The 141,680-nt window shown below is 52.4% G+C and overlaps 1 protein-coding gene across 6 annotated transcripts; it reads left to right on the forward strand.

The window, feature by feature from the left end:
• Positions 1-40,498: 40,498 nt before the first annotated feature.
• On the forward strand, positions 40,499-117,782 carry PAX2 (paired box 2). 6 transcript variants are annotated; one of them, XM_047072683.1, is made up of 11 exons: positions 40,499-40,601; positions 44,130-44,298; positions 45,098-45,295; positions 71,287-71,372; positions 72,883-73,002; positions 78,549-78,617; positions 97,914-98,089; positions 100,282-100,408; positions 114,794-114,895; positions 117,079-117,165; positions 117,661-117,782. In XM_047072683.1, exons 1-11 carry the CDS (start codon positions 40,559-40,561, stop codon positions 117,780-117,782), a joined length of 1,299 nt encoding a protein of 432 aa, XP_046928639.1. In that variant the 5' UTR covers positions 40,499-40,558. The 6 variants fall into 6 exon arrangements, with proteins under 6 accessions (XP_046928639.1, XP_046928640.1, XP_046928634.1 ...); XM_047072678.1 differs by having other exon boundaries at positions 40,559-40,601; positions 117,642-117,729; XM_047072684.1 differs by lacking the exon at positions 78,549-78,617 and having other exon boundaries at positions 40,544-40,601; positions 117,642-117,729.
• Positions 117,783-141,680: the final 23,898 nt, after the last annotated feature.

Raw genomic sequence — 141,680 nt, forward strand, 5'->3', positions numbered from 1 at the left:
GCTGATCAAACTCTTCAGCCTGGTCTTACGTTCACAGGCCGCAGGCTGCACACGCACGCGGGCACAGGCATGCACGCACACACACCTACACCTCTCCGGCCTTTGCTCCCACTCCTCTTCTGTTAGTCCCAACCTTCCCTCCATCTTCCTCACCATTATCCGTCCTATTCCCAGTGGTCTCCTCACTGATCCACACACCTCCTTTCTCTGCACCCAGCGGGGACTGCTGAGAACACAAGTGATAATGAAAGTCACTTGTGGGTTGAATTCCTTCCATAGCTCCCCACGGCTCTCAACATGAAGTTCAAAACCCTTCCCACAACCGGCGAGGCCCTGGACAGCCTGGCTTGCCAACACCTCCGGCCCCCTTCCCTTGCTTTCTGCACTTGTCCCTCATACTCATCAGCCTCCCCACCACCCGCCACTAGGCCACCCCTCTTGCTGTTCCCTCTTCCCCACTCTTCTCTTCCCTCTTTGCCTACTTAACACCTGTTTTGTCTTTCTGATCCTTAATTTAGTGGGGACTTCCTCTGGGAGGTCTTCCCTGGCCTCTCTGATGAGGCCAAATTTCCCTACTTAGAAGCTATTAGACTGCTCCTTTGTCGACTGTCTCACAGGAGTAGCTTATACCTCTTCATGTGCTTATTCAATTGCCATTAGGTCCGCAAGGTCTGGGGCTGTCTCTGTTTCAGATCACCATCATGTCTGCAGGGCAGAGCACAGTGCCTGGCCCAGAATCTGTGCTCAGCAAATTATGTTAAAGGAATGAATGAGGAAATAAAAAATAAAATACAGGAACGAATGAATGAAACCAGTACAAGGACTCTGCCTCAGCTAAACTGGATTGCTTTTCCCATGGGCGCTTTCTTGTCTCCACGCCTTCCTCACCCACGTCCCTCTACCTGATACGCTTTCTTGCCAAGTCTGTTCTTCTGTAAATCCAACCCACCCCTGGCAGCCTCCGCCAAGTAATCGTGCTCAATATTTGAGCCTCCAGTGGCTTTTACCTCCATTCCCTCCCTCCCTGCCCCACCAAAAGCGTCTACAGTTTGTATTATTTCTTTCCGATTGTGAAAGCAATACACGTACATCGCAGGAATTTTAGATAACACGGATAGTGCAAAAAAATATAAAGGAAAACAGAACATTTCTAATACGACTACCCACTGATAACTGCTGTTTCTGTTGTAGAGGAGCACCCATTTTCCCATTCATAGTCACGGAAAAATCTGTAACCTCACGACTAATCAATGAGGTTCATATCGGTCTCATTAAAAAAAAAGAGAGAGAGAGAGGTGCCTGGGTGGCTGAGTCAGTTGGGCGTCCGACTTCGGCTCGGGTCATGTTCTCACGGTTCGTGGGTTCGTGCCCCGCGTCGGGCTCTGTGCTGACAGCTCAGAGCCTGGAGCCCGCTTCGGATTCTGTGTCTCCCTCTCTCTCTGCCCCTCCCCCGCTCATGCTCTGTCTCAGTCTCTCTCAAAAATAAACATTAAAATAAATAAATAAAAATTTTGTAAAAAGAGGGTAGAAGGCTCAGATATGTTTACTAACTTATTCAAGATCACACAGAACTATTGCACAACAAGGCTGGGATTGGGAGATGGGCCTCCAGCCTCGCTGACTCCGAGCCCCCTGCTCTTACCATCTCTCTGGCCCTTCTCCCTGTCCCTCTCCTCCACCTTGTCTCACATCGCCTGCTTTCTCCCTTCAGACTCAAAGCCAAACTCTGACACATCCCCTTTAACCCAGTAATTCTACTTCCAGGAGATCCGCTTTGGCATTTTCTGCAGCAGTAGAAGACCCATAACAACCAAAATGTACGTCCACACTGGTTTAACTAGTAACGATACATCCTCACAATGGAATACTAGGCGGTTGTTCTCAGGCACAAGGAAGATCTTTAGGTATTACTCCGGAATGACCCCTCAAATAATTTGTAAATCAAAAAAACCCCAAGATGTGGAATGATGCGGATGGTTTGCCATCATTTATGAACGTAGGGAGTATTTCTACAATGTATGTGTACAATATTTCTACACACAAAAATGACACCAGTTGTGGCTTCTGGGAAGGAGAATGGCGACTGAAAGTTGAGGGTGAAAATGCACCTATATATAATGTTCGAATTTTCACCATGCCCATGCCCTTAATACATAAAAGAGCAAAAGCAAAAACAAAGACAAAAATTGCCAAGCTTTATCTGATCACCCCACTGAGCCCGTCTTGGCTCCATGTATGTGAAAATGCGTGTCCTGGTCCCCCCTTTTGGTGGGGACCTCCCAAATTAGTGTCGAATATGGACTATTTTCAGAGACTGAAGAAGTAGTCTCTTCCATCAGACTATAGGATACTGCAGTCACCAAGGCCAAGGACTTCTGTTCCAGCCCTAGCTCTGTCATTTGCTAGCTGTGTAACACTGGACAAATCATTTGACCTCTCTGAGGGTAAATTCATTCTGTCTTCTCCATCAGTCAGGTGAGGAGTAATCCACTGGCCCCCTAACTTCCAGATCTTCAAACAATGTGTCCCCTCTAGCTAAAAGTAGCCCTCTTCTCCCTTCCCTGTCTCAGTAGCTCCTACCCATCCTTAAAGACTCAGCTTTCAAGTCACCCCTGCAGGAAGACATCTCTGATCTCTTGGTCAAGGTCCTGTTCTCTTGCTGTGGGCTTCCCTGTCACAAGCCCCATCACACTTGGTCAGCACGACTTGTCCAGTGTTGCCGTCCCAATTAGATTACAAGCTCCATGAGGACAGGAGCCATGCTGCGTTGATCACACCTAGCACGGTGCCTGGCACATGCTTGGGCCCAGCAAGTATTTGTTCTGAGAGTAAAGGGCCACATTGCCTTTGCCCAGCCCCTTCCTCAGATACCATGTCCTTATAGACTTTAGCAGCCTCCTCTTGGCTACTCATGAAAAAAGGGATGAGGCCTCTCCATTCCTGTTCTTTCTCCAAAGTCTCTCAGCCCCCTGGGGCATCAGAGCCTGAGATCTTCGCCACCATCACACCCACAGTCTCCAAAGCAGGCTTCTGGAGGCTTCTGTCCAGTCTAAGTCTCTCCTTTCAGGGAAAGGCCCACCCAGGCCAAAGTCAGGCCTCAAACCCATTCCCCACCTCCAACCCAGCCTGAGAACACGGTGACCCAGCCCAGCCTGGCGGGCCTGGCCCATCAATCGTGCTCCCAGGGGTACAAACCAATTTCTCTTGCTTTCCCGAGCCCGTCTCCCTGGCGGAGCCTGGAGGAGCCTTCAATCGCATTAATCCCAGCCTGGCGGCGGTGACGAAGACGGATTTCTCCACCAAACGATCCATTTGTATCTCTCGTGCACTCACTTGGTTTTTTTCTGCGCGGATGTTCAAAATATCATGAAAAAGGCGTTAGCCGGGTAGCTGTGGCGCAGCGAAATAATAGAGTGATCCGGCAATGCGCTCCTGACCTTGCAGGACAGCTAATCCATCCGCACATCTATCTTAATTATTCCCGGTTACAAAAGAGAAACTCCACCATCCATTCATTCCAGGCTGGCAATTCCATTTTCCACCCCCACTCACGCCCCATCCTTTCTCCACCATTCCCCTAGCCAGAGAGGCCCATTCACCAGGGCGAGAACAGACTTTCCCCATGGCAGCTCAGTCTAGCCAGGCCTGGGCCCATCCCATGACAACCCAACCCCCAGCTCTCTGTTCCTCGAGATCAGAAGAGGCACTTCCCTTCCCCAGTTGACCGACCAATGTCCACTGGAGGAAGACTGGCTACCAACAGGACTAAGGTACAGCAGGGACACACACAGACACACACATGGAGACACACACACGCGCGCGCGCGCACACACACACACACACACACACGAGACCCTCACAAAGGCAGCCGTGGACTCAGTCTCATCCAGACTTTGACATTCAGGCCACCTCTCACACAGACACCAACAGACAGGCCCACCCCCCTGCCCACCCCAAAGCAGATCATTGGAACTCTCCTGCTGCCCTAGCACAGATACTGGGACAGATACCGAGGAGGGGCATTTTGACTAAGGGGAGGCTCTCTGGGGGATGTCTTGGTCTGTCTCCCTCCCCCAAAGCCAACCCCTCACCCCCAAAACACACACACTGTGTCCTCTCAGGCCCACCCATTAGTACAACCTGGGCAGCTGGAGAGGCAAGGTGGGGCAGGGCAGACGAAGAAAGCCAAAGAGGTGGAGAGAGGAGAAAGAGTTTGAGCAGAGGTCAGGCAAATGGGAGAAAAAGGAAGAAGGAAAGGGAGGTGGGTGTGGTATGGCGAGTAGGTCATTGGGATGGTTTGTGGAAGTGTCTGTTTGTGTAACACAATTTGAGCTAATTGTACCAGATTCACTTCGGGGATGCCTGGGCCAGTCTCTAAAGCCCTTTCTAATTCTACTCCTTCACGTACAATTTTCAGATCCCTCATTCTAATGATTTTAATGCAATCAGCAAAACTAAGCATGTAATTGTCTTGGCTCTGTGCTTGGCCATGGGGGCTCCTGGGACCCCCGGCTCCCAGCTCCCGCGCCCTCCTCCCTCAGTCCTCCCCTCCCTCCTCTTTCACCCCTCTCTGCAGCCTCAGTCAACAAGTACCCACTGAGGCTTCTTTGGCTCTGGGGGCCGTGAGAGAAGTAGAAGGAGGAGTTTCAGTCCCTTGCCGTATGAAGCCCAGGTCTGACTAAGGAAAGGACAGTGATGTCTAGGCTAGAACTGGGCAGCAGGGACTGTTTGCTGACCCAGCCTGCCTACATTATTGGGGATGGAGAGGGAGGAGGGCTTCCCGGAAGAGTGCGGTGGGCTCTCCCTCCCCTTCCCAGAAGCAGCAGGCAGCCGGGGCTGGGCCTGTGGGGCGGCGTGCAGGGGAAGGGCCATTTGTCCCGAGACAATGGCAGAGAAGGGGTCTCGGAGCGGCTGTTGAGAGCCAATTTGTAGTGGTGACGGCCGAGGTTGCTCCAAAGGCTGGGAACAGCTGGAGCTCCGGGTGACTGATGGGTGGGCCCAGGAGAGGGGCCATTGGTCTGGCAGACACAAAGGCCCCGATGGTGCGCGGATGGAGCCCGTCAAAATCATTAAGTGCCGAAGATGGGAGCCGCGGATCTCAGATGGGACCAGTGGTTGGGGGGGAAGAGGTCAGGAGCCTGTCCCTCCCTCCCTGAAGCCCCTCCCCGCCCCCCATTCCGGCTTCGGAAAGTCGGCCACCCACACCTTCATTATCATCTTCCTGGCATAGACACCCCACCCCCAGCCTTCCAGGTCCCTGGCCTCACTCCATTGAGAGTCCGGCCTCCGGCCCTATTTCAGCAGCTCTGGCTCTGGGGCCAGCCCCGCGCCTCTCAGGGGGCCCTGTCCACCTTCAGACATCGCAGTCTCTAGCCAGTGGCCTCATCCACTTCTCAGGGAACAGAACATGTCAACTCGGGACCTGGAAAGAGCTCCCCTCCGTTGCAAAGGAAAGAAACTGAGGCCCAGGGTGGTGATTTCTCTCGCTCTCCCCCTCCGAGGGAGATGCTGGTCCCACCCGACCTTCTCCGAGGCAGGGGGCGGCGGGGTGGCGGCGAGCCCGGGAGCCCCCCGCCCCTCCCCCTCTCGGCGACGCTCCCGGCAGGAGGGAAGCAGTGACCCGGCCAGGTGGTGATGATGCGGCCGGCCGCGCTGGTCACTCTTGGCCGCTCCCCGCGCGCAGCCCGACCCCCCTCGCATGGGTCACGGCGCCGGCAAAACTCCCTGACACAGAAACGCCGCGGGGCCTGCGCGTGTCGGGAACAATCCTCCGCCTGATGGGAAGCGACAGCTCCGCTCCGCCTCCCTCCGCTCCCATCCGTCCCGCGGCTCCTCCCCCGAGCCTCGCTCGCCGCCCCGCCACGGGCCCAGCCCGGCTGGGGGACCCCAGCAGGTGCCCCGGGCCCCCCAGTCAGGCCCGACAAGTCGCCACCAAGCCCTCCTGGGGGTCCTAGGGTGGGGACGGGGAGGAGAAGGAGCCTCTCTCTCTGTCGCGAGCCCTCGGGGCTGGGGTGAGGGGGAGTGGGGACAACAGGGACACCCGGACAGGTACGCGGCAGCCCTCCACGGTGGCGGGGGAAAGCAGGCCGCGGAACCGCTTGTGTTGTGCGCCCCTGCTTCTGGTTTCACCGTGTTCGCGGAGGAAAAAAGACTGGAAAGAAACACATTAACTTTAGAGGGGGCTTTCCCGGGGTGTGAAATGACAGGTGGGGTTTCCTTTCTTCTTTTTTGCTTATCTGTAACTCCTGGGTTCTCCACCCCGCCTCCCCCCTCCCCGTGTGTGTGTGTGTGTGCGTGCGTGTGTGTGCAATAAACGTAAATAAACATATATAAAAGCCATGCCAGGGCAGAGGTGCTGTTGGAGAGACGCTCCCACCCAGACCCCAGGCCCTGGCACTAATTTAGTCACAGGGAGGGAGGCTAGTGCACTCTGGAAGGGCCCTGGGTGTCAGACCAGGCTGGGGAATGACCTCTCACTGGGGGATCCTGCCCCTGCTCCCACTGCACCTGCAGAGGCTAAAGGTATGCGAGGAAGGACACTGGCTATAGAAGGGCCCAGATGTACAAAAGTAGCCTCTCGGCATTTCCTCACACATGGACACGCAGGAGCACACTGCTGTACCGGCACACAGCCACGCACACTCACGTGTGTACTCACACACCTGTCACACACCCTTGCACTCATGGCCACACGCCCAAGAACACATTCGTAGGCATGTGCTCCTGTACTCACACACTCAGGCTGTCCCTCACAGCCCCAGACAAACACTACCCATCCTTGTCCAGCTGTTTTCCTGCTTACCTCAACCCAACCTCCCTCCGTCCTCTCCCTCTCCCCTAAGCTCCTACTCCACTTGGCCTTGAGATATGAGGGAAGATTTGCCTGCCCTAGCACCTGGCCTCACCCCAGATTTGGTATGGAAGGATTGCCTGAGGGAGAAAGTGAAGGAATTCTGCCCCACCCCACCCCCCGCCCCCCCCCCAAACAGGCCTCCTGAACCCAGGGCCCTCCTGCCTTCTACCTGTGAACCCCTGACCTGCCCAGCTCCACCACAGAGCCTCCCTCTTCCTCCCCCTCCTACCTTACTCCTACCCATCCTATATGGCCTCACCTGGGGCCTAGGATCCCTGGAAAGCCACCCCTCCTGGAGCCAGCAGCCAAAGGCCTGGCTGCTACCTCGAACTCCTATCCCCTGACATTACCCCTCACTCGGGTGACATTCCTTCTGTGCCTTCACCTGGGATTCTCTCTTCATGGTTATGAGTCCTGTGAGCTCCTACAAAACAGGGGCTTCATCACGCATTCCCCCCAGCCCCCACAATCAGTCCCTAGCTGTCCCTCGGCTGACTTCCAGATGAATGAATGAATGAGCTGAAGGCTGTTTGTGAATATGGCTTGTCTGTGCCATTGAGTGTGACCGCGTGTGAATGAAGAAGAAGTGGGGATAGAGGCAGGCACATGGGGGAAGCGCCGCCACCTGTTTCCTCTGCGAAAGTACTACCAACAGTGTGCTCAGTCTAAGTGGGAGGTGTTGATTTTATAAGGAAACAGAGGCTCAGAGAGGTTATGTTATTTCTGCAAGGCCACAGGGCTGGGCATGGCAGAGCTAGTCAGATTGCCAGAGTCACAGGCCCAGGATACTAGCTGTGTCTGCCTCCCTCCTCAAGGCTCAGGATGGTGCAGGGGTGGGGAGGAACCGCTCTCCCATAACCCTCCTGGCCCACCCAACCTCTCCAGGTGCGAGGGGCCTCTTATCCCCTCTCCATCTTGGGTCCCAAGTCTCTCTCCCTCCTCCCAAACCTTTTCTTCAGTCTAATCTCCCCTTCCACCCTCTCTATAACATCATCTCTGCTCAAGACCACCATCTCCACGGTGTAACCTTGGCCTTGAACACATTTCCAGGAGCAAGAAGATAGAGACTACGGTCTTTGCTCCATCATTGGTTAGCTGGCGGCCTTGAGCAAATCATTCATCACAAATCTTCTCTGGCTTGGGTTCCCCCAAGTGTGTGGAGTGGGATGGGGCTGGAGTAGGTGCTGTCCGAGGTTCCCTCCAGTGTCAACAATCTGCGTTCCAATCTCTGCTGAGAGCAGGGCAAAAAACGATCCAGCACCTCACCCAACCCCATCCACCCCCAGGCCTCCCAGAGGGGTTTGGGCTCAAAGAGGGCTGGGAAATGCTGTGAATTAATTACCATCAGACCTCCGGCCGCTGTTCATCTCTGTAAACAAACATTTTAATATGCAGTAATTAATTACATCTGCCACACCGACCCTCCTCTCGTTCATCCTTCTTCAGCTTTTCTTCTGCTCACCCTGAACCAACCTCCTCCTCCCATTTGGGGCCTGAGAACCCCGTCAGGGCCTCCCCTCCTCCATCCCCAGCTTTCTCCCCCCCCCCCCCACCAGATGCAGGTGCTCACATCTGCCATGCTACTCTGCAGCTTTTTGTTCCTTTTTCTGTTTCTCTAATACCTGTCTGTCTTTTTGACAGTCCTTTGTCTCTAGTTCTCTCCGCCCGGATTTCCTTCTCCAGCAAAGTTTGATGCCGGGGACACATTCTGGTAGAGACTGGAAAATGAGGACGCCGGTGGATCTGCCTCAGGCGCCTGAGCTCATGAGCACACGTTTGGACTCCTCCGCGGTACAGGACCAGGCTGATTTACAGGGATTCTCCAAAAGCCAGAACAGACCCTGTTCCAGGAGTAACCCTCCCGGCCCTGAGAGCTCCTAAGAGTCCTCTTGGCCTCCATCCTTTCTCCAATCCCACTCCCTGCCTCCGCAGCAGGTCAGTGGGAATCACGGAGCGACACATCCGCCCGGCCACGTCACAGTTACTTTTCACCCTCTCCAAGGGCCAGGAGTACCACTATTGGATTCACCTTCTACGCCCCAGGCCGCCCCAGCCCTCGCGGCCCACCGTACTAGCCAGGGTTAGGCAAGCTTAGCATGGTGGACTTGTGGGCTGCGCCCCCAGCCGGTGGAATGGAGTGAACCCCTTTTCTGGGGAGGTTTATCGTGTCCTGTCTGGAGTCTGGATGGGAGCAGGGGTGACCAACACTGGATCAGAGGCGAGAACCCCAGATGAGAACGAGACGAGGGGGGCCGGGTGCCTAAGGCTCCGAGCGACAGGACGGGTGGGAAGAGGACGGGTGGCCCGAGAGGTCCAGCCCAGCCTGACCGCGCAGGGGGAGCCGGGAGCGGGGTGGGCGGGGTAGGGCGGACGCCACCAGGCGTGGCGCAGGGAACCGAGCAGAATGAAATGCAGATGCAAAACGTGCTCGTAAGAGTTTCCTCTCTCTCCCCATCTGCCAAAGCCGAGATTTTAATCTTTAATCCATGAGCAATCAGCGAGCAGCGGCGAATGGCACATTACAGATGTTTTACTGTCGCGGGCGCTCGCAGCTTCCGCGCTCCGCACAGGCGCGCCCGGCGCCCCCGCCCCGCCTCGCCCCGCCCGCCCCCACCCTCCCCCTGTGGTCCGTCTTCTTCTCCCCATCCCTGGTGGTCGTTTAACAACTTCCCCCCTCACCTGCACGCTCCTGGCCTGCCGCGGAGATGGGAGTGGGGCGCAGGGCCATTAACCTTTGCTAACGGACCTGGGGCTCCGCTGGTGCGGGCACACGCAGGGACACTGGCGGGGCAGGGGCGGCACTCTATTGTGTCGAGGCGGATTCCCGGCCCGTCCAGATTGGGGAACGCTGGAACAGGGCCACCGAGTGCCACACTAGCTGAGCTGCCCCACCCCCACCCCTTTCCCCGACCCTACCGACGGGGCCGCTCGCGGCTCTTGTGATTAGCGTTCCAGATGTTCAGTTGCTCTGGGGTTCCAACTTCCAGATGTTGGGCACCTCTGTTCTCACGCGTGGGACCACGATTCCCCTCTGCATGATAGGGGAGATTACTTTCGTGGTCAGATCTGGAAGGCCCTAGGGAATTCTGGCAGGATGGGGGTCTCACTTCAGTTGTGGAGTTGTGCCCTCTGTAAAGTTGGGGCAGAAGTTCCTCCTGCTACTTGGAGCTTGAGCACGAGGAGGAAAATGGAGCCCTTACTAGGCTCTGAGTCCAACTTGCTCTCCGTAATCCTCATAGGATCCCTGAAAGCCACAGGGATGTACTCTTTTCCCAGCTCAGAAATCCTTAACAGTGATCCCAGTTTTCTAAGAGATTATTCTTGTGATGGTTTGATTACTATGTGTCACTTCCACTAGTCCATAAGTTCCATGAGGTCAAAGACTGTTTTCACTCATTGTTGTGTTCCCTGGGTCTTAATACCGGGCCTGGCACAAAGTAGACACTCAATAAATATGTGTTGACAGAATAGAGAACTTGTACAGTCTGCTATAGTCTTGGATCATATTTTCTTGTGCCATTATCAGTGAAGATAGACCCTGCACCCCCATACACCTAAAGCATGCACACACATCCCCCTCCAAAGACTTCCCAAACTGTAGCTCTCATCACTCCGGTTAATAGCCCATTTTCCCCCCTACCTCCACGATGGGTCTCTTTCATTCAATACAAGGGGACGCCAGGGCAAGAGTGTGTCCGGCACTAAGCCAGGGCTCCTTTGGCAAGCTACCTTCTCTCCCCAGACCCCAGGAGCTAGGTCCCTCTGACTCAGGGTTCACCCACAACTCTTGGACATCCTCTCCATTTCCCCCAGCTAACTCCTTCTGTTTGCATGGCCAGGCACCATAACTTCTCTGACACTTCCCTTCCTAGTGGGGGATGTGCCCCCAGTCCAAGCCCAGTCCCGACCTAATCCAAAGCCCTATTTCACTAAGCAGGGTCCATTCCATCAGGGTCCATTCCATCACTGGGACCCCTAGTATCTCCTCAGCTTCTGGTCTTCGTCTTCTTCAAAGTTTTTTAAATGCTTATTTTTTTGAGGGAGAGAGAGACAGACAGTGTGAGCAGGGAAGGGGCAGAGAGAGAGGGAGACACAGAATCCAAAGCAGGCTCCAGGCTCTGAGCTGTCAGCGCAGAGCCCGATGCGGGGCTTGAACCCACAAACGGAGAGATCATGACCTGAGCCCAAGTCTGACGCTTAACCGACTGAGCCACCCAGGCACCCCCAGCTCTGGGCTTCTGAGAAGAAAAAGTAAGGGAAGGAGGTGGAGACTCTGAAATGTAGTGTTTAAAGAGGTGGACAAGAAAAGCCGAAGAAGAAACCTAGACAGGTGGAAGAGACCCACAGCACAGGCAGGGGCAGAAGCGCACACGGAGGGGAAAGAAGGGCGCCTGAGAGACGGAGGACAGAGGCGGATGCAAAGACAAGAGGGAGGAACAGAGATTGGCAGCGGCCACGGGAGAGGCCCAGGCGGACGCTGGTGGAAAGAGGGATAGAAAGCAGGGAGGGTGCTGGCGGGGGAGGGGGGAGGCCCGGGAAGGCTGAAGAGTCGGGGCAAGAGCAAAGACTCGGGTTCTGGAAGCCGAGCGTCGGGGCGGGAGATGCTAAAGGACGAGGGTCCGAGAAGCGTGGAAGCCGCGCGGAGCCTGGGCCTGGCCGAGCCGCGGTGCCGGCTGTCGGAAGCCGCCCGGAGCCTAGGCCGCAGGGCCCACAGGCGGCCCTGAGAGGCGGCGGCGAGGGAAGCCGGAGTGAGAGGCGGCGGAGCCGCGTGTGTGTTTTTATTATTATTATTTCTGATTAAAGAGGAATTCATCTCGTATCTGCCTCCTGCCAGGGGCCGAGGCGCCGCCATTGGGGTTAACGGTGCGGAAGAATACAAAAAAATTTCATTGAGGAGGATTATAAAAGTTACTAGCTGGAACATTAACAGAAGAGTAACTTGTAAAAAATGCAATATTACAATATTCACAAGGACGGCAGAGCGTGGTAAAGCTATAAAATTCAACATTAAAATCTTCCACAGCCTAGATAACCTAGTTAACAAACATGGTATTGGAACTACTTTTCTGTTGGGGCTGAGGGATACGAGCCGGGGGCTGATCACACCTCGGCGGCGGCGGGAGGGGCGGGGCGGCCCTGGGCTAGCCCCGCCCCTCCCCAGCCTCAGCATCCTCCCCAAGGAAATGGGGATGACCCCGTCCAGCGCTGGGATTGAAGCACTTCACAACCTCGGGCAGGGCTGGGCGCTTGCGAGGCTATTTTTTGTGTGAAGTGCTAATTAAGGCAGACAATTCACCCATGGATTTGGTCCTGCTGAATAGGATATCCATTTCTGTAACTGCGGAATGTGCATATAAAATGTATGAAGAAAGGATTGTGTGTGTGTATGAGTATATGTATTCAGGGTGAGATATGTGTGCATGTGCAGGGTGGGTGTCCCCAGGGTCTCTGTATGTATGTGCACAGTTCTTGAGAACATAACGCGGGGCACGTAAACGTGTATGCAGGACACAGAGATTTGGGGTGCAGAGTGTGCACGTTCATAAAATGTATGTATGTCAAATGAATATGTAGGGTTTATGTGTAGGTAAGATATGTGTCTGCATAGCACAGGTATTTGCTATGGTACATGGATGTGCATGGTGTATTCATCTATAGGTCATGGTGTCATTGCAGGCATAGTATGTATCTTTGCAAGGTGTATTTATTAAAAGAACATAGGTTTGCTTGGTTCTGTGTGCATGCATGTGCAAGTTATATCACGACAGGGTATTATGTGCTTGTGAACACAGAATGTCTGTGTGTGCATAACAGCATAGAAAGTGTAATGTGTTTGCTACATGTGCAGAATATGAACTTTTGCATAAGCTCTGAATGGGATAGCATGAACAAATGTGTATATGTGTGTTCAGGGCAGCATGAGTGTATGTGAACAGAGGGGCTGTTTGTGAACGTGTGTGTCCAGGTATTTTGTGTATATTCAAGTATTTGTAGTGCATATGTATGTGAGCAGAATACATATATGTGAAAGGCATGTGTATGTATATGTTACATGTTTATGAAAAGTATATAAACACCATGTGAGATGTCTGAGTGCGTGGAGTGTCTATGGATGTCACAGAGCGTCTGTTTCTGTCAGGCTCCCAAGGACTTGTAGTGTGGTCATTAAAAGCATAGATTTGGAGACAGGCAGATTGGGACTGAATTATAGCTTTGTCATGCACTAAGTATATGACCTTAGTCAAACTTAAGCTTTGGTTGTTTTAGCTCCCCCAGCTGCAAAAATGGATATAGTAATAGCACCACTTCACAGAGTTATTGTTGGAATTGAATTGAGTTAATACTTGCTGTGGTAGGAAGAATAATGGCTGGCCGCCCAAAGATGTTCAATTCCTAATCTCCCAAATCCATGATTATGTTACCTTACATGACAAAAGGGATTTTGAAGATGTGATTATGTTAAGGATTTTGAGATGAGAAGATGGTCCTGCATTATCTGAGAAGGCTCAGTGTCATCACAAGGGCCTTTGTAAGAGAGAAGCAGGAATATGAGAGTCAAAGAAGATGTGAGGACAGAGGCAGAGATCACAGTGATGTAGCCGTGAGCCAAGGAATGTGGTCGCTTCTAGAAACCGAAAAAGACCAGGGAACTTTCTCCTCTAGAGCCTTCAGAGGGAACATAGCCCTGCTAACCTATTTTAGACTTCTCACGCAAGAACCGTAAAACAATAACTATGTTTTGTTTTAAGCCACTAAGTTTATGGTACTTTGTTACAGGAGCAATAGGAAACTAGCACCCTTGTAAGGTGCTTGCAATCGTGTCAAGTACACAGCAAGTACTTTATAAGTATTTGTTAAATAAATGTCTTGGCCGTGACACTTGAGGCTCCAGGGGAAGCCTAGTTTGTTAGTCAGTTGCCAGATTTGCTTTCCCCATCTAAGACTGTCTTTGGCTACCCTGAACCCTTCAAGATTCTGGATCCTGCCAGAGGCTGTGTTTTGCCAACACAAGCATGGACACATGGTGGCGGCGGGGGGGTGGGGGTGGTGCGGGGGGGGGGAGTTCCCTCAATATCTGCCTGTTTATTCTTCTTTAATCATGCGCTGGAGTTCAGGCTAGTACTGGGAATCTAGGCCTGTGGCTGAGGGAGTTGGGGGGCAGGTTGAGAATCTTTGGACTTTTCAGCGTTCTTGCTCTTTGGCTCAGGCTTGGCAGGAGAACGAAGTTGTCGTGGGGGAAGAGAAACTTGTGTGGGAAGTTGGGCCTCGAGTTCCAGTGGAGCATACACTTGTCCTTGCACACAGAGAGCTACACCAGGTCACACTCAGCCACAATTTTAGCCACAGAACTTGAGCCATCAATAGGCCATCAATAGGCCTTGGCTCTCCCCCTTACCTCTCTGCTTCTTCTGCTGTCTCCCTCCATCTCCAGCTTGGCGCCCCTGGGTAATGCCTCCCCCCCCCATAGTTTCCAGATGGGGACAGGGATTTTGGACACATTGCCATGAGATAATGAAACAAGTGGGTTAATTTGCACCGCAATATATTTTTAATTCATACAAGTAGGTGTCATGTATGAGCATCCGTTTCCTCATCCACAAAAAGGGAATAGTAATAGTAATCCTTTCCTGCCTTCCTCACTGGGCATTGAGAGATTCAAAAGAGGGGCACCTGGGTGGCACAGTTGGTTCAGCGTCTGACTCTGACCTTGGCTCAGGTCATGATCTCACAGTTCGTGAGTTCGAGCCCCGCATCGGGCTCTGTGCTGACAGTGTGGAGCTTGCTTTGGATTCTGTCTCTCCTTCTCTCTGCCCCGTCCCCTCTTGTGCATTCTCTCTCTCTCTCTCTCTCTCTCAAATAAATAAATAAATTAAAAAAAAGAGAGACTCAAAAGAGAACATGCTCTACAATCTCTTGGTACCGTCGACGCCCAGGGCCCTGGAGCCAGACTCACATCTACTTGAAGAAAAGAAACAACTCTAGTTGGTTGCTCTTGGGCAAGGACATAAGTAGGGAAGGTGAATCACAAGGATCTGAAGGACCATTGCTGGCAGTTAGATGTCCATTCCTTTTCACCACGGAAGAGGACACAGGAGGTCTTTGCAGATGTGTCTGGACTATAGGGGCCACTTGAGCAGGCCCCAGGGAGGTGTGATAGAGCATTCTTGGCATGAGTCCACCACGGGTGCAAACATAGGATTCAGAGTTCTCTGTGTGCATTGAGGTGTTTAAGTCCTGCACTCTGGAGTTAGAATACCCAGGTAAAGATCCCAGCTCTATCACGTCCTGGCCAATGTAACTCTGGGCAGCTTAATTAACCTCTCTGTCTCAGCTTCCTCATCTATATAATGGGGTAGTAACGACCTCCAAGGGACACACCATGAGGATCAGAATTAATAAACATGTGGCCCAAAAGCCATAGTTGGCCTTCAGCTCAGTTTGCTCTGCCTATCCTGTAAATAGGTAATTGATGCAGTTACTGCAAAAGCCAAAATATACTGAACAGCATCTAGGGAAAAAGTCTTCGTATCATCCCTGCCCGGTTCCTTGAGGCAACTACTATTTCCAATTTTTGGTATATCTTTTTAGGACTTGTCCGTACAGGTACAAACGTGTGCGTACGTGTATGTGTGTGTCTCTTCTTCTCTCAATAAATGGTCCCTTATGCATCGTTCCATGCCTAACTTTTTCACTCACTTCCCCTTGGAGATCTTTCCATATCTTTATACATAAAGATTCACTTCATTCTTGGTCAAGGCTGTCTAATATTCCGTTGAATAGATGCGTCGTAAGTCATTTAACTAGGCTTCTAATAGTGAACGTTTAGGTAACTTCTAATCTGCAAACAAACCTGCAATGACTGACTATCTTTACACATTGGTCATTTGCCTTATATACCATCTGCCTGCTTAGGTTTTGTGAGTTTGCTTTGTTTTTTCAATTTTTGATAGTTTTCATAGGCGCCTGGGTGGCTCAATCAGTTAAGCATCCAACTTCAGCTCAGGTCCTGATCTTGCGGTCCGTGAGTTCGACCCCTGCGTCGGGCTCTGTGCGGACAGCTCGGAGCCTGGAGCCTGCTTCGGATTCTGTGTCTCCCTCTCCCTGCTCCTCCCCTGCTCGCGCTCTGTCTCTCTCTCTCTCTCTCTCTCTCTCTCAAAAATAAATAAACATTAAATTTTAAATTTTTGATAGTTTTCAATGAATTTCAAATAAAAACTAAGATTCATGGGTATTCTTAAAAAATCAGACTAGGGGCGCCTGGGTGGCGCAGTCGGTTAAGCGTCCGACTTCAGCCAGGTCACGATCTCGCGGTCCGTGGGTTCGAGCCCCGCGTCAGGCTCTGGGCTGATGGCTCGGAGCCTGGAGCCTGTTTCCGATTCTGTGTCTCCCTCTCTCTCTGCCCCTCCCCTGTTCATGCTCTGTCTCTCTCTGTCCCAAAAATAAATAAAAACGTTGAAAAAAAAATTAAAAAAAAAAATCAGACTATTGGCATCACCGGCCCCCACTTCTGCATGACAGTCACATCCATTAGAGAGGCCTTGCCCTCTCCAGCTGCCCCAGAACCCCCCACCCCTATTGGTCTTTTCAACCATTTCTGCCCTCACCGGCATTTGTGTTTAAGAACCCCAAGTAAGACTTAGGAGACATTGGATGTAAATAGTGTTTTGTCTAGTAGCCAAGGAGTGCTAGTGTTACCCTTTCATAAAGAGGGGGATCACTCATCTACAGTCTTTGGAATGGGCCTGTTTTAGGGGCACAGGTTCTTATAAAATGTAGTGGTCCTGGGGGTCCACACAGGAAGAGGAGCTATGCTCAGAGATCCCCCGCTGACACTTACAGGCTTCCCACAGCTCTGGAAGGAGGAAGGGATTCCTTCCCACACATCCTGCCCCATTTAATGAGATGAAGACTAACCCACCAAGAGACTCATGCTGGTCAACACAGTAGCCATCCGCTGCAAGTAAGCGGAATAACTAAATCAAATTTGATTAAATTTAACTTTAAATAAATAAAAGAAAAAATCAGTTCCTCTGTCACATCTGCCACTCTCTGAGTGCTCAATTGCCACATGTGGCTAGTGGTCACCAGATTGAACAGCGCAGATATAAAACCTTTGCACGATCACAGATAGTTCTATGGGATAGCACTCCTCTAGACTGAACCTACATGGAGGCAGGACTGGGTATCTCTCGTCCGCCACTGGAATCCCCATGCCAAGCGCGGAGCTGACACAGAGGAGGCACGCAGCTGTGGTTGTTGAATTAGTGACTGAGGAATGAATGAATCAACCAACCAACCGCCCACGGGACACACAACAACAGGCTCCTCCACAGTGACCAACTGAGGCAAGCTTTTGATGGGAGACTGAGGATGGGCTAGGTCAGAGGGAACTCAATATAACGCTGAAGGCTGGCTGCCTCCAGGAAGCCCAGCAGGGTCCCCCCAGGGCAGAGGCCTAGAAAGAAAACAGTCACCCACAGATGGTTGCTGGAGTCAGAAACCTGTGTTCTGAACATTGCTGCTGTCACTTGTTGTGAGGTCTCCCTCCTGAGAATCTGAATAAAGTCCTCTTTTAAAATATCCTAGTGTCTGTGAATCAGAACTAGGGAAACCTCACTGACCCCTGGGGGTCAGGGCAGAGCAAGTGGGGCTCTTCCAGTAGCTCTGGATGGAGCACCTGAGATCTTGCTGGTGACAGGGGAACTCCTCTACCAAGGCAGAAGTTGTCCCAGGGGCTGTGACGACCTGTTCCTGCCTCAAGCGTGTGTACATGCTGAGAGAGAGAGGAGAGAGATGAGGGGGCTGAGAATCTGGGTAAGAGGGCATGAGAGGGCGCTGCATATCTGCACACCTGTGTGTTTGAAAGATGTGTGCCCCTGAAACTTCTGTGCATCTGTACGCATTGGGGTGTATGTGTATGTATTGGGGATACGTATTGGGGGGTATGTGTATGCATTGGGGGACTGTGTGCAGTATGAGGGGAAATATGTGTATGGAGAGATTGGCTACATGAGTGTGGTTGGGGTCAGTGTTGGGGAGTGTATTGAGGGTTGTGTGTGTTGGGGGCTGTGTGGGGTACATGTGGTGTAGGGCTGTGAGTGTGTGTGTGTGTGTGTGTGTGTGTAGCAGACTAGTGTGTGGCCCTGCTTCATTTCCTTAGACTTCCTGGATATGGGCCAGAGTTGGCCCCTGAACTGATCTGGGGAAGCCCTCCTCGGCCAGGGAGGGGAGGCTCAAGCTGTTCTGTTAGGAACTGCCCGTCTTGCTTCTGGGATGGGGATGCTGGCTGGGGAGAAAGCAAAGGCCCAAAGAGACAGACAGAGAGAAAGAGACGAAAAAGAGGAGAGACCTGATGGGGCACTGGAGACCAGGTGAGGGGTTGGGGGTGAAGAGGGAAAGTGAGAGCCAGTGGGAACAAGCTAGTAGGGAGGGAAAGAGACCCAGTGGATCAGAGGCCAGAGGGAGAGCTGAGAAGAGGGAAGAGAGTGGGAGAGACAGGAGAGAAAGAGAGATTAATGGGGAGGGGGGAGAAAAGAGAGAGCGGTGGGAGCAAGTGGAGGCAGCGGATCAAAGGCCAGAGTCGGGGACCACGTCCGGGGCCGGGGGTGGGGGGGTGGGGGGGGGAGGGCGGTTGGGGAAGGAGAGGCGAGGGGAGGGGGCCGGCGGGGGGAATTGCCAGGCGGGCGCTCGGGCGCTCCGAGCCGCGCGGCTCCCCGGGGAGACGGCAGACACTTTGCGGAGATGTTACTCCGGAGTTGGAGACGATGATAAATATGATAATTTGTATAAAATCTGAATGGGTCTTGTTTTCAGGGAGAATGCCTCGGATGATGAATGGGCCCGGCTCTCAGATAGATGGCTGATAAAAAGTGTATTGGATTGTTGAGAGCGATTTTAATTCTCATTCTGTACCTGCAGATGCCGCGGCCGCCGCGCCCGGCCTCCTCCTCCCTCCTGCCCACGGCGCAGGGCGGCCGGCGGCCCGGCCGGCCTCGGCGGCTCAGGAGGCTTCTGAAATGACTCTAATTACAGAGTTATTAATTTTAAGAGGAGGGTGAGCGGGGGGTTTATGATTATTAATCGAGCGCCGGCGCGCGGCGGGCGGGGCCGGGCGGGCGAGCGCTCGGAGCGCGGAGGACGCACCAGGCCCCGGGGCAGCTCTAAGCCCCGCAGGATCTTCGGCCACCGCCGCCTGGCGGGCTTCGGACACGGGCCGGGAGAGGCCGAGTCCTCCCGTGCGCGCTCCGCACCCCTCACCCCTAGCCTTGATCCGACCGGGCGGTCCAACCTCTCGGCCTGGCCGACTCCCCTCTGCGCACCCGAGGGTCTGGCTCTGCGCCACGGAGACCGGAGACCGGTGGGTCCGCAGCCCCGGGCCGAGAGGCGCGGCTCTGCCCGAGGAGGCTCACCTCCCAGCTCTCAGCGTCCACAGGTGCTGAGCAGTCGCCATGAACCCCGAACCTGTGACCCAGACAGTTCGGGTTCCTTCAAAGACATATGACAATGACATTGAAGGGTGGTCCCTGTGTGTGCCAGAAGCCGCACCAGCGCTCCAATGTGTGCAGAAGGGATGAGCCTTCCCACTTCTCAGATGAGGAAACTAAAACTTGGAGAGTAACTTGTCCTTGGGAAAGGATGTATTTACTTCAGGGATGCTGAGGGCAGAGCCTCCCCCCCCTCCTTTCAGCCCCCACCCCCAGCCCCCATGCCACCAAGTACACAACAACTTTACCTGAAGAAGACCTGGGGTAGGGGACAGGAAGGGAGCAGCGGGAGAGAATCCTCTCTCATTTACATCCATCCAGTCACCCTCGCTAAGTGCTGGTTCTGAGCGATTGGACTCTTGCCTAAGACCCTGTCGGTCTTGGAAGAAGGTTCTCAAGAGACAAGGCTGCAAACTGGGAAGCAGACACTTACAAGTCCATAAAGGGTTTTGTTCTGTGGGCCTGGCACTTTGGGACTAATATCTTCCTGGCTACAGTGACCATTTTTAAAGAACTCACAGGTAAAGAACTGGTTAAATTCCCGTAAAAAAAAAAAAAACAAAAAAAAAAAAAAAAACCTCTCCAATGTAGGCCCAGACCTCTCCTCTCATACTCGCACACACACTCATTTCTGCCTCACTCTTCCTGGATGGGTTAAGAGTGTAAATAGTTTCCACAGGCCTGGAAAATTCCAGAACTTCAACTTCTATCTTTTGGCGGACATAACTCCTGCTCAGAGCAGGGAAAAGAACGACCTCTGTGGGCCTAGAGGCGGGAGGAACTGTAGGTAGTTGCAGCACATAGCGGGAAAGGCAGCTCTCTGGCCACAGGGAAGTCAGTTCTGAGGACAGCCACAGTGCCTGGTATGTGAACCGAGAGGAGCCAGTGGACAGGATGGGCCCCTGAGTGGGGTCCTCTGTGCTTCCCTGCAGTTCCCAGGGGCACCGTGGTCCAACTCCTGGGGATCTGTGTGGGACAACCCAGGTTAGGCCTGGGAGGGGCAGGCATTGAGATCAATCCAGGCAACTCTTGGCTGCGGCTGCTGTTGAGGCTCACGATCCACCCAGGTCTGATCAAAGCCTGAGTCCAGCCAGAGAGGAGCTGCAGGTCTGGAAGCTGGAAAAGCCTGAGGGCTCGTAGAGAGGGACAAGGCCAGGCTAGAGAAGTCAGAGTCCCCCAATACACAGGACAGCTCTTAGGGTAGGGCTCCCAGCTCCCTGAAGGGCTGAGCTGAGCGAGGGCTTGGTGGCCCTGCAGTTTCACAGACTTGTCTGGCCTGGTCCCAGGACCCAGCTCCGAGTTTTGGATTCGGAGGCGCTAGGCAGAGATGAGAAAAGAGCATGGAGGTGGTGAAAGGGGACTGGCGTGAGAATCTGCAAGAAAGAGGGAAGAAGGACTCTTGAGTCCCACCAAATGGATGCCCTGAAGAAATCCTCTCAGACCCATTCAACCCCTGAGCCACAGCCAGTGTCCCTCCTCCCCCTGACTTCTCTCTGGGCATTAAGAATATCTACTACAGCACATGCTTAAGAACGCAGGTCATGGAAGCAACATCTGGGTACAGATCCTACTTTTGCTACCTCCTCGCTCTGTGATTGTGGAGACGTTACTAAAATGCCCTGTGCCTCCGTTTCCACATCGTTAAAGTGGGGTTCATAATAATGGATGTGGATGAATGGAATTAATATGTGTAAAGCATTTAAAATGATGCCTGACATACCGTAAGCCTTCAGGCATGTTAGTTGTTTTTACTGTCATTATTAACTTTGCTCTAGTGGGGCACCTGGCCTTCCCTCTGGATTGACATCTTCTCCGGAGTGTCTCTATCTCACTGCTCTTTGTACCCCCTGACACTTCGTGCCTGCGCAGGAGAAAATGCGCAGTCAGTGCCTGCAGAGGTCTAGGTCTGGGATGGGCATGGGGAATGACCTAATGTGGTCAGACATTATTGTTAGGGCTTAATATACACCCCTTATTTAATACCACCCAACAATTCCACAAGGCAAATACCCTCACTCCCCTTTTACAGATGTGGACACATAGGCACAATGAGTTCAAGGTCACATAACTGGCCTGTTTTAGAACTGAGAAAGAGGAGATCAACCTCAGGACTGCCTGGCCCCATTTTTCACTCTTGGATGCCACCCTCTCTGTCTTGGGGTTAGTGAGAAGTTACCTTCTTCTTTAGGGCACCTTGTTCTATGAGGCTGCCTGGTAAGGTCATGAGATGAGGAGACAAGTGTTGCCTCCAGACAAGATGCCTGGATTTTGGCTTCTGTAACAATTACAGGGGGGGAGGCTTTATGAGAGGAAGGGGATGGTGAGTGAGGGGAGGGGTCAGAGTTGAGACTGAAGTTATCCAGAGACTTAGACAGATCTTAATTTATCATCTCACCCCACAACACACACACACACACACACACAATCTGTGCCCAAGTACTCACCACTCTGCTTCCATTTCTCACCTCTCTTCTCTGTCTCCCTCAGACTATTTTGTTTTGAGGCCTTCCATCTTCTTTTGCTGAGAAGACTATTTGTCCAGTCTCTGCCGCTCCTTATCTACCTCCCACCCACACCTGCACAGTGGTCTTTCCTCCCAAATCAGATCTTTTTCCTTCCCTGCTTAAAATCCTTCAATGGCATCCCATGGCCTAAAGGAGAGAAAGAAAAAAAAAAACTCCTTAGCAAAAGTGTTCCTTGATCTAGACCCCCTCTACCTCCCAGTCTTATTTCCCTAGCCTTACTTTTGACCCCAGTATTGGCCTCCCAGAACCCTTCGCCAGGCCCCAGCTAGGTGGGTTTTTGCCCTCTCTCCGTGCCTTTGCCCCATCCCTTTCTGCTTGGGAATATTCCAACCAGCTATGACCTACATCTAGTAGACACCTAATCATCTTGCAAGACCCCATCCCCTTTATGAGGCATTCTCTGACATCCTCTGTGTCTTAGTCACCCTTCTGCCCCTCATCTCGACACTTTCTGGAGTTTCTTGGCAAAGCTCTCTCTTTGCCACCAGATAATGTCCTCCTTGAAAATGGGGGCTGTGTCCAATTTACCTCTGTAGTCCTGGCGTCCATCACTGAGCAGACCAAAGTGGACTGACCAACTGACTGATGCCCTCTGAGCTGGTTTTGCTTGGTCACTGCCTCCCGACTTCCCTAGCCCAAAGGATTCTGATCTAGGTTTTGTCCTGTCTCTATACAAAAGTAGGAATGGACTGAACTGTCAATCTTCTTCCTGAAGGTCTTTTCATCCAACTCCTCTCTAGTCCAGCTCTATAGCTGCACCGGACCTGCCAGAGAAGGCAGGAGAAAGGGGCAGGAGCGGGGAGGAGGAGTGGACTGGACTGGACCACATCTACCCGGAAATCCCAGGGGTTGGAAAATTTCCGGGCGCTAGTCACTCCAGGGGCGAAGCCTTCCTCGCCTCACCCTGGGCCCCACAGGCACAGAGGCCACCAGCGGCCCTGTCGGGGTCTCAGTCTCTAGCCCGACGTCCCGGGGGAGCCATAGCACAGGTCTCACTCGCAATGAGTGAGACCGGGGAGGGAGCGCCTTTTGTCCGTGCAGTGACCTCGTCAGACCGGAGGGGAGACGCCCCTTAACCTCCTTGCTCCTTCCTTTCCCTCCGGTCCACATTTCCACTTTTCATCCCTCGCTGCTTCTCTTCTGCACCTCTCCCCACCCTTCCCCACTTCTTCCTCCTCTTCTTTCCTCTCCCCCTCCCCACTCTCTGCCCCGGGAGGATCAGTGCGGGGCCTGGCCCCTAGAGCGAGAGGAATCTGCGCGGCGCCTCTCGGTCGCCGCGGGGAGGCGGTTCGGGAAATGCGCCCTCCACTGGCGCCGGGGCGCGGTTCTCGCCACGTTACTTTTTTTCTCCAAGCAGAGCAGGGTGCGCGGGCCTGGGAGCGAGGGCTCTGCGAGAGGGGGCGGGGGTGGCGAGTTCTCCGAGGCTCTGCCCAAGAACGGGCCCCGGGGGTCCTAGCTGCGGGGACGCCCAGGGGTCTGAGCTAAGCGACCGAAGCCAGCCCGCCCCGCGTCCCCGTCTCCTTTCGCACCAGGGCAGGAAGTCCTAGGCGCCCCACGCGCGCCCAAGAGAGCCTTGTGCCTTTTCATCTCCCCATCCCCTCCTCCGCCACGGATCTGGGGTGACGTCCCCACACACAAACACCATGCCTTCCGGGAGCAGATGCTCCTGCGTGCCCAGAGCTCTGGAACTTCAACTTGGAGTCCGATTCTGCACGCGACCCAGTCTAGAGCCCCGAGTGCGAAGGCTGCGCTGCCCACCGGGGCCTCTGGGGTCTGCGGCCCTGGCGCGAAATTCCTGGCCGCCGCGGGGCGCGTTCTCACTGCCGAGCCTCTCGCAGGGGAGTTTTTGTAGATAAAAGCGTTTGCTCTTTTGAGTTTCTTTTATTTTATTCTTTTGTCCCCATCTTCTTAATCTCCCCCCCCCGCCCTCCTTTCTTCTTTAACTTCTCTTTCCCCTCGTTTCCCCATTCTTTTCGTTCGCCTTTATTTCTGCCTCTCTCTGTCCGTCTTTCTCTGTATCTCCCTTGTTTATTTTGGCCCCTTCTCTGCCTCTGGGTCCCTGACTTTCTTTGGGTCTCCCTTCCCGGACCCTTCTGTGTCCCTACGCTAGGGTCGCGCCATCTCTCTGCCTCTTTTTTTCTTTTTCTTTTCTTTTTTTTCCCCCTGACTCCGCTCCTCTTTCTCACTTTTTCGTTCTCCCGGCGGCCCCAGTCTGGTGAGCTCGGGTCCGGCTCCCCCGCCGCCGCCGCCGCCGCCACCGCCGCCTCCGCAGTGATTTATTCGCCTCACCCGGCGGAATCAGGTGCTGAACCGAGCCCCGGAAAGAGGGAACAGATTTCTCCCAGGAAGGGTTTTGTGAACTAAACGATGCTAATTACGGGGTGGGGGACGCGCTGCCGGAGGTGGGGAGGCGCGCCAGGCCGAGCGCGCAGGGCGGAGGGGAGAGGCCAGGGCCGGGACCAGGCCCTCCCAGGCCGCCTCCCCGGCCTCCTCCCCTGCGGCTCTCGCCCTGGCTTTCGCCTTTCCCTGGGAACTTTCCTGTCTGAGTTAACTATTAACTGTTGGCGAGAGGCAATTTTCTTCGGAATTCAGCGATTTCCTTTCCGCGGTGGAGGCAGATTAACATGCAAATGGGAGATGCTCGGCTTGAGTCTGCGCGCGGGCGAGGATGCCTCTGTCCCTCCAAACGGTGTCCTTCGCGACCGCGGAAAACTACAGCCCGCCCCCCGCCCCGTGCCGACGCACGAAGCCGTGACCAAGCCGGCGCCCGGCCGGTGCCAGGAGCCAAGGTGGAAAAAGCCGAACGCTCGTGCTTGGGGGCGGGGTTGAGAGGGCAGCTTTACCTGGGCAAGCCCGGGGCACCTCCGAGGAGCCCGCGACCGACACAGCCTGCTCCCTACTCGGAGCCCCGGAATGCGGGGACGTTCCTGGAGGCGTTGGCAAACTTTCCCTCCTCCAGAACCCTAGCACTGTGCCTCACTTCCTCCCCCTTCGCCACTGCCGAGCACCCCAACACACACGCACACACACCCTGCTCGGGCTCCTGACCGCCGCAAACTTTGCCAAACTTGAGCCACCGGGCACAAACTCCTCGCCTTTTCCTCCTTTCCTCTTTTGCCCCCGGGCCGCTCTTCCTGGTGCAGGCCGGGAGGGGTTCCCGGCTTCCAGACAGGGGGGGATGGCCGTGCTGTGAGGGTGGTGGCCTGGCCTCGCCGGCTTGTTAGCCCCTGCCACCCTCCAGGCCGCCGGACCCCCAACGCGTTCCACCGCGGAAGGCGCTGTTGGGTGCCGCGGGGAGGCTCGGCAGGGCCCTGGCCGCCAGCCCCGCCGCCTTCGGGCCGGGCCTTCCCGGGGCGCCCGGGCGGCCCCCCACTACCGCATCGGGCGGCGCTGGGGCGCGGAGCCCCGGTTCAGGGCGGCCAGGCCCTCGCCGGCCGTCCCCCCTGCGTTCCCAGTCTCCGCAGGTCGTTTCCCCACAGCCCACGCCCGGGGTTAGCTCTCTCCCGCCCGACTCGCCAGCTCCGTCTCAGGCGGGGCTGCCTCTGTCTCTCTGTCTCTCCCTGTCTCTCTGTCTCTGTCTCTCTTGTTTGTTTCAACGCGCGGACACTGATTGCGCCTTATGAAGTTCTAACTGGTTTTGTGTCAGGAAGATCTTTCTCGCTGCTACCCAGCCTGGCGTGACGGATTAAACATCAACTAGTTAAATAAAAATTAATATCAACTGCCTCCTAACTTCTAATGTCATGTTGTTTATAACTAATGAACTGATTAGGGGATAAACACATCACGAAGACATTCGGCTCTCCTGCCTGGGCTCCGCCGCCGCCCGGTGCCCACTCCCCGGTGCAGCCTGCAGGTTACCAGGCCAGAAGGAGGGCGGGGGCCAGAGGGGCTGCGAGTTCCCCGGGGGCTCGCTCCTCTGACTGCCTTGGTCTTCTTTCCCGCTCTTTCTCTGTGTCTTTCTCTTTCCCTTCCTCTGTACGTTTCCTTTTCTCAGTCTCTCCTCTTTTCCTTTTCTTGCCTTCTTTCTTCTGTCTTCCTCCCTTTCATTCTTCTCTGTCTTCTGCTTCTGAACTGCAAAGACCAGTGCATCAGACTGCCCCGGTTGTGTCTGTCTGTCTGTCTGTCTGTCTCTGGCTGTCTGGGCCCCCAACCCCCCTTTCTCTGTGGGAATCTCTAACTCTCTCTTCCTCCCGGCTCCCCCTTCATTTGGATTCATTTCTCCCCCAGCACAGAGTGTAATGATTAAAAGCGTCCTTGTGACCGCCCTGCTACAAAGCTAGAGGCTTCAAGCTCTCCTTTAGCGCCTGGTGAGACACTGACACCCCCTCCTCAGCTATTTAGGGGAAAGAGGAGGGAGCCAGAATAGGTGGGGTCTGGTTTTTTTTTTTTTTTTATTTCTCCTCTATTTAATCTGGAATGGGAGGGAGAAAAAGAAATGTGATTTTTAAAACTTTTACCTTTCTTCTTGTCCCAGAAGCAATTACTACAGGTTCGAGTGCTAAATTTAATTTTCGAGGAAAGAAAAACTGCTCTGGTCTTCTTCCAAGGCCTTCAGAGCCCTCTCCACACACACCCATCTCACCAGCCAGACCCAGCCTGATCTGAACAGCCTCCTGCAGGGCCCTTTCCCTAAAGCTACTTAAACCAGATCACAATTGTCATCATGACAACAATAAGTCAGGAGAGCAAGTAATCACAGACCTGGCCTCAGTGGTTTTTTTTTTTTTTTCCCCCTAAGAAGCCACAACGTTTAAACTTGGTTTGCCCTGGACCGCGGGGTCTGACAAGACAATAACAACAGAAAAAGCTTTTAAAACCAATTTAGCACACGTGAAAATGTAATTCTAATGAAGAATCAATAGACTGGTGGTTCATTTTTCCTGGGACTCCTTGGAGGACCTGAGAGAGACTTTCAATCAATGGGGCGGGCAATGAGCAAAAGGGCCCAAGAGACGGTGTGGGACAGGGGTGAGGGCTCGAAGACAAAGGGAAGCAGAGCCTGAGGGAGGAGGCTGGAAGGAGGCTGAGGTACAAAAGCTGGGCCCTTTGACTGGCATCACTTTGCAGGCTTCCGGAGTCCCCAAGGCTCACAGAGTATCAGAGCCAAGAACTAAGAAAGCTCTTTCCTCCTCTTGGCCCTCTGGTCTGCGACAGGCTACTTAGCACAATGGCCTCTGCTGCCTTCCCCTGGGCTTAGGCCCCAGCCCTGGCACTGTCCCAACCCTGGGCCCTGTGTTCAGGTAACTGTGACGAGCTGGCTCCGGAGCAGGCAGGGATACCGATCCAAGTGTGTGTTCTCCCCAGTTCAAAACACCTGGTTCCCCAGTGGGTGCCTCCCTGTTATGTGTGTATCTGGAACGCTGGGCTCTGTATTCCTGTCTCTGATAATGCAAAAGCAAGAGAAACAAATGTGTGTGTGGTCGCGCCTACATTTTATAAATCACTTCCACCCAAGTTATCTCTTGAGAGCCCTGGGAGAAGTGCAAGGGTTATTAGCACTGTTTTAAAGAGGCAACAAAGGCACAAAGAACTATGCAGGGAAGGTGTGACTCAGCAGGCCGTGGCCCTTGTGTATGACTGGGTGTGGCTCTGAGTAGGTGACTGGGTAAGAGGCTGTGTGTGTGAATATCTCATGTGTGTGTAAAAGAGTGACCACATGAGTGTGATTTGTGTATGTGTGACACTAGGGTTTCATTTATGCATATTGCTCTCCCATCCTTGCTCTTGGTAATGTTGTTCTGTGTATAACAACAAAAACAAAAAGCAAAACAAAAAAAAAGTGGTTTTTTTTGCATCCAGTTTTTGTGCTCTCAGCTAATCACTGTTTTAATCTTTTAAAAAGAAGACAGAGAAGACACACCGGCAAAGTCTGATGTTTAAAATCACAAACGTTGGCCAGGATAATTTGGCCATGACTTTCCTAAAAAGCGTAGACATTCTTGTTCCTGTAGGAAGATTTTTTAAAAGTGGAGGAGCCATGATACAGGTTTGCCTCTGCCCCACCCCCCAGCTTCCTGTCCCTGGTTGCACAATCTGTCTGGAGAAACTTTTGTTGAAGTGGAAGGGACTCGCAGAGAAGAATTCCAGTTCCTAACCTAAGCGGGCTAGTGGGCCCTATGGACCTGAGCCCTGCCCTTTGCCTTGGTGCCCTGCTGCCCCGGGGCCTGGAGGTGTGTGTACAGGAGATGAGGCCAGCCGGAGACCCCTGCCTGCACACAGGGGCTTACCCAGCACTTTCCCTGTCAGCCTCTCGGCGTTACTCAGCACATAGGAGCAAGGCTGAGTGAGAGTGGGAGGCCCAAGGTGGGCAAGTTTCTGGGCACATAAAACAGGGTAAATAAGAAAGGGGTACATGGGGGTAGAAAGAGGAACAGACTGCTTGAGAGGTGTGCAATCGTGTAAGAAGTATAAGAGAGTGCATATGTGAAAAGTGGTGGAGGAGGGGTCTGAATGAGAATTTGTGACAAGGTGTGAGGTGTAAACTCCAGATGTGGGAGGGTATGATGTGGACAAAGCTAAAGTGAGCCTTTGATCATGGCTGAAAGCATGCGTGCTTGGCGATGGTGTCAACCTGAGGGTCCAAGAGACTTGGGGTAAGAGGACCAGAATATTTTGGAATGGTGTGGCTCAAGTCGGTGGCTATTTGAGTGTGGCAGGAGCTTGGGAGGGCTCTGGTCATTCTCCCTTCCTCCCTTTCCTGAGACCCTGATCACCTCCTCAAGGGCACGGAAGCCAAGACGTTTTCATTTTATTCTAAGTTAAAGGGAGGAGGAGGAAGAGGAAGAAGGGGAAAAGAGGAAGGAAGAGGAGGGGGAGGAGAGGGAAGAAGAGGAGGAGGGGGGAGGAAGGGAAAGGGATGGAGAGAGAGAGGAAGGGGAGGACTAAGAGGAGGAGAGGGAGGAAGAAGAGGAGAGAGAAGAAGAGGAGAACTAGGAGGAGGAAGAAGAGGAGGAAGAGGAGGGGTAGGAAAAGGACAAGGAGGAGGAGGAGGAGGGGGGGAGGAGGAGGAGGGGGATTAGGAGGAGAAGGAAAATGAAGAGGAAGAGGAAGGAGAAGGAGGAGGAGGAGGAGGGAGGAGGAAGAGGAGGAAAATGAAGAGGAAGAGGAAGGAGGAGGAGGAGGAGGAGGAGGGAGGAGGAAGAGGAGGAAAATGAAGAGGAAGAGGAAGGAGGAGGAGGAGGAGGAGGAGGAGGAGGAGGAGGAGGAACAGGAGAGCTTGTGAGGAATTTAGTGAGCAGTTCCATAATATACGGATGACAGGGACCTTCAGGGAGCAACTATGTGTTCCGACAAAGTTGGGATGCCTTCGTAGGGATCTTGGAAACCGAGGCTGAGACAGGGGTTGGGGGTGGGCGGCAGGCTGTGGAGCCCAGTGGTCGGGGAAGCAGAATGGGGCGAGGCTGAGAGTTGAGGGGAGGGAGCCGCACGAAGTTGGGGAGTGCACGAGTGAGGACGCCCCCGCGTGCGAGGCCGCGCGGCTGCCGGGGAGAGTGTGACAGTGAAGAAGAGGGGGTGGGGTGAGAGGGTGTGCCGGCGGCTAGGCTGGTGGGGATTCGGTTACCGGGCGCCCGCGGCGGCGCGGGCGGCGGCTTGCGGACGGCTGGCTCCGGGCCTGGGCGCGTGTGCGCGCGTGTGCGCGGGGCGGAGAGCCGGGGGCTCCTCCGCGCGGGGCTGTGCCTCGGCGCGGCCGGCTGTGTGAACGCGGGCGCCGGCGGACTCACCGCCCAGGCGGCGGGCAGCCTGGGTTATCTGAGCCGCTCGGTCTTGGGTGGCTGCGCCCAGATCTCGGGGAGGCGGCGGCACGGGCGAGACGCGCTGTCGGGGCCGCGGCGCCGCGGAGGAGCGAGACCCGGGCCCGGACGGCAGCGGCGGCGCGCAGAGCATGGACCAGCGCACGGGCAGGGCAGGTAAGAGCGAGGAGGAGCGGCCCGTCTGCGCCACAGGCGAGGGGCGGGGGTGGGGGCGGCGGCGTGAGAAAGATGGGGCGGCCCAGCCCAGCCGAGGACGAACCCCACTCTTATTTTCTGTGCTTGCGGGGGGGGGGGCACCGTAATCGCTGGGGACTGAGGCTCTGCGACCTCTCCCCACCCGTGGGACCTCCTGGGTACCTCCCTCCGGGTGTCCTCTAAATCTGCTAAAAACTTTCCATCCAGAAAACGTGAGTTTTACAACTTCTCTTGGTCTCTTTACAGAACCGGGCTTTTCCATTCTGTTGTGCCCTTATGACTTTATCTTTCCACTTTCCAGTGTATAAATATTTTGCATAACTTCCTCCAAGTTGGGTGCACAAGGAAGGTCTTAGTTTCTAGTGGGAATGGAGCCTGGGTGTGTGTACATATGTGTTAGTGGATGGGCACATGCTGTGTGCACATGTCTCTGTGCACGTGTGTGAGGGTCCTGTGTCTGTGTCTTTGAATATAAACCAAAGTGTAAGCTCTGGTGTAGACGTGCCTAACATTTGGAAAGAAGACTCTGCACCCCCCCCCCACAAATAAACAACTCAAGGGAGGCCTGGGGCAAGGGGAGGAATGGCAGCCCCCCCCCCCACACACACAGGTGGGGATTAAAATCTGACCCAAAGGGCTAAGGGAGTGGAGAGCTGTTCCTTTTTTTTTATTTCCTTCACCACACCCCCCCCCAGGTCTGCCAGCTCAGTCCTGTCTGCCCACCAGGGGCCCTAGAATAGTGTGGGTGTGGAAGCCAGGGACCCAGATTTAGTCTTGGATTGGTGGAGAGGGAGAAGGTTGGATTAGTTTCCAAGAGTTTTCCAAATAATTCCACAGAGGTCAAGGACCAACGAACTCCAGCCCCTCTTCCCTCCCCTCACTCCTTATCTTTCCCAAATCTCTCCCCCTTGAACCAGCCCCCACCAGCTCAGGTTCTAGCTTTTTCAGCTGATAATCCAGTTTCCTCCCTCAGCACTGGTCCTCATCTAAGCTTCTTGGCCCAGTCCCTGGACTGCCTCCATTCCCCCTTAGGAGCCTGGTACCCACTCGGGGACCTGGGTCCCCAGGAGGGTCAACTGTGGTCTCCTGGGCTTTGAGGGCCCTGGGCCACCCCTCCGCACCAGAGGTTTAAGTAGGGAGATCAATAGCAAACAGTTGTAATGATCTAATTAATTATGGCAAAATTAAAAGCGAGTACAAAATCAATCTCTGATGGTGTTGAAGATGGAATTCAATTGAGAGCCCATCTGTGCACCCCCTCGACCGTATAAATATGCAGCCCAAGGACAGACCTAATGGCTGGGCCTTCCTGGAAACCTCTCTCCCCCTTTCTTGCTCCCCAGTACGGGGCTTCTCCCTCACCCACGGCCTCTATTTTGCCTCCTACCACCTCCTGCCCCGACCCCTCCTTCTTTCCCGGTCTTTGCTCAGGCTACCGACACTCCCACTTTTCCATTTTCCTGCTCCAAAGGAGGCTCTCCCTGCCTTGCAGGCTGGAGGTGCGTGGATCTGGTTCCTGGCCCCAGCAAGTCTTCCCGCGGGTGCAGACAGGCCCTCTCCACGGCGCCTCGGAAAAGAAAAGGCAGAGCGGTGGTGTGTGGGGGGGCATCCTTGAGCGCCTGGCCAGGCCATCACCCCAAGTTTCTGGGCGCGTGGGACACTCCAGGACGGACCAGGGCGCTTACCCCGGGGCGCCTGCGCCTACCTGCGCCAGGCCTGGTAGCCGCTCTCCTGGCACGGGTGGCAGAGGGGCCGGGCAGACCAGCTGTGCACCGCACTCCCTTTCCCTTCCCTCCTTTGCCCCGCTTTGGCCGGTGCGGGGGGTCGCACTGCCGCCGGCCAAGGCTTGGGGAAGGGTGGGGAGGAGCTGCGGAGCTGGGCAGGAGGTAGGGCTGTATTTGAGAGAAGGAAACCCCCTTTCCCCTTGAGGTGGCCCCACGGAGCCTCGGAGTCTTCCGCCCACGGAGCCGCTTTCTCTCTCTCTTTCTTTCTCTTTTCACCGCCCCCTCCCGTTCCTCTGCCTTAATTTCTTCCTTAGGCACGCCTGGCCGACACGGCTCCCCGGGGGCTCCGCGTCCCCCAGACGGCCCTGGCGCCCTCTTTGGCCTCATCCGGCTAGTTCAAAATGACAATGACACAGGCGCGCACGAGCGAGCGTGCCTGGTTGCCGCCCTGGCGCAACCGCCGCAGCCGGGTGTGCGAAGGATGCGGGTTTTATTTAGTCTCGCTGAGCCAGATCCCCAACAGCGAAAACCACCAGGAAAAGGCGAGGTATGGGGGAAGGAGAGATAATCAGTAACAAGGTTAATTGTGGTCTTTGGCCATCGTCGCCTATACCCCTAGAATCATAAAAATAAGACGTTTATTTGATGTCCGCTGGCCTGTCCTAACTGGTCCTCTGCCTCTCCCTCCTGGGGCTCTGAGCCCGCTCCCTGGCCCACACTGAGTTCCCAGGTTTCTTTCTGCCCTCCGGGACCCCTCCCGCTCCCTGGCCCTGCCGCAGGGGCCTCAGAGCCTGGGGGAGACACAGCCCGATGCCTCCCCGCCCTCTTTTGCCAGGCCTCCTCACCCCGTTATTAATTGCTGTGTTGACCTGCAGGATTGATTGGCGGCCCCGCAGGAAGAGGCTGAGAAGGCCTTGGCCTCCGAGCAGCCTCGGCTGAGGGCAGAGAGAGGAGGGGGAGGTGTTGGATATGGGTCCTGAGCTCCTATCTCGGCCCCGCCTGGGACACAGCTGTTTGCCCAGACACCCTTCTCCACCCCCTCACACACACACACCTTCCACGCACCCTCACAACACACACGCTCATACGATCCCCTCGCCAAGAGATGCTCAGCCCCCAAGGAGACCCATCAGAAATTCTCCTTAATTGATTTAGAAATGGAAAGAGGCTCCCTCCCTCCATTAGTCAGTTTCTTCAATATGTTCGTTAGCCGCGGGTCTAGACCTCACGGCCGGTCCAGACATGGCGGAGCGAACTACTGGGACCCGGGCTTTTTTCTGTCCAAGATTTACTTTGCATCTTTTTTTTTTTCTTCCCTAGGAACAGTTACAGAAAGTTAAATAATCCTGGATGCCGTGACCCTTAGTGTCTCAAACCAAAGCACTTTTTCCAGAAAGAGCCCTTGTCCTGGCTCCTGAGGGATTCTGTGCAGCCCTTTTGTTTCAAGTTCGGGGAGTGGACGGCTCTGGACCTCGGAGGGTGGAGGGCGCAGGCTTGCAGCCGCCTGGGGTGGGGGGGTCTAACCCTGCAGCAGCGGAGACCCTCCCTCCCCACCCCCACCCCACCCCACCCCACCCCACCCCTGCCTGCCTAAACCTCTGTGCGCGCGCGCGCGCGCGCACACACACGCGCGCACGCGCGCGCACACACATACACACACACACACACACACACTCTTCCACGCCCCCCCCCCAGCCACAGCAACACCCCTCGCCCCGAACCCAGGCCACAGGCCCGCGGGCCAGGCACCCAAGCGGGAGTGAGCCCCCGGACGTCCCGGCTCTGGGCTGGGGTGGGCGGAGGCGGCAGGAGTAGACAAACCTCAGCCCGTCCCCAGAGATAGCCCTGTGTCTGGGTTCTCTCCCTGTCTCAGCCAGCCCCTCTCTCCCCGGTTTTCCCCTCTCCCCGCCGCTCCGATCCTTTGTCTCCAGCCACTCCGCGGCGCCAAGCAGCTTGTCCCCCGCCTTGGCGGCCCTGCCCTTCGCTTCCCTGTTTCGTTGGCGGGTCTCCCCCTGCCTTACCCGCTCCCGGCTCTGGCGCGTTCTCCGCCTGCTCCTCACATCCACACCGCTTGCTGGGAGAGGAGGAAGGGAGGGCGGGCGCGCCGCGGATGGATCCGGCAGAGTAGATTTGGTGCTTGCTCGCAACTCCGGGAAAACTCAGCCCGCCGGGGTGCTCCCGCCCCTCTCCAACTATTCCTCAACGCTGCGGAGCCGTGCGCCCTCGCCTGCGTTTGGCCCCTTCCTTTCCTCGTGCATTGGCTGTGGCTCTTTCGCTCCCCCTGGCCTGCCCAGCATCTGCAGTTGCGCTCCCCCACCCTGCCCTGCACTGCGCTCCCTTTCGGCTGCCCCCGGCTACCGCCTGCCCCCTCTCTCCGCAGCCCTCTACGTCGCGGTGGCGGTGGCGGTGGCGGGTAGCTCCGGAGCGGTTCGCGGGCCCGCAGGCACTGTCTCCCTCCACCCCAGCCAGGTCAAGCTGCAGGCTCAGGGCCTGGCTCAGAAGAGGGTTAATCATTACTTCGCTACCGACACAGCCTTCACTCGCACTCTCTCACCCGGGCTTGGGGAGGAAGGGAAGAGATAGTTGGCCGGATGGGGACCTCGGCTTCGCCCAAACCAGCCTCTTCGGGCCTTCCAGAGACAGGTGTCTTCTCTGTGCCCTCAGCACCCCTTTCATGTCCTTTTCCTTCCCCTCCTCTCTCCCCGCCTTCCACGCCTCCCCTTCATCAGGCCTCTCCCCCACCGTCTCATCTCCGCTCTGGCTTTGGCAGGTTGACTGAAGGTCCAGAGAGGACCAACTTTCTTTGTTTGGAACCGGACTGGACGGGATTTCCTTTCCCAGGTCTCTGAGAACGGGCCAGCCTCCTCCCAACCATTTTGGCAGACTGGCCCGAAGGGGACTGCGCCTGAGGCCACAATTAACCTGGCTGTTGGGGGAGGGGGTAAGAATTTAATGGACCCTCTAGCATCTGCGCTGACGCAGGGGGGTGGCGAGGGTGCAGGAAGAAGTAGGAATGGAGTAGCAGGAAAGAGAGCAGAGTGATAAACATGGACAGGGTGTGGTATAGTCAATGGAAGGGGAAAAATCCTGAATGGAAGGAACACAGGAAGCGAGGCAGCAAGGAATCCTCTTGTTACCTTTATAGGATAGAAGTTGGTTGGAAAGCACCACCCCTTGCCCTGCCTAAGCAGCCCAGCTCCCCCCCCCCTTCCCTCTTTGTGGAGGGGTAAGTGTTCCGGGAAGCTGGGCACTTATTCCTTAATCTACCACAGAAATGTTGGGTTTTCAAAGTGCTTTTCTATTGGCTAGCTCCAGGTAGTAGGCAAGACAGGTAATCGTCCCTATTTTACAGGTGAGAAAACTGAGGAGGCTCAAGAGGCAAAGGGACTGTGAATGTGGTGGCTGCTGCTCCTTCTCATGGGCTATGGGGTCAGCAGCCCCTTTAGCTGTGCAGAGGTCTGTGAGTGTCTGGGGACAGGCTCTGTGCAGGTCTGAGCCGCGAGTACCCCGGCCTCTGTGGGGCCTCTTGCCCCCCACCCTCCAGCTTGTTTTCTGTTGCACGGGGCCCTCTGCTCCTACCCTGCAGACCTACTGGCCCAGTTTCTCCTGTTTGACTATTTTTTTCAGCTCCCCGGTCGGGTGGGCCACCGGCGGCAGCCACCTGGCAGGCCCGTGCCGCTAAGAGGCCGCTTTGGTGGCCAAGTGGCTTGCATTGTCGTTTTCCCTCAAAGGGCCGGGCAGGTCGCTGGGACCTCTGGCGAGGAGCAGCCGGGTTAAAGGGGGAGGGGCCGGCGAGGATAAAGGCGCAGCACGTGCGCCCGGCCTCCACAGGACCAACAGACCGAGCGGGCGGGGCCGGCCGGGAGGCTGCCCCCCCCGGGCTTCACGCGGGGAGCCCAAATATTGGGAACAAAAGCGGGAAAAGAAGAGTGAGAGCAGGAGGGAGGGAGGGAGCCAGGGAGGGAGCGAGGAAGCAGAAATTAGGGGGTCTTAGATGAAAAAAAAAAAAAAGAAAGTAGCTTTAGGGGGAATGTGCTGTGGAGTGTGAAATTGCAGCCCATGGTGCTCCATATTGTACCAGAAGCTCTTCCAAAAAAAAAAAAAAAAAAAAAAAACCATCCTCCAACGTGACCAGAGGGTTAGGAAGGGGGAGGGGCGGGGAGAGAATGGGGAGGAGGAAGGGAGAGGGCCGAGCCGGAGCCGGGCCGGCCGAGCTGGAGAGGGGGCCGGATGCGTGCGCCGGCGGCCCGGGATCTGGTCGTGGAGAGCTGGCGCCCCAGGGTGCGCCGGGACCCAGAGGGCGAGTGGGCCGCGGCCGTCCCGCACTTGGATTGTCAGTGAACTTTTTTCCTCTTTGCTTTTTTCTTTTTTGGTGGTGGTAGTGGTGGGACTTCCCAAACTGGGACTAATTCAGGAAAGGAGCTCGGCTGCGAAGCTACCTTCCTTTCTTCCCTCCTACGTTTCTGCTCTTCCCTTCGGACTAGTTTCCCCCCTTGGTTCTAAACAGCTTTTTCCCCCCTGAACTTTAATGCGTTTAATTTGGTCCGCGCTGTGGGGAGCATTTCCTAGGGAGATACATTTAATTTCGGAATTTCTAATCCCCTCCCTCAGAGGCCCGGCCCTGGCTCCCTTTGCCGCTCCCCAGGAGGTGAAAGGAGTCGTTGGAGGAAGAGGAGCCCAGGCCAAGGGGGAGGGGCGCGGCTGGGAAGCTCCTTCGAAGCCCCCAGGCCCCCACGGCCCAGCCGCCTTTCCAAACTGCCTGAGGTCGGGGGCCTGGGCTCTGGGTCAGGGCCCTGCCTGCAGAGGAGAGGCAGCCACGCCTCTGCCTACCCACACCCGGACAGAAAGCGCAGAGCCAGGGACCGGGAAACCGGAAAAGGAGGCGAAGGGTGGAGAAGAGAGGGGGTGCAAGTGGGAGCAGCAGACAGGGTGTATATGAGCACTTCACTCCGTGCACAATCTACCCAGAAACGCATTTCGTAGCTCGGAGTGCTAGTCGTGCTTAGCTTGGCTTGGGATGCCTGTGCGTGTGTACACTTGGGGTGCGGGGTGGGGGTGGGGGAGGAACTCAACGTATCCCACACGTATCCGAGTATCCCACACCTACCCTGTCCCCCCCCCCCCCCCCCGGCGGCCTGCTCTGCCCCGGACAGTGGGAGAGTCAGGCCAGCTGCAGCTCAGCAGTCGGGAAGGAGGCAAGGGCTGGGGCACCCCAAGAGCCAGGCCGGGAAGGGAGCGGAGAAGAAGGAACGGAGATCCACAAGGAAGATTTATTGGGCAGATCAGATGCACAGAGGCGGCTAATGAAGCAAATCCCGAGATGGGTATCAGAGCAACTCCCCAAAAGTTTATTTGCCTTTAAATTTCCGCAGGGAGGCGGGCGCCTTGTTTGAAGTGTAAATGCCCCTAGGTTGGGGGGTGGAAAGGCCGCTTTGAAAACACCAGAGAGAAAAGGTTCATTTAGAGGCAGACGGGAAAAGCAACCAACCCTGACAGGTCGGAGCCCGGGTTGTGTTTGGGGTTGGGTTGTTTTCTTTTTTTCTCTTTCTTTTCCTCTTTCCTCTACTTTCTTCTTCCCTTTTTCCCTTTCTTGCTTTTTTCTCCTCTACTAGACTCTATAGAAGAAAGGGAAGAACAGGAAAGGGAGCATCAGAGGGAGAGGCGAGTGCCTGGAGAGAAATCTGTAGTCCAGCCCCGGAGCAATAGAAGAAGGCAGAGTCTTGGCTAAAAGGGTTTCTAACCATCAGAGATCATTGCTCTTTAACTTTCTAGACCCAGGAATGGGCTGGAGCTGAGGAAGAAGCTGCCAGGGGCTGGCTTGGTGGGAGGGTGAGTGTCGAGCTGGTGTAGTGCTGTGGAAAGGGTCCCAGGAATTGGGGGTGGGGTGGGGTGGGAGTGATTCTGGAGTCTCAGAGGCTACCTGGGAATTGGACTATCATGGAAGGGTCTTTACTCCTCAGGGGGCATTTGGGAAAGATAGATGTGTGACTATAGCTTCCTGAATGCTTTGTGCATTAAGTCCTTGTAAGTCTCCCTTCACAAAACGTAAAATCCCTCTTGCCCAATACGTGAAAATGCCTGTTGTCTGCATCCACGCTTCTTCATAGTGTGTGTAACATAGGGATATGTCTAGCTGGTTCTAGAAAAATCTGTGTGTCTTTGTGCCTAGTGTGTGTGTGGGGGGGGGAGGCGGGGTTCTGCCCACAGTTTTATTCCTGCAATAGTTCAGACTCCCCGGGACTTAACTTCCTGAACTAACGTAAGGAGACCTGGCGCAAAAGGTTCCCTTAGTTGTCAACTCCCCTCAGCAAGGATCCTTCCTCTGTGCCTCTCCCTACACCCCAATTCTTGGTTAATTACCTTCCTGCAGGAAGCCCAAGGCTGTACCAGGTAATACCACCTGAGAGCCCCTTTCTTCCAGGCCTGGGAGCCCTTTCCTTTAGGCTGCCCGAACTCTGTTTTCCTTTTTTCGCTCCCCACACGAAGTTAGCGCGTGTACGTGGGGTTGTGAGGCCAAAGCAAACCCGGGAGCGCCATCTGCAGGTCTCGAGAGGAAGAGACTGACCTTCGGGGCTGGACTCTGCGCCTTCAACCTCCAGCGGAAGGGAACCAGCCCCGCCGACCAAGGGGAGAGGGAGTGAGGGCTGGGAGGGAGAGGGATGGTGGGGAGGATTCTTTTTTTCCTCCCAGGAGTTACTCCGCAGGTGGATTAAGCGGATCAGGCTCAGGAGGATCCAGGAAGGGGGGCAAATGTCAGAATTCCAAAGACTCAGCCTCTTAAGGAGTGGGAGGTTCCGAATGCTGTGGGACTGAGCCTGGCTGGATCCCGGCCCGAGGATTAGGGGCCCTGGAAAACCCGGGTGTAAGAGGCCCAGGAGGAGTCTCCTCCTGGCCGAGTGGGGCAGGTGCGGCACCCAGCCTAGCTGCCGCCTGGGCTCCAGCCAGCGGGACAGCGGCGCGAGTCTGCGGCTCTTTCGCCGGCGCCAGGGTCTGCAGTCAGGGGCCAGAGGCACCTCAAGACCGGGCAGCGGGAGCGGAGCGCGGGCTTCCCCGAGCCGCCCTTTCGCAGACCCAGGGAAGCGGGGGGAGGGAGCGAAGGAGGGAGAGAGAGTTAAAACATCAGCTGAAGTGCCAAGATGATTTATGAGACGAGGGAAAATATTTCATAAAGATCTCCCGGATATTCTGTACTTAACCAGTTAGGAGACAAAGGGCTTCTCCTGCCTGGTGCGTACGAGCGGACCGAGCGGGTGCGGACGAAGGCTGCGGAGGCCGGGCCAGAGGCTCTAGCACGAGCGGGCCCGGGCCGGGCGCTAGCTCGGGAGCCGCCAAGCTGGCGGCGGGCGGCGCTCAGCCTCGTTCGCAGCCTCTTCTCCCCAGCCGGGGACAGCAAGCCTCGTCTCCCGCGTCCTCTGCCGCCAGCGACCAGTCGCTCTGCACTGTCTCCCTCCCCAAGCCCTTCTCCCAGGCCACCCGAGGGTCCAGAAGCCAAGTCCCGGGGCTGTCCCACCGTCCGCTGGGTCCCACTGAGGCAGGTGGGTCCTCGCCGGAGGTCTCCAGCTCCATCGGAAACCGAGCGTTCTGGGCTGCCCAGACCCCGATGGGCAGGGGGACGAGGGAGCCCTCCGCGCAGCCGCGCGTGGGATGCAAGAGGACAAACTGCCGGGCACTTTGCCCCGGAATGAGATTGGGGGGTGCGTGGGTGGGGAGGTACCTCAGGAGGGAAAGGCGAGAGGGAAGGACCAGAGAGAGGAAGGAAGAATCAGGAAGGAACGGAAGGGAACTCAGAGCTGAGAGGAGGGGGGTTAAGACTAGGGATGCGGACCGGGCTCGGGGCCGCGTGGCCCACGCGGGCACTGGCCGGTGGATGGCAGGGCTGGGTGAGTTGGGACTGTGAGCCCGGCTGCCGAGAGCGGCGCGCTCCGCGGCACTCTGTCGTTGCCTGAATATTCATTAGACCGGCCGCTCTTTCTCCTTATCTAACGTTTATCTTATCGGCGAGTTTCGTTGCTCAGTGTAGTTTTAATCCCGGGCTCCCCTTTCCCCTCCCCCTGGCCCGCTCCCCTCCCTCTCCCTTCCTTCGCCTGCTGCTCCCTCCCTCCCTCCCTGCCGTTTCCCCCTCCCCTCCCCTCCCCTCGCCGGCACCGGAGTGACAGGCGCGGGGCCCTCCTCGCCGAAGCTCGGGGCTCCGGCGCTGGCGAATCACAGAGTGGTGGAATCTATTGCCTTTGTCTGACAAGTCATCCATCTCCCAGCGCGGGGAGGGGGAGGGGGTCTGGAGGGGGCTTTGCAGCTTTTAGAGAGACACACACCGGGAGCCGAGGCTCCAGTCTCCGGCCGAGCCTTCTCGCAGCCGCAGCCCACCTGGGGCCAGCCCGGTGCGGCCGGCGCTGCTCAGCTCCCTCCCTCCTTCCCGGCCCTTCGGCCGCGGCGGCGCGCGCCTGCCTTTTCTGGGGGCGGGGGCCCGGCTCGCGCTCTCCCCTCTCCGAGGCGCCCGCTCGGACATCCCGAGGATTGCTACTTCTCTGCCAACTTCGCCAACTCACCCGCACTTGGAGCGGCCCGGCTCCCCGCCCGGCGCCCTCGGGCCGCCCCCCCCCCCCCTCGGCTCCTCGCCCTCTCCGACCGCCGCCTCTCGGATGACCGGGTTCCAGGGGAGCTGAGCGAGCCGCCTCCCCCGCCCAGCCTCAGCCCTGGCCTCAGCGGCCGCGCGCGCCATGCGCCCCCAGATCCCCCCGGCCCGGCCCGCCGCCCCGGGGCCGCTCTGCTGACCGCCCGGCCCCGCGCCCCGACGGTGGGAAGTTGCGGTCGCTGCGGTTGCCAGCTCCGACCCGCCCGGGAAGCGTCCCCGCGGGGAGCGCAGCGCGGCGCCCCCCGCCCGCCCCGCCGCTGCCGGGCGCCCGCTCACCTCCCCCACCCCCGCCTCCCCAACGTCCCTCCCTTTTCTCCTCAAGTCCTGAAGTTGAGTTTGAGAGGCGACACGGCGGCGGCGGCCGCGCTGCTCCCGCTCCTCTGCCTCCCCATGGATATGCACTGCAAAGCAGACCCCTTCTCCGCGATGCACCGTGAGTACCCGCGCCCGGCTCCTGTCCCGGCTCGGGGCTTCCCGTCCTAACCCTATCCTGTCCCGCCCCGCGTGGCCCTGGCCCCCTGCGCTCAGGTCCCACCTTGGGGACCACGCTGGCTTCTCTAGCCCTCCCCCCTTCGTTCTTCCTCTTCCCCCCATTTTCCAGTGTTTTCAAAGCCTCCAGTTTCTCTCTTCTGCCTTATGTTCCTGGTACTTCTCCCTCTACCAGCCTTCCTACCTTCCCTGGTGCCCATCACCTGTCTTCCTTCCTTCCACCTGCTTCTTCTTAGGTCATCGATCCACAGCCCCTGGTCCTGGCTCCAGCCATCCTACTCCCTGGTCACCCTCTTGCCCTGGGCTGGGAGACTAATTGGCAGGCAGTTTTGAGGGGTTTGTGTTGTGGTGTTCTCTCTCTCTCTGTCTCTCTCTCTCTCTACCTCCCCCTCCCTCCATTCATCTCTACCTTTCTCAAACTTAGAGTGTGATTGTCCAGGAGGAGACTCCTAACATGGGCAGCTTCAGTGTCAGGACAATCAAGCAGAAGAGTGTGGGGGTGGGGTGCCCCCATCTGACCCTCAGCTCCCAGCACCTCCAGGCCGTGCCAGCCCCGACAGGGCTTCTTGTGAGCTGGTCTGTAATACTTCCTTCCTCTGCTTTTCTTTCCCACCTCCTTCCCTTCTCCTTCCCCTTCTCTTCTCCTTGAGTTGGGAGTCTGAGATTGGCAGGATGTGATGGTCATCTTTCTCCGCCTCTCCCTGGGAGATGCTCTAAAAACAAAGAGGGGTTCCAAGGAGAAATCCAAGTCAGCAAGAGATGGGAGTAGAGGAGCCTGCCAGGCGGCCCCTGGGCACAGCCAAGCTCCGCTTGCAGTTCTGGAGGCTCCTTGCCGGCCTCCCACTCCCTGGTGAAAATGGTCCAGCCAGTGACCTGGCCAGTGGGTAGTCAAAGAGAGAGAAAACGAGGGGGAAAAAACAAAAGGAAGGCAAGCAAATGCCAAAGCTGGGGAGAAAGGAAAGAGAAAAAAAAAAACAGGGGGAAGGAAATAAAAGAAAGAAAACAGAAAGGATGTTCCAGAAGAAAGAGAAGGGGAGAAAAATGAAAAAAAAAATAGAAAAAGAGGGAATTATTTTAATGAAATCTGAATTTATCTAATTCATGTCCTATATCTTTAGCTTGGAGAAGAATTCGGAGATTGTTTTTTGCAGGCTTTTTTTTTTCTCTCCCAGATAAATGAATTCTAAATAGAAAACTTCTCCTCCTCTGTAGATTAATAATTAAGGATGGTTTGTAACTTTTCACAGGGAAACTTTTTTAGACCTGGCTTGGATCGGTGCTCTGGACAAGAGAGCCGAGGAGGAAGAGTTGTGTTTTTCTATAAGCATATAATTAACGTTACGGGGGGAGCTTCAAAAAATACTCCTGGGATAAAATATATTTTCCTAAAGAATTTCTAAGCACAGCTAATCCAAGTCAGGGCCCTCTGGCCGCGGCGGATCTCCGTGAGCTGAGCCAGAAATCCTGTCTCCTTTTCGGAGTGAGTGGAACCAGGTCGACCCGCCGTCTTCGCCCAGCCCGCCGGCCTCCCTGCTCCGCCGCCTCTGCTCTCGCCCTTCTCTCTGGCTGATTCCGCGGGGGAATCTGCCGAGTCCCGGCCGCCCACTGGGTGTCACTTGGAAACCCAAAGGGGAGCAAGGCGAGCTGAAGGCGGTCGGAGGAAGGAAGAGACCGCGGAGCGAGCGAGCAAGCGGGCGGGCGGGCGGGCCAGCAAGCAGCCGGAGCCCGTGTCCGCGCCGGCGGCAGTGGCGCATTCCAGGCCCGACTCATCGGCGGCTCCCGGCCCCCTGGCCTGGACTCCTGCCGTGCCCCCTTCCCATCCCCTTCCCTTAGATTGGGGACGAGGGGCCGGGCCCGGAGCCCGGGGAGGCTGAATTATTCATCTTTAATCTGCCCGCAGCTGCCGCCTTTTCATACCGGTAACGCGAGTTCTCCCGGGGCCTAAATTATTGATGGTCGAGGTTTGGAGGGAGGGGAGGGGTGAGGAGTGGGGCTAGAGGTAGGGAGAGTAGCAGGGATGAGGGGCAAAAATAAGAGGTTGTGGCCTCCCCCAGCCTCCAGATCAGAAGCCTCTCCCCAGGGGTTTCGCCGGCCCTTGCTCTCAGCACCCCCAGAAGGGGACGCGAAAGAAATGAGCGGAACACAGATGTCCCCGCTTTCTCCGAAAGTCGCCTGAGGCTAGCAGGGCAGGGGCTGTAGGTTGCCGGTCAGGTCAGGCTGGCCGCTAGAACTCTGCGCTTGGATTGCTCAGGAACTGCGGCTGCGGGTTGATGGCTCTGGGTGCAGGATTTCTAGACTGCTGTAGGCCAGGGAGAACGGGGCGCCGCGCAGCGTCCTCAGGTCTGGCATCCGGTGACCACTTGGGCTCTGAGGTTGAGGGCCCGCGCTGGAGTCGGGTTGGAGACCCAGCGCCCTTGTCCTGGGCGGGAGAGCAAACGCCCTTGCTTCGCGGTGTCCTGGGAGGCTGCCGAGGTCTAAGAGGTCAGAGGGACAGGAGCTGGCTCCGGCTGCAGCACGGGGTGCCCCGGTGAGCCCTCAGCCTGTCTGGGCCACCTGAGCCATGTTACCTAGGCAAGGCAATGGGTCCCAAGCCTGGCGCAAGGCGGCAGGCAGACAAGCCCCTGCAGCCTGCGTTCTCTGGCTGTTACCGAGCAGAGCGCCCGGCCGCTCTCCGCTGCCTCCCAGTCTCTGAGCGCAGCAGGCTCCGGGCCCCTGCCTCTTCAGCCTTCCCTCCTCCACCTGGCCTTCTTTGAACTTTAGACACTAGGGAGACCAGTGGGAAATATGGCCCCCAAATATATAAATATAGAAAACATAAAGGAAAGGGAAAATCCCGGTCAAAAACCAAAATAAAATAAAAACAAAAACACAGGGAAAGAGGTAGGAAAACTCCAACTCTGATTAAAAATAGATACAAGAGGTAGGGAGCCAAAGGAGAGGGGCAGGGACCTAGCCCCTTTCTGTGCTTAGAACCCTTTTGTACTGAGTCCACCGGTCCCAGACACCCCCCCCCCTCCCAATCATCTGCCTCCAAGCCCTAGCACGCACCAACGACTCCCCCTTGCTTGCGGCTCAGGCGGGATCCCGCTTCGCGCTGCTTCTGTTCTCTGCTCGGCCCTTCCTTTCCTCTCCTACATTCTTTCCTGCCTGCATTAATTCCCCCTCTTCCCTCTTTCCTCTCACCCTGCTTCTCCATTCCTTCCCTCACTTTCTCCCTTGCGAGGTACTGGCCTTCGAGACGCGTTCTTCCCAGCCCTCTGCCCAGCGTCGCGCTCCCGCATCTCTAACGCCCCGTGGGTTTCAATCCCCAATCCGCCGCGTGGTGTTGACCGGACCACTGTTCTTCCGGGAGTCCGGGATCATGCCCCTGCGCCCCACCTGCTCCCTTTGCACGTCCTGGGCCGCGGACCCTGACTAATGGCCGGTCCCTGCTGTCTGTGGGGTGTTGTGTTTTTTTCTTGTCTCTCCCCAGCAGGGCACGGGGGTGTGAACCAGCTCGGGGGGGTGTTTGTGAACGGCCGGCCCCTGCCCGACGTGGTGAGGCAGCGCATCGTGGAGCTGGCCCACCAGGGTGTGCGGCCCTGCGACATATCCCGGCAGCTGCGGGTCAGCCACGGCTGTGTCAGCAAAATCCTGGGCAGGTGAGGGCCTCAGAGTTGCCCCTGGGAGACACCTTGCCTCCTTATCCCTCCGCCCTGGGTCTCCAGACCAAGGACTTGGCTAAAAGTCAAGGACGCCAGTGGGAGAGGGGCTATCCAGATACTCAGAGGTATCTAGAGAGCTGCTCCTTTCGGTGAGGGCGCTCAGGTGGTGGCCGCAGCCCCAGGAGCCAGGGCGGAGCAGGGTCACTCAAATTCCGCCCAGCTTCGGGGTTCTCGAGGCTGCCAATTTCCAGCCTTCAGTAAGGGAAGGACTCCTCTTCTAGGAGAGTTAACGCAGACTGGGGAGGGGGGTTGGAGGAACAGGGTGGGGAACGGAAATGGGTCCCCAAGAGAAGAAAAAAATCAGCACTGGGTAGGGGAAAGGAGGGTCCTGGTTCTCAGGGGGCTCTGTGCTCAGTAGGAAAGGGCTGGAGGTGGTGCCTCCGCCAGGGTGGGCCTGGAGGCCTGGAATCGTGCTGTTCCTCCAGTTCCTTCCAAATGAAAGTCTGGGCTTTCAGACTCCCAGGGGCGCCTATTCCCGCTGGTGTGCTCCCAGCCCCCCTCCCCCGTGACTGCCTTCCCGGAGGGAGTGTCCCTCTCGTCCTCCCCTTCATCCTCCAGGCTATCCCTCGCCCTAGCCACGCGCCCTCTGGAAGCTGGCTCAGCCATGCTGAGTCTTTTCCCTCCACGCTGTTGCCTCGGGTGGGAGAGTGGCTCGGCCGCTCTGGAGCCTGCAGCCTCCCTGCCCCCGCCGTACGTAGCCTGCTTCTCGCTGACCCCGCCGGCCTTCCGGGCGCAGGTACTATGAAACCGGCAGCATCAAGCCCGGAGTGATCGGAGGCTCCAAGCCCAAAGTGGCGACCCCCAAAGTGGTGGACAAGATTGCTGAATACAAGCGACAGAACCCAACTATGTTCGCCTGGGAGATCCGAGACCGGCTCCTGGCCGAGGGCATCTGCGACAATGACACGGTGCCCAGCGTCTCGTCCATCAACAGGTGAGCAAGCCGCCCGGGGCTACGGGCTACGGGGCGGGACTCCAGCTCCCAGCTCTCGCCTACCAGCGCGCGTCTCCCAGCTTGCGGTCTCTGTTCTTTCTCCAGCCTCTGCCCTTGCTCCAGGATCTCAACCCCAACGTCCTTTGGGCAGGGAGAGGGGACCTGGGAGGCAGAGAGCTAGACTGACAGACAGAGCTGTCTCCAGCTCAGGGCTGGGTATTCCCTGCCAGGCTTCTCCCGCCGGCGTCCTGGAAATGAATCCAAGTGTTTGTGGTAATTAAGACTCCAAGATTACGTGCCTCGGTATCTAGAGACAATCACAGCCCACAGCCGAAGCCTTTAAAATGACCAGTGTCTATTCATCGCTTCCAAACAGACTTCCCTTTCTAAAGGCATGCTCCCTTTCTCCTGGGGCAGCCTCCTGTTCTGGCTTCCCCACCCTCCCTGCCAACTCCCACAAAGCTTGCCTCCCAGGAGCCCAGGCCATGCTAGCCAGCTCCGCACAAATTTCCGGCCTACGAGCACCGAGTATCCAGGCCTGCAGAGCAAACGCTAACCACCAGCCAGCAGTTGGCAGGGAGTAGAGAAGCCGGACAAGGAGTGGGGCACCAGGCGAGAAGGGAGAGCTCTGGACCCCGAGGCTCAACTTTAGGGTGCTTAGGGCCAGGACTCAGTCTGCACCAGATGACAGGCTCAGGCACATGGGGACGACATAGGCTGGAGTCAGCCGCACATATAGCTGCACAAGGTAGTCTCCCAATCCCCAAGCTACTCTAGCACGCTCTCTGGCAGAACGCACGTGCACACCCCATGTACGCACACCCCCGCCAGTGTGCAAACGGGCCTGTGCTGGGTACAGCACATGCAAACAGCAGTTGGATGCAAGAGCCCAGGATGGCTCCGACATCACGGAGCTGTGCAATCTGACATCAACAGAGACCCTGTACAAGTTCCAGACTGCTTGGCCGGCCTTTCAACCCCTGCCCCCCCCCCCATTTTAAGGCAGATTCCCAAATTAGAAGAGGATTTCCTACCCTTGTTATTCTTTGCACTTTTCACGGGCTCATTATCAGGACAACTAATAATTCAGATGGTGCCTTTTCCTGAAACTGGCATCACGTATTAAGGTTTTTTTTTTTTAATATTTTGCAAATGATATGGAATTATCCCAAATCATCCTGAAAACAGCAGGTAAAATTAGCTGGTAGAATGTACCTTGGCTAAAGAAGATTCCCTCTGCCACACTCGTGCTGTAACGTACTGCGAGGCGACCCCAGAAATTATCCCAGTGTGTGCCATCTGTATTAAAATGGTTATTCAGTTATGAACAGGGTAACATAATACTGATCAGCTAATTATACACCCTCCGAAAACCCTCCAGCTCCCTGGGCCTGGCTCACTAGGTGTTGAAAGCATAGCGGTTTGACATTCAGACACCTTCGGAAGAAGCCCGAGAAAGACTGTGGGTGGTTTGGGAGGGGAATGTGTCTTTTGCATTTAAAAGCCAGAGGAGGCTGGGGAAGCTTTGGGGCCGGGGCAGGATTGGCGGTTAGGGAAGGGCAGGGGACAAAGCATTGTTTTCTGAGCCATCTGGAGACAGCCTCTTGGCTGTCTGCTGGTCCTGGGAGTGAGTTGGAACTGAGATCTTGCGAGGAGAGCAGCCTGCTGAAGAGCAGTGTTGTTGGGACTGGGCGCTGGCGTTCTGGGGGACGTTCCAGAGAAATGCTTGTTGTCAGTGATAGGATTTGCAAGCCTTTGGAGGAACCCAAGACACGCACAGTTAAGGCAATTTGCTTTTCTTGATGGGCAGAGGGTCAGAGCGATCAAGGCAGTTATGGTGACAGCCTCCCTTGTCTACCACCCCATCCAGCACCCACCCCCGCCTCTCCCCCAACATATGCCCTTTCAGGCTGAGATGTTTTGGGAAGCTGGCTCATGCACGAGTTTGGGGATGCCCTCATCTTGAAAAGCCACAGAAGACGGGGAACGGGTGACCCCAGGATCAAGCTCAGGAGCCTTGGGGTACTCCACCGGAATTGGGGGGAGGTAAAGGAGTGAGGAGTAGAGAGCGGGTTGAGAGTGGGAAGAGAACAGCCTCAGCTTGACAGCTCTGACCGTGGCCCCGTCTGCTCAGCGTGGCGCCCCACCACCTAAGGGGCACAGAGGCTTCCTCGGGTGTGTAGAAATAGCCATCTGTGGGCAGGTGTTGCTGGAGATGGAGAGAGAGTGGGAGGAGAGGAACGGGGAAGCCACAGGCAGCATGGGCAACCAGCCCTGGGCCTGTGGTTAGGCCTCCTGGCTTGCTTTGTCAACCAGGAGCAGTCAGGGTATTCTGGGTTTCACTGTGGGACAGAGTCCTACCGTGGTTCAAATTTCGGAGGAAGATTCTGAGGGCTTCCCAGTGTGCTGCTGAGTTGGGGCTGGAGGGATGCGTCTGGACCCCCGTGCCCTTAGCTTCATCCTTGTAGGCACTTTGCTTGAAAGAAGGAAAGGTTTATTCTGAGATTCGTTGGTCCACCCTGAAACCGGATAAAGCGGGATGTTTCTGCCAGCGTTGGTGATGTCGGGAACTTTGTGAATTCTCATCCTCTATAGGAAGAGCCTGGAGACTTTCCTCCGTGCAGAAAGTGCACCGGGGAAAGGGTGGCTCTTGAGTTTAGAGTCTTACTGTGGGTGAGGTGCCCACTCGTCTTAGGTACGTGTAACCATTGTCAGAGTGTGCATGTGCCGGTGGTTGGCAAGAAAGGAAGTCCACACATGCTCACCCACCTGAGCCAAATTGTGAGATTTTTTTCATTTTCTCCTCCCCAAAACAGATGCTGTCGCCGCACTTGAAATATGCTGTTATGGTTACAAACTCAATTGCTTTCCGTGCCTCTAAAATTGGTTCTGGCTTTCTCTGATCCTGTCGCGATAAAGGCTTGGACATTCAATCCGTACACTCCACTGGCAAATCCTCAGAGAAATACCTCTCTGAGTCAATGGAGTAGGTCAGGGAGGCCTCCCAAAGCCACTCCTGCCCCCAGAGACCACTGTCAAACACCCAGAGCGTTGACTGGATTGCTTAGCATGTGGAACTTTTGTGACTCATTCTTGATGTTGGGTTACTGATTGCTGACCACGGAGTTGCCAGTTCTTCAGCTTGCACGCTGCCACTGTAGAGGGTGGGTGTTTACGAACAGGTGACTTGAGGTTGAAGCCTGGTATGGGAAATGGCCAATAGATGGGGGAAGTGATGCTACCGAAGGAGGAAGTCACCCAGTTATATCGCTGAGCAATTGACGAGGCAGGAAGGATTCTCCTGATTATGTGCCAGTGTCTCCTGGTTTGGCTGTTGCTCTGGGCAGAGAGTACTGCTCCTTTGAAAGAATAGGCGCAAACTCCAGGTAGAGTCTAGGCTTACGGAGGATCCCCTGAGGGTGCCCCCTTGGAACAAGTCGATAAAAAGGCCGTTGCCCTCTTAACTTTTTCAGCCTGCCCTACACTCTTGGGATCAGGGCCTTCCCTGCTCCTAGATCTTTGGACTGGACTCTTCCAGAGTCAGTTTCTCGCTGATCACCTGCTACCCACACTCTCTCTCAGCCTGTTTGGCTCTAAGTGAGCACGTTCATTTTCCCAGCAGTGGCAACAGTGGCTTCAAGGCTGCAGTCCCAGTGCTGTTCAAGAATTCCATCCTGTGTCGTTCACAGGCCTCATCAGAGGTCTGGCAGTGGGGTGACAGTCGTGGGCCAGCTGTTCATCCAAAAGACTATCCAAACAGGCCAGGAGCCACTCACCCTAGCTGAGGGAATGCTGAAGACACGTAGACATGTTCAGGGCCGGAGCCTGTGTCTGTCTCTCTGAAACTTGGGTTCTACAACATTGCACTTTTGACTCTTAGACCTGACTTGGCCAGAAGGGCAGCTTCACCTGCCCCATCTCCATAGTCGTGGAGCTGTTTTGTGGTCAGGGTTGGTGGTCTCACGCCAAAGAGCTAAGGCAAGTTGGTGAGCTAAGAGGAAGACTTCTCTCCTCAGAAGAATGGGAGAAATAAGGACAGAGAACTTGCCTTCTGTGGCCTGGGACCTACCAGCCACAAAGAGCCCCAAATAGCGAACAGATATGACAGTTTCTGTCTGAGAAGCCTTGCTCACCTGTCGTTCCCCGGGGAGGGTTCTCCCGCTGCTGAGGTCCCCCCCGTCATTAGACAAACGTGTAATAGGCGGGACTGCTGATCTTATTTCTTAAAACGACCTGGAGTTGTCCCTCCGAAGGGTCATTTTTGTTCCCTTAGTTATGTTAGACTTCTCGGCCAGTGGTTGTATTGGTCTGACTGTTTCTCTCGTTGGCTGGCTCAGAGTGGGTCCTCAGGCCACCAGATGGCTTCAGGTGAGAGCAGTGGCTGGTGGCCCTGAGCTCTTACCTTAGCTGGCAGCTCTGGAGAAGAGGAAGACAGGAGGGCTTGTTCCTAGTGAGAACTCCAGGTAGGTTTTGGAAGGTGATGCAAGGAAGAAAAGAGAGGGAAACTCCTAACTAACTAGCTAAATAGTGTCCCAACTATTTTGAGAACTCAATAAAACAATCACATCAAATATGAAGAGGCATAAATCTTGTGTCTGCACAGGTAACCTACTCAATTGCTTTTATTATCGCTCAGGCTGCCTCCATTTATTACCGTCCACAGCCTGGGCAAAGGAGGTTGCATAGAGGGTGGTCTCCAGTGCAATCCTACACCCTGAGAGGCAACAATCAGCCCATAGAGCCAGGGATTTCGATGGGAGCTCGGGAAGGGCCCATCTGTCTGCATGAAAACCAATCAATAACTCTGTAACCAGAGCCCTTGTCACAGGGAAATGGACAACACAACAGTTCAATACAGGGGCCACAGGGGGAATTAGCCAGTGGAGATGGGGGCCAGGCAGGAGCAGACCCTGGAGAAGGGAAACAGGGTGCCTGGAGAAGGGAAGGTTGGGGAGGGAGTGGGCTGTGGCAGGGGAGAGCAGCGGCTTTGTGTGCATATTGGCAGAATGGGTGAATTATTGTGTAGAGTAGATCCAGGGACGGAGAGGCACTGTTGGAAGTCGGTTTGGGAGGGAACAGTTGGGCTTATTCTGGCGCACGGGAGATAGTGTGGTTGTATGTGTGATGGTATGTGCTTATAGACTAGAACATTACAGATTCCAGAGAAGGACTGGCAATGGTAGTAACTGGTGCAGAAGAGGAATCGCCACCCCCGACCCCTGCCACCAAGAGCCTGCACCACGAAGAGGGGCTTGGTATGAGCCGAAATGGGATGGGGTCCTGCTTCCCCATCTTGTGAGCAGGACTGATAAAGGAATACTGTGTGCCAAGGGCTCCACCATATGCTCCTAGCTTTGGAGATCTCTGGCTGTAGCTACTTTGCAACTTCCCCTCTTAGTTTCAGGTTTGTCCTTAGTCCCCCTTTGTTGCTACCTGGAGCTGGAGGTCCTCACAGCAAGAGGAAACGACGTATATGTATTTCCTTTTCACTTCTGGTCCTTTAAAAGAGTGCACTACAGTGTTCTAACCTGGGCCACCACTTCTCTGAATTCCCTGCTGTTTCCCCCCACTCCTCAAGCCAGTTGTCCAGAGTTCAGACCCTTGCAAAGGAAGCAGTTACAGGTACAGCTTTGGTCAGTGCAGCTCACCAGCCATGTGGGTGAGTCTAGAAAAGAGAGAAGGGCCTGTGACAGATCTGAGGCGTGGGAAACAGTATCTCACGACAATGCCCAAGTAACAAGTGAAACAGATGGGAAATTAAATCACATTGGGTTTATCTATCTACCAGGAAGCCACGGGGTTGAATGGTTTCCTCCTGTTGAGCCTGTTGTTTTGGTGCTATCAAGGTGCAGCTTGCACATATTCACGATGGTTTCTAGGCATAGAGGTTGACATCTTCAGTGCATGTGGATTTGTATATGTATGTGTGTGCCATCCCGTGTCTGCTCTTTGGTAAAAGGGCGAGGAGGCCAAGAACAAAGGGAGGAAGGCCCACAGGACGTGACCTACAATCACTGACAGAGGCTGGACACCTTGTCTCTGGCCCAACAGTTTAACCAGTGATGCAGTCACGGGGCCATTGGCTGATAATAGGACTCAGCTGAAGATTCTTTGTTTTGTAATTTGGGCAAACCCAGGTCAAATTTTCCTTCAATCTTTATTTGCACTGTAACACTCCATGGTCCAGTTAGCCCCCCAAAAGAGGGCCCTGGCTACAGTGATGTCACCTTTGTAGTGGAGAGCTGAATGGTCAGCGGTCCATCTTCTCTTACATACCTGACTCCCAGCCCAGTTGGCAGGACTAGTTAGGGGCCAACTGCACAAGCAGCCGAAAAGATGCTCTTCCCAGTGGGTCTCCTTCCTATAGACTTGTGTCACAGAGACCCACCAAGGAGTGCGGGTCCCTCCAGCAGGAGGCATGGCAGCAGCACTGGGGCATGGTCATTGGCAGAGCTCTCCCAAGGACCAGGCCCTGGGCCCAGCTTCCAAGTCCTTCCCCAGTAACCCAGATGCCAGGAAAGAAGGGAGAGGCTATGTGTGAGAACCACGTAAATGGGAACTGGAGTGGGCTTGGAGACCAGGAAGGGCATGAAGGCACAGGCAGATGCCTGGGGGTTCCAGAGAGGGCTGAGCCTCGGGGAGCTGTTGGGAGTGGGAAATAAGAGGAGAGTGACCGAGCACTGGAGGAGAAGGGGCAAGGCCTTGTGCAGGTCCCTGTGGGAACTCCTGGGTGGGAGAAGAAGGTATGTCGAGGGGAGGTACGGAGAGGGGAGAGGCTGTAGAGCCACGTTCCTCTTGTAGCCCATCCTCAACAACCACACACACACACACACACACACACACACACACACTGGACTCTGTCTTTTGGTTTCTGAGGGATAATATATATGATAAGGAAGTATTTTGTGTTTTTTACATAACAGTGAGAGAAAATGAGACTTGCTGACCTTCAAGAGAGGTCAGGTTTACTGTAGGGATGTGGATGGAGGAGGGTAGGGCTGCAGGAGATGGAATGGAGCTGGTGAGAGCTGGACGAAAAAGGGCCTGGAATATGCAGGAAAAGATTTGGGGTTTAAAAACTCTGTGCTGGGCAAAGAAAACACCATTTCTGGCCTGATTCAGTCCATGGGCCCTGGTCTGCAGCCCCAGGGCTGTGTAACAAGACATAGCTTCTCTTCTCTGCTTCAGACCAGAGGGGTAGCAGGGCAGGTGCAGGGGTGCAGGTGGTACTTCCTGAGCCCCTTGGTCCAGGAGCCCCTGAGGGAGGGAGGTGGAGGGGACATCCACTCTCTACAATGAGGGCAGGAGAGGGTGAGGCGGGAGTGGGAGAGGAGGACAGAAGTCAGAAGGAAGGCTGAAGAGTGAGGAAGGAGGTGGGGAGGCTGAGGGGCAAAAGGGAGAGGCCTCTGAGCTGGCTTGGCCTGAGGAGAATGGGGTGAATGGCGGGAGTACAAAGCAAGGAGCTCCAGAAGCTTGAAAATTGGGCTGGATCCCGTGCATCTCAGCCAAGGGCCTCTAGTAGAGCTTGGAGGCAGTTGGAGGGACCCTCAGCTCTGGACAGCTGGTAGACCAGGCTAAGGGCGGGGGGGTGGTGCTCAGGAAGCTTAGAAGGTGGGAAAGGAGAGAAGGGAGGCCAGCCAGGAGAGGGAGAGGTGTCAGAGTGAAGGAGGTGGCACGGGAGGTCAAGTGGCGGGAGCCGGGGCTCACGGCCGCCCGCACCAGGCAGCACACAGCACCAGGCGGGCTGGCGGCCGCTGCGAAGCTGTGCAGGTGTAGCAGCTGCAGCCTGGTCCCCGCAGAAGGGAGAGTGGGAGGGAAGCCAAGAGGAAGGGAGGGAGGTCCTCACTTCCTAGGTGTTCCAGAGTGGAGCCCCTTCCACCTAGGAGCCTCTGGCCGCTTTGCTCAGGGCTTCCTCTTCTGCCTGCCTTCAGCCCTGCCCGAACTTCTCTGCAGTGAGCTCCCTCTGCAGCCATTCAGGAACAGAGGAAGCCAGAGGACTCCGGGAGCAGCTCCTGGCAGGAGTGGCGGAGAGGCTGTAGGACAGGGCAGCAGGCTGGAAGGGGGACTGTCCCCACCTTGTAGGCACAGTAAGGTCACAAAGTCAGAGAGGAAGGGCTCAGAGGACTGCGGGAGGAGAAAGGAGGGCAGGAAGGGAGAGCAGTGGTGGCCCCAGAGCTTGAGCAAATGGGAACAAGCATTCCCTGCCCTGATGCTCCCTCTTGGCGCCAGAGTCTTTGCTGGGCTGGTGGAGGAAGCTTCAGGAAACCTGGAGCCTCGTGGGCAGTGTCTGGCTCGACAGGCCCCAGGGATGGTCAGGGAGGAGACCTTCATCCTGCCCCTTATCTTGTGACTTTCCATCCTGATTGTCGAGGGCGAGGTGGCGCCTGCCGTGTGCATCATACCAAGAGAAGTTGGTGACGGTGTGTTGAGGGCCTCTGTGTGGCTCTGTCGTGGGGAGAGTCTGGGAACTTTGGGAAGAGTGTGTGGGTCCAGCTGAGCGTAGCATTCGCGCCCTGGGAAGCTGTCTACCTGGTGCTGGTATTCCAAGGAGCTCTTAGAAGGAGTCGGGCTTATCAAACGGGGAGCTGGTGGCTTGCTACTCAGAGGGTTTGCGGCTGAAGGGATCGTTGGTCTCAGAATGAAAGTCTCTGCCGTTGCTTGGACGACCTGCCCATTTGGGACGTTAGCAAGCGTTACCTGGCAAGTGTGAGTTGAATGGACGGTAGAGCTCCCGCTAGGCTGAGGAGTGGGGTTTCCGGTCAGGTCCGCAGGGTCCGGACACACTTAGTCTGAACCCGGGCACATGTGCGTGTTCTCTGCTAGACGTGAGGGTGTAGAGTGGTGTGCGAGGGCCAGGTCGCTACCGGGAACACAGTCGCGGTGCATGGTTTGCGTCTGTTGAGCTCCTCGAGGCGGGTGTGCATCTAGGTAAGGACACAGGTCAAGCGATTTATCTCCTTTTTTCATCTGCAGAGAGGAGACCTCCCCTCCCTCCCCCTATCCCTTACCTTTTTCCTTCCTCTCTCTCCTTGTCCTCGGGTTAGCTGGTTTGGGTTAGGAAGCCAATCTCAGTAGACTCTAATTGAAGAGGGAAGAGAATGTGATAAGATAAGGAAGGCCATCCATGCTCTGGGGACCAATAGAGGTTTCATGTTCCCCCACTCCGCTCGGCTTCTCTAGGGAGCTGACACCAGGGCAGGCGGCCTTCCCACAGACTGTGACTGTCTGGCCTCTGGCAGAGCCAGAGCAAATGAAGTATCCCTTGGGGTCAAGACTCAGGTTCCTTTCCCCGTCACCATGGGTCTGGGCGGGGGAGGCCCTGACCAAAGAGGAAAAAGGGGTAGAAGAGAGACGGCCTAAGACAGGAGCAGTGAGAAGCGGAGGTGACCGACACCGGTCAGCTCCAACTAAAGCCTGGTTTGGGGGCCACAGAAATGGACTGAGTATGTGTGTTGGGAAGGGAGGTCATTTTTTTTTTTTTATTGGAGAAGAGGCTCTGAAGCCTTTCGGCTGGTCTGCTGGGCTGAGCACTCAGCTCTTTTCAGAGGTACAGGCCTGGTTTGGTCCAGGTCCTCCTAGAAATAGTGTCCAGCCCTCACTCTTATGCCCCCTGCCCTCCAGCCCCAGCACATATGCATTCGCCTCTTCCCCCTCCCAACCCTTCCCTTAACTTAGCTCTGAGGATTAGGTAGTTCCTGGACCCAGGGAGGCAGCCTGGAGATTCCTTAGGAGATGACCTCCCAGGGTGGGTACAAAAAAAGTTGAGAGAAATTCATTTCATGGCCAGTGGCTGCTTAGAAAAGGCGATTCCAGCATACGAATGTGATAAATGTTAACTGAGCATTAATCGCATTAAAGAGGGCCCTATAAACTTTTCATTTCTAATTAAATTCGTCCAGTGATGCTGCCCAAGCGAGTACTCTGGGCCTTTGTTTATGTGGAAAATTAAAATGCAAATACAATGGGATTTATTTCCAGGAGTGGAGTGATGGGCTGGCCCCTCTGGCTACTGGTCTCCAGGCCTGTCCGGCCAGGTAACTGCTTCTTTGGAAGTGCTGTCCCCCTTGGGACGCATTCTGGTGTGAAGGGAGAGGACAGAGTTCAAGGTCAAATAGAATTAGCAATGAGGAAGTGTGGAAAGATTTGAAGAGAGGGAGAAAAAGGCAACAGATGACCCAGAAATATAGGAAGGCATTGCCCTGGCCCCACCCCCACCCCCACCCCACCACTTCGAACTCACACCTCTACGAGAAGAGATCCCGAAAATCTTGCTTGGGAATAATGTCATCGCAAGCCTCTTCTGCAGCTCTGGGATGAAGGGTGTACGCGGGAGGGAGAATTTGGAGGAATCAGCCCTGCCAGGCATATGTGGGCCTCCTCCTAAAAGAACTCAGTGGTCATCAGCAGGGAAGGCCCTGGGCCTGGATTTATCTGCAGCACCTTGAGGGTGGGCTGCTGTCCACATCGCGATTTCACTGATCTCTTCCTGCCGGTGCCAAACGGCATTGACACAGGGCAGTGGAGCATAGAACCGAGGACGCTGTGCAGGCACGCCCGCCCGCACGCAGCCTTGTCGTGTGTAGGGAGAGCCAGTCGCTCATAAGCATAAACAAATGTCCCTTGCAGGGAGTCCTTTAGTGCCACGATGCCTTTGATAAAAAGCAGTAACCCTAAATACTGTTGAATGGAGCGATCTAAAGTTCCTATTTACTAAAACATAAATTAAGTCAAGTGGAGAGAAAACACGGGTAAGGAAAATCGTGTGGGTAGATCAGTAGCGACACTGAAAGATCGCTGTGCTGCTCCATGGATAAGGAAGTTGTAAACGGCATTAAAAAGTAGAGAGGGAAAGAAAATGGAAGTAGAGAGATGATAAAAGGCAGAGCACTAAATCACAAGTAGGGGTACGTGCACAAAGTCACAAACCAGATTTACACCAAGCGTTGCAAAATCTACAGCTTGGACTGACAACACACAGAGATACTCTGCACCCGGGCATGCAGGCATCCAGAGAGTGGATGGGGCCATGTCAGCACCAAGAGGCTGGATGTGGCCGCAACGTGGTCTCTCCCTGCCGGACAAGGGGACTGATTCATTAGCTCCGCCGTGCAGGGATCTGACTGGTCCGGTTCTGCAGACGGTCCAGGACACAGCCTTAGGACGTTTTTAAAGGTCTCTGAGTACATGAGGCTCTTGTGAACTGGATCCACGTTCTAACGGATCTCCAAGATGGAGTCTGATTGACCAGTTTTGTTAAATAGCTTGCTACCCCTGTTCCCTTTAGTCTGTTTTATTCTGGGTTGTTCTTGTCCTTTTTGGTGTTCACTTATGTCTCTTAGAAACGTATGAGCACTTGCTGACAAACAGGTAAATGTGACAACTCCCAAACATCTGAATGAAAATCAAAGCTTTAGTCAATCGTCTATAAGGGTTGTCAATAGGATGCCAAATATCTGGTGATTTAGAGACATCACTGATCAAATTTCTTAGTTTTTATCCAGGCGCAGCATCAACACTCGTTTTCATTCCACTGGTGTTGCATTTCACTGGAGAACACCTGTTTCCAGAGGGAAGTATTGTAGGCGACAAAGCGTTGTGGTTAGAAAGCATCTTTGATGCACTTGGGTCTGGCTTCTGGTTTAAAAAGAGGCTGGTCTTGACCCGAAAGTCAGGTGGAGAGCTGGTACTTAGAGCGCTTAGTGTCTGGACAAGTACAGCTGATGGACCCGGAAGGTTGGTTGGGAGGGCAAATCGCTTTGTCCAAATAAGGGTAAACTGTCTGGTAGGTCTGGCTTCCATAAGGGGATCCTTTTTGCCACCTTAAAGGGGAGTATCGGGTGCTTAGTAGACATGGCCTTTCACTCATTTATACTTTCATTTGTCCATCCGGAAAACCTTTGCTAAGCACCTGCCATATACCAAGCAATGCACACAAACCTTTGTAACCCAGAAAAAGTAAGAGAATGGGCTCTAGGAGAGATTTCTGGAGTTTGAAGCAAGCTTCCCTGCTCACTGGCTGCGTGGTTACAGGTCAATCTCATCTCCTCCCTGGACCTCAGCCTCTCCACCCCTCTAGCACGGAGATAACCACACAGTTCTGTCATAGGTGCTTGTGAGTGTTATGTGAGTTCATCCACATAAACCTGCTTAGCATTGCACCTGGCACGAAGCAAGTGCTCAATAAATGTTAGTTATTATTGTGGCAGCCGTAGCCATCGAGTGTACATTTCTTGCGATGTGTCTGTGTCAATGTGTGTGAGTTCTGGCCTGTGTGTGCACAGTGAACTCTTTTAAATAAAAAGCTCGAGTTGAAAGGATATTCTGTGAACAGAAATGTGTATCATGAATGCTGGTGAGAATTATGGTGCTCTCTGGGCCCAGCTGGATTGAGGAAAGGGCCTGTTCTATGTGTGTGCAGGGAAAAAGCGCTCTGAGTCACTTATCTGAGCACTGAACAGAATTAGTCAGATAATTGCCCCCTTTGTCCACGTTGTTGGAGAGCCCAGCCTGTGTGTGTGTGTGTGTGTGTGTGTGTGTGTGTGTGTGTGTGTGTAAACTTCGTATGCCTGCACACTCTTTCTCTGGAATGAGCTTACTATTGCTTGAGGAGTTGAAGGTTGGCATTTTCTGGGCTTCATGGCATTTTCATGGGTTGTGGTGCTTTGCATTTTATAGGGTTTTTTTAAGATAAAATGAAACGGTAGTGGAAAAAAAATCCTTATTTGATGGGTTTGAAGGGTTCCTCTGATTCTTAAATGTCATAGAGGGAAGAGGAGGGAGGTAAACAGGAAGAGTAAGGAAAGAGAGGAGAGAAAGTAGAGACAAGATAAAGGATAAAGAGAGAGGTGAGGGGGAAGTAAGCAAATATTTGACAAGTTCAAACTGATCTGTCTACTATTGTCCCACATATCTGGATGTTCCAGGGAACCATAGGAGGTTGATAATCACGGCAGTTATTTTCACTGCTAAGGGCTAAAAGATATTAAGAAGTAAATTTAGGAGAAAATTTTACTTTGGGCTTGATGTATGAACACATTGAGCAATGGCTCCAAGTAACGACAACTACAGATTCTTTTTACCCTACACTCAATAAGAACAAAGGTGAAAACCAAAGTTCTCCAAACCCCCGATGATGTGTTCTGTCTCCCCACCTCTATGGAAAGGCCCGTGGAATGAGGCCAAGGCCCAATCCCATTCTTGCCTGTAGTTTTCCCGGCCCCTTTGGTCTGGGTGGGTAACCAAGTTCAGCTCAATGGACTTTCATAAGATCCACACGCAACTGCCTTAATATTCACTGATCTGATTTCCTTCTTACCCCTTCCTTATTTCCCAATTTGACACCTGGATTTCACTATCCCTTATTTATACCTATTGGCTGGCAAAGGTTCTGACTTTTAAAATTAGAAAGCAAATATTTTAAATGAGCTAAATTTGAACCCTGAGGACTCAATTATCCTTGAATTTTTTTCATAAGTGTAAAATGCCTAAGGGCCACCACCTTCCTTTCTGCCTATTCATCCTTGCGGGGCTGGATGCAGCCCTCTGTATGGAGACAGGCAGTGGCGAAATCTGTCATCGCCCAGCCCCTGCCGCTGTCCAAAGGGACCGGAAGGCAGAGGAGGGAGCTACCCCCTGCCTCCACACTACCTGACTGAAGTTTTTACACTTCTCCACTTAGATCACACACAGCTTTACTCATCTTGGGGTTTTAGGTATGTTAGCACACGTGTGTACACGCTTGTACACATGCAGAGGCCAATCTATGGCCGCTTTACTTGGTAAGCCCTTGTGTTCATAATAATAGTAGCTAACAAGTGCTTACTGTAGTAGAAATCATTATAAGCATGTTGCATGTATTAATTGATTTAAGCCTCGTAAACAACCCCATAGGGCTTTATAGGATTGTTTATAGATGAGGTAACTGGAGTTTAGTGACGTTAAGTAAGTTACTCAGGTCACAAGGCTAAGCAGCAGAACTAGGATTTGAACCCAGGCGGTACTGGCTCTAAAACCTATGTGTTCATCCAGCACTCCACCCTTCAGATGGCCTTCGCCGTCAGAGGAAGGGCAGGTGTCTGCAGTCTCTTGCAGGGCTCTGTATATCTCGCAGCCTCACACCCAGCGATGTAGTTCCACATTTCCTGACAAGCTCAGAACAAAGACCCTGAACCCTAGTAGAAAGTTATGCCTAGTAGGTGTTGCTGTACTCTTCCATGGTGTGTGTGTGTGTGTGTGTGTGTGTGTGTGTGCATGCGTCTGCGGCCTGGTGAGTGCAGGCCGCTGCTGAGCCGCATCATCTGGGGATGCTGGGAAGGAAGAAGGTGCTGATGGCCAGAATCCCAGAGAGGAGGGGACTGGGGAACTAGAATTCCTGTTGGACTTGGGTTCATGTTCCTTGGAATCGGGGAGTTTACTCCCATCTATCCTCCTCTACACAGGCTTGGAGGCTTAACTTTCCACATGAGGCAGATGTAGGGAGGGTGGCCCCAGGACCTGTGTCAGTGTGGTCAGGTCAGAAGTGTCCCACGGATCAGGGGCAGTGTGCTTCCAACAGAACAGAGCCGTGCTTCTGGTCATCAAGAAGAGATCTGTCCCTCATCTCTAGAATCTTCCTTCTGGAAAGCAGCAGTGCAAATGACCAGGTCGAAGTAAGCTAAAAAAGCTAAAGGATGGGCCCTCTCGCCCACCTCCCGCCACCACACCGAGAAAGCAATTACCGAATCGTACAGCACCACCCAGATCCAACATCATTACTCAACCCACATCACCAAGGAGACACCCATTAACCTAATCTCTGAGACGTACATTACAAAAAAAAAAAAAGATGCTGATATGATCAACGAACACAATAATTCAAAGCTGAGACGCAGACATTGCTGCTAAACAATACTCAAATTCCTCCAGCTCAGTGTTACACAAAGTGCAGTCACCTCAATGTCATATCACAAAACACCAAGTAACAAACCTCACGCCGGCTGCAGGAATGCGTCCGGCCACAATGCGTTACAACGTACACCCAACACAATTCAAACCCTGCATCCCACAGGCGCACCCACACGCAAAGGCTGAAACCATGCGGCCACCAGAGCAATAGTAAACGCGAGTCAGACAGACACAGCAGTGGACCGGGAAGCACAGCACCCGGCCCTTCTGCACACCCAGCAGAAACCGGTGTAGCCTCCCCAAGCTCAGCGTGCTCTTGACCCCCAAGCTCAACGCAGCCTGCCAGAAAGCAGCAGCACCATCCGGTTTCTCCAGCAGGTGGATGTGTCCAGACCATCACCTTCAATAAGGCCTCCGGGCCCTGGTTGCTAGTAAGAGAATAAACTGTCCCCTGAGCCTGCTTCCTGAGACAGGACGAACCCCGCTCTGTCCTGGTTGGGGTTTAATAAGACTTTGCTGTTACTGAGAACGACAGAGCTCCGGGGAGGGAGGGAAAGGTGGGGGAGGCCTGGGAGGGGGCTCACCAGGCTGGGTGCGGGATTCCCCTTCCTCCACCAAGCCCTGCCTTCCGTGGCCATTCCAGAGCCGAAGCCCTCTTGCTGGGTGTTCACTGAGTATCGATTCAGTCTGCAAGCAATTTTAATATTTCTTCAGGGACTTTCCAGCAACAGCACAAGTCATTAATTCACCCTCCCAAATTGCTTATTCAATAGCAGGAACATGGCTCCTGAATAAAGTCCCAGAATTTATGTGACTCGCACGAGTCAGGAGGTCAAACAACTGTTATGGAGCGAAGTTAAAAATCCAAATAAAATATTGACACTTTTTTGGGGAGGGGGAGGGGGGGACGTAAAGGTATTTAAAATAGGTTTTTGTTGCAATGCCCCCAGGATAAAGAATGGAAGGAGACTGAAGACAAGTTGGAGTTTATAAAATCAATGGAATTTATTGCACATCTACTTGGCATTTAATAATTCTCTCATTTCCACATCCCCTGCACCCCATCCTAGCCATAGACAGAAAGATACACAGGTGTACAAGTGCACATTTATGCACATCAATACTGGTTCACGGACCAATATAAAAACACAGTTGTGATGTGAGAATCTAGACACCCTGGGAAGGGATCAGTGATAAGTGTGACTGTGGCTTACATGTTTGACAGAAATAGGCGTAACTGGGGCAGAAATTCATGAAGTAGGTTTTGATAAATATATCCAGTATTATAAATCTTGGATCAATGCATCAGAGCAGACATGAATATAAAGATACACTAATCATGGAAGTAGTTTCTAGAAACATAGAAACCGAGAAACACTTCTGTGTGCGGTTTCGCCACGCGATCATGTACATGATTTGAAAACTCGAGAGATAGATAAAGAGATGGATGCAGAGAATTTGGAAACTCTACACCCAAACCTACCAGTGCATATAAAATACTGAAACCATAGCCACTTAACCTAAAATTGTGGTTCGTTTGTTACACGGACGTGCTGCTCATCAAATACAGGGGAGAGGTTAAGCATGTTTGGAATCACTGCTGTATGCAATTTCTGTTTATTGTCTCCACATACATTTGCTCAGTTGTCCAGATCGCAGAGGCGAGAAGACTGTAGGGGAAATTTGTTCATGCCCAAATAGTTAATAAACACAGATAGCTATTAATGTAGAAACTTCCAGGAGAGGTAAGATGGTTCAGCCTATACACACTGGAGTCGCAGGCCTGTACCCAAAGTCTGGCTCCAGTGCTGTTCAGCACGTGACCTTAGGCGAATTGCTCAGCCTCCTTGTTGTCGCGTTGGTGTAAGAGACAACAGGCGTATTTGACAGAGTTGTAGTTCAGATTTGAATGAGAAAATGCGCTTGTCACAATGCCTGTCAGTTAGTGAATATGAAATAAATTTTAGTTACTTCTTTTGCCGTTATTATATGCAGCTCTTCTATTCAGGGCCAGCCTCTCATAGATTCTACCATCTGTTCTTGATATGAGTTATTCTACCCAGTGGTTGGCAGCGTGGGTTCTGGAGTCAAGCTCCCAGGTCTAAATCCTGGCTCTGCTACTTACCAGCTGTGTGCGCTTGGGCAAGTGACTTAACTTCTCTGAGCCTCAGCTTCCATGTCTGTAGAATAGGGATAATAATCTTTGTAAGAAGTTGGAATAAATTAAACAATCCACCTAAAGTGCTTAGCACAGTGCCTGGTACATAGTGAGCATATATTAGCTCACTATATCCCTTAAGGTGTCATCCTTATTATTAATACTAACGTTCAGTTGTTTTCCAGCAAATAGTTTTTTTCTTCAAAAAATTTTTAAAATTCTGCAAATAGTTTTGAAATACTGACATCATGGGGGCGCCCTGGGTGGCTCAGTCAGTTAAGCTTCGGACTTCGGCTCAGGTCATGATTTCATGGTTCATGAGTTCGAGCCCCAAGTCGGGCTCTGTGCTAACCGCTCCGAGCCTGGAGCCTGCTTCAGATTCTGTGTGTCCCCCTCTCTCTGCCCCGCCCCAACTTGCTCTCTCTCTCTCTCTCTCTCAAAAATAAATAAACATTGAAAAAAGCTTTAAAAAATATATGTAAATACTGACATCATGCCAGGCCCTGTTACTAGGTGCTGAAAATACAATAGTGAGAAAAATGGGCATGACATCTGTCCTTGTAGAGTTCAGAGTCCAGGGGAGGACTCAGGGTGAACTGAATAAGCAAGAAAACAAGCTTTCAGCTCTGTGCTAGACCCTGAGGGGAAGAGGGGTACAGGGCAGAATAGATTGGAAAGCCAGGGTGGAGCCAAACTGGGGAAGATTTTGAAGGCCAGGCTAAGGAATTTTGAGTGAATTCCGTTGGTAACAGAACGTAGTTGCGGGGCTTAGCCACATCCTATTCTTTCAGCAGGCAGACTAATGGGTTGTTTTTGAATACTGAAGTAACTAGGTAAGAGGTAGAGGGGCTAGGGGCACAGAGGTCAGGTCCCACCTCTGCTGCCACTCAGGGCACTTCCTCCATGCTTCCTTCCGCTCACCCAGGGAGGTGGGCATGCCAGGGAGGGACACGAAGTTTGGACGGGCAGGACTTGGTCCCAGCAGTGAGTCTACACAGCACCCCTTCCACCATCCTATCAGGATACGAGGCAGTCTTCTAGCCTCTGGACCTTCCCGAGCAGGACCGCGGGCTGGACAGCTGGTGGTCCCCAGTTCTAGCCCAGAAGCCCTGACAGATGAGGGCAGGCCGGTGGCGAGAGGAGCTAGTCTGGTCACGCTCTGGGCTTGGCATGCACTGCAGACTGGTTTCCAAATGGTTAGTTAAACACATTGCCCCTTAATTTTTAAACCTATGCATATCTTGAAGTTAAATCAATCCATATGCTTACCATCCATCATATAAACCATCACTATTGCCCCCTTGGGCCAGCCCCATGGCCCATCTAGCCTGGTAAATGGTATCTGGCCTGGGCTCCCAGGGACACGTGGTGGAAGGATTATCGCCCTTAGTGCCAGTCTTAGAAGGCTAAGGTGATGCAGAATACCTAAAGAAATAATAGCTAAGGTGATATCTAAGGAACCCAGTGGGAATCTATCGCCCTGGAATGCACAAAAAACTATCTGCAAATTATTTTTATTTTTAACCTGTAGTTCAGTTTCCACAGAGGAACCGGTAGCTTCTTGAATTTTGGTTACTGGGCCAGTTAGAAGTCAGGATCAGCAGATGGAGAGAGATGTCAATTGATAGAAATGAGTAAGGAACCTTCTGAGCCACTAAGACTTTCTCTCAACCCTCTCAAGGCTCCCCTCTATAACCACAAGGATGGTTTCTTCCCCCTCTGGCTTAAGCTAGTCCTCTCAAATACTATAGAGTCTAAGAGTAGTCTAGAGAATTTGCTTACATCCAGATTTCTGGGCCCTACCACCATCAGAAACTCTAATCAGGAGGTGTGGGGTGGTCCTCAGGGATCGCATTTTAGCACGAGTCCAGGGGATTCTAAACGCAGGTCGTTCAAGGACACTGGTTTGAGGAAACTCTTCTGCAAACTTTTCATTCATTGGAGCTCAGTCGTGACTTCTGAGAAGCAACCAAAGAGGCAGAAGCTCTTGACGCATGTAGGGGAACCCCTGTTAACCTCGGAAGCTGTGCATGCCAGCTCCGCCATGCTATGGCCAGAATGGAAGGTCCTGCCCATACCTTCTCCTCACCAGCGGCCGTTCTCCTGCACAGACCCTGCCCGACCTATGGTTAGTTGTCCAAACCCAAACCTGTAGGGCATGTGAGTGGGCGCGGGCAGGCAACTCTAAGCTGCACAAATTGCAAAGCTGGAACCTGGGACGACAGAGTTCACACAAAGAAAGCGCTTCCGGGCTGCCACTGGGGAGGGCAGATTGGATGGATGCTGTGTCCTCTGCGAGGAGGAAGTGGTAAATTTAGGGTTTTAGTTCCTGGGATGTACAGAGGGGAAATTCTAGTCCTTTACTCCCCCGGAGTAGGGGGAGGTAGGAACCATTTTTAGGAGAGGTGAAATCTTCCTGGAGAATCTGTGATCCCTAACTCGAGGTTCTGCTGTGAAAAGTCTCCAGCTGTTTGCACTGGTCCAGTTTGACTCAGGGCTGAGCCAGGGACACGTACCTGATAGAGGCTTTCTCAAGGGCCTGTGTTGAAGCGATTACGTGCAATCACTGGGCAAAATATCCTTTGCTGAAGCAAAAATCATTGTGTCCTTTGGAGTGACCCGGCCTGCCATAGCCAGGCAGCCCAAAGCTCTGGCAGGGGCCCCTCCCACCGCTCGCCTGGCTCAGTGGGCCGTGGGGTCAGCTAGTCTGAGACATTCCCTGGAGTTCCCTTGGTTTACCAAATCAGGAAAGACTTTCCCTCTGTGAAGAGTGAAGTGTTTTCTGCAAAAACTGTGAAGTGAGCAGTCTACCACCCTAGGGCAATTTCAACTGATTTTTACATGTATATGGCACGTGTGTGTGGGTACCTAGGACTTCTTGCGCTAAAAAACCATTTCAGCAAACCAGTAATATGACCAGGCCTGGGGCCAGGCTGAAGGCCAGGAGGCCATTCTACTAGGAAGTAATTCCAGTGTAGGGAAAGCAGTCTGTTCTAGGCAGCTGAACGGGACGTGATGGGGACAGGCTTGTAGATCATGTGTATATATCACATTGTCAGCAGCTGCTTCTAGTAGGTGTTACTACTCCCGTTTTAGAGCAGGGAATACTGAAGCTCAGGGAGCCCCTTACCCTTGGTTTCTCAGAACACAACAGCAGAGACTGGAAATAGAATCCAGGAGTTTGGATTCTGGGCTTTAGGGTCTCTCTTTTCTGGAGGCAGGAGAGTTTGGTGGTTATGGGTATGGGCCCTGCATTTAGTCTACTTGAGTTCAGTCCCCAGACTTGCCACTAAGTAAACGGGTGACCTTGGGTAAATGACAATATGCCACATCTACAAAATGGGCTATTGTGAGGATTAGGTAAACTATTTGTTTGGGGCACACAGAACACTGCCTAACACATGGTAAACCCTCAATAGACAATGGCTTTCATTACTGGAGCTCCTGCTAAGGGAGCACTGCTCCTAGAAATCCTGACCGGCCCAGTCCCGGAAATGCCGCCACCTGTCTCTCCAAGGTGAGCTGTCTAGGGTCACCCCAATGCTAATAGGACCTCTTCTTGTCTCCACCTCAGGGGGAGTTTTTGCACACCATTTATTATCATATAATACAATGCAATATAATATCATACATAACATAACATAATATGATGGGTAGGTTAACTTGGAAACCCTGAGGCGGACCGTGGATGGATGGATAGATGAATAGATACATTTGTACTAAGTATACATACATTATATCATTCTATTGATTTGTAAAAAGTTCCCGGTCTGCCTGGCTGTAATGAGATTTTTGAACTTTGCGTGGCGATCAATGAGTGGAATATTATTGGCCTGGAGAATTGATATACCTGCTCTCAGTGGCTTGTTCTGCTCCCAGGCTGCCCCGGCCCCCCAGGTGTACGATTTCAGCAGACACTTAACCTTTTTTACAGTGTCATCAGGCTAAAAGGAATCTAATAGTGACACAGGACTTGTGCTCAGCACTCTGCCACTATTGCTTTCCTGTCACAAATAATTTATAGCCTTCTATTTCCATCCCTGAGCCTGCACCCCAGCCCTGCCTCCCACTTTCCCCCAGCTCCCGGGAATCAATAAACTCACACAGCCACAGTGGGACTACAGGGTGCCCAGAGACAGACAGACGGACAAAGAGAAGGGAGAGCGACAGAGGGGCAGAGAAAGACAGAGAACGAAACACAGAGGCAGGAATGCGAGGTGGAGGAAGAAGTGAGAGAGGGAAGAGAGCCAGCGGAGGGGTAAGAGTGTCCCCGGCGCTTTCTTGGAATGTTGAGAGCTCCTCGGTTTCTTCATGAGTTTAACAAACTGTTAATGGGAGTCTCATTACATGCTCTCCTTCTAACTCACAGAGCTGATGAAACTGTTTTGATCTCCAGCTTGGTGGGAGGTGGAGGCTTCCTGGGAATTTAACCAAAGAAAGAGTGGCTTCGCCCCCCTCCCCCCTTGTCGTCTATACCCCGAAGCGCCACCACAGCTCCCTGGCATCTACAGGGTCCCGAAGAAGCTACTGCTCATACTGTCTGTGGACCCTTCCTGGGGCCCCCGGGCAGAGGACCCTAATGTATCTTCCTGAGAGTGTCTCTGATTCACCTCTTTTTGGGTCAGGCTGTGACACCTGCCACTGGTGTTTCCTGTCTTCTCAGTGCCCTTTCCAGGGCCGCCATAGCAGCTACACTGGCCAGGCTGGACCGTGCTGGGCTGAGAGGCCTCCTGCCCGTACCTGGCTCAGTCCCTAAAGAGAAAGCAGCCAGTCCTGGCGGTCACTCATAGGAGTAATGCTACAACTAGTCGTGATTATTGTTATTAGCAACATTAGCATGTATTGAGCCCAGCATCATACAAATCATCTTACATGCGTTATCCTGTTTAATCCTCACCACAATCCTAGGAGGTGGGTAGTATTATTATCTTATTTTACAGATGAGGGAGTAAGAGACTGCCAAGGGTTTCACAGGCAGTTAAGTAACAGAGCCGAGCCTGACCCAGAGCCCAGAGCCCATCCCCTTCTTCCCTTTGCCCTAGTCGCACCCTTGCTAAGTGCCTAAAGTCCCCGTGCTGGGCTCAGACAAAGCCAGAAAGGTGGAGGAGGAAGGGCATCCCTGTGAAGGAGAACATGCTAGAAAGGGAAGTGATGAGCAGGCGTCCTGACGTGTTCCCATGGCAACAGGAAACAGCGCTTCTCGGCTCCCCTGAGTAGAGCTATGGCCTCCAGCACCCCCACTGCACCCTCCGAAGACCCGTACCTGCAGACTTGACTTGAAGGCCAAGCCTGCCCGGGGCCACGGAGGCCAGGATGTGTCTGGCTGTCTCGCCGTGCCAAGAATGAAAAAGATCTGAAGAGAAGGAAGATCAACAGGGGGAAATAGTGCCAGACGATCACCCAAAGCAGTGCTTTACTTTATCCTTTTAAGCTGTGGTGATATTCCCACGAGTTGTTGGGTTGTGTACAGGATGCAGGGGGGCAATGGATGACTACCAGGGACCCGCGATCTCAGTTCTTAAATTTCCCGAGAGCAGCTCTGGGGACTAGCAAGTCTGCCTGGGGGGCACGGATGGACGCCAGGAGCATTAGTAACTCACGGCAGGCATCCCGCCCAGCTCCTGTCCCATGCACCACCAAGCCCCCGTCAGGGAGTAGTGATTTCCTATCACTTGCTGCCTCAGCTGAATCTGCACTGGTGCCTCAGGGGTCAGAGGCTCTGGGTAACAAAGATAGAGACCCCACAAGGCCATCTCGTTACCTGTCTCAACCAGCCCCAGCCCTGGGGCCCCCTTAGTCCAGGGCTCATCAGCCCGCAAGCCAGAGCCACCCATGGCAGGACCAGTGAGATCCCAGAAGCTTTTGCTGCAGTGAATTAGGAGCGGCTGCTCTGAGCTGTATACACAGCCTCCTTCTAGACTTTTCCGGTACACCCGCCTACATCGCCCTTAGCCACTGTCCCATCTTTTCCCATTGTGATCATGCTCCAAACATTCCCCCAACTCTTGGGAGATGACCTTCCCTTCTGCTTCGCTGAGAGATAAAAACTGTAAAAGCTCCTTCTCGAAGCTTTTGGCCACCTCAAAATGCACCATCTCTCACCAACTCCCCCTGGCGCCTCTCCTTGTTCTGTCTCGCTTTCTCCATCATCCACATTCTGTCAGGCAACTTCAGCTCTTCTCTGGTTCTCCCTCCTCGGCCTGCAAGTGTACCCAAGTCTTTCCTCCCCCAACCAGCCTTCCCTCCACTCAGCTGTCAGTCCCATCCACCGGCTTCCACATTTTTCTCTCTTCCTTTCTACGAACTCCCGAAGGCAGGAATCTACTTTCACTGCCTCCCTCTCCTCCTATTCAATCCCTAACCTTTCTGTCTGGCCCCTGCTGCAGTTGTTTGTTGAGACCTCTGTCCCCCAAATCCCCAAACCTGTGCCTCTTCTTATTCCCAGTTCCCTCCAACCTTTGCATTGTCACCGATGCCGCGAATTATCTTCTCTTTCCGGAAACGTTTTTCTCCGTCGACTTAGGTGAAACTGCCCAATCCTTGCTCTGCCATTTCCAGTGTAACCGATTCTGACCCCTCTGCAAGGTCGGGTTCTTTCCCCCAGCCTGTGAAAGCCAGTGCCCTCCAATATCCACTCCTTCGGCCTCTTGTCCCTATCAACGCTCTTTTTCCTTGATGGTTTCTTAAATCCACATGTGCTGTGCTAGCTGGACACCCCCCTCCCACCTCAAACACTGCGTGTCTGAGACAAAACCCGCCACCTCCCTGCGTCTCTCCTCCTGACAGTGGTGCAAACCACCAGCCTTCCAGGTACACAGAATTAGGTTCTTAGAGCCATGCTGGACTCCTGTTAGGTGCCCAGTCGGCCATTCTGCCTTCATGACGTCTTACAGACTCTTTCTTTTCTTTCCTGTGACCTTGCGCCTGTATATTGCTTTACCAGGATCTGTCTGCAAGTGTCCCCTCTGGTTTAGAAATCACTCATGGCTTGAGATTCTCTAAACCTGGTTGCTGTATGTTGGGAGAAGTATGACAAAGTACCAGAAAAAGCCCACGTCCTAGAGACTGAGTTCTGACTCTGCCCTGACAGTGTGATTTTGACTAAGCTACTTAACCTCTGTGAGCTTTGGTTTTCCATCTGAAAAACGAGGATAATAGTATCTACTTTGGAGGTTGTTGGGAGAATGAACAGTAGCGTATGTAAGTAATATAAATCGCATATAGTGTTGGCGCATGATAGATGACCAGCAAATGGAAAAATCACGATCATCTTCGTCGCTTCCAAGTTTTCAGCCTTATTTCCTCTTGCTTCTTCCTGTACCTCCACTGCTCCTGGCTGGCTGGTCTGGGCTTTACCCCTAAAGCTCATTTGGCTCCCATGCTTTGCTTCTGTCTTCCTCCAGCACCTACTTTTAATGTCCCCTACCCATCCCCTCTGCCACGGCTTCTCTGTTCACCTTAGAACCATGTTATTTTTTTCACTGCAGAGGAGACCTTAGAGATCCTGTAGTCCAACCTTTTTTTACTTTACAACTGAAAAGTAAAGGTCCAGAAACGTAGAGTGATGTACCTCTGAGGCCCAGAGAAGTAGAATGATGAGCCCAAAGCTATGGTGGCCGATTAATGGCAGGGTCAGAAGCAGGACTCAGGGTCCCGGCCATGCATTCCGGTGCCCTTACCACTCTCCTCCGTGCCTTGGGCCCCTTCATCTGTTCAGCCCTGTCTTGCTTTGAAGGTCTACATGAAGCTCTGCCTCCTCAGTGACTTCTTTCCCAGTCCCCACCTGCAAGGTGGCTGGATTCCTCCCTTGCCTCCCTCTAGCGCTTATGGCCTGGCCCCTCGGGGCTCCTTTGCGTTCTTTGGGTGTGTGTGCTCCCTCCCCAACTTCATCTCCAGCACTGTGAGGCAGGTGCCTTACCTCTATTGCCTGTGGGTGCTCGGTTAAACCTGGTTACAGTGGAGTCTGCTCATGGTTTGTGACTCACCTGGTCAGTGTGGGTGAACTTGACTCACACGCCACTCTGCAGGGAGGAGCAATGCCATTGGAGAAATTGCCTCAAGGGTACCTATTTTGACTAGCGGATGGAGGGGAGCATTCCTTGGTCTTGGCCCCAGCATTGGTCTTTTGCACGTCTGAGCCCCGGGCTTCTCAGACCACTGACAAGCAGGCCTATCCCCAGTCCTGGGACGTTTGATCCAGCCCTCTACCCCTAAAGTGCACAGGGTGGGTGCGAGGCTTTTCAACTAGGCTGGAAAAGAAGCTGTGGTCCAAGTAAGACCCCAGAAAAGCAGGCCATTGGGCCAGCAAGCTGGGCAGAGATAGGACAGTAAGTGGGCTCAGGAAGAAGTTGTTCAGGGCCTGACATCTGGCAAAGGGACCATGTGCTATGCTGGATTCCCTGGGACAAAAAGGGTCATCTGTGACCCAGCCCTTTCCGGGCTATTTCTTTTTAGCCCAAGAAATAGGAAAATCTCACTTCCCCCCCCCCCTCCAACTCTAGAAGACTGACACAGTCCCAATAGGAAAAGCAGCTCCAAAACGATCTCTAGACAAGGCAGTCTTGTTCCCAGGAGGAGGTTTGCGTGTGGTTGAGGAGGGAAGGCGGGACAGCAAGCCATCAGGGCAGCCCCCACCCCCAGAAAGGGGGAGGATGCTGTGCTCCACTCACTCTGCTGCCCCAATCCTTGCTACCAAAAATGAAGCTGCAATTCAGATGATGCACACCGCAGGAGAGAATACAGACTCCCTCTGTCCAGCTGCACTAGGTCGGGTCTGCAGAGCCAGTGGGAGGGAAAGTGCGTGCCTCGCGGCAGTCAGTGAGGGCAGGGGTGCAGGGAACAGATACATGAGGAAGGAGCTGGGGAGCTTGGGCGAGCCCCTCTGGGCTGGGCTGGAGAAGGTGCAGGCAGAAGGCACGTGATGTGTGATGCTGTCGTGATGCTGTTGCAGGATCATCAGGACCAAAGTTCAGCAGCCTTTCCACCCAACGCCGGATGGGGCTGGGACGGGAGTGACTGCCCCTGGCCACACCATTGGTAAGAGGGCTCAGGGAAGGGAGGAAGCGGGGGCCCACCCAGGAGAGCCAGGACGCCACCCCCATTCCCTTCAAAATGGCATGCCTGCTGAGGCCCCAGGACCCCTTCCCCAGCCCACGCTCTCCCTGAGCTCCTAGAGGTGGGGATCTCCCCAGGAGACTAGCTCACCAGGACTGTTTTTGCTTCTTGCGCACATCACCTTGTAGCTGCCTTGTCTGTCTTTCTGTCTCTGTCTCCTAAATCAAGCTTTTCCTTTGGCTTTTCTTCTCTCCCTGCCTTCCCCTTCCTCATCTTTTGTTTTTATCTGATTCTGTCTCCACTTGCCCCTTTTTCTTTCCTATCTACCCTCTTACGGCCTTTTTTTTTTTTTTTTTAATTTTTTTTTTTTTCAACGTTTATTTATTTTTGGGACAGAGAGAGACAGAGCATGAACGGGGGAGGGGCAGAGAGAGAGGGAGACACAGAATCGGAAACAGGCTCCAGGCTCTGAGCCATCAGCCCAGAGCCTGACGCGGGGCTCGAACTCACGGACCGCGAGATCGTGACCTGGCTGAAGTCGGACGCTTAACCGACTGCGCCACCCAGGCGCCCCTCTTACGGCCTTTTTAAAATTTTTAAAATTCTTTCTCTCTTCTCCCCTCCTCTCCCTTCTCTCTCTCCTTTCCTCTCTCTGCCTCTCCCTTTCTCTTTTCTCCTCTCTGTATGTGTGGCTCTGGATCTGTTGGCATCTCTCTGCTTCGCTCTTCACAGCTTCTCTCCTCTTAGCCTGTCTCTTCTTGATCTGTCTCTCCTTCCTCCCCTCTGTAACTCTCTGCTGCTCCAGCCTCCTTGTTTACTGATCCTTGGCCATGGCCTCTCAGAGACACAACCCAGGCCTACCAGAGCACCAGATAAAACCCCCTCCCATATTGTCTTCCCTTTGACCCAAGGGTGCTTGGTGGTGCTGCAGCCATAGATGAAGCCTGGAGTTTAAGGGGCTGAAATGTGATTATGCTTTTGTTGCTGCCCCTCTTGGAAGCTGTCCCCTTATCTCTTGACCAGCAGGAAGTAGAATGGCTGGTCCCGGGCCTCCTGAAGTTGGCAGGAGCCGCTGTTCATGAGGCCGTGTCACAACGTGCGCCGGGAGGGAGGATCGGGCCGGGCTGTACCTGAGCAGAGTGAATGGTTTCACTAGTCTGTGCCCTGAGGGAGAAATTGGGAACTTCTCAAGTGATTTCAAGACCAGAAGCAACTGGGAGAGAGGAGCTGTGCCCTCCTGGGGAATATCGTGGCCATTCTTGTGTCTCCTAGAGAGAGACAGATCTTAGAAAGCCACGGCGTCTGAAAGGAGATAAGTAAAGGCCAGCCCAGGAGACCAGAGGCAGCGAGCTGGGGTTTGTTTAGAGGGCGGAGGAGAACATGGGCTCGCCATCCCTCTTAACCCTCTGCTTCTCTCTGCCCCCAGCCTGGGGGCTTTGGTCTGTGATCACAACTGTTATCCTGATGGCATTTCCTCCTTACTCTCGTCCAGTTCCCAGTACGGCCTCCCCTCCTGTTTCCAGCGCCTCCAATGATCCAGTGGGATCCTACTCTATCAACGGGATCCTGGGGATCCCTCGCTCCAATGGTGAGAAGAGGAAACGTGATGAAGGTAGGGAGGAGGGAAGAGGCTTGGCTTCCCTGTGCATGCTTTGTCCTTGGACTCAGGGCTCCGGTTTCGGCCCGGCCTCGCAGCTGCTCTGCTGGGAGATCAGTTTTAGTAGCAAAGCCCAGGTCCCCCTACTGCCCTGCTGGCTCCTGGAGAGGGAGGCAGGCTGCTGGTGGGGCCATCAGCTTCACCATCTGCTCAGCAGTCTTGGTGGCCTCACCTTCCACCGGGACTGCCCCTCATATCCCAGTGGGGTGCCAGGGGAGAAGCACAAACCAGGTACCTTGGGAGGGTTCAGGAAGTTGGGGGACAGCTGGTCTTTGACCCAAGGATGAGAGGCCGATCTGCCTTATTCTTACCTGATCCAACCCCTCAAAAGATGGGGGCGTGATGTCACGTGCAGCTGACCCCAGTGTCCTTTCTCTGTGACACATGGATTCTGCCCCCCATTGAGCTGGACACGGGCCCTCTGTACTCTTCTTCCCTATGGGAGGAGACACCACTCAGGCTCCTCTCTGTCCCTTCCCTTCCGTTCCCTATAATGTCTCAAGTGCAGCCAGCTGTTAGGCAGGGAGTTCAGGCGAGGGAGGAATGAAGAGGAGGAAGAGAGGGGAAAGGATACAGGAAGAGGGAGTGGTGGCCACGGGCCTGGGAGAAGGTGTTCTACAAATGTTGGGATGTGAGGGGTCCCTTGGTGACCATCTGGTGCTCTTCTCATGCATGAGCCCAGGGCGCAGGGCTGACCAGCCCAGACAAACGGAGACACCAGTGTCTCAAGCCTGCTTCCTGCCCCAGTCTCATGGTCCCTGCTGGGGAAGCAGTAACCTTCTGGTCTAGGGAGGTCTAGAGAATCTCCCATGAAATAGAATCCTCTAGAGATGAGCATACAGGGGGACTGCATACCCCTTTAGCCTGGACAGTCCCAATTTATGCCCTTTGTCTCTGCATCTTGGCCAGTCAGCATCTCCTTTTTCTCTCAAAAATGTCCTGTTTGGGCAATAAATCATGTGGCCATCCCAAGCATAGACAAGCCCTTGATTGGGGCGGCTTTAGAGGGTAAGGAACAGAGAAAAGGAACAAAACTGAGCTTCCCTGGGCCCAGGCTGAGGGGAAAGAGAGTGTGAAAGCCCTGGCCTCCAGCGGAAGGGACAGGACAGGCCTAGGTCTGGCAAGACAGTGATGACCTGGTGCTGGCCTCCTTCCAGAAGCCCTAATGGCCTCGTTTCACAGGGAAACAGCTTGTCTGGCTCTATTTCTCCTTCTTCCAAAATATCCAAACCCATTTGGCTGCCACGGCCTTTGCCACTCACTAAATTTCATTGTGGTTGTTTTGGCGGCCACCCTCGATGGGCAGGGGGAGGCCTCGCGAAAGGCCCTAAGTCCTAATTCTCCCTGGGGGCTGACCATACTCCAGCCTTAGCCAGGTGCCCTGGCACCCCGAGTGGTTGGGAAGATTCTGCCTCAGGCCCCAAGGGTTTCTCCTTTAACCACTGGCCCCTGCATTTTTTAGAGTGTGAGATGTCCAGCAGGCAGGGCGGGGGAGGCCACAGGACCCCCTGTGTGCTCTCCCCTGTTGGTTCCCAGTTGGGGCCAAGCATGCCCTCTGCTTCCCGGGCTCCCGTGGGCCATGAGAGGAGGCCAAGAGTAGGGAGGCACTGGCATGAGGCTGTGGCCACCCGGGGTCAGGCCCCACTGGCCCAGAACAGACTGCTCTCCTCCCTGCAATTGATTACATTCATTGTTTCAAGTCAATTCAATTCAGTGAACCTTTTCCTGTGCATCAGCTGCAAGAAAGGCTTGGTGCTACAGGATCCCAAAGCAGAACAAGATATGATTCTTGTCCTTAAGGAGCTTCCAGTCTAGCGGGGCGTGTAAAACACGTGACCCCAGAGAGCAGAAAGCTCCATCAGATATCTGTGTCGTGATGGGAGGCCTGGGCCGCAGGCCATGGGAACTCGGAGTCAGGAGGGAGTAACCTGGCAGAAAGGGCCGCATTTTGAGGAGGAACCTGAACGATGGGTGAGGGGCATGTGCAGGGACGATGCAGGGTGAAATTCTGTCTGGTGGGGGAGCCTTAGGACCAGAGGGTGCTCTGGCAGGGTTGCGAGGGCGCTAGGGAAGGGCTGGGAGGGAAGCTCAGTAGATGGGCTAGGGCCACAGGGGACTAGGCCAAGACCGGACCAACTATAAGGAGTCTAGACTTTTTTCTGCAAGCATGAGTAGCCACTGAAAGTGTCTGAGCAGGAAGAGAGAAGAGCAGGGCCGGGTTTGGGAAGACCATCCTCCAGCAGAGTGACCGTGGTGGGAGTGGGGAGACATCTCAGGAAGCAGTCAGTATCTCCTAGGTGAAGGATAATGGGGACTCTTAGGTTCCTCTTCCTGCTTAAACACTTCTCTCCTGGGCCTAGTCAGGGTACAAGGAGTATCAGAGGCCCTATTTCTTTTTTTGGGGGCGTGGGGGGATGGTTCTCTGGCCTTGACTCCTGCTTCTCTTGACTAACCCAAACCAGATGGAGCTGCCCTTTCCCTGGTGGAGGCCAGCACCTTTGAGGGAGGCTAGGTCTCCCTGACCTTCCCCCACCCACCCCCCCAGGCCACGGTGCACACTTGACCTGTCAGATCCAGGTGGAAGGGAGAAGAAGGAAAGGAGAGAGCAAAGACAGACCTTTCGCAGCCCTGCCCCCTCCCCCACCCTGGGTGCCTCCAAGCAGCCAGGCCCAGTTTGCATTAGGGAGCAGCTCAGATGATTAAGAATAGGAGAGATAATTATGTGTCAAGATGATGTAGCCCAAGTCTGCAGTCAGGCCAAGGTAGCACAGCAGCTGGCAGGCCGGTAGCAGGAGGCAGCCTCAGGCGTGGGCTGCAGACGCCCAGGTATGTCCTTCAGCTACGGGGCCAGCACCGAGGGCTAAGAGAAAACCGACTTGGGGCACTGAGGGGTGTTGGGATGAGAACGGGGATCCGTGTCAAGGGACTAGACCTTGGGGGAGTGGAGGGGCATATCTTCCTCCCGGAGGACCCCACTCTCCCTGCCAGGCTGGCTCTCCTTGGGCCCCACACACTGTGGCATCTTTCTAGAAGTGCCATGTCCCGAGGGCAAGCCGTGAGCCTGTCTGTCCTCAAGGAAACCACTCCCGCTCCCGCCTCTGGGTACGGTCCGGCCTATTCTTCAGCTCTAACAATGTCACGGTGGTGGGCATTAGCGAGGACAATCACTGCGGCGTGTGCTGGCATTATTGGAGACAATCTCAGCAGTAGTTATTGGTGTTCACAGTGATAATACCCAGAGCGTTATTGGCATTGGCACTCGGAATATGGACAGCGTTATTAGTATCTGCAGCAATCATATCTGTGGGGATATTAGTAAAGGGCCGATCAGCTGTGACTCTGGGGAGAAAGGAAACCCACAGTGGCTGTCAGCCTACTTGAGACGCCTTCTCACACCCTGGCCATTGGAAGTACGGAAAAATTCCGGGGCTTTCCTTTGAGAAATGTGCTAGTCAGGAAGCTTTGACACTCCCCACCTACCTGAGTCCAGGAGCCCCCAGAATGGGACAGGTAGATGGGCCCGGGTAGATGAGGAAGCTGTGTCATGAAGTACCCAGAAGACAGGCTGTCCATCAGTCTGAGAAGGTAGATCCCCATTTAGTACCCTGCTAAAATCTCCGCCTCTTTTTGGCTACAATTCGGGGGGAGTATATTAGGGTCCTTGGGAGGGACCCTGTTTCCATGACTGTTGCATTCCCCGGTTTATGTGGCTGGAAGATACAGCCTCTCGATGTTTTCAGGCTGGGAAACCAAAGACCTTTGCCTTTACCCAGTTGCTCTCGGCCGTAGCCCAAAACATGGCTGTCCATCCGTGTTGTTGAAGCACGGAGCAGTTACATAACTTGTCCAAAAATCCAAATGAAGTCATATGGTATGAGTCTGTTGATCTGTGTGCGGGGAGGTGTGTTGGTATCATCCTTTGATGTGTGGGATTTCAGGGGGCCGTGATTTTGCATTCCATTAATTAGGTGCACAATGAATTGTGCAGTTGAGTGGAGCCAAACCAGTGCAGTTGTGCGTTTGCAGACAGGACGGGTTTGCACGGCCACTAACGGCTCAGTCCTGTCGCTGCCTTTAATAGCTCCCTTCTGCTTTGGATGAAGCTATAACTGGAAAAAAGAGGCTTATTTCCTTAGTTAGTTTCCCTTCTCGAAGTCCCCGAGTGCATTGCTCAGGTTAGACTTGGGGCCAATGAGGGGATTAGGCTGCGAACATGAGCAGCACCTGCCCTGTCCAGGAGCCCTGGCCTCGGGCAAGAGGAGGCTGTAAGACCCCCAGCGAGAAGGAGGATGCCAGGGGGAGCCCAGCAGGAAGTCCCCGGAGTGGCGTGGATGGGCAGCGTGGCTCGGTGGGGAGGGGTGTGGGCTCTGGAATGAGGCACACCCAGGGTTGAATCCTAGGGCCTTGCGCAAGTCACTTACCCTTCATCAGCTCGGTCTCCTCCGTAGAATGGAGATGGTAACAGCACTTATGTCAGGGGACTGTAGAGCGGGCTACACAAAATCACGGAGGTAGTGTTGAGTCAACTCCATCTTGGAAGATGGGTCGTTGGGGATCTCTGGGGGAAGACCTAAATGGCAGGTTTATGTTTTGAGGGGAAATAAAGTCATGACAGAAGGAAACATTCGGGCACAGGCTCCCTCATCTTGGTGCGGGGAAAGCTAATGCTGGGATGAGCCAACCTGGATGGGACCAGGGCAGTGGGGGAGAGATGTCAGCCTCGCCTGTGTGACTTGGGAGGACCTTCGTGTAGCTCTGCTCAGTCATTTGCTCTGTGGTTATCCAGGGGGGCCGCGTGGCATCTCGTAGCGTCCGCAGGCATTTTAGATGTGTCTAAATAAATCTAGGACCCCCTTCTTTTCTAACGTGGAGGCACCCCTCCCTCCATCCATTGCTGTGCATTTCTGCTTCCACACGTAACTTTCTTTATCTAGGGAAACATGTGTTTGTTGTTTTATGGACCCCATGTAATTTCTTACGTGGTTTATGCAAATGTGGGTGTGTTTTCTACCGTGCTGAGATCTTTGGGTGAAAAGGGGTGTGGGACGCCATGCACTGGGCAGGCGTGCCATCTTCCGGGTGATGATGGAGAGATGGAGAGATGATTGGAGAGATGACCAGATGCGAGCAGGTGCGTTTCCACCAGTACTAGTGAGCGGGGAGAGCTCGAAGCTAGGCCTGAGTGTGTTAAGGGTCCACAGTACTAAGACACAGGTGTGCATATAGAGTTTTGCCCAAAGGGCCCCGTAGGCATCACCTTGCATTCTGTTGGCAAATGGATGGGCTGTCCTGAGCCTGCCTCCAGGTTTGCTCGGGGCCGAAGGCTGGGGAGACTGAGGCTGGGAACCCTGACACCCTCAGGCTGTGTGGGAGTCGTCTCTCAGAAACCTCACAGCCCCTCCCTTGAAGAGGAGCCCGGTCTCCCAGTCTCAGGGTCTCGGTCTTCTACCTGCCTATCTTTCGGGATCTCTCAGTGTCTGTCTGTCTCTTATTTGCTCTAGTCGAGGTATACACTGATCCTGCCCACATTAGAGGAGGTGGAGGTTTGCATCTGGTCTGGACTTTAAGAGGTATGGGGGCCAGAGGGAACCTGGTGTGGGGGTCAGGGGAAAGAGCTGGGGGGGTGGCGGTTAGAGACTATTCAGAGAGTGGGCTCCTGAGAGCCAAGGAGCAGAGAAGGAGGAGGTGGGTCAGGCTTCCACTGGGAAACCAAGAGGCTAACAGAGTCTCGGGGCCTGGATCACTTCCGCCATGGGCCACCGCTGGGTTCGGGGGCGGAGGCCCCGGTGGCCTGGAGGGTCAGGCGCTCAGTGGATGGGGGGTACTTTTCCCAGCCCTTGGAAAAACAAAGAGCGGATCGGGTAGTAAAACAAAAGCAAAGGAGACCTGGAAGCACCTGACAGCCCTAATTCATCACGGCCCAAGTTTTTTCCTGTGTTCCCATTATATTTGTTTGTAAAAGTGGAAATCAATTTTGAAGGTAATTTTCTGGAAAGAATGGAAGGGAGGTGGGAGGGCCGGATAAGGCAGAGATGGTAAAAGGAAAAATTTAGGCCAGGCACAGCCCAGGGGCAGCTCTTGGCAAGGTGAAAGAAAATTGCATATTCAATCTCCATCCATGAATCTCCCTCACTGCTGCCCGCCTCCTGCTTGAAAACAATGAAGGCTTTTTCCCAACGCTGGGCAGGGCCTCGGTATCAGCCCCACTTTAACTTCAGGGTCATTAATTCCCTGATTATTGAAGGAGAAGAGAGGGTTGCAGCACCTTCAATTCCAAAGGCACACCGCCCCCCCCCCATGTGATCAAGCCCGGGCTGGGGTGGGGCGGGGGGCAGCCCGGGTGAGGTGAGGTGGTGTTGCAGAAGACCAGAGGGGTGGGGAGGGAGGAAATGGGGAGCCAACTGGACTGGGGGGAAGGAAGCCAGGAGGAGGGTGGAAGAAGGCAGTCATTACTGCATACCTCTGTTGTGTTGTTATTGCAAATTAAAAGTAGCATGTTCCACTCCACAGCTATCTTTGGGGAGGGAGGGGCACCGAGGGAGGTGGGGGATCTTATCATTGCTTCTTCAGCAGACCAGCCGTGGTGTCACCGTGTGAGGTGACATTTGAATTTACAATTCCGCTGAGAAAAGCCATTAATTCACAAATTAACATTTCTCCCTCTCCCTCTCTCTTTAACACTCTCTCCCTCTCTCACATGGATGTGCAAGCAATTGAAAAGACAAAGGAAATAGCCTTAAGGAAGAGACTTTACTGCTAGTCTGTCTGTGCCGAGATTGCTCCCCCTGCTTCCAGATAGATAAACCAATTACCTGAGCAGCCCTGCTCCTGGCCGCCCGCGATCGCCTCCTTTTGTGGGCTGCCTCCATGGCTGGATCACACTCGGTGTATCTCATTAATGTAAACCAGGCATGCCCTGGCCACCGGTCTCTCTTCCCCACTCTTTCTGGAGGGGCAGCGGGAGGAGTGCCGGTGTCAGAAAAGGCAGACGAGGAGGACCCCGGGGAAGAGGAGAGGCTGCACTGCCCGGCTGCCAGGCCCTGGGACTCGGGGTGCGCCCACAGTCCCGGAGGAGGTGATGGGGGAAGCCTGCAGGTGAGCATTCCTTGGTAGGCTGGCGTGGGCGGACGCTTAGAGGCAGAGGCAGGGGCCAGAGCCTGACTCGCCCAGGCCCGCAGGGCCGTTTTCTGTGGCCCTTTGGTCCAGATGCAGAGGACTGGCAGAAGCAGAGAGGGACCCACGCACTCCTTGCACGGGAAGAGCTTAGGGAAGTTTTGTTGAGTATACACCATGTCAGCGGGCCAGGAGTCGGCCCGAAGGAGCTGGTAGGGGTGCCGAGGAGGGTCTAGAAGACTCCTCGAGGCTGTACCTTGTTGCAGATTCCTTAACCTAAACCCAGGACTGGGGCACAGTTACGTCCGTTTGCCACCTAACCCTTACACCTGTACCGAGCCGTCCGCTTCCCTTCTCAGAGAACACTCACCCAGCAGGGTGGCCTGGGTGGCAGTGTGCTCTCAGAACTCTGGCGTGAGTTTACATCGCGGGCAACGGAATCGCAGAACCTCTTTTGGCTTTTACTCTCCTCCAGGCCCTGGCCAGGGACTGTGAGAAAACATTATATTGGCAGAGGGAAGCTGAGCAGAGTTTGAGGTTCTCAGAGGAGACGAGGACGTACTCTGTGGATTATTGCTGGGATTATATGATTCCACACGCACGATAGTACTTAGCCCGGGTCACGGATTCTGCGCCTCATGAGGCAGGTCCTATGAGAGTCCAGAAACCAAATGCACATGAAGGTAGTCATTTGTCTAGACAAGCGCCCGAGTTTAACTGCATCAACACAACTCAACCTATGTTCATTTTCCAACAAAGATTCAAAACCTGGCTACTGTCCACGCCAGTCCAAGAAAGAGCTAAGCTTCAAAGGTCAGCATTCACTAAGCCACCAAAAAAAACAAAACAAAAAAAAAAATCCACTCATGAACACACGTTCATTGTTATGATTATATCTTCCTGGTAACCTGGGAAATTAGACCGTTCATACCTGAGGGGGGAGTTTTCCTATCTTAGTTGGATCACATATTTTAGCCAAACTTTCTGGGTAATGTTGGCCATGAGCCTGTTGAACACCGACCATGTCGTTATACAGAGGTAGGGGTAGGTCATGCTGGTATTTTCTTAAGACCTTTTTCCTTGTCATCTGTGCTTACGTGGACTTACGTGTGTCTGTGGGGAAGCCCTAGGACTTAGCCGTGGCAGTGGACATAGGCATGTGCAGTGGACATAGGTGCCTGAATTGCTACATAAGTCTCTGCGTTTACGCCAGAGACTGGCAGCCAAATCATTAACCAGCGCAGTCTCCCGGCCAGTTCGTGCTGCTGTGGATACAGAGTTCCGTTTGGTTGTTTGAGGAAGTATGTTGAGGTTTAGCACGAAAGAGAATTTTTTTCATAAGGTGCCAAAAGGTCGGAATAGGTAGGTGGACTCTCCCCCCACCCCCACCCCCCAGGAGAGAAGGTACAGATTTGCAGTCGAGGGGCCTGTATGTGTCCCTCCGCCACTGGAACTTGTGCTGGGGGAACCACAGCATCGCAACTTTTCCAGCAAGGGCCGCCTCCTGCCCCCACCCCTGCGTCTGTGCACTCCTGCGCACCGCGCACGCGCGCCCGTTTTGTCAGACTAGGTCTTCGCCTCCGAGTCTTCCATTCGGTGACTACCTTCCAGCCCTGCCGGTAGGCATCGTTCTCCTTCCTCCACCGGCAAGGGCACCAGGCGAGAAATCCGCTGCCTCAGCTCTGCCCTTCTCCCCCAAGTGCAGGCTAGGGATGCAGGAGGGAGGAGCCGGGCCCTGCTGCTCTCGGGCTCACCTTCCCAGGCGCCTCCTCCTCTGCAGGCCGGGGAGGGGGCAGCTGGGAAGCGCAGGGGCATGGGGGACACTTCAGAGAAAGGGTCCGGAAGGCAGGTAGGCTGGGGAGACCCCGAGTGCTGCTGCCGGAGGGGTGGATCCGAGCAGCCTCCGGACCTTGGCTGGCTGCCCGCGGAGGAGCCCTGAGCTCAGGGCGGGACCCTTTCCCTGCCTGTCTTCGCCAGGGCCATGGTGGCCACAGGACTCTCCCGGACCCTCCCCATTCTGCCCTGTGTGTGGGGGGGGGGGGTGAAAAGGCAAGGAGGCTTGGGGGAGGGCCGGACCTGGCTCTGGGGCTGGGAGACAGATCACGAGCCTCAGAGCCGAGTTGCAGCAGCGCCAGTAATTCAAACCATCCTGACCCTTCGGTGAACCCGAACCTGCTGACCTTGACAACACCAGACAAGGGAGGCCTCACAAACCTCAACCTGCACGAAGGCCTCGCCTTCTCTCCCTCCCGTACTTGGAGCCCTGTGGCCCAGCCTCCAGGTGGCTCCTAATTTGGCTGTCCCCACCAAATGTCAGCATCCCTGCCTCCCTGAAGTACCCGCCCGCCTGCCTGCCTCAAAGCACCCTCTGTGCTTGGCTCCACTGGAGACAGTACATGGGCATCTCACGGGGTGGGGGTGGGGGGGCTGCAGGGCCAGGTCAAGGAATTCTCCTTTAAATAGGGCTTTTTTAAAAAGGCGTATTTATTTTTGAGAGAGAGTGAGAGAGAGACACAGAGAACACAAGCAGGGGAGCGGCAGAGAGAGAGGGAGAGAGAGAATCCCAAGCAGGCTCCCAGCTGTTAGCGCAGAGCCCAACTCAGGGCTCAATCCCAGGAACGCAAGACCATGACCTGAGCGGAAATCAAGGGCCGAATGCTTAACTGACTGAGCCACCCAGGCGCCCGTAAATTGGGCTTTTACGCCTTGCCCGTTCTCCTCCTGCCTGAGGCTTCATCTTTTCTAGAAACATGGCGCGCGCGCGCGCGCGCGCGTGTGTGTGTGTGTGTGTGTGTGTGTGTGTGCGCGCGCCTGCGCAGTCTGAGTGCACACAGGGGCAGGGATAAAATGTGATGGAGACAGAGCGGACAGAGGAGGGAAGAAAAGCCGGAGGAAAGCAGCCACAGGAACCTGCATTAAAGTAAATGCAGTTTATGAAGTTTATGCTTTCCTCCTAGGGAGAGCTGGATTCCATCCAACAGCCTCTCAGAGCCTGGCAAACAGCTCCTGAAGCAGAAAGTGCGGGCAGGAGCTCAAGCAAGCCAGTGACAGAGGGAGAGATGCGTGGACACATGCACTCTTTCTCTCTCTCCTCCCCGTCCCCCCCACCTCTTCCGCCAGGTCTCCCTAGGCCACTGCAAAGTCTGGGACGGCAGGGTGGCGGTGGGGGTTGGTGGTTTGGTGGGAGTGACTCCAGGACCTTCACTTTCTTTCCCTCTCACTTCCCCAGCCCCCCACCTCATCTCCTTTGGTGGCGTGGCCAACCCAGACACCTGGGTGGACTGGTGGTGTGGCAAGCTGGGCCGAGGGTAATGTGGGCAGTGTGGACCCTGGGGCAGCCGGCTGGTGGAAGCTGCCCCGGGTGAGGGACAGCGCAGTGAGGATGGTCTTGGGGTGGTAGGCGTGAGGCCTAAGTAGTAGAAAGGACCAGAACGTGGTCTCCCAGGGAGCTGCCTTTTTTTTCTGAGGCTGGGATTCATTTTCTCCGGTACCTTGGTCTAGGCCAACTGGGTACCTTGCAGCTACTGAAGACAGCTGCTGGAGTCTCTTAAGCAGAAACGATTAGCAACCGTATTTTTTCTGGGAATTCAGAGGAAACAAATGGTTGACAAGGTTAGGATACCCGCGTTCTCAGAGGGACTTACAAGCAAGGTGGGATAGCTGCCCTTCTAGACCTTTCTTCGTGTGCACAGGCACGCAGGTTCGTGTGTGCGTACGCTAATAATATGTAAGTGGGCCTTGACTTTAGAGGAAAGGGGAGTGTCCGGTAAGGCTGTCACTCGGCCCGGGTGGGGGCATGGCGCTCCCTTGCCCCTGTGCCTCATCTGGGGATGGGAAGTGGGGAGAAGAAGTCTGACTCCCGCCTCTTCCTGGGAACTCTGTGTCCCTGTTCAAGTTCTGCCAGGAGCTGGGACAGAGGAGGACAGCAGAGGTAGAGTCATCCGAAGGCAGGGCGTCCAGAGAAGAGTCAGAGGGAAAGGGTAGGGTGGGCAGAAATTGCTGATTGCGGAGGACGCTCTGGAAGCCAGGAGATGCCAGGCATGGAGGGAGGCAGAAAGTGGCCAAGGATGGCTCTCGCCCTTTCTCTCCCCTTCTCTCCCCTCTCCCCTCCCTCCTTCCCTTATCCCTCCCCTCTTCCCGCCACACATCTTTATTGGTTCCGGTAATAGCGTTGATTTGCATGTCAGGCAAAGCCTTGCTACGCACACAAAAAGAAAACCCCAGCCGTGGCGGTGTGGCAGTGTCAGCTCTCGCTGTTGTTCGACAGTGTAAAATTAAATTAATAAAGCCCCCAACACAGGAAAACATAACAGGAAATTAATGGCCTTTACTGTCGCTCTGATGCAGTCATTTGCAACCCTGCTTTCCGCACCAAAGACTTCATAAATGCAAGCAGTTTCTCTAAACAAGCATACTTAGGGCGGCCTGGTATGTAATTTTTCGCCTTGCTTGTGTCCTTTGAGCTAACAAAGCCCCCTTCCCTCCCGGCTCCAGAGAGGTTTCTAACTGGTTCTGGCCCCAGCTGGAACCCAGCACCAGGCAGGAGGCCCCAGCCCCTCCCTGAGAGCCCACGTAGGGCTGAAGGAGGACACAGGTCCCACATAGACAGACCCTCTGCCAGCCCCCCTTCCCCACTGGCGGCCCGGGAGACTAGAGTCCCAGCCTCGGCCAGCCGGCCAGCAAAAAGACACAGTACATGCTCTCGGGCAGGAATGCTGATCACTCTGGGGAAGTCACCCAATCCCACCCAGTACTCACCCCTCCCCTTTCTCCGTGCATTTCAGTGTCCTCTCCACTACCTGTTTGCTCCCCTCCCATCACTGCTCTGGCCTTCCCTTCCCTCCAGCTTCATCTCTACCTGCTTACCCTCCTTCTACTTCGTATATGAGTCGCACACACTCACGCTGGCTGTGCGTTGGCCGTGGGTGCCCACGCCCTTCTTTGCTACAGGTAACCCGGGGCTTCTGGGAGGAGCGAAGGGACCTCTTACTCAGAAGGGGGAAAGTAACCGAACTGGCATAAATTCTCCGTGGAGTTCTAGGTCTCCCCCTTATCTCCCTCTTGTCTACTGTTTGGTTACAAAATATGAGGGCCCTAAGTGATCATTCAGGCCATCCCTCTGTCCTTGGGCAAATTTCCTATAAACCATTTCAGAGGGCTGAGAGCCTATGGTTTTGCTTTGGTGTGTAAATAGTGGAATATTGACAAAACTTACACTTACTTCTTTGGGGAGCTGTGTATCAATGCGGGCCCAGGTGCCCACTGTGTTGGGATGTATGAGAGGAACACGTAACGAGGACTTGGGTCTCCAGGAACATACAATCTGCTGGGGGAGGCAAGGCTATCACACATCAGACAATAAGCTCTTAATTAAATGCTAAACCATGTGGCTGAGCATCCAATAGGAATCCGAGGAAGTGGCTAGAAGGGCAAGCAGGAGATGGGACTTGAGCCTGGGAGTGGCCAAGATGCAGACAGACTGTCTCCAGAGACCCCCTCCCGTGTGGAGGGGGGCCCAGTGGCTGTGCTGAGGGTGGTGACAAGGCAAAGCCTCAGATTCTTGAAGGTCATCTGGTCTTATCTGCCACTCACATAGGACTCTCCCTTCCAGCAGTTCTGCATGACAGGCCACTGCCCCTGCCTGGACATAGGACATAGATGGACGGTTGTCATTGTTAGCACCACTGCCTTTATACTGAGTCCCGGTAGTGTTGAGGGAAACACCTTGGAATCCGAATGTCTGGATGTGGGGTCTACCTCTACTCCTTGCTTGCTGTGGGACCTTTGGCTATTTACATAATCTCTCTGAATCTCAGTTTCCTCACCTTTAAAATAGTGACGACAATATTAACCCCTTATTAGAGTGGTGGTAAAGATCTCCCTCTGACACTCTCTCTTCTCTCCCTCCCTCCCACCCTTCCTTCCATTTGTTCTACCTGATTTGCTGAGTGCCTGGAAAAACACTGGGCTGAGCCCTGGGTGGATTTTAGTTTCCTGCACTTGAGGAAGGTTTTTCACCATCCTGGTTACCCATCTCTGAATTCATTCTTGACAAAGTCCCTCCTACGTGAACACTGAACTCTACAGACAGTCTAGCCAATGCCAAGATCAGTAGAACCATTGCCGCTGTCCATCTGGAGAGTCTGCGTCCATACGGTAGCCTAAGATTACATTCGATTTTTTTAGCAGCTCTGTCACACTCAAGATCATATTGAGTTCGTGGTCAACTAAAACCTCGAGATCTTTTTCACATCAATTGCTATCAAGCCAGGTCTACCCCATTCTGCACTTGTATAATTGATTTTTTTAACCTAAACATAGGGCATTCCATTTATCCCTGTTGAATTTCATCTCGTTGGTTTGGGCTCTTAATTCCACCTGATTAAGTAAGATCACAAGGATGTCTTCTGTAGCATCATCCTAGTAGGGTTTTTTTTTTACAAGAAGTATTGGCCTTTAAAATAAAGGAGAGGGTTAAGCAGCTGACTTGATGAGATCGAGCCCCGCATTGGGCTCCCCGCTGGGTGTGGCACCTGCTTAAGATTCTCTCTCTCCTAGTCTCTCTGCCTCTCTTTCTCTCTCTCCCTCAAAATAAATAAATAAACGTCAAAATATAAAATAAAGGAGAGACAATGCCCCACCAGCGAAAACCTCCCTTCTGGTTGCAATAAACGAATGCTTTAGGTACGATTGAGCCCAGCAGCCATCAACCATTTCACTTTTCTTCATCTTGTCCATAAAATTAGGAAGGAGATTCTTTGTGAAATGTTTACATGCACAACATCCACAGCATTTTCTTAATCGATTAAAGAATGCAATTTAAGTTGGTGAACAGATCTATATATAAAACAGGGCAGGACTGGGGTGCCTGGGTGGCTCAGTCGGTTAAGTGTCCGACTTCGGCCCAGGTCATGATCTCACAGTTCATGAGTTCGAGCCCTGCATCAGGCTCTGTGCTGACAGCTTGGACCCTGGAGCCTGCTTCGGATTCTGTGTCTCCCTCTCTCTCTCTGCACCTCCCCAGCTCATGCTCGCACTCTGTCTCTGTCAAAAATAAATAGACTTAAAAAAGATTTTTTTTTAAACAGGGCAGGACGATTTACAAAAGTAAATAGAATGCGGTTCTTGACTGCAGGAAGCTTCTAATCCAGTAGGGAGGTTAAGTGTGTACATCACAATACAAGCAGAATGTGATAGGGGCTATGATCAAGGTATAAAGCACTACGATGAATTGTTTCTTTAAAAAAGAAAAAGCGGTTACTACCAACCAGGGCAGTTCAGGAGGTTCTAGTGGGGTTTGCATTTGATATCTAATCATTGATATCTAATTAATGTGCCACAACTTCTCAGTGAGCGCATATAGGTCCCAGGCATCCATGTTCCTTCCTGGTGCCCACAGATTAACTGTATAATAATTTCTCCTATAAGATTTCCGCACCCTGGCATTAAACTTATCAAAGCGTTATTTGCAGACGCGTACCTTTCCCCCTTTTGCAGGGCAGATGGCATTGAGTTTTGTCACTGCTACGTCCTTCCATTATGACTTCTCAAGGATTATCAACAAAACATTTAGGATCCTACCTACTTTTCCCCCCAGGGTCCTGGTGCATGAATTATCTGGGTCTGGGAAAGTTAAGTCCATTGAAATTGTTAGGACTGACCTGCCGGGCCCCCTCCTGACCTGGGCAACTCCTGCTGGTCCTGTTTTGAAGATTCTTTCTCTGAGGGAGAAGGCCAAGGCGAGCTGAGGGTCGAGAAGTTCTGCCTTGTCTCCCCCCCCCCTTTTTTTTCCTCAGTATTACCTCCCTTTCCCAAGTACTGAGCCCTAAACCTGCCTTCCTTTTTGTTCTTTCTTCAAACATAGCTATTGAAGGCCCTTTTTTGTTGTCTCAGCTTGTTCTGAGCTTTTGTCTTCCTGACAGGTTCATGCTACTCTCATATCCATCCTTGGTTATGGTCCCCTCCTCCCATCTGTTGTGTGTCCTTTTTAAGAGGGGAAAAAAATGACTTTCGTCTGATGATCAGTGCAATACATGCTCATTGTAAAATATTTGGAAGATAAAGTAAATTTTTACAAAATCACCCATAATCTCCTCTCTGAGAGATAACCGCTCTTAAATTTGGTATAATCTTTATAGTCTTTTTTTTCTTCTGTGCATATATAATTTTTTATCAAAATTGGAATGATACTGTATATACAGCTTGTGTCTTGCTATTTTCCCTTAACATTCCATAGGACCATTTTCACATATCATTAAATATTCTTTGAAAACATGATTTTTTAATGGCTGCATAATCTTCCACTGTTCGGTGTACATGTCCTTTTAAAATCTAGGCTCATCATATTTTAAAGCTTATCCGTGTGCAACAACAATGACTTTCCTTAAATGTCCTTCTCTTTCAAGCCCTCCCCCACTCCAACCCCCTTTGTTTTGTCGGGTTGATTATTTGAGCTTGTAGAGGCGGAATTTCATTTTTACAGCACCCTGTCTTTATGGAATCATATTCCCTTGTAGAATCTCTTGCCATGGGATCGCACGACTATTCTTTCCCTCCACGTGTTACAGTTTGCTTTCCTCAAGTTGGATTCTGTCCAATGCCTCCTTCCTTTGCTACCGTCAAATCCAGACATGGTTGCTTTCTCCCCAGATTCCCATCACATCCTTTTGATCAGTTTTTGTTTCTTGGTCAGAATTAAGCGGCTTGGAATAGTGAAACTGAGAACCTCAGTCCCCATCCTAACAATGACTAGCTGTGTGACATGGGAAAATTACTCAATCTTTCTGAGCCTTTTTTTTTTTTTTTTGGCCTTAAGAAGGAATCATATTAAATGATCTCCATAATAATTTACAGCTGTAAAATGCAATGACACCGAATCCAGAGCGGCAATTTCCTTTGTTGCTTCTTTTTTCTTCTAAAAGGTAAACTGTTGAGCGAGGCAAGCTAAGAATTTACCAGCCTTTACTTCTGGAATTCGGTTAGATGAATCAGTCAACATTTTTTTTTTTTTTATCACCTCAGGCCCTATGCTAGGTTTACAAAGATTAAAAAGATGGGTTTCTGCCTTTCAAACAGTCACAGTTTAGTGAGGAAAAAACCCAAACCAAACAAATAACCATGATAGGGGCACCTGGGTGGCTCAGTCAGTTGAACATCCAACTTTCGCTCAGGCCATTCAGGATCTCATACTTCGTGAGTTCGAGCACCACGTCGGGCTCACTGCTGTCCATGCAGAGCCCGCTTCAGGTCCTCTGTCCCCCTCTCTCTCTGCCCCTCCACCCCTCGTGCTCTGTCTCTCTCAAAAACAAAGAAGCATTGAGAAAAATAACCATAATATAGATTCCGAATTTGGCTCTGCCACTAACTGGCCATAGTAGATAATTTGGGGCAAGTTACCTTTCTATCCCTTGGTTTCTCCACATCACGAGCTCAGCTGCCACAGGCTCATTGCCTGGGTTTGCTTCTGCCTCTTCCATCACTTGTTAGCTTCATAGCCTTAGGAAAATTCTGGAACCTGTGCACGTCCATTTCGTCACCTACAAAATGGGGATGATAGTAGAAGCTTCCTGCTTAAGTTCTGGTGCAAACTAAATGAGTTAATATATGTACAGTTATTAGATGAGCACCTAATATATAGTAAGCACTTAATGTTAGTTGCTGTTAGTGTAAGGATTAAATCAGCGTATATATGTTACGCATCCTGTCTGCTACTGTAATAGAAACAGGATAGATTTCAGTTATTATTATTATTTCTACAATAGAGGTTTGGATAGATGGCTATTGGAACACAGGGGAAGAAGAAATTAATACTGCGGAGGGAGGAGCTAGCCACCCTGGTGTAATTTTAAGGAAGCTCAGTCCAGAAAAGCTCATGGGACTTGGACAAGGCCATGTAGCAGTGAGCGACAAAACCAGGATTTCAAACCAGATGTTACCCCTAGTCCAGCGTTATGTTAGGATGTCTAATGCAGGTTAGTGTCCCTAGAGGCACGCGGGTGCGAATGGGCACAGCAAGACTGAGGTTAGACAGACCAGCCGGCCACCCCCACGTTCCCCCAGCCATGAACTCACTGAGCGTTTAGAGGCTGAGCTTGGTCAAGGATAGCAGGTGGTTTGCCAGGACTAGAAGGCTAGGCAGAAGCTAGTCTTGCTCCGAGCCTAAGCTTTGAGCCATATTTCCAAGGGCTTCTTCGTGCTCTCTTCTTGAGCTTGGCTTGGCCAGGGCAGACCCACAGATTGTCCAGCTTAAGGATGGGAGGCAACGGGGCATGTCACCCCACATCTCCTTGGACAGTGCTCCCGCCGGCACACTCTCCAAGCCTGGCCCTTGCAGCCCTTCCCTGTACAGGGCAGCCCTGTTCCTGCCAATTTCTCCTTTCCTCCAAGCTTCCCCCCTTCCTTCCATCTCCCCCGCCTCTTCCCCCCTCCACTCCGCTTTCCTCCCCTTCCCTCTTCACTCCCTCACACTTTTCCCTCTCTCTCCCCCTATCCTCTGCCCTCCCCGGGGCACGAATCCCGGCTCTTTCCCTGGATGAAAGCGGCCCACTCCTCGCTGGGAAGGGGCGCCCCGCTGCATTGGCTGCATCCGTGGGAGGGCCCGGCGCCGCGTGGGGGTGGGGCCGGGGCCGCACCGGCGGCTGCCCTGAATGACAAGCGGGGATATTGATCGCATTCTGAACTCAGCCCAGCCGATAGAAGGTAATTAATGACTCCATTTGCCTCAGTACCGAGGAGAACAATTGAGTTTGAAACTGCAACAACTGGCAGCTGGGGGTGAACCCCTCAGAGGGGGAAGGTAGTGTTAGAGGAGCCAGGGAGGGGCGCAGAGGCCACTGGTCAGGGCGTTAGCCCAGAACCCCCACCCCAGCCACCGCTAGCCCCTGCTCCTCCCTTGCGCCCAGCCCCTAGGGGCCGAGGCCCATCACCCACCTTCCCACGTCCATGCCTTTCTCTTTTCTTCCTGTATTACTTTTCCCCCGCTCATTTTCTGTCTTGGGATGAAACAAGACTTCCTTTCCCCCAGATTGCTTCCTGTCAGCTGTACGATCTTGCACATCTCCCTCAGCTTGCTCCCTCATTTGTAAAACTGAACTAATGGTCTCTCTTTGGCAAGTGTCCTGTGGAAATTGGAGATAATGTGAGTAAAGCACTGGAGCCTGCCCACTACATAGTTAGTGTCCGTAAATGATGGTGATGCCGATCTTTGACAAAGAAGGTAACTTTGGTGGCGTAGAACTTTGGGGTTAGACATCCCCGAGTTCAAATCCAGGATAATGTTGAACAAATAAGTTTGCTTCTCATCTGAAGAATGAGAAGAAGAAGAAGTACGTTGTGAAGTTGGGTGGATTTAACGAGTGTATGTGAAAGCCCTAATATTGTCAGTTTCCCCACAGACAGGTAGATACGTGTATTTGGGCTCACAAAACTGCGGTTAGTATAGCTCTTTGCTAGACTTTAAAAGAATTCCTCTCAAAGGCCTGATTCCTACTTCTTGGGATTTGGGAGGTGACACTTGTTCGTCCCCCCCTTAATTCTGTAGACTTTGGTGAGCCTTGGGGCTTTCTGACCAAGGAAATGGCATGATTTCATTCTGTCTCTAATCATCACCCCACCCACCTTTTGGTCAGTGCACAAGAACTTCTCCTGTCCCTTGCGGTGACCACTTTGAGAACTCAGGTAGCATGTCTTCACACAAGGAGCACAGAACACTTCTGTTCCTAGCCCTGCTCCCTGCGACATGGTGTTCCCTGGCCTCCCTCCTGCCCAAGCTGCTGGGACCTCACTGGACAACACTATTCATGATTGGCCTAGCCTGGGGTCAGAGAGGTGGAAAGTAGGGCTCTGCCCTCAGGAAGCCCACAGTGGATGGGGAGTGACAAGGCTAAGTGAGCGAGGAGATCAGATCTTTTGCTGAAGAGTCAAAGGCATTTTTACTAAGGATTCCAGAAGCGGTGCACGCTTGTTATACAAAGACCGGACAATATCGAAAAACTTAGGTGAAAAGAAGATAATTTGCTCCTGATCAGACGGGAACCATTGTCAACCATGTCAGCGGCTCTCCCTTCAGTTAAGATGACCTTTGGTTTTACAGTTGTCTTCATCCATGTGGGGACTGGGACACCGTTGCTGGAGCCCATGCTCCATGGGACCCATGCTCCATGGGATGCTGCAGCCCATTGCTGCCCCGTCCACAGCTGTGCACGGAGCCCCTTCCCTGTGCCAGGCTCCCTGGTGGATATGCCCTTGAGCTAGCCACTTACCCTTATAGAAGCTATTCTCTGTTTACTCTGAGCCTGTTTCCTCACCAGTAAGGAAAAAAAAAAAGAAAAAAAAAAGGGACCATAATCCCTACCTGCCTTAGAGAGTAGTTAGGAAGCCCAGATAACCCAAGGTCTATGAAAGCTTTTTGTTAACTGCTCAGCAAATAGGAAGCAGTCAGAGGAGAAGACAATATGAGCCTTTGTTCCCCCGAAAGAATAATATACATCAGAGTTTTAGCTCAGCGGTTTGTTTAATTTAATTAATTAATTTATATCCGGCCTTGTTTCCAAAAGGACTTGTAGTAGCTTACTCTCCTTGACAACGCTCATGCTGTAGTGGACAAAACGCCCGGAATGGGCTCCAGTCCTGAGAGTCCTACTACCCAGTTGTGTGATCTGGGACTGGTCACCTGCCCCACGTCACCGCTCACCCCTTCTAGTTTTCCTTTTTGTAAAATGAGAATTTGGACCGAGTGTCCCCCTAATCATTCTGAAGTAGTCTGTGCTCAGCCAGCTCCACCAGCTCACTGAAGGCCGCTCCTTCGGTGTAGGGAGGGTGCAAGGCAGAGAAGGCTGGGGCGGGGGGGGGGCGGGGGTGGTGGCTAAGATCATGTCCCAGATGGAGTCAAGTGGTCCCCAGCTGAGCCCCTGGGTTTGGAAGCTGGCCTGCGGAGTGAAATGACGTAGTGGGTAGGCTCTGGGCCAAGCAGACCTGAATTCAAATCCCGACTGTCATTTACCAGCGGTATAGCCTTGGATGAGCTACTTAACCTCTCCACCTCAGTTTCCCTCTCTGTCACATAGGTATCACGGTACTCCCCTCACAGGGTTGTTGGGAGGATTAAATGGCATGTAATAAGTTCTGAGTGTTGTGAGCAGCTAATGGATGGTGGCTGGGTAGGGGACAGCTGGAGAACAGGGCTGACTCCTCCACACGTGGAGACTGACTAGCACACGGTCCCTCCTTTGCTCTGGCAGGGTGCGGGGGGGAGGTCTTACTAAACGTACAGCAACCACATTTTCCAACCTTAATCTAAAAAAAATGGACCGGCCGTGGGAAAGAATCCTAAAACTCAGAATTGCTCCACAAAGCCCAGGACATGTGGCCACTATACTCCAGCCCTCTTCTCGAAGCCCTGATAACAGGTTGGCTTTTGTCTTCAAGATAAAGGCTGAGGGCCTCCTCCCTTCATTTAGGGAAGGACTTCCCTGGAACCAATAGTCACCGTGGGCCGATAGACCCATTTTATCCCAACCTTGCTTTCTGTGACAAGGCCGTGGTGTGGGATGTCCAAATTAGAGGCTGTCTCTGAGCCCTGTTCTCAAGCGAATTCCACTGCCTTCTTTGGATGGCAGTTGTGTAGCTCCGAGGTTAAGTTCGACTCTTAACTGGGAACACAGTGTTCTCTGTCCCTTGGCACTTAGGCGGGCAGGTGGTTTGCTGAGGGTGGTGCTCACCAGAGTGGGGGTGAGTGAAGGAGGGGCATAAGTCTACCCTGGGGCCTGCTGTGGATCTTCCCACATCCCTCTGATCGCTAGAGATACGCGGGACTTCCCTGATAGGTGACTGGGTGTTCTGAAGTGCCAAGCCAGTCCGATGGCCAGTTCAGACACCTCCGGCCAGGGCTTTGGCTTTGAATGTTACCCAGGGGAGCCTCGGTCATTCATTCAGTCACTCATCAACACCGACTCTGTGCCCACCTCTGTGCCTGGTGCCAGACCAACAGAGATGCATCAGGCATGTTCTCTGCCCACAGGGAACTCACAGCCTGGCACCTTGGCACAAGGGAGCAGTCGGTGTTGGGTCAGGAGTCTTCTTGGGGAAGAGTGCTATCTAATTACTCACATATTTTCCCTCCCCACTCACTCAGAAACCTAGATCAAGACCCGCTTCTGCCTCCTCCTCTACTTTGGCCCAGCTCTGCCAGAGAGCCCTGAATGTCCGGGCCTAGCACTGGTGGCATAGCACGGTTCCAGCCTCTCCTTGCTGTCACCTCTGAGAATCCACCCTTGGGAAGTTCCACCCTTGGGAAGCCCCACCCTGAGCGCTTTCTCCATCATCCTGAGGAGGTCCCTGCCAGCGGTCAACACTGACCCTGGTCAACGCTTCATTTTTCCATTCCTTTTCTATCCTCCCCTGTTCTCTTTTCATGCCTGCTCCTCTTCCTCTCCTCTCTTCTCTTTTCCCCTTCCTCACCCTACTGTCCGAACCCGCCCCCATCCAGGCCCCCCCCTTAGCTGGATACCCAAGTGTACCATTCATGTGCCCTCCCCCAGCCAGCATTTCCCTAGGCTTCTGGCATGGGGAACATCTGCCCTTTTTCCTCTCCCTCTGTCTGCCCTTTCTCCGCCTCTGGGTTTCCTCCTTCCTGAGCTCTTCCTTCTTGGACCTCTGACCCCAGGCTTCTCCCCACCACCTTTCCTCACTTCCTTCCCACACTTTCTCCTTGCCTTCGTCCCTCCCTTCCTTCTCCAGCTGAAGCAAGGGTGCCACCCCCCCCTCTGGAGAGAGCCTGTGAGAGCTCCCTGTCCCCACCAAGGATGCCACTGCCCTCTCCCCGCCCACAAGCCCCAACCCCCCACCTCCCAGAACTTTCTCTGCGCTCCTGCAGCATTCATGATTACAGCCGCCTTTCCTGACTCTTCAGGATCTTCCTTCTCCTCTGGGGCGTTTCCTCAAGCTTCCTGCAGCCTCTCTTGGGGTTGTTTCTCTGCAGGCTTTCATCATACCACCTTGCCTCCCTGATCCTCCAGCACCTTCTTTCTCTTCTTCCCCCACGCCCTTCCTCCTCTTGTTCTTCCCTTTGCCCGCCTCCCACTGCCACCTCTTCCAGTAGCAGGCTTCCCTTTGCCTCTCCTTCCTCCCTCCCCCTTCCATCGCTGCCTCTGTAACCTGTCTTATCACCAGGGCCTGAGTATACAAAAAAATAAATAAATAAAAAGGTCAGTGAGTGGAGGGAGCAGCAATAACCCCTAAAACAGTACTATCAGTGGAACATGATTGATCAATTGAATTCCATAGCGGCTGAAAAATGTGGGATTAAGTAGTGTATTATACGCACAATGAGTTGAGGCATGATGTTCATTTCAAGTTCATTTCGCCGGCCTCTGCCACCAGATCAGGCAATCAATAGGGGCAGCAGATATCATATATCACCTCTCTGCGGGCTGGGGAGAGAGCACCATAATCTCTCGCAAATTTAGAGTGACAGATTTGTCAAGATCTGAAGGGCCCCTGAATAAATGAAGGAAAAGAGACTCCTCCAGCCAGTGACCTGAGGACAAAGCCTCAGTTCAGCCCCTACACACACACACACACGCACGCACACACACACACACACAAGGTTGAGCCAAGCCACACACAGGCATATACACAAATCCACACAGAGGCATGATATGAGTCTTCCCACACATATGCACACACTCATGCACATCATGTGTGAGCACATGCTCGCAGACAAATGCACACTTTCCTTCCCAGGACCCATTTGGTGACACCGCAATAACCACACACAAAGACACCCGCTGCCTCCCTCGGCCCTGACAGCAGGGCTTCCCAGAAAGGTAGGAGGACTCCAGCAAGAGAGAACTGGACACAATGGAACATGCAAATAGCTACGAGGGGGTGGAATTGGGATGATAGCACCTCCTCAAAAGAAAAACAGGCAGAGAAGAAACATGGGGCACATGAGCTCATGCTCCCCATGCAATCACACACACACACACACACACACACACACACACACACACACATCCTTTGATAACGGTTCTTGCTCTGTCACTTACAAAGACACAGACACATATTTATCTGGATGTTTATACATGTACAAATACATATACACAGAGAATGCCCACACAAAAGGAAAAAATAAACATGCCACACCCTACCTCATGTAAGAGAGACACACACACTCTCTAAGACAGAACATCATTCCAGAGGCTTACACAGTAAAAAACACAACCACCAAGTTTTGTGTCCATAGGAATGTGGAGACATCGAAATACTGTGAAAGCTGTCCCTGTCTGTCCACCTCAGACTTGGTCCTGGTCTTCATTTCTCTCCCTTTCTTACACACACACACACACACACACACACACACACACAAACACACTTTCTTTGCTTTCCCACCTCCTGAGGAATAGAGTGGAGGAAAGGCAGCAGGTCCCATTTGGAAAGCAGACCCCCATGCTCCGTCTGGGAGGCCAGAAGAGAGGATGGCTGCAGGTGGAGGTTAATCAATATGTAATATTTTCTATGGTCTCCTGAATGATACTGTATGGTGTTACTGTATATAATGCAATATTGATTATATCATATCATATAATCACCTATAAACTGATATATATAACAGTCCCAGAGGAACACCCTGAGGCCTACAGCATGGGCTGGCCCCAGGCCCAAGGCTCCCCAGCAGGTCTTGGGCCGAAGGAAGCCGAGAACTGGCCCTGCTGTGCCTGGGGGGGGGGACCCAGCTTTGGGCTGGGGGGTTGCTGGGTAGAGGTTCAGAGAGAGACAGAGAGCAGGCACTTAGCTCACTGCGTGCTCCGAAAACCCTAACAGACCTGATGCAAGGAGGTAGGGAGGGGTAGAAAGCCCCCACACGTAGAAGAAAGCCCGGGCAGAGCAGGACATAGACAGAATTGGCCTGCAGCCCCAGGACGGGCACTAGTGTGGCACCACCATGGCCTTTTCTTCACTGAGTGAGTCTCAGCTCTCTGTGAGACCCGCAGGAGGAACTGGAGGGCAGAGGATGGCCTCTGATGTAGGCCTACTCAGAGTCCGGGTCAGGGACAGAGGCTGAGGCAGGCGGCCTGGGCACAAGAGCATCCACAAAGACTCTGTCTTTAGTCTCTGCCCAAGGCAGTGTGCCACTGCTCACGTGCCAGCCGCTGTCCTCCTGCTCTGGTCTGAGTCCTGGCCCAATGCAAGCAGAATGCCTCAGCTTGACTTTCAGAGCCCCTCCTCCCTCGGCGGTGAAGTTAATTACTTCACCCAGTCTCCATGTTACACTCAGCCTCGGAGATTTGATGATTTTCCACCCCTGGAGTCAGTGGAACTGAAATTCATCTCAGAGCCGAGTTCAATTCTCCACAGGCTCGGTAATGCTGGTCTGACACACCCAGCTCCTCCCTCAGGCTGACCCAGGCCTGAGGACAGAAGGGGCTCAAGGGAGACATCCCCTAAGGAGACGATTCCTAGCAGCCCCCTGGCTCTACTTCTGCCCAGTTTTTCCCTCACTCCCACCCCCCCCCACACACACACACTGGGACAACTTCCCTTTCTCTTCCCAGGTCCTTCAGAGGCTCTGGCTTCCTCAGCCAGATCTGAGGCATGGCCAGCCCCTGGGTCAGCTGCTCCAGCCTAGAAGCTGGGAGTAGGGGGTCCCGGCAGGGGTACAACGCTCTGGGGGCCGAGCCAAGTGCCGGCCCCCCCGGGCCCACTGTACCTCCGCTGGCCTGTGCTGATGCCCCCAGTGTCCATGTGTCCTGCAGATGTGTCCGAGGGCTCAGTCCCCAATGGAGACTCCCAGAGTGGCGTGGACAGTTTGCGGAAGCACTTGCGAGCTGACACCTTCACCCAGCAGCAGCTGGAAGCTTTGGATCGGGTCTTTGAGCGTCCTTCCTACCCTGACGTCTTCCAGGCATCAGAGCACATCAAATCAGAACAGGTGAGGAAGGCGTTTTCTGCTTGCAGAAGCGCAAAGGAACAGGGCAGGACAAGGCCTCTGGACAGTGTGCATCGCCAGCATCGCACGTGCTACATGTGTGTGCACCACGTGTGTGCTGTGTGAACACACACGAGGACATAATGGTCGAGTTAAGAAAAACCATTCTGGCATAGGGCAGTTAGAAATGATGAGCTCTGGGTGCTAAGATGGTCTTGGGTAAGTCTTGCCCCCTTCAGAGCCTCAGTTTCCCCATCTGTAGAATGAAGGACTTGGGTAAGGTCTAATAGGTCCCATCCAGCCTTGCTGTTTCATGAGTCTGGCATAGAATACCCAGAAAATGTCCCCATGCCCCTGCCGTGTCCCTCGCCTAAATGGCCCGAAGGTCTTACAGAAAGTTTGTGCAAGCCTGGGGTGCTATTCTCGCCCAGCGTCACGAGGAGAGCCCTCTGTGCCTGCCTCCTACTCCCCAGTGCAGCTGTCCGGTGTGACCCCAGATAGGCCAACGGCCCTCACACCCAGTACTCCCTCCAGATGCAGAACAGCCCAGCGTGGCTGCAGCCCGCAAGACAACGGCACGATGCACAACGCGGACAGACGTCTCTGATTCCTCCCGTGTACCCATGTGCGCGTGTTCACCCACCACCACGGGCCCCTGCTCACTGTACTCAAACACGGCCCCGAGAGCCGGAAGGGGCGCCTTTCCCAGGCCACAGCTCAGCACACCTCCCGCACCTGCCTCCACCCACACATCCCTGTGGGCCCCCGGTGCACGCACGCAAAGATAGGAGCACACACCCATTCCTCCCACACCTACGGCCCAGGCCAGGCCCACAACCGCAGCCCAACACGGTCAGCCGGGCTTGCACGCGCACCCGCGCGGTGGCACAGCAGCGCCGCCCCGCGCGGCACAGTTCCTCCCTCGGACTCCGGCAGCTCCCAGCCACTCGCCTTTCTCTCCGCCCGTCCTTTTATCCCATAAGCTGTTTGTCTTCATAAAACAAAAATCAAAAGTCTTTTTAAGGTGCCCTGAGCCATAAACCAACAAAGGAGGAGCCGGCCGAGGCGGGCGGCTCGGTGCACCCTCCACGAGTCCCCGGCTGTATTACAATGAATAACCTTTATTTACTTTCATTAGACTATTAAACACCAGCACAGTCATTTTTCCCCCTGAAACTCGGAGCAGGGCCCATAAAGCAAATCCGAAGCCTAATTGAGTTCATTTTAATTTCTCTCCGATCACAGCGAATTACTCTGGTGATAAATCAGGGGGCAGCTTCACCCCCAGTAGAAGGCCTAATTTGCAGCTAATTACAAAACTGATTTCTACAGGAAGATCAATACGAGAAGGAATTGGAAATGACGAGGCAATCCCGTCCAGCCAGGGAGGGGAGGGGGCCCTCTGGGGGGGCCAGGAAGCGGAAGGGAAAAAAACGGACCCGAAAGAGCAGAAAATCAGTTTTAATTTAACGTAATATTAATCAGAGCAACTTTTCCTGCTTTGTGCAGGCTCCTGGGCTGCCCAGCTCTGGGGTCTGGCTTAGCGGTGGCTGCAATAAAAAGGCAATTACCCGAGTGTTTCGGGCAGGACACCCTTTCAGAGTCAATGACTGGCCCCCTCCCACCCTTCTGTTAGCCATGTGGACTCTCCCCCTCCCCAATTTCATACCCCAGTGCACAGGCAGAGAGCGAGGGGCCCGTGGGGCTGTCTTTGTTTGTTTTTTAAAAAGGGGGCGCCAGCACCCGAGCAGCTAGCCCAGCGGCGCCAGGCCAGAGGCCCCGCTAGGCCCTTCCCCCAGCCCCTGCCTCTGCCATCACTGCACGGTTCGCCCTCCTCCCCAGGACTCCAGGGGGGACCTGAAAGCACCCCTTGCCTCGCAGCAGGGGGAACCCAACTGCTACACTCCGCCCTTGGGGCTTCTTAGGCAGGGGACGCTGTGGCAATTGGAAGGATGCTGGGATAACCGCCAACAGCGTATACCTCCAGCTACGCCGAGTCCGGTCTCCCCCCCACCCACACAAAACTCTCCATCATCCGCCGAGCCCGCCCCTCCCTCTCTCCCCTCCCTCTGCCCGGCCATCTCCTTCCACCCCATCTGGGAAGGCTCCCTGTTCCTCCTCCCCATCTGCACACTGAGCCCTTTCTCCGCATGTGCGCATCAATAGAGAGCTGTCGCTTTTCTCTCTTCTCCCAGGGGAACGAGTACTCCCTCCCAGCCCTGACCCCTGGGCTTGATGAAGTCAAGTCGAGTCTATCTGCATCCACCAACCCCGAGCTGGGCAGCAACGTGTCAGGCACGCAGACATACCCCGTGGTGACCGGTAAGGAGGCTTCCGGGAGGGTGGGGGCGCTGCTTGCAGTGGGGGCACCTCAGCCGGTGCCATCTGGGCCCAGTGTGACAAGGGGCCCCCTGGCATGATATCTGCAGAGAGAGCGAGCCTCCGAAAACCAGGGTGCTTCCTGAACAGATGTGTGCAGATGTGGCGAGACAGAGTTGTGGTCAGGGTCTCTGCCTGGAAAGGTCGAAGCGAGGAGGGGGCTACTGCTGGTTCCTTCTGCCCGTCGTCCTGCCTCTCCTTTTGCCTTTTTCTCTGGCCTCCACCGAGGCGCCCAGAGTTATTAGCCTCTTGCTAGGACATGTGCAGAAGAACGCGGAGGCCGGGCTGGGGAGAATGGAGCATGAGGCCCAGGGTCCAGCCTCCATACTCCCATGTCTCCAAGCGTGCCTTCCTCTACCCCCCGGGAAGCCGGGTTAGCTGTGTGGCTTTGGGCTTCGTGGCATATGGCATCCAGCTCTGTGGTTACAGATAAGCACGATTCTTCCAGCCCTCTGTCCGCTTCCCGGAGAAATCACAGAGACTGAGGCTTGATTTCAAGGCAGGGTCAGGCCTGTCGCACAGTCAAACGCAGGGGGAGAGGGCATTTGTCCAGCCGCTCTCGTGGGTTAGGAGCGGCAGAGGCAGCTCGCGGGAAGAAGGCCGGAGTGTGGCGCCGCGCAGGGCCAGCCGATGCCGCTCTAGGCCGCCGGGCTGCGGGCTGTGGAAGGCGCCTGGCACTGTGGAAGGCTTTCCGGGCCAGGGAAGTGCCCAAGTGGGAGAAACACACATTGAGGTGTTATTAAAATTCACCTAATTATTCTGGAGACACTAAAGCCAATGTGCCGTTTGTTCCTTGGGAGACAGAATGATTGAGAAGGGTCTCGGTGGGGATTGGGAGACACTGAGGCGTTACCTGCCGAGCGAGGCGGGCGGAGGCGGCCCGGGGACCTGGCAGCCAGCGTCACAGCCAGCGGCAAAGACAGGGAACAGGCCCTGTTCTGACTTGGAGCCCATCTGAGCAGGGCTCAGGCCTGAGATGGGCTGTGAGTGGCCACACGGCCTCCAACTAGGGGCTGGGGAGGGCCCTGCTGTGAGCTCTCGCAGCTTCTCCTCCAGAGGCGTCCTGCTACAACTGTTTCTGGCCCGGACAGGGTGGAGCTCTCTGGCTAGGCAATCAGAGACTGTTCTGGAAGTGTCAGAGAACTGGATGGGGCTTTCGGGAGTGACAGGTGGGTGGGTCAGGACACTGCCTGTTATCAACTGGGCCTCGACTCAAGCCCTCCTTAGCCAACGTGGAAGCCCTCTGAGCCACTGGGGGTTCTGACCCAAGGCAGAGCAAAGGTGCAGGCCGGGCCACCTTTCCGGTCTGCTGAGAGTTTCAGTGGCCACTTCCCAAAGGTGGTCCACCCCAGGCAGCTGACAAAAGAGAGTCCAAGAGACTCGTCTCTAATCCCAGCTGTGCTTCTCTGTGCCCGGGGCCACAGTCCAGAAGGCAGAGGCTCCCTGGGGTGGAGAGATGGACCTTCGGGTAGGGTTCCTGCTGCAGGAGAACTCAGGCTGGTGCAGAGAAGTGCCTCCACCTTGAGCATCCCCCGCCCGCCTTCCTGCCCGCCCCCCCCCCCCCCCATGGCCCTGGAACGGTCCCAGCTCAGCCTGGGAACATCTCCGGCTGATCCATCTGGATCCAAGTGTGAGAAAAGTTCATTTCAGACCCAGCTTGACATTCCCAGGTGGCAAGTTAGCACTAACATCTCAATCTGTATGCGACATTTCAATCAAGCGAGGAGTAACAAAAGCAGAACCATTAACATTCGGAGCTGTTCACCAGTGGTAATGACGGGAAACTCGCTCAGAAACTGGAAATTACCAAAAAGAGGGAAGTGTGTGGAGAGGTGGGGGAGGGGAGGTGGGAGGAGGTGGGGGCAGGGAATGATTTTTCCAGACTTAGGCCAAGATCCAGTGTTTGGATTAATGGTGCCATTACCCGAGAAAGGGCTTCAGATTATGCTCATTCTTAAAATGTTTTTGCTGGCAATTAAACGGCTGCAGTTATTGATCTTTGTTGATTTTATGTCCTCCTAATTTGCATAATCTATTAAAGATGAATGATTCACGATGTGTTTATTATGGGGACAAACAGAAATTGCTAGAGGTACTATCAAGGTGAGAAACGGGGCGGTGCCCAGAGACTTCATGCGCCGGCTCAGGAGCGGGTCCAGCATGGTGGCCTTCGGGCCAGGACTTTGTGGGGAGCAGTGAGCAGCGATGCAAGGAGAACAGACACGAGAGAGGTGGACTTGGGCTGTGTTCTTCTAGAAGGATCTTGGCATCTGTGACAACTTCAAGCCCAGCTGGGATACGGGAGAGGCTTTTGGTGTATTTGTGGAAATTCCCCTCGGAGAGTCTTAAAAAGCTTATTTGGTTGGAGAATATGAAGGGCTTTGGTGGAGAAAGAAAAGGGGAGGCTCGTTCTGGCCAGGCGTGTGCTAAAGGGGAGGGAGCAGGGAGGTCATGCGTGCCCACAGCCTGGCTTGGGCGTGCTAAGGTGTTCAAGGAACCCTCTTCATCCCCGCCGTGCCTCAGGCACCCAGCTCGCCTTCCTCCCCGGGGGACAGGCAGCTGAGGCTATAAACCTTCAGGTGTGAGCCCTGAGGAAACCGGCCCAGCAAGGCCCTAGCCCAACCTGAAGAACCGACCTTATTGATATTCCTGCCACCTCCTGGCACTGGAGGCTGATTTCAAACTTCACCAGCCACTTGATACAGCTGTTCCACAAGGTCAGGACTGAGAGGAGAGAGGAGCCTTGGCTATTGTGTGGAGGGGAGAGTGGGGCCCAGTGGGCCAGGACACAGCTAATCACATTGCAAGCAAGGGTGGCTGCCAGCGACTGGGGCCTGGCCTGATAGCCTCCCCTCCCCACCTTCCATCTTGGAACCAAGGAGAGAGACCGATTTTTCTGGGTAGTGTTTGCAAGTTCTGCCGAGATTTTAATTTCACTGCATCACAACTCAGCAAGCTGCCAAGTCAAGCTGGTTATTTAAATTTATCACCCACTTTCCCTTCCGCCGCTGGGCTGCTCTAGCTCAGCGGCGTCTCTTCTCTCCAGCCCACTGCTCTAGGCTGCTGGTCTGGAACGGAGCCGAGCGTCTCCGAAGTGATAAGGAAAAAGGGACCAGCTAGATGAGAGAGTGGGTTGGGGGTACTCTGGCCCCAGGCTTCCTCAGGTTGGCTGGCTGATGGCTGGTGCCTTCTATCACTTCTCACCCTTCCAAAGGACTCCATAGGGGGCCGCCATCGACCCCTCAGTAGTCCCAGGGACCTCTAGGTCAGGACTTCAGTGAGGACTCTGGCTCCAACTGTGTGCCTGCCGATGCCTTCAAATCTCCCACCACTGGTAGGAAACAGCCCTTCTTCCCCCGCTAGCCCCACCCCAACCTCTCCCTTCCTGTGTCTGTCCAGGTCTCTAGCCATAGAGGAGCATGAGGGGACACTGGCAACAATGTTGATCTGAGAGAAGATGAGTACTAGTTTCGGGATTCCCCGAGTCTCTTGGAGACGCGCCTGAGCATTGAGAGAGTCCCTTCACCTGGCGAAAGTCCACCCCGAAGGGGAGAGCAGGTTCCCCCCCCTGGAGGCCAAACGGAGCGAGTCAGGGATCGTTCGGCGGCTCTCCGTGCTTACCCTGGCCTCCCAGGAACCCAGCGGCCCCTGGACTTGATGCACAAGTGGGCTTCACTGGCCTCTAGTGGGCATCAGCACCAAGCACCAGGAGAGATGCACGCGAGCGTAATCCTTGCCGCCCTCCTTTTAGTCCCAGAGAGGTAACGGGGGAATGAGGCCAATGTCCAGAAACCAGGCAGGCTGCACTCACCAAAACACCGCTGGGTAAAATGTAACAACAAGAATTGTTAATACACAGACAAGTCTCACTCTGTGGCACCAGACGTAGAGGGAAACTCAAAGCCCGGGCGATCTGTGAGAGACTGAGGGTATCGCACTGGAGGTGGACCCTAACTGGGGGACGTTGGGGTTGTAACACACCAGAGAGGAGCCATGACCTTGGGTCCAAAAGAAGCAGGAAGCTAGAACTGAGCATTACCCCGCATAAAGCCAGGGACAGAGCAGGACAACACTGTCCGTGAAAGGGAGACACATAAACGTATCCCAGTGGGTCCAGGGAAGCAAGCAAGGGGGAAAAATGGTCTCCATGAAAAATGGCGCCCTGAAGCCTGACCCTGGTTCAAGAGTTCAAGTTTATACCCGAGAGTGTGACAGGAACTCCCCAGCCAATAGCTGGCATAAAAATGTGTCTAGAATAGTGACCCACTCAGAAACCCCAGCAGGGACAAGGGCAGACCTTCTCTGTAGGGGCAGTCCCCAACCTCGGGCACCTGGGACTCCGCCACTGAAGATGAGCTTGCTACAAAAAAAAACAAAAAACAAAAAAAAACTACATACTTCATGTGAATACAAGCTATCGTGAGGGAGAGTTAGCAGAAGCAATCAAAAGGACGATTACTCTCCCCAAGAACGGGACATGGTAGAGCAGTCCAAAAGCATCTATAAAATAAACATGTTTTAGTCTTAAAAAGATAAAAGTTAAGTATCAGTTTTGTGTTTGTTACAGATCTAGATATCACATCCCCCTCCCCGCCACTGCTCAGCCAATCGTCAGGTAATAAAGATCAGAAAGGACAAAGGCTGAAGACCGCACCTATAGTGCATGGTTTTGAGGTCCAGGCGCCATGGAAAGAGCTGAGCCTCAGGCCTGTACCCTGAGAGTACAGCCTGTCCCCTGCTTCTCCAAACTCCCAGATCAAAGGGTCAGCAGAGAATCTTCCCTTTTCTTTGGAAAAAAATGTCTGAACTTTGGAAAGCTAGGGATGAGGAAAATACATTCCTCCTCAGTGAGAAGAAGAGCCTTGTTAGCTTCCCTACCCTGGCAGTGGGGGGAGAAGGGGGTGTTATTCCAAGAGTTTGGGAGAAACTTCTCGTGATGCCTTAAGACTGCAGCTCTGAAGGAATCTATAGCTAAGACCCAGGAGGAGATGTGGATGCTGCTCAAGGCGGGGGAGAGAGGGAGCAGAAGATTCTCCTGGAAGCTGGTAAATTTGAGCAGAGGTAGGGGGAGGTCAATAAGGCAGAGGTCAAAGCTGGAAAGCAGGGCTGACCCCCCCCCCCCAGGTCCTGGAGGCCTGTGCGGACAGTGCAGGCTCAGCTTCTGAAAAAGGGTTGTGGGCTCTCAGAAGCTCAGACCCCCTGCCCACATCTGGGATGGTGAGCGAAGCGGCTTTTTAGCCGATAGAAGTGTGGGTCCTGGGAAACCCTCCTCCTCCTACCGGGGAGTCCTGAGGACCTCCAGAAACTGCCTCTTTCCTGTAGTTAACAACCCCCTTCCAATGCAACTGCACTTCCCTCCATAAAACAAACAGCTTAGCTCTTGGCCAGCCCCTCCGGGGGAGGAGAGGGCAATAAAGGCTGAGAAATGTTTCTAAAGGAGGCTGGGAGTCTCCTAGCCTTGTCTGTCAGCTCAAAGACCCTGATTAGCTAGAGGAATTTAGGGCACAGACATCAGAGTTCCTCTCCAACCTTGAAAGAAGGGCGCTAGGGCAACTTCTGACATACAGCAAGTCAGAGCCCTTTGCTGAGGAGGCCAAACCAGACCAGAGGGCTTCTGCACAGCACCCACGGGCCCTGGACTCTTCATTTAGGCTGAGAAGGCCCAACAGTATGAAGCTAGCCTCCTCCAGACATCCCTGAGGCCTCCGGCTACATCCCCAAGGACCTCCAGGCCTTAGACCTCAGCTCTGATTTAATTATGGGGGCATTTCCATAGCAATGAGACATTGACAGATAATGCGGGTGCCCTGGGCCTGCAGCTTAGGGAGTCATTGCATCAGGGCTCTGCCCCTTCCTCCTTTATCCAGTTCACCTCTAAAGGGAAAGGATACTGAAAAGAAGGGGCATCAATCCACTCTAGGACTGGGAGAGTGAGATCAAATTGGAGCAGAATAAAAGCTGTACCACCCCAATTTTCATCCTCAATCCACATCCCATGTCTGTGCCTACCAGCCATCCCAGTGGCGATGGGCTGCCCATCCCAGCAGGGTGCCTTGGACAGAAGCACAGCGGGGTGCGGGGTGGGCTGCTAATGGAGTTGCAGAGGGGAGGAGAGTCATGGGGACTATGAAGACAGTATGAAAGGCTCCAGGGTATTTTAACAAAGATGCAGTACTGTGGTCATACCTTGGGCCTTCCTCTTGACTTCTCCCTTCGTCTCTTCCTTCCATCCAAGAGACCCAAAGGCTGAGCACCCCAGATGGATTGTGCTTCATCCTCCACAGCAAGGGCTCGCTGACCCATGTAGAGACCAGGGAGAGGGGCCAGGTTTTTTTTTTTAATGTTTTTATTTATTTTTGATAGAGAGAGTACTAGCAGGGGAGGGGCAGAGAGAGAGAGAGGGAGACACAGAATCCAGAGCAGGCTCCAGGCTCTGAGCTGTCAGCACAGAGCCCGACGCGGGGCTCGAACTCACAGACCTTGAGATCATGACCTGAGCCGAAGTCCGACGCTTAACCGACTGAGCCACCCAGGCACCCCAGGAGGGGCCAGTTTTAATATGAATTCAAAATATTTTTAAGAAATCAATGATCTTTATTCCAAGTGCATATAGTAGCCAACTCAGGCTAACAAAGAGTTGCCTAATAGAAAGCACTGGGCACTATCTTCATGATTAGCTGGGTTAGAGAGGACCTTTCAGCTGTCATAGATGTTTAGAGATGCATGGGGGGGGGGGCTCCCAAAGGACAATTCCCCAAAAGGGGGCTCCCCTGCCACTGAGCTTGTTCATTATTTGGCCCTTTCTAAGAAGAAAAGTTTGGCTAAGTAAAAGTAAAATCAGTCAACTTAATCTTTTCTGAATAACCAGAAATTCTAAATGGTGGTATCCTGATGAATATTCCAGGTATGCTTTGGGACCAAGGGCTCAGAAATGTCCTGGTGGGCTCAAAGCCACCTAGGTAAGACCTGAAAGCCTGTTTCCCCCAGAGAGCCAGCCACCCCCCAAGGTGACAGGAAACACCCCCCCTATCCCCCCCCCCCCCCACACACACACACTCACACACCTGGCCCAGGGTGATCAGAATCTTTCCTTCCCCCACTATTAGCCTCAGGACAAACAAGCCAGTACTTTTTCACCCCTGAGCTTTGGGAGGCAAGCCTTGCCACTATTGTTACTTCTGAGAGGGCTTTGCTCCCTTCAGCCTGGAATCCTCTCCTCTCCTCCCCGGTGGCGGCTGGGCTGCTAGGCAGGGAGGGAGGAAGTCTGCGGCCCACTCCAAGAGCAGCCTAATGCTCCAGCAGCTTAAGTGGCCGTTTTCCTTGGGATTAGGGTTTCACTTACACAGAGCGCCTGAAAAACGCTGCGCTTTCGGAAGGATTAGAGCTGACAATTCAGTGGTCTCAGAGAGCAAAATAAAGCCGGAGAGGAACTGGGAGACCTGGAGTATCGGGAGACTGTGCAAACAGGCTTAACCTCTGCCCACCCAGCACGAGGGTCTCTCGTGCTCTTGAGCCCATCAGTGAGCCTGGGCCCGCCTCCGGGGGGTGGGGGGCGGCGGTGCGCCAGCACCCGCCCAACTCCTGGTCTCCACTTGGGATTTGCTAAAGGAGCCAGAGAAGGCAGCTTGGGGAAGTGAGGGAGGAGAGGGCTGGGATGTCTTCCCCTCTCTCTGAGCCTCAGTTTCCTTCTCTGTAAGGTAAGGGGGGTTGGACTAGGAGATAGCCAGATTCTCTTTCAGGCCTTTGAAAATGTGATTCTCCCCAACACTCCCTAGCCTTATCCCAGGATCCTGAGGCTGTAGCTCCCTCCACGGTCCAGCTGAGTTAAAGGGAAGCCACCTCTTGGGGGGCTCAGATGAGGGCAGTGAGTGTGCTGGAAGGGGAAGGGGTGGGGACGGCATGGCTGGTGTATCCAGCTGGTTGGCTGTCTGGGCGCAGACCCCCCCTGAGCCCACACAGATCTGGGCGGCGTCCCTGCCCAGGACACCGCAGGGACTAAAGGTCCAGCTGTCAGTGGGAAGCAAGATCAGCTAGGAGAGCAGCCACCTGAGCTGCGGGCACAGCCCCCTCTGCTGGAACCCAGAGTAGGCAGGGCTCAGGATGAAGAGCTCTGGGGCCAGCACGGTGCGGTGCCCGGGGCTGGCGGCCGTCGCGCAGGCACCTCTGCCCTCAAGGAAGAACCTTTGGGAGGATTTGGAAACCTTGGAAATAAGAAACAGCACGAACTAAGTGGGAAACTCCTTAAAAAGCAGCTTTCACGGAGGTGAAGTTTGTTACTTTAGCATATTATTTAAACTTGGATTGGTCATTAGGTGATTATAATCGGTACACCAGTGTGAATGTGCAGTGTATTGAGGCGGTAATTACAGATTTAATAACTGCGCATTCTTGGAAGTATTACGGATGCTTGTGTCAAACGCGGGCACAGACCGCCAACCTCGGAGCAATCTAATGTCTTCATCGTCAGTACCTTATGAGAAGCAGACAAAACTTGAGACTAGGATAGTAAAACAAGAGTTATGTTTTCTGGCCTTAGGCTCCTCCACAGTGTCGAGCGGATGGCAGAAGTGCTCATTTTCAGAGAACGATGCTGCGGAAAAGCACCCCTACACTCACCGACTGGAACTTTGGCTGTATAAATCTGTGTCTAATAAGTCTGGTGGTCTGAGTCATCCCTGAGCCCGAGCACCTCCGCCACTCGGGCAGCTGCCTTTTTATTGTTTCCCGGGTCTTCGGGATGCTGACGTTTCCCCTACTTGAGATAAGACTCTCCGCTCCCTCACATATTCTCCTGCTGTTCTCTGTAGGATCTCGTCTCCTGGTACGATTGAAGTGCTTTCGAACAAATCGGTGTCTTTCTTAGGCCAAAGAAAGGAGGTTCGTTTGGTGTGTTATAAATAGTGTTTCTCCATCTCCGAGTCAGGCATACTTTTGCGAATATGATAAAGGCCATCTAGATGTTATATATGTGTGCTCATAACATCTGATGTATAGCTTTACATGGACCCTGTGAAGCGTATCTATGGAGTCCCTGCAGGATCAGTGAACTCCAGTTTAAAACCCTTGCTGTAGAAAATGAAAGAACCTGAACCATGCAAGAAACAAGGAACCACAAGATGTTGCTGTAGGAAGGATTCATTTAGCACCATCCCGGGTTACCTTCCTGGACCAAATACCTATTTTCTGGGTCTATAATACTCAAGAATGTCATTCTAGAATCAGTTCCTATGGTCCTGCTTATTCTGTCATCCAGATTCAACCATCTACTCTCTGTGAAATCTCGAACATAATACTTCGCCCCTCTGAGTTTCAGTTTTTCATCTATACAACGGGGATTCCAAGCAGATCGACATCATTGGTAGATATGAGGATTAAAAGAGAGAAGACACAGAAAATGTTTCGGACAGTGCCTAGCTGTCGTCGGTGTTCGATGAATGCGAGCTAGACTAGATCAAGTAGAAACACAACTCTGCCCTTGAATCTTAGAGCTGACAAGATAGCATAAATTCTCTGGTGACTGAAATTTTCCAATTTCTTAATAAAGTCATTCGCCTTGCTTTTCTCTGTGCTTTGTAAGAGGAACTGCACTTAGATTCTCCAAAACAGTTGATTTGATCTGGCCCATTTGGTAAGGAATGTCTGACAAAAGTGCACCGTCTGATTCAGATGTAGTGATTGCTGTAGAAATTGGCTGTAGACTCTTCAGGGACTTCTGCAGTTGAACTGAGAAGACATCCTCATCAAGTACAGTGCTGCTAACACTTCTGGGTGCTTTAAGATTCTCGACTACTACTGTTTCTTAAAGAGCCTCTTTGTTTTTTAGAAAACTCTCCAAGGAGATTAATACTCCACCCCATGGAGTTTTACTACAGACTTTCGGTGTCAGTATTTTATTCTTTATGTCCTGTTTTTTCTTGCCTCATCTTAATGACAACGGCGACAGTATGAGCTTTTGCCTGTTGGATGACTTCTTTTCCTTTCCTTTGGCTCTTTTGGGAATTATCTGGCTTCACGTTATCACTAAAAGGCGGTGTGGGACAGACACAGCTTCGAACTCTGGCTCTCTCCTTTACTAGCTCTAGACCCATTAGGAAATCTTGATGCCTCTCCGCGCCTCCATTTTTCTCAACTTTGAAACAAGGACGTTAGATCGTCTCGAAGGCTCTTCCATCTTTAAAACGTTGTCATCTTAGGAAGCAAGGGTCCAACGCGAAACGCCCATTCCCCTGGCCATATGTGGGTTCTTGTCCATTTGTGATTCCTGGTGCTGTTGTCCCATGACTGGCACTGTGGGTGAGCAAAACACTCTTGCCTCTCCCTATCCTCTGTTGGGTAACACGTACTTACTAACCTATGTCTTTCGCCACGTGGCTGTTTCCTCCTCCTTCTGTGCTTTCGCTCCTTTGTTTTTAGGGGTTGGTTGTGCTTCCAGTTCTCGAGTCTCTCTCTGCTCCCATGTGTCCATCCGTCTGCAGTGCTCTGCCGATTCTTCCTTGCACACATTCCATTACCCATTCATATCTCTCGCTAAAAGAGGCTTGCTCAAAGAATGCTGCTGGGCAAATGGTATGATGGTCTTAGTAATTTGAAAACTTCCTGCGGTACGTGTTTTCCATTATTGACAACGGGGTTCCAGAAGAATATATGGCTCTGGCAAGAGTTTGGTCAATTTTTTCCTCCTCTTCTGGTGTCACCTGTGTACTAATGAAGCCATTGAGCGTGCTTTGTATGCGGCGGCTTGCACCTCCGTTGGCTCAGGGGTCCTGATGGGCACCTCTTTGTGGTGATGCTGATGTTTCAGAATCCGCAGTGGCAGCAGCTTCGCAGCTGTATGCAGAACACCAGGAAGCTTGCGTGCTTCTTCCTCGTCCTGGGCATCTTCTCTCACATTTTAAAAATGTCTGAAAAGCACTTCCCGGGTTCAGTTCTTTAACTAGAATTTGGGAATGTGTCTTTCAAGGAACAATTCCGCGGGTGACTTCCAGCATGCAGAAGTTTCTGTGTGCCGGAAGTTAGCCTCTGACTGTTTTGCAAGAGCAAAAGCCAGTGGAACTAAACAGTGCAGTGGGGATAACTCCAGGCTAGCTGGAGACACCTTTCCAGGCATCCAGCCTCTCTTCCTTTCTCCGAAGCTAGGTAGGGAATTGTATGACACAACCTCAGATTATAAGGAATTCATGTGTGGCAGGCTGTAGGAACCAGGCAGCTGAAAATCAGAATTCGGACGCATTTAGATTCCTGTTTTTCACTTTTCTGGCTGCTTTCCAGGCATTAAGATCGCAGGACCAGGAGGAATTGGATTTCTATATCTTTCTCATTTCAAAACCTCTACATCTTCCCTAACTCTCCTCTGTCTTGGGGCTTTTTGACCAGCACATGCCATATTATTAGTCTCTCAAGGAGTTGATAAATATCGCCGTCCTTGTCCATTTCAGGCCCACTCCACTGAGAGATGGTCAGGAGGAGTGAAACTTGTATTGACGATAGAAGTCAATGAAAGAAAACCCACAACAAAGCAGGCACAGATACTTCCTTCTTCCTCTCTGGGAGTCCGAAGTGATCTCTTGTCTGATGGTTCTGCTCCATTGTTTGTTCTTGAGTTTTAGGAAATATAAGACCTTAGCTATATTAGACAGTAGAGAAGAGAACCATTCTATTGCTTGATGGGCTATAAGTCACAATACAAGTCACTGTCATCTCTCATCATGCCCTAAAAATTCATAATGGCCTGTTCAAACTATTTTTAGAGAAAAAGCAGATTTCAGCATTGACATTCTGCCCCAGCCTTTACCTCTTCAAAAGAGACCAGCACACATGAAACAGTCAGAAAACAATACAACCCGCCTGGCGTTGGCTGTAAGTGCAACAGAGTGATAGAGAATCAATCAGTAAATATTTATTGAGCATCCTTTATTGAGTTACCAACCATGCAAGGCAGAGCAGAAGACAGGGCCCTGCCCTCAGTTTGATTATGGTCTATTTGAGGAAGCAAGCCATAATATGAAACAACGGGTCTGATGCCTTATGAAATATAATGTCGTGGTCAGCCATGCAGCACAGACACTGTAGAAATTTGGAAGGAAGAAACTTCCCTGATGGGTAGAATGGTAGGCATTTTAAGGCTCGAGCTGGAAGGGGAGGGTAGCTATGCGGAAGACAAAACGATACGGCAAAAGCACAGAGGTTCCACAGCGCACCCGCCCATGAAAGCAGTCCAACTAAACCAGGTGGAGTGAGAATCAGAGCTGAGAAAGTCAGGTGGGGAGAGTACCCAGGAGGCTTTGAAAGCCTTGGCAGAGTGTGGATTGCAACTGTGGACCGCAGAGAATCCATGGTGGTCTTCACAAGGGAAGTGATAGGTTGAACGCAACGTTTCATGAGGACTAGCCAGGCAGCCACCCTTGGGATAGATGGGAGAGGCAAGAACGTGGAGGCAGGGAATACAAGCAAAAACACTGTTGTGGCTGACCAGGGGCAGGTGCTCAGGAGCTGAGCTATGGAGGTGGGAGAGGCAATGGAGACGGGACTGATGTTACAGACATTGCTAAGGGGAATTGATAACACTTGCTGACTGACTTCATCTAAAGGGGAAGGACAAAGGCTATACATCCAGAAGGATTCTAAAGTGTTTGGTCTGGTGGTCTTCAAGAGGGTCAGGAGACCTGATTGGGAGGAAGATGAGTCTGCGTTTATTCCTGCTCAGTTTTAGGTGACAGTGGGACAGCTAATGAAAATGTTCAGCAGGCAGCTGGAAATGCAAAAGCCTGAGCTGTAGCCCTGTGTACTTTGGGAGAATTGAATCACTCAGATGTGTTGAGGGAGAAGTGAGGAAACTCACACGGGTCAGAAAAGTAGGAGATGAGGTGAAATTCACAGAGAGAGTGGCCAGGAGAGCGAGGGGCACTTTGGAATAGCCATAGGGAGGATGAAAGCTGCGGGTGGGTGGGGGGAGCTGAGGAAAAGGAAACGCACTGGGCCAGATGTGCAGAGTTCTGTGACTCCCTGCATCTTGCCACACCTTGCCTTCTCAGGGTCAGACAGAGGCACCAGAGTGGGACAGTGGACAGGCTGAAGAGGAGGATAAGGGGAATCTGGAGAGGATAAATGGGACCCAGGAGAGCATCACATTGTCTCTAGGGCATGGCACTGCGGGAGAGGGAAGAGGGCAGATTGTTGGCATTAAAGATTGAGGCATAAAACATAAGGGAGGTGGTGATCCCTTCATGGCGATGGAGGGGACAGGCAAGAAAGGGAGGCCACTCAGGTGTCGCTGCATCCCAGAGATGTCTGTGAACCATGGGTGGCTCCCTAATACTGGCTTGCTTTACCTTCACTCCAGGACACTGTGAAGGAAAGCCCTGCTTCCCACCCTCCAGACTCTAGCTAGTAGAAGTTTCCAGAGACTGAGGTCCGGCAGTTGGTGGGGGGAGAGGGGTTTGCTCGTTGGAACTTGATCTGATCCACTTGAACTGTTGGCTCAAAGCCCCTGATTCACTTCAGGGATGGTTTTTTTTATCATTTAAAATTTTTTAAATTCTTTATTCATTTTTGAGAGAGAGCGACACCGAGTGTGAGCGAGGAAGGAACAGAGAGAGAGGGAGACAGAATCCGAAGTGGGATCCAGGCTCTGAGCTGTCAGCACAGAGCCTGAGGCGGGGCTTGAACTCATGAACCACGAGATCATGACCTGAGCCAAAGTCGGACGCTCAACCCACTGAGCCACCCAGGCGCCCCATATCATTTAAATGCCATAAACACTAAGAGCAAAGTAACCCACTGGATGCCTCCCCCACCCCCACTCTCCACACCTGCCAGGCCCAGCACCTGCAGCTCCACTGAGAGAGAACAAGAAATGCCCATCGGGCCCAGAATGGGTGGGGGTGGGGGTACCCTCCCAAGTCTGAAGGAAAGATGGGGTGTTAGAGAGGTGCAGGGTGAACAAGGTGATAGAGGTCCATTTGGCTACCAGAGAGACCACAGCTGAGTATCTTGCTGGGGAGGAGGAATAAAAGCAGGTCACCCCCCCCCCTCCATCTGGGTTTGGGCAACAAAGGGACACAAGCAAAGGCGAACACGTAGGCACACGAACGCACACAGAGACACACAAAGTGCTGGAAACAGCAGAGGTGCATGGCCGATCATAGGACAGACGTTTAGCTAACGGGCTTCAACGCGTGTAAGGGCGCACGCGGACCTGCTCATTCAGCTCTTCTGCCACATGTCTGCTCCCTCCTTGCCAAGAGCGTCCTTCCCATGGAGTACCCTGGTGGGAGCAGAGGCAGGCCTCTCCCTTCCAGGCCTCACCCCTTCCCCTTTGTGTCTTTCTAGGTCGTGACATGGCGAGCACCACCCTGCCTGGTTACCCCCCTCACGTGCCCCCCACTGGCCAGGGAAGCTACCCCACCTCCACCCTGGCAGGAATGGTGCCTGGTAGGTGACAATGGTGCAGCTGCCTCGTTTAGATGGGGGTGACTACGCTGTGGGTGAGCTGCTGAGTCGGCGGTAGTCTGAGGCTGGGGGTGGGGGGAGACCCAACGTCCCCTCCCCCCAAGGCTTTTCTGTTCCATCCCTCTCTCTCCCTAGAGGCTGCGGTTGGTCCCTCGTCCTCCCTCAGGAGCAACCCAGGGAGGGAGTTGGCCGAAGGGGCTCTTGTGTGCACCCCACCGTATGCCAGGGCCCCTCCACGGTGCCCACCCAGCGGAGCCTGTGCCCCGGCTCCTCTCTCCGTGCCCCAGCCCACCCCAGCCAGCTGACACTGCTTGGAAGGGCCTGCCCTGGTTTCCATGGAAACTTGGAGCCCAGAACCATTTCCAGGGGCATTGTCAGTCACTCAGACAAAGCCACCCTGGTCCACACCAACCCGCAGGGAAAACCGGTGTGAACTGACCCCACCCCAGGGAGAGGAGGGAGCTAGTCCCTAAGGAAAGAGGAACAGAAGACAGGCTATGGCAGGATCCAGAGAGACTCTGGCTTCAGAGAGACAAGCTAGAGAACCACGTCTCCTCAGAGGTACCGGGCCCTCATTGCTCCTGGGAGGAGTTGGGTCTGGACTGTGGATCGGAGAGGCAGAGGCCGGATTTAGGGACTGAGGACTGTAGCTGGAGGTTGTGCTCTTTCCAACCTCCCATCCCAGATTGGGAGCCTGGCTTGAAGCCAGAGAGAGCTGAAGCTTCTGTTCGTATACACACCAAAAAACCCTCTTATCTTCAAGAGGGTGAGACTCGCTGGGCCTGCAGTCCACTCCTGCTGGTTGCCCTCTTGTGTGTCCCTTCCCTGACACACAACCCCCACGGTGGGGGAGGATAGAAGAGGGTGACTGGCCCCACTCCCGGATGTGCATCCAGGGGCAGCCCTGGGGAGGCAGAGCGTGGGGGGAAGGGCAGTGGCAAAAAGGAAGACTGCTCCGGGGTGCTGTACCCCCATAGGGGCTGAAGGGAGTTAGAGGAACTGGCTAAGGAAAGCTGGGAGGTGTAGGTGAGGGGATTCCTGGCCAGATCTGGAGGGGCGTGGGTAGGAGTGTTGGGGACAAGGAGATTCTTCTGGGAAGGTCCCAGCAGTGAGCAGGTGGAGGCTGGAGAAGGTCTTAGAGAGGTGGGGGTGAGGGAGGGGGGAAGCCTGCAAGGAGGTGGGGATGAGGGGAGCCGCAGAGAGCTCATGGTGGCAAGGGGGGAGTCGTTAAACAGAATCTAGTGCTGATGAGGAAATTACACTTGTTTCATTAGCGATGGGGAAGGAGATAGCTCAGTTCCTCTTGGTCACAGTTGAGCTCAGAAGCTCATTATCCTGCTGCACGCATGCTTTCCCTCCTCGTCAATAAACAGGCTTTCCAGTGGCTGCATCCCCCACCCCCACCCCAGCTCCCTCTCGGAGAGGGGCCCCTTCTCCTCTACTTAACCCGCGGTTAGGGATCACTGTAAACAGTCTGGGGTCATCACACAGGAGAAAGGGCGAGGGGGAAACCCGGAGGCCTGGCCTTTCTCCCGCGGAGGGAGGGAAGCAGCTTCCGTCCGCTCCCAGCCCACGGGGCCCTCCGCTAACCGCTCGCGGACCGGCGGGCTGTCCCCCTGCTTCCCACCGCCTCCTTCTGCTGCGTGGCCCGCCTATCGAATCTCTCCAGGGAAAGGCGGGAGGGGGGGGCGGTGTTTCCCAGCAGAAACCCCCACCCCTTGCATTGGCACCGTGCTGAGATGCCATTCTCAGGACTTTCTGGGACAAAGTGTCCCGAGGGCCTTTCTTCGCCACCCTCCCCGGCTTCCATCCCGTGGGGGCTACGATTCCTAGAACCAGAGTATCCACTAAAAAGGCCCTAGACCCCAACGCAGCGGGGTAGGCGCGCCTGGACCCGGGACAAACCCTCCCTGGGTGACCCAGAGCGCCTCCGCGGCGGAGCCCCGAGCCCCCAGGCCCATGTGCGAGGCCGGTCGGTGCTTCTGCACCCGCCCCCCCCCACTCCCCCCGCAACGGGCTCTCCCCACGCAGACCCAGTGGATTGCTCTGCCTCTGTCCTGCCCGCCGCACCTGCACCTCGGGCCCGGGGGAGGCCGCTGGCGGGGCACGTCGGGTCCGTCCGGGCGTTGCGCTGGTCTGATCCCCACTCCCCAACCCTCCCGCAGGGAGCGAGTTCTCCGGCAACCCGTACAGCCACCCCCAGTACACGGCCTACAACGAGGCTTGGAGATTCAGCAACCCCGCCTTACTAAGTGAGTACGCCACCTGGCTGGCCGGCGGCTCAGCGCGTCAGCCCGCGGGCAGGCTTGGCCGGGCTGCTTCCGGACGCCGGTCTCGCTCCCCTCGACCCGCCCTTCGGGTGCCGGGCGGGCAGGCTCTGTTAGTGCAGCACTGAGGCCCCGGGATCCCTAGAGGACGCCCGCGCCTCCCGTCCCTTCCCTCCCTTCCTCTCCCTTCCCGGGGGTTAGAAGGCTCTGCGCCGCCCCCACCCTCGCCCCCCCCCCGGAAAGTCCCCAGTCGGGCGGCGGCGGTCACCCATTGATCGGGCCCCTCTCCCATCGGTGAATGAAGCTCTCCTGGGGGCAACCGGCCCAGCAGCCCAGCCGAGGTCTCCCTTGCCCCCATCCCGCCAGACCCCAGCCCCGGGGAGGTCTTTGCTTTTCTTTCCTTTTTTGTTCTCCTGTTTGTCCTCTCACCCAGCCCATTCTTCTCCTGTGTTAACTTCCAGGTTCCCCTTATTATTATAGTGCCGCCCCCCGGGGCTCCGCCCCTGCCGCTGCTGCCGCTGCCTATGACCGCCACTAGTTACCGCGGGGACCACATCAAGCTTCAGGCCGACAGCTTCGGCCTCCACATCGTCCCCGTCTGACCGCCCACCCCGGAGGGAGGGAGGACCGACGCGACGCGATGCCTCCCGGCCACCGCCCCAGCCCCACCCCCACCCCAGGAACCCTGCAGCCCTTCACACCACCCCGTCGAAGGCCGGACAGGACGGGTGGAGCCGCGGGCGGGACCCTCAGGCCCGGGCCCACCGCCCCCAACCCCGCCCGCCGCCCCTCCCCGCCTGCCTGGACTGTGCGGCGTCGAGAGGAGGGCGCGACCCAGCTCGCCCCGACTTGGCCGGAGCCGGCCCCGGAGCGGACCAGCCACACCGCGGGACCCTGGCCGGGCCCGCCGCCACGCGCGGGGGACACGTTTCTGTGACACACAATCAGCGCGGACTGCAGCGCGGCCCAGCCCCGGAGCAGCCCGCCTCGGACGCTCCGGCGCCTGGAGGCTTCGCTGGAGGGACTGGGCGAAGGAAATTAAGAACAAAACGATTTTTCTGCAGAAGGAGGAAGAGCCCCCTGCCGAACCCTTGGGGAAAAGTCCTTACGCTCGCGCCAGCCGGACTGCCCCCACCTTCCGAGTGTGCCCTACCCCAGAAGGCGGAACGGAATGGGGGCGTGGGGTCCGGGCTCTTGGGACGGGGGTTGGGGTCATCAGGTCTTTCTGAAGTTGGGACCCAAGGCACGCAGGCCCCAGCAGCGCGCACCCACCGAGCCCTACTCCTGGCTCTACCCTTTTCCACCTGAACTGCCTGGTTCCCCAGGGCACGCCTACTAGTGACCAGACTCTCGGCCCCATCTCACCCCTACCTCAGCGTCTCTTCCATCTGCGGCCCTCCCATTATTCCCCCCTGCCTGTCCTTTTCCCACCCCACGACTTTGCACCTCTCCTTCCTAACTCCTCGCCCCTGCGGAGGCTCTCCAGTGCCCGCTGCAGGACCAGTTTCCGTAGGCCGCGGGCACTGGTCTTCCCGGGCAGTTCCTGGACGTCCCCTCCCCCGACACAGACTCGCGATCTGCCGGTGGTAGGAGCCGGTTCTGAGCCGGCGTCTGAGCTGCGGCGGGGTGGGGGTGAGGGCCGCCCGCCCCATCCCCACCCCCACCCCCACCCCCAGCCTCCTCCTCCGGCAGGAACTGAACAGAACCGCGAAAAGTCTACATTTAATATGATGGTCTTTCCAAAAAGGAGAAGCAAAACAAAACAGAAACCCAACAGGCTGCTGCTTTGTAAAAAGACGGTGTGTGTCGTGTGAAGGCGAACCCCGATGTATATAAGCCCGCCCCTCCGCCCCGCCCCGCCCGGTAGAGTCCCCGCTGCCCGCCCGCCCTGCCTGTAGATACGCCCCTCTGTCTGTGCTGTGAGAGTCGCCGCTCGCTGGGGGGGAGGGGGGGACACAGCTACACGCCCACTAAAGCACAGCACGTCCCGGGGGAGGGGGGCATTTTTTATGTTACAAAAAAAAAAATTACGAAAGAAAAAGAAATCTCTATGCAAAACGACGAACATGGTCCTGTGGACTCCTCTCGCCTCTGTTTCGTTGGCTATTTCTCTGTAATTCCGTGTTTTCGCTCTCCTCGTCTCTCTCCTCCGCATCTCTCCCCTCTCTCCATCTCTCTCGTCCCCGCCTCTCTCCCCCTCTGTCTCTGTCTCTGTCTCTGTCTCCGCCCCTCCCTCGGCCTCTCCCCCAGCCCCGGCCCGGCCGCCTAGCCCTCGCCGGCTAGCCCCGAGGTGGCCCCCCGACCCCAGCCCCGGGCTCGCCCCTCCGGCCGTGCCCCGCGCGCCCTGGGCCGCCCCGCCCCGTAGTTGCTCTCTCGGTAGCGGCGATGCGCCCTGCATGTCTCCTCACCCGTGGATCGTGACGACTCGAAATAACAGAAACAAAGTCAATAAAAGTGAAAATAAATAAATAAATAAATAAATAAAAATCCTTGAACAAATCCGAAAAGGCTTGGAGTCCTCGCCCAGATTATCTCTCTCCCCTTCGAGCCTTGTTATTTCAAAAGGAAAACGAGAAAAGAGAATAGTTGAAGGGAACTGCCGGCGCCCGGCCAGGCTCCAGTGGCCCGAGCGGGGCGGCGAGGGCGCTGAGGTTCAAACTCCGAGGCCCGGTCCTTCCCAGTCCTCGTGGAGCTGGCCTGGCCGGGCAGGGGCCCCAGACCCAGGACCCAGCCAAACCCTCGAGAGATCCCCGACAGCTCTGGTCTCCTTAGCCACTTTCAGCGCGTCGGTTCGTTTTGATTCTTTTCTTTTTCTTTCTTTTCTTTTCTTCTTTTTTTTTTTTGTGCACATGAGAAATAAATAATAATAATAATAATAAATAATAATAATAAATAATAATAATAATAAAATTTTGTATGGCACTCCCCATGGCTCCAGGTTTGTCTCTCCCTGTCTCTGGGACAGGCCTCCTCTCACACTGGTCGACCCCAAATACCTGACTCAGTGATCCTCCAACCGTGACCTCCCTGTCACCCCTTTGCCAAGACCCTTTCGTGATGGCTGAAATCCGGCAAAGGCCCAGATGAGTCCTCCCTTCAGTAGCTACCCCCACCGCCCGCCCCGCTCTGGGGGCAAGGAGTTTCGCTTTCCAAAACTTAGGTAACTTCGAGTTAGGCGTCTATACCAGGCCTATTTGGTCACCCTGCCTCTCTCCCCGCACCCCGATTGAGGGTTCAGGCTCTCGGAACGCAACGTCGGAGGCGCTCTACCCGTGGGTGGGGGTTGCCTGCTGTGCCCGCTCCTTCCTCCGCTCATCCCACCGCCGCATTTTTATCCCCTGAGTCCACACAGCGACCGCGGAGGCCGCAGACGCCTGCCACGAGTTTCCTCGCCGGTCATTTACTTCCAGGCCTGGACAGTGCCCAGACCCGCGGAGACTCAGGGAGAACTTGCCGCTCACCGGACCTCATGTGCCCTTGGCTTTGTCCCGGAGAGGGCGCTTAGGCGCTTCTGTCTGTGTGTCTGTCGGTGGCTTCTATTTATGTTTCCGTGGGTCTGTACGGCCCTGGGAGGGTCTGGTAGTGGAGAAGTAGGAGAACAGTTCGTTTTTTCGGACACTCTTACTGTTCTTGTCCGGGGAAGGATCTGTGCGTGCGTCCCTGTGTCTCTCTGTTCCTGCTTTGGGGAGGGATGGAGTGATTGTCCAGGATTGTCCAGGCTGCATCCGAGGTACTTGAAAGGGGTATCCCCTCTATCTCTCCAGCAACCTCCCAACTCCAGCCCTGCCACAAAGGCCACAGCCTCCACCCGGTCTCTCTGCTCGCAGAGACTTTCTTTCTCGGCCGTTAGCCCCCAACTCTGCCTTTTCTCACTTGAAAGACTATTGAAACTCTGAGCTGCCAAGGAGGGCAACCAAGGCCTGGAGGCAGACTAAGGAGTGACCTTCTCCCTTGGCCGGTATCTCCCGGACACCTCCTTCCCACCAGGATCCCAGAGGCCTTTCTTTCCCCAAGCCCATTTGCCCAGCTTCACCCACATCATGGGACTTCAGGAGGATATGAAGGATCCCCAACAAATCAGCAAGCCCCTAATCAAGGCTATCCCCTCTCTTCTCCCTCTCCACCTAGGTCTCCTCCCTATTCCCCATCTCAGCAAATGACAGTCCCGATTTTCCACCCTGCGCAGTGAGTCTCCTAGAAGAATGGTCTCCAGACTTCTTTGATCATACACATCTATTGGCAAAAAGAATTCTGAACGTGTACCCCCAATATAGGTATATTTCCTTATTTACAAATTCCGTAAATGTACTACCGGACTGACGTTATGAATTTCATAGCACGTAAAAAAAAAGAAAAAGGGTGCGATTGGAATACATAGAAAGAGAAGTTCTAGTGTTCTCATCTCATGCCTAAATAGATTCTTTTGTACTCCCTGGAAAAGTTACACCCCACCTGGGAGATCCTGCTCGGAATCCATCAAGACCCAGGACATCCATCCAGCAGAACCCCTAGCTATTGCCTGATGCCCAGTGGGTGAGTTCCTGGAAATTCCTGAGTTGGCCCAGCCAATGCTGCTCTCATCATGTAGAAGGCTACCGGGCCCCCAGTACCTGGCTTTGCCTCCAGGTGCCCCTAGACTGGGAAACCTTCCCAGGGTTCATTAAATTAGAAGCCAGCCCTTACCTGGGTCCCACCAGAACCCCTTGCCTTCTATTCTATTCTGGTCACCTTCAGACCAAGTTGGACAGCGAGGATCCCATTGTCTACAGTGAACATCTTTGCCCAGAAGCTTTCACGTTTTGCCCCTCCTGAGGTACTGATTTCCGCTTGGAAATCTGAGGGGCCCCCAAGCAGTTCTGCCCTTTTTGGCCAGTTTCCTGTTCTAACTGCAGCCCCATTTACCCACCCCAAACACCAAGAGGGCCCATTCTCTAGTTTCAGTATCCCCCAGAACTCACCTAATTTTGACTTGGCAGGTCCTGTCCCTGCCCCACCCCACAGAGTTCCCAGCTGAGGTACACCAAGTATGACAATTAGAAACAGATGAATAAAGGTGTCCTGGGTTGAAGGAACAGCGGGAGGAAAGACATAGAGGCATGGAAATATACCAGATAAAATGTGGCTAGAGAATCAGGTGCCTGGGGAGGGGTGGGGGGTGGAGGGAGATGGTGGGAGATGAAGCGTAAAAGTAGTTGAGAGCCAGGATACTGTGCTGGAAAATGTCAAAATGGTATCCATCACCTACACGGCCCCTTTAGGGAAGCTGCCCCACTCCCCGCCCCTCCTGCGCATGTAGACACCGTATTTGTACCAATGACTCTGCTACGTGAATTGGACTCTAGCACAAATCCAAGCCGAGCCAATCAGGACAGCACACAGGACACGGGAGACAATGAGGGCATTCCCCGTGGGGAGCAAAGCCCCGCGGAGGCCCTGAGGGGATTCCCCAGTCTTCCTCGTCTCCGTCTCCGTGGAGGACAGCTCCACTCTACCACTCACTCAAGCCAAAGACTCACACCTTCCCTGACGCCCTCATCTTTCTCACTCCACTTCTGATCCACTGGCGCAATCAGACGGCTCTACCTTTAAAACAGACATGGAATTGGACCGCTTCGGACCACCCGCACTGCACTGTCTTAGTCCACGCCACTAAGATCATTTACCTGGGTTTACAAAAGAACATTCTCATCAGTCTTTCTGCTTCCATCTTTGCCCCACCCACCCCAGTCTGTTCTCCCCCAGGCAGCCAGACTCATGCTCCAAAATGTAGAGCAGACCATGTCCCTCCTCTGCCCAGAGCCTTCCAGTGGCTCCCCTTCTCCTGCGGAGTCAAAGTCAGAATCCTGAAACTGACCTATAAGGCCCTGCACATTCTGGCTCTCTCCCCGCCCCCACATCCCTTCCGCTGCTATAAGTCACCTCCCATTACCTCCTCTAGCTCACTGTGCTCTGAGCCTGCTGACCCCTGCACAATACTTTGGTTTCTCCAAGCATGAACCTTCTCAAGACACTTGCACTTGATGTGCTTAATACCCCCTGACACTCGCCTCACTTCCTTAAGGACTCTGCTCCAATGTTATCTTATCAACAGGGCCTTCCCTGACCAACTTAAACATCCCTCTGCTTTTCCATGCTCCTTACCACCACCTGAAAGATTATGTTTTATTGGCTTCTGTCTTGCCCTCTCCCATTAGAATGTGAGCTCCGTGAGAGCAGATTTTTGTGTGATCTGTTTGCTGCTGTATCGCCAATGCCTGGACAGTGTTTGGCACACAGATGCTCAGCAAATGTGTCATAGACAAATAAATGAGTGGGGTGATGAGAACAAGAAATTGTGAGTAGGCAGGGGGCTGAGGCAGGGGAGAGAAACAGTAAAGAGTGAGAGATGAGAGGAACCCTCAGTCACACAGAAGAGGAGGATGACCCCCAGAGAGCAGCCGAGTAGCTAAGAAAGAAGTGAGAAAGGGCAGAGGCTGTTCCTACCTCTCTCACAGCCCGGTGGTTTGATGTGATCACAGAACTCCTTGAACAACTTCCTCCGTTACCTAGGGTGACTCTTTGCCACCGTTGTCCCCATGGGGGCGTTGAGGATGCATCTCTTCATCCAGTGGGACACTGCCCCTCCACCATCCTGTACAGTGCTTATGGGGCTGTCGATCAGAGTGTCCTAGCAACCCCTGACCATAGCTGTGGGCCTGAGACCCACATCTGGCCAATGAGGACCTCATGTCCTTGTCCAAAGCACATAGTCCTCAAGTTAGGAACAGAGTCTTGTCAGAAGGCTCATTATTGGGAACTGGAAGAGAGAAGTTCTCTTCTCTTGGCTTATAAGCTCAAGTGATAAGGGCTTTGGACCCCTAAGGACTGCCACCCACCATGTGGAGAAAGCAGACCCACTCAGGGTCAGGCAGGGACACCGAGCTGAGAAGTAGAGAGAGAGAAAGAGTTCTGCTGGTTTTATCCAGGCTTCTGGAGCCGGCTAGGCCTGAAACAAGACCACTTTTGGACTTCCAGGGTCATAAGCCAGTACTTTCTCCTTTCTTTCACTTAAGCAAATGTGTTGAATGTCTGTCAATTGCAACTGAAAGGGTTCTGACTTACACAGTTGTAGAGTGCACAAATGCCCTGTTAAGAACTTTGAATTTTTTTTTCTATAGGCGATGAGAGCCATGAAATTTTTTGAGCAAGAGAGAATGGCTTAATGGGCCTGTGTTTTTGGAAGAGCTCTCTGTCCATGATGTGAGGAGTAGGATATGAGAAGAGACATTGGGTACAGACAGGCCTGTACTACAGTGGCCCAGGCCAGAGATAATGGCGGTCTACACTCAGGATTCACTCAGGAAGGACACTGGCATGGAAAAATGATGAGGTTATATTTTTAAGCAAAAAAGAAAAGAAATGTGTCGAGCAGTAGACACACTGTATAAGAAAAAGGAAAAATATAAATCATTTGCTTCTATATACATAAACATTGGAAAGATAAACACCAATCTAATAAAAAGAGCTGTCCCTGTGTGGGGAACAGTGTAGATGCAGACCCAAAGGAGTAAGGTATCTCTGGGTATATACCCTTTTAATGTAATTTTAACTTTATTGAAAAAACGAAATTTAAATTAAAAAATGCAAAGAGACAATCAGGTCCTTGGCATGTATAGGCATAACTGTTTGATGAATACACCAAATTTTGCTTTTTTGCGGTATGACTAAGGAAAAGGACATTGCATTTGGTGAATAGGGGATACGTGGTGACCAGAAAGCTAGTGTTTTTTGAAGGTGGAGGGAGGACTGGGGTGGGGACGGGGGAGGGGATGTGGCCAAGACCTGAGGAAGCTGGAGACAGAGTGTAAACAATTCTTTTGAAGGTTTGGAGAGGAAAAGGCTTGAGACGTTGTGATTGGTGAGTTCAAGGGTATGTTCTTTCAGGCTAAGGGCTGTGGATAAGCCTGCTGGCTGAGGCAGAGGGTGGAAGGCAGAGGTAGGGGGTGAAGAGAGGCTGTTTGAAGATGGATGTGAGACGCTTATGGAAGGAGGTCTGAAAGAATGGGGCAGAGGCATAGGGGTGAGGGGTGGGGAGGACCCAGAGAATTCTACTAGGAGAGGAAGGTCATAAGGGGAAGGGAACTGCCGGGGTTACTCAGAGGGAATTTAGGAGGCACAACTTCTGTCTGCTCAGTGTGTGGGGAGCAGGGCTGGGGCCAGCCTTGAGGAGGGTAGAGTTGTAGAAGAATCTCCTGGGGATTCAGAAGGATGTCTGACAGCAGGAGCGTGTTGCCAGCCAGCAGCAGAGAGAACACACACGGGTGGTAGATCTCTGGCTCCCCTTGGCCAGGCTGGTTCCATCTGTCAGGACAAAGCAACTAGATACCCCCTCCCAAGATTGCACTGCTCCTCCCTTTCTGATCTGATCCACATCCCCCTCCTCCATGTGGCCTCCCTACCTGAAAGAACCCCAGCAGCCACTCAGGCCCATTTTCATGACCTGATCTTTGTGACTGTCCATCCCCAAGTGCCCAGGCATGACCTCAACTGCCTTGTAGGAGAAGTCTTTAGAAGACCCATCCTCCCAGCGCTCCCCCACAAGGAATTCCCAGCCCCCATATGCAACCTAGAGGCAGAACAACAAGCATGTGTGCATGGAGGCATCTCTAAGCCAAGAGCAGAAGGGACGCAAAAGTTGGGTCTAAAAGGGCCAATAAGGCCCTTCCTCTCTCTGTGCCTCAGTTTCCTCATGTGTAAAACCCAGATGGCCTCTAGGACTCCTTCCCACTTTGACATTCTAGGCTTCTACAGTTATAAACTCTAGGTGCTCAGGCAATCTCTGTGAGCAGGAGAATTCAAGAAACCTCTGTGGAGGTCGAGTGGGTATATTCAGATGGTGAAGGTGATGGAGGAGGGTTTTTTGAACTGTAGAAGGAGGAGGCATGGATTTATTTATTTGTTGCCATCTCTCCCATCTGGGAGTTAGTACTGCCTTTTCCTATCTCTCTTCCCAGTGTCTGCCCAGAGGTCTCTAGAGATAGGGGCTGCAAGCATTGAGACAGGAGAGTGGTGGGGCCCATTGAGGGTGCAAGGTAGGGGACTAAGGGAGGAAGACAAAGGAAGCAGCCATTTGGGGCCAACTACATTCTCTGCCTCCCCCCACACCCCCACCTGCCCAAAGCATCCCAATACCCTAATTAGCCAGTCCCTTAGGCCCCTGTTAGTCAGGCCGGCTGAGCGCCCAACTCCCTGGGGACCAGCCCCCTTACACCCCAGACTAATCAGTCCTTTGCTCCTTGAGTGCATGAGCGTGCACGTGCATGTACACACACACGCACACACACACACACACACCCTTATTCTCTCCCAGAGCCCCAGGCCTCATTCTCGCCTTCAGAGGGTTAATTTAGGGTAGTACTAAATTCTCCCAATGAAGACACCCCCATTTGAGATGATTGAAGAGTTGGGGAGAAGCCAGGGAAAGTTTGGGGGTGCTTTCCAATTGGAGTTTTCTCTCAAACTTGTGGGACCAAGAATGTATAGCAAAGGATGAAGCCATGAGTGGGGGTGCCCTATGGGCCCCAAGCCCTTGGGATGGCACCTCTCAGGCCCCCATCTATGGTCAATATTCACCCCAATCCAGACCCCCTCCTCCCCTTCATCTCCCATTCGTCTCCCCACCCCCTTACCCCCCGACACCCGCACTGTCAGCCCAAACACATGATAAATTGCCCTGTCAACAGAATTCATTCAGGGACCAATTAATTCCACAGAAATGAACCAGGAGCCATCAGTTGCTGAAAAACTCAGAGTGCAGGGAGCGGAGGGAGGGGGTGCAGGCGGGGGGTGGGCGGCAGAGGAGGGGACAGGGAGGCTGGGGAAGTTAGTCTGACAGAAATTGGTCATTTAATGCTTAAGTGCACGCTAGACAGCCCTGTCATCGCCCGCGGCCCCCGCGCGGGATTAATTATCGGAGGAGGAGAGGGCAGCCCAGCCCAGCCCAGCCATCTGTCACCAACCAAGTCTGGAGTCACCCAGGACTTGGGCCACCCTGAGTCCACTTCCAAGTCTTCAGGCCTCTTGCTTCCTTGCTTCCACATCCTTCCACATCCCAATCCTATGTCCAACCTCATATTGTAGACCCTCAGGTGCATTTAGTCAGGTCTTGTCATCAGCTTAGGCCAACCAGGAAGCCTCTTTGACCTCTTGACTGGGTTAGGCCCCATAACTCCCTGTACTCCTCCATCATTACCCTCAGCCATCTTGGGTAACTCTTTGTGGGTAGCCCAAGATATGATTGTCCCACTTGATCCTGGTGTGAGGGAATGGCACCATTTTCCACACAACTGCTCAAGTCAGAATCCTACTGGTTGTCCTTGACTCTTTCCTCTCCCTTATACCTCTCATCCAACCAGAATCCAAGTCCGGTTGGTTCAGCCTCCCATGGAATCTGGGCCAGTTGCTTCTAGCTCCTGACCACCACCCAAGGCTGAGCCATCAGCAGCTCCACTTGAACTCCTGATTTAGGCTCTTGCTAACAACTAACAATTATCTTTAAAAATATAAGTAGTATCTTGTTGTGCCCCTCCACACAAACACACATACACATACACACTACCTTCCAGTTTGACACTCTTTGGTGGACCACCATGGACCCGCAGGGTGTCAAGTTCGAACTCTTGACTTGACTCTCAAGGCACAAAGTCCCAGCCTCACCTCCAGTATGCATCCCTTGCTTTCTCTACCGTCCTCCCTTTCTGAGTCCCACTGACCTCCCTTTCTGGTTTTTCTCCCAGCCTACAAACCTCCTTCTACCCTGTGACGCCCCCCCCCAACTAACTTTACTAACTCCTATTCATCTTTGAGATCTCAGATTAAATGTTACTCCTTCCAGAAAGCCTTCCCTGACCCCTTGATGTGCTTGTAAAGCTCCCAAACTTCCATTCATCAACATGTCACCTTATTTATGCACTGTCTGTCTTTCCACCAAAATGTTAATTTCATGAGAATGGAGTCCATGTCCTTATCCTTCTAACCTGGCACTTAATGGATATCAGAAAACATTTGTTGAATAAATAAATTAATGAATAAAAGCCTAACCTTGTCTTGGCTCTATCCCTAGCCTGACTCTGGGGCCAAGCTCCTCAGAGTCAGATCTTTCCTGGAAGCCCAAGACATGCTGGCGTGACTGGGGAGATGGGAAACCCTCAGGATACTTGTGAGTCCCTGAGACTGACCCAAACCAGCTACGCTAGGTGGGTTCAGATGAGGCTGCCGAGAGCTGGAGGTTAGATTGGTCAAGAGAATGGCTGGAAGGACTTCCTAGAAGAGCAAAGCCCAGAGTCTGGAAGAAGCATGCTCTGTGCAGAGACATGGGTTGGCTGAAGCATGGGGCTGGTCAGAGAAGGAAGGGGTAAAAAAGTTGGAAAGAGAACTTTCCAAATATGATTTTGCTATACTTCCCAAAGGTTGGACTGACAGGACTTGGATACTGATTAGATGAGAGGGATGAGGGAGACCAGTTTGTGAAGGGCAATGAATGCCAGGCTGAGTTTGGCCTTTCTCCTGTCATTGACTGCTTCTGACGATGGCCAGATGCAGAGTTTTATTTGCAGAGTTAATTCAGGCTGCCAAACAGGGTGATTAAAGGGAAAAGTTGAGGCAAAGAGATCATTAGGAAGCTGGTAGAGTTATGAGAGACAGAGAGAGAGAGAGAGAAGTTGACCTATGGAAAGAAGGTTTGTGATAGAGAAGTCTCCCATGACAAGCAGAGGGGGATGAGGTGAGCGGAGGGATCTTCTCTCCAAGAAGTTCAAGAAGACCTGGTGGCAGCCTCACTGAGATAGCATATCGGGACTTGGCTGCCAATTGTATCTGAAGGTGAGGGAGAGAGAGAGAATAAAAGATGATTGGCTCCAAGGTTTGTGTTCCAAGAGCCTGGATGGCTGATGACGCCATCAGCAGTGTTAAGACAAGAGGCTGACTTGGTACTAGAAACAATGAACGTGACTTTGTCTACATGCCTGAGTTTGGCATGCTTGGGCATGATGTCCAATAGACAGAATTAAAGAGCAGTAGCTCAGGGGTGTGAATTGGCCTTGGGATGTAGAATTGGGAGCTATACCTTCCTACCTTTGCTTTCCCACCTATCCTCCAAATTTGCATATCAGTTTGGACAAGCCAGTGTAACTTTGTGACAAATTACAATAGTATAACGCTTAAGGTAATCCTACAATAATACATATAATGCAGTAAAGATATGTCATCAAATACAAGTGATAGTGTAATAATAATAATAATATGTAATAATGTAATCTAGAAATAAAATAACCACATGACAATTTACTAATATCAACCAGGAAATTATGAGTCAATATATTGGTTAACAGTATGGGCTGTATTTTGGTAATGAGGTAACCATGTAATCAGTGATTGCAGTGAATCAGTGTTGAAATGACTGTAACAAGGCATACAACCCAGCAATAAAATGACAACCTGACAGTGTGATCATGTTAACTTGGTAATGAGGTACTGATATAAGGATGCCATGACTCAATGGCAGAGTGGTGATGATGTCACACAGTAATAAAGCCTCGAGATCAGTGAAAAGAAAGAGGACAGAACTCTTAACATGAGCCCCAAGGCCCTGAGAACAGAGTGAGAGAGTCCTAAGTTTGAATAGAACCTTCCTCAGGATGCAGCAAAGGTCTGGAAGCAGCTTCTGGAGGGATGATATAGCCTGGGACAGGAAAGAACTGAGCCAAGAAGGAAAGTTGTCAAGGCAAAACAAACAAACAAAAATAGCTTTGGCTTTGCAGGACAGGACACAGTGCTGTGGAGCTGGCCAGAATGGAGGGGCCTGGGCTGGGGTCAGAAGGAGGCAGTCTCTGATTGCCGAGTAGTATCTGAACAGCCCTAACAGCATTGTGTTCTGAGTGCTCATTTGGCCCAAGAGATGTCTGCTCCCTCAGGAGCTAGAAAGGACGGTAAATCACGTTCAGTACTGTACTTGTAAGATTCTTAGAACCATCAAGTTGACAAATATATAAAAGAAAACCCAGAGCTAATAATAATAACACAATTGAAAACAACTCACCTTTATCCAGTCTTTAGCATGGACTAGGCACGGTAATCAGTACTTTCCCTGCATTATCCACAATAACCCTGTTAAGAAGGTTTTACTGTTTCTATTTTATAGATAAGAATAATGAGATTGGTTAATATATTTGCCCAGAGTCACAAGGCAAGTAAGGGGTAGAGCTGGAATTCAAACCCAGGCCCATTTCCCTTTAGAGCACATCCGTGCCCTTGCCATTGGGTATCTGCTTTAGCATGTGTCCCTAAGTAAGAAGCAAACCAGGGGGCAGGTTGAGCCATGACAAAAGTGTGTAACATATCCCTAAACACTAATTTTATTAAAAGACCAGTGTTAAGGTGGATAAAAATATGTATAATAAGCAACCACCTATCTCATAAAGAAAGGAGGAATATGAACACATATACTTATTTACACACATTTTACAAAATGGAAATATGAACCAAAAGGCTTTCTAAAATGTTCATCTATTGAAGAGGGGAGGAAATAAACGACGAGGAACAGGGTAGAAAATAGACATAACTGGCTATATCTTATTTTGTAGACTTGACTTTAGAACCATGCAAATATTTTATATAATAATACAACAAAAGTAAGTAAATTAATATGGAATCTCTGCCCCCCCCCCAAAAAAAGCAAAATGAGACAAATGAACCTAACTATTCGTGGAGCTGGTGTCACAACCACATAGACAGAAACCATTTCAAGTAATTTAAAACCTAGTCATTGACTGTACATACATTCCCTAGTGGGACATACATTAATAGAGAAAATAAATAATGATATCAATATTCATGGAGTTTTTCAGTGTGAGAGAAACAAACAAACAAAACCAGATGGAAAATCAACAAAGATAAGTAAAAGCTCCATAGTCCTGGATTTAATTGGACGTATTAGTAATAACTCAATGCATTTTACCTTTTTTTAAAAATTACTTTCCTGGATCTATCCATGGAAAAAGAAAAAGAAAATGACCAACTCAATACCAAGCACCCCAATTCCCAGATTGTGGTCTTTAAATACCACTTTTCACTAAAAGGAGCAAGTACTCTGGAAAAATGGAAGATTCCAAGTCTGAAATAGGAAATGTAAAAGATGATTCTGGAAATCTTGTCATATCAGAAAGCAAAAAATCTACTAAAGAATACTAGGGTCATATTAAAAGGACTTAGTTGCCAATTAGAGGCTCTCATTGGCCAATGACTAACTGAGCATCAATGAGAATAATAACTGCAATTAATTAAAAATCATAAAATATATTTAAATTCATGAGTCCATAGTTATACCTAAAAGAAAAGCCTTATTGATCTTCTTTGGAGGTTTCTAGGGAATCAACTAATTATTTGGGAAACTGATAAAGAGAAAAAAATCAAGTATACTTCTACTGTGTTTCTTATATGAACTGTACCTTAGGAGAATCAAATAGTAGGTGAGGGGAAGTTTCTCTTTATAGAAGTCTTCCAGCTAATAAATGAAGAAGGCATGGATGGGACTAGAATATTATCATTTTGTAATCCCTAACGGAATAATAAATCTAGACAACAATCATTGATGGCTGTTAATTTCCCAAAAAAAGAAATAACAGAACATTATGTGCCTCTTGATGAAAATACAACAACAACAACAAAACCTATTAATTGGTATTTCCAAAAATATCAAACCTGAATCTGAACAAGTCACTGGATATAACTCGTATTTTATAGAAAATACTATGAACAGAGGAACCACAAGGATGCATTCTGATTTAGGTTCTTGTCCCCATCACCCATTTAGCCCATCTCCCCACCCACGACCCCTTCAGCAACTCTCAGTTTATTCTCTATAGTTAAGAGTCTCTTATGGCTTGCCTCTCTTTATTTTTCCCCTATGTTCATCTGTTTTGTTTCTCAAATTCCACATATGAGTGAAATCATATGGTATTTGTCTTTCTCTGACTGACTTATTTCGCTTAGCATGGTACTCTCTAGCTCCATCCACATCATTGCAAATGGCAAGATTTCATTCTTTTTTATGGCTGAGTAATATTCTGATATATATATATACCACATCTTCTTTATCCATTGATCAGTCAATGGACATTTGGGCTCTTTCCATAATTTGGCTATTGTTGATAATGCTGCTATAAACACTGGGGTGCATATGCCCCTACGAATCAGTTTGTATCCTTTGGATAATCGCCTAGTAGTGCAATTCCTGGATTGTAGGGTAATTCTATTTTTAACTTTTTGAGGAACTGCCATACTCTTATCCAGAGTGGTTGTACCAGGTCGCATTCCCACTAGCAGTGTAAGAGGGTTCCCCTCTCCATCCTCACCAACACCTGTTGTTTCCTGTGTTGTTAATTTTAGCCGTTCTGACAGGTGTGAGGTGGTATCTCATTATAGTTTTGATTTGTAGTTCCCTGATGATGAGCGATGTTGAGCATCTTTTCATGTGTCTGTTAGCCATCTGGATGTCTTCTTTTGAAAAATTTCCATTCATGTCTTCTGCCCATTTCTTAACTGGACCATTTGTTTTTTGGGTGTCGAGTTTGAAAAGTTCTTTACAGATTTTGGATATTAACCCTTTATCAAATATGTAACCTGCAAATGCCTTCTCCCATTCCGTAGGTTGCCTTAAAAGACTGAAGCCTTTTATCTTGATGAAGTCTTAATAATTCATTTTTGCTTTTATTTCTCTTGCCTCAGGAGATGCGTCTAGTAAGAAGTTGCTATGGCCAAGGTCAAAGAGGTTGCTGCCTGTGTTCTCCTCTGGGATTTCGATGACATTTATGTCTTTCATCCATTCTGAATTTTTTTTTGTATGGTGTAAGAAAGTGGTCCAGTGTCATTTTTCTGCGTGTTGCTGTCAAGTTTTCCCAAAACTATTTGTTGAAGAGACTGTCTTTTCTCCATTGGATATTCTTTCCTGCTTTGTTGAAGGTTAGTTCGCCATATAGTTGTGGGTCTATTTCTGGGTTTTCTGTTCTGTTCCATTGATCTATGTGTCTGTTTTTGCGCCAGGACCATACTGTCTTGATGACTAAAGCTTTGAAATATAGCTTGAAGTCCAGAATTGTGATGCCTCCAGCTTTGCTTTTCTTTTTCAAGATTGCTTTAGCTATTTGAGGTCTTTTGTGGTGCTGTACCAATTTTAGGATTATTTGTTCTAGTTCTGTGAAAAATGCTAGTGGTATTTTGATAGGGATTGCATTAAATGTGTATATTGTTTTGGGTAGCATGGACATTTTAACAATATTTGTTCTTCCAATCCATAAGCATAGGATGTTTTTCCATTTCTTTATGTCATCTTAAATTTTTTTCTTCAGTGGTTTATAGTTTTCAGAGTATAGATCTTTTACCTTTTTGGTTAGGTTTATTCTTAGGTATCTTATGGGTTTTGGTGCCATTGCAAATGGGATCAATTCCTTGATTTCTCTTTCTGCTGCTTCATTACCGGTGTATAGAAATGCAACAGGTTTCTGTACATTGATTTTGAAACCTGAGACTTTGTTGAATTCATGTATCAGTTCTAGCCATTTTTTGATGGAGTCTTTCAGATTTTCACACAGAATATCATATTGTCTGCAAACAGTGAAAGTTTGACTTCTTCCTTGCCAATTTGGATGCCTTTTATTTCTTTTTGTTGTCTGATTGCTGAGGCTAGGACTTCCAGTACTATGTTAAATAACAATGGTGAAAATGCACATCCCTGTCTTGTTCCTGACCATAGAGGAAAAGATCTTAGTTGTTCCCCATTGAGGATGATATTGGTTGTGGGTCTTTCAAATATGGCCTTTATGATGTTGAGGTATGTTCCCTCTATCCCTACTTTACTGAGGGTTTTTATCAAGAATGGATGCTGTACTTTGTCAAATGTTTTTTCTGCGTCTATTGAGAAGATCGAATGGTTCTTATCCTTCTTTTATTGATGTGGTATATCACATTGATTGATTTGCAAATATTGAACCCTCCCCCCCTTGCAGCCTAGGAATTAATCCCACTTGATCACGGTAAATAATTCTTTTAATGTAATTTTGGATTGGGTATCTTATTGAGAACGCTATGAAGTTTTTTAGATGTACTAGTGATATTATGATCATTTTTAGAAGCCTTTTTATTTTAGAAATATAAGCCAAAATATTTACAGATTAAGTGATATAATGTCTGGGACTTGCTATAAAATAATTTGGGGGGTGGGGTACTTGGAGATTATATGGAACATGACCAGCTATAAATTGATCATTGTTGGAGCTGGATTTGTTATGTTATCCTCTCTATTTTTATATATGTTTAAATTTTCAGTAATAAACAATGTTAAAGCATTGTTATATTGAAACAAACTACTTAAATTTGGGGATAGCCATCTCACCCATCTTGATTTTTAGAAAGCTGACATCTGTCTTCAATTACTTATCTGTCCAAGTTAGAGATTCTGAAAAAACTGAGCAGCCCAAAAGAAAATGATTCTAGATTTTGGTAATTGGGCTCTCCCATAAAACATTTGAGTCCCCGCCTTACTACTTTTCAGTGAAGTCTACTAATCAACAAATCTCAAACATGCATATGGAGTTTCCAAGCAGTCTTTCGTTGCCTTACTTTTGTGTATTGATGGACATGAGTGGATACTAATTGTTTTAATGTTTATTTTATTTTTGAGACAGAGAGAGACAGAGTGCGAGTGGGGGAGGGGCAGAGAGAGAGGGAGACACAGAATCCAAAGCAGACTCCAGGCTCCAGGCTCCGAGCCATCAGCACAGAGCCCGTCACGGGGCTCCAACTCACGAACTCACGAACCGTGAGATCATGACCTGAGCTGAAGTCGGAAGCTCAACCGACTGAGCCACCCAGGCGCCCCTGGATACTAATGGTTTTAAACGAGCTTCTAACATAAGAGATAAAGACCAGAATTGATTGCCACAGGAAAAATAACTTGAAGCAACCAAAGACAATTCAGGGAAAAGAAGAAAACTAAAATCAAACCAGAGAGACAAAAATCCATCTTTAATTAATAGCCTCAGAGAGGGAAAAGAAACTCACATCCATGAAACAAAAGAAGGGGATATTTTTAAGGTACATTTGGAGAACAATAATAATTTTAACCTCCTTGGAATTAACATATATGTATATGTACGTATATGTATATTATATATGCATATATATATCAGAAGCAAAAAATATTAATAGAAGGTTTTCAAGGTAAAGTTGAGAAAATATCCAGAAAGTAGAATGAATAGCCGCAGAGATGAAGCCAGGAAAAAAAAAATAAAAAAGAAAAGTAGAGGATAAATACAGAACAAATAAACATCTGACTAATAGGAGTCGGAAAAAGGGGACGAAGAAAATGGAGGTGATAAAATTATTTTAAAATAATTCCATAAATTTTCCACAAGTGAAGGACATAAATTTCTAGATTGAAAAGACTTGCCAAACACCCAGAACAACAGATTTACAAATTCCCACCTCAAAGCACATAATCATAAACTTATAAAAACACCAAGGGATAAAGAGACACCTCCAGAATGAGAGAATTAAGGGGGGTAAGGGTTTCATACAACCGTGTGTAAATAAGAATGGCAGAAAACTTCTCAACAGCAACCATGGAAACTATTAAGATAATGGAGCAATATCTTCAAAATTCTTAGGAAAAATGTTTTTGAGTCTAGAATTCCCAGCTTAAACATCAGTGAGGTGTGAGACCACATTAACATCTTTCTCCCAGTTCCAACGTCCCCCCTCCCACATTCCTTTGCATCCTTGCTTCAATTATTGGAGGATGTTCTCCATCAAAAAGGAATGAATTAGAAAGAGGAATAATACTTGGGTCACAGTGAGCAAAAGATGTAACACAGGAAAGAGGTGAGTGGAATCCCTAAAATGATGGAGAAGGAAAGTTTCATAATGACAGTTGGGAACCTATCCATGGAGCAATCGGTACAAGTTAGGAACAGGAACAGGTACACACCACATAGAGTTATACACGTTCTGCCTGACCAAAGGTGTCTGGCGTGGTGGCCATAGATGAGAGCCAAAATTCATCTCACACGGTGCTTGCCAAACCACATTCCTGATGAAGGATTGCATCAAACCTAGAGGCAGAAGATACTCTTACTAACTGGTCTTCCCTGAGAAAGCAGTAGTTTGTAACTTGTAATCCCAGGAAGCTCCTTTTCATAATCCATCATCCAGAGGGGATGCCTCTTAAGGAAATGGACTCGAAAGGGCCATTTGTGTTAGTGATGGCTCTGTATGGAAAAACTGGAGATCCAAAAAGGTTGCCACCGATAAAAATATGGTAACAATAGATTGCAAAACATGCTTGACAAAAATAAAAAGTTTCATATTTCTGTTGGGAATTTGGATATGAATTAGTTAACTGACTAGAAAACGTAGCAAACAACAACAACAGCAAAAACGAAGGCAATTTTTGGGGCGCCTGGGTGGCGCAGTCAGTTAAGCGTCCGACTTCAGCCAGGTCACGATCTCGCGGTCCGTGAGTTCGAGCCCCGCGTCGGGCTCTGGGCTGATGGCTCAGAGCCTGGAGCCTGTTTCCAGTTCTGTGTCTCCCTCTCTCTCTCTGCCCCACCCCCATTCATGCTCTGTCTCTCTCTGTCCCAAAAATAAATAAACGTTGAAAAAAAAAATTAAAAAAAAAAAACGAAGGCAATTTTTAACTCCAGGGAAAAAACACAACAAGTAAATAACGTGGCTACCTCTGAGGCACATGACTGATAAGTGAGGGATGGGAGTTAGTGGAAAAGGGAGAACTTTTTTTCTTTTAAATAGTTTTATTTTGATTATTTATCTTACAAATTCTTTTTTTAAATTTTTTAAATGTTTCTTTATTTTAAGAGAGAGAGAGAGACAGAACATGAGCAGGGGAGGGGCAGGGAGAGAGGAAGACACAGAATCCGAAGCAGGCTCCAGGTTCTGAGCTGTCAGCACAGGGTCGGACAAGGGGCTCGAACCCACAAACCGCGAGATCATGACCCGAGCCAAAGTTGGACACTCAACCAACTGAGCCACCCAGGTGCCCCTATCTTACAAATTCTTATGCCATGTGCTATTCGAAACAATTTACACTCATTTAATCCTCATAACAATTCAAGTCGGACCATCCTCCTTGACAGAAGAGAGTTGGCTATCATTTGAAGTTTTTTCAATGAGCATGTGTTCCTTTTTAAATAATAATTTTTAAAAATAACGAACCATAGAAATCTATTCTCCTTTTCATATGACAATCATTTGGTTATTTGAATTCTTTTTCCCCCCAAGTATATAAAGTCCTAGCTCTTCCAATGATGCCTCAAAGGTAGAATTATTATGCATTACCGTTATTAATAACACTTTCCTTTACTCTCAAATGTGTGCTGGTTTAGGTGACAAATTTTATGGTCATAGTGCTTGGTGTTTAAATCCTTTACCATGGGGGTTGCCCTTCCCTAGTCATCACTCTTTAGAAGGGTCCTCAGCCCTGAACCTAGCAAAATATGGAACCTAGGAACCATTGGCCTTTCTCATTACAAGCCTTCTGCGTCTACCAAGGCAGCTTGGGAGCCTGGCAGTCATCCTCCCGACAGTGCCACAAAACTGATGCACAATGAATTAAGTATCAAATAAACTCAGGCTTCTTTGAGTGACTCATTCTTTTTTAAAGATTTTAAGTAATCTCTACACCCCACGTGGGGCTTGAACTTACAACCCTGAGATCAAGGCTTCACATGCTCCACCAACTGAACGGGCCAGGCGCCTCTGAGTGACTCATTCTTCAAAGAGGGCTTCCGGTCCCATATTTGTACCTCTGATCTTTTTAACCTGCCTGCAGGATTCCATATTTGCCCTCCTCCAAGTGTCACTTGCTCATGGAAGATCATTGTTCCAGCCTGTCAAGATCATTTTGAATCTCAGTTCCGTCATCCAACCTATTAGTGACCCTGTTCCTCTATGTGACATCTGGAAGTGTGATGAGCTGGACAGCTAGATCGTCATCTGAGCCACTTCTACAAACACTGCCTGACCAGGGCCTTCCACTGGCAAGACATAATCCCTATCATCATTGCACTTCTTTGGGTAGTGAGTCACCAGTTATGAATCCTCCAAGTGGGGCCATCACGCAGCCCACATTTCTTCATTGTATCCACAAGGATAATATGACAAACTGCTTCATGCCCTGTTGAGAGCTAAACAGAACAAAACAAAACAAAAAACAAAAAAACGGTATCTTCAGCATTCCCCTAACCTCCTCATCCAGGATACTTCCCAACAAAAGCAGCATGATATTCTGCCCTTTGACAATGTGTTTTTAGAGAACTCATGCTGGCTTCTGTCAAAAAGGAGACACATTTTCCTTGCTAAACATTGACCATATAAACATTACCATATACATTATGGTATGTCATAATATATATACCTTGCTACATATTACCATATATAATAGTCATTTCAAGAATTTTGTCAGGAATAACCTCAGTCTTGACAGTCTTTAATTTCCAAATCCGTTGTCTACAACGAATATAATGGCAACACTTGCCCATTACTCATAGCACCCCTCCCATCTGCCATGATTCCCCAAAGGTCACTGAGAGCAGATTCTTGATCACATGTGATCTTGACACCTATCTGGACCTGAACCCTTTGTCCATGATTTTTTTCCTACTATTTCTGATTTGAAGTCATTCTCCTCTGTACCCCGGAAAGAAGGGAGTAGGGGAAGATAGCAGCCCTTCTCTCTGTCTTTGGTTAACACCATGACCTTCTACCCCAAACGTTGTCCTGGGTATTAAGCACATTTTATTCATTTATTTACTTAATTAATTAATAAGTAAAATTCATTCATTCATTCATTCATTCATTTATTTTTAATCACACATATAATACACACTCATTAAAATGCAAATATTACAAATAAAGCTAGAGCTGTCATTGACCAGTCCTCCTAATTCTAGTCCATTCTTTATTACTGGCTTGGTGTATACTCTTCTATGCATTTACACACATATATGTACATTTAAAAAACATATGCTTTGGGCTCTTATTTAACTATGTTGGCATATCCTGTAGAACATATTCCCCCATTAACATTTTCCTGGCAGAACATCTCTAGGTTTTCGGCACTCAGACTTTATAGAACACATGTATCTCCCAATAATGTGTTTCAATTATTTATCTAGGAAACACATATACAGCATTTGCATCCCCAAAACTCAATATGGCATTCTGAACATAGTGACGTACAGGGAAAACCCTGAGTTCCTTTTCAAATGGAATTGGGAGGTAGGTGTCAGAATCATGTGTAGACGTTTTGAAAAGTGTCAACAAAGAGGATGTGAGTCCGGAGTGTGGCTGAACTGAGGGCCCTTATTATTGCTAACAAAGCGGCCATTTGTCACAACCATATTCATTGGTAACAGGAAGCAACGTTTGACCATTTTCCATCCTAACATAATAAATAATTTGTTATTTACATATAGGCATCTTACTGGGATTTGGTTATATTTTAGGAAATCAGTTAAGGGATTTGAGTTGGCATATAACCTGTTATCATTTTTCCCATTTAAAATAATAGAAAACAGGCTCCCAGTTAGTGTTTACAAAAAGAGCACTTGATCTGAAGGAGTGGATTTCTGACATTAGGAGAGAAAATGCCTGCCCAGAGACAGAAGACGAGATGAACAAAAATGTGGCATGCGCACACAACGAAATATCGCTCATAAAAAGGAATAAAGTTCTGACACAGGCTACAACATGGATGAATCTTGAAAGCATTATGCTCAGTGAAAGAAGCCAGACACAAAAAGACAAATGCTGTGGGGCGCCTGGGTGGTTCAGTTGGCTGAGCGTCCGACTTTAGCTCAGGTTCGAGCCCTGCATCCGGCTCTGTGCTGACAGCTCAGAGCCTGGAGCCTGTTTCAGATTCTGTGTCTCCCTCTCTCTCTGCCCCTCCCCCGTTCATGCTCTGTCTCTCTCTGTCTCAAAAATAAGTAAACGTTAAAAAAAAAAAGACAAATGCTGTAATGACTTCATTTATATGAAATATAAGCAAATTTGCAGAGACATAAAGCAGATTAGAGGTTCCCAGGAGCTTATGGGGCATGGGGGGTAATGGTTTAATGGGTACAGAGCTTCTGTTTGGGATAATGAAGAAATTCTAGACATGGACAGTGGTGATGGCTGCACAACATTGTGAATATAGTTAATGCCCCCGAATTATATGCTTTAAAATGGTTAAAATGGTGAACTTTATGTTATACATATTTTACCATAGTAAAAAAGGAAGTGTACCATGTATTTAAAAAAAAAAAAAAACAACACCTCTCTTTTTAGCCCTGAGATTCTTATTTACATCGAGTCCCACAAAGGTTAACCCACATACGGAGAAATTTCCTAGAGGATCTTGTTTTTACCTTATTAAACTGTTTATTTTGCTTGAAAAAAATAAGTCAGATGACAAATGCCTTGTTATGTAATTTGCTTTTCTCATTCAACAATATGATTGGAAAGCCCCCTGTGTTTTCCAATCCAGTATCTGGATTTTTTCAGAGTCCCGCATAGGGGAGATGTCTGTGTAGGGTAGATGTGCATAGGGTCCATCTGCCCATTGCACCACCAGGCGGTTTTTAGGAACCTCCACCTTTCAGGTGCTTCTCACAGTGTGTTGACGGTGTCCCTCTCCCTAATCATTCTTCCCTCCTCTCATGGTCTATGCAAGCCCTTGGCCGATCTGGCCTCATTAGATACCTTCCCAGGCAGTCACATTGGTATTCTCCCATGCCTGTCTTGGGTTTAGAGATACATGCTCAGAGATGTTCCTTGCATTATTGTTTATCAAAGCAAAAGGCATCCGTGTCCATCAATAAGAGATTGATCACTCAATGACGTTAGCTTTACACTAGACTCCTATACAAGCCTTAACAATGTTGGTATAGATCCTAGAGCCATATTTATTGACATAAAAAATTGCCCACAATTGTTAAGTTGAAAGAAAAATTTTAAAACATGTGTGATACAGTACCATTTTCATTAAAAAAAATTCATTAGGTACATAAAAATAAAGTCTGGAAGGCTCTACACTGAAATGTGAACAGTGGCATCTGGGGGACAGGGTGATAAGTGATGTTTTATTTTGCACACCTGAATTGCTCAGTTTTTCTTCAACTAACATCCATAACTCCCGTAATGAGGGAAAAGAACTTTTTAAAAATTTTTTAAAAATGTTTATTTATGATTGAGAGACAGAGAGAGACAGAGTACGAGCAGGGGAGGGGCAGAGAGAGGAGGAGACACAGACTCCGAGGCAGGCTCCAGGCTCTGAGCTGTCAGCGCAGAGCCCAATTCGGGGCTGGAACTCACACACCGGGAGATCATGACCTGCGTTGAAGTCGGACGCTTAACCGACTGAGCCACCCAGGTGCCCCTAAAAGAACTTTAAAAAAAAAAAAAAGTCAAGC

Source organism: Lynx rufus, unplaced genomic scaffold (genome assembly GCF_022079265.1).
Source record: "Lynx rufus isolate CCGP_SWC_20201006 ecotype Redwood Valley unplaced genomic scaffold, mLynRuf1.p SCAF_11, whole genome shotgun sequence".
Lineage (NCBI taxonomy): Eukaryota > Metazoa > Chordata > Mammalia > Carnivora > Felidae > Lynx > Lynx rufus.

Coding starts and splice junctions, on each gene's coding strand:
- PAX2 (XM_047072683.1), top strand. CDS start 40,559: ATGGATATGCACTGCAAAGCAGACCCCTTCTCCGCGATGCACC. Junction 98,090..100,281: donor AGCACATCAAATCAGAACAG/GTGAGGAAGGCG, acceptor CTCTTCTCCCAG/GGGAACGAGTACTCCCTCCC. Junction 100,409..114,793: donor GACATACCCCGTGGTGACCG/GTAAGGAGGCTT, acceptor GTGTCTTTCTAG/GTCGTGACATGGCGAGCACC.